Raw genomic sequence first — 117,719 nt, 5'->3', positions numbered from 1 at the left:
TGCAGGGAAGTCAAAATAAGCAATTATCTTAACATACCCCGTTTCCATAGCAACTACATAGCAACTGACATAGCAACATGCTATTTTGAAGGTGTTTCTTACTTTTTTCAGCAGGCAACGGCACTGGACGAAGAAATGTATATCAAGCGTCATTGCAGCTGGGTTAAAATAACTATACGTGGCCAAAAATTATAGAATTACGCATAAGTGCATTGTATAAAGTACGTGCACATTTTAAATATTACTCGAAGTGACGATGCACTGGTAGGTAAGTGCACATGAAATGGTGCCGACAACCACGAAATGCATTTCAGGAATGATAATGTACAGAACAAACAGGTGGCATTCAATATACAAAGCCCAGCAGCAGCGAATTCTCCAGACAACGGTTGGAAAAGACCATCAACAACAGCCAGGAGAATCTGGTTTAATCCGGTGCAATGCTCATTTCACCCTCTACATCTCTATAATATATACATGTACAGTATGGCAGAATAATGTTAAAGAAGTTGCTGGATACAGGATTTGTATATTTGCACTCATATAACTGATCAATGTAACGTTACTTCGTAAGTACTGCTGTATTGCTTCCTAACTTATAAGTGCAAAGGGTAGAGCAATGACCGTAACCAGTAGCGTTAGAGGACCGCAGGGGTATACCGGTAGATACAGATCTGTAGTTTATTTGAACTATAATAATAATTATTTTGAAGCATTAGTTCCATTACCCATTGTATGTACAGAACACAAGCGGAAAGATACAATTAATCATAGTCTGAAGCACTTCAGTATAAAAGATCGAAACAGTTATTAGCTCTCCGGAGATAAGGTACATTGTACGTTCTACATGTATTTCTGCTCCAACAGATTACAAAAACCTTTAGTTTAGCTTGACTGATCAGCAGCAAGCATGCTAGCACACTGATATGATTGACATGATGATGTTCGTACTGCCACTGCGCTGCACTAGCACTGCACACAATACTATAGAAACCACGAAAAAACATCGTCATGATGCGGCTGGGTTTGCACCACCGTACATTTTTGCGAGGTCAGTGGCGCAACAGAAGTCCGCTCCAGCTCTTGTGACCTTGGTTCTTGTCGATGGCGGCTATTGATTTGGCCAAAGTAGTTTCTCCCTTCTATTTGGGCATGTTCGTGCCTGATTTGGAAGTGACAACAAGCTGAATTCGTATCTAGTCGAGTAGATGAAACGAACTGGGGAAAAAAATTGCGGTACGCTCAAGGTCGGAACGAAAAAAAATTCTAACAGGATTTTTGGTGCCTGGCTCACAGTCTAGTATGATCAGGGGGGATCGGGGCATCGGGCAGATCTAGCTGCAGCCTGCGGGCGGGCACCTGTTGCAGGTGGTGCTCCCACTGTCCCCAGTGACCAGTCCCATGATCATGGCCTTTTCTCGCCTCACTCGGCTCCCTCTGCCTGTTCTCTCTGCCTTTGCCTCTGTTTCTGCTCCTGTCTCTGTCTCTGTCTATTCTCATACTGTATCTTTATCTAAGTTATTTCAGGATTACTACCGGTATACCCTGTAGTTCCAGTGTACATCTACATGTATGTTTCCCCCAAGTGTCAGCTAGAAGTGCTGCACAGTTTGTGTGGCGGTGGGCAGAGGTTATCGCCAGAGTGGCTTGACGACCCCCCCCCCCCCCCCAGTCCCCACCCCCACCCCGGCCTCTCTGTCTCTCCCACCTACTCCATACACGGTTCTTCTTGCTAATGACGAGCATGAGAGGAGATGAGCACTGTGACGAGAACATGCCTTGGCCAGATATTCACCCTCTCTCTTGCTTCTCTCTCTCTCTCTCTCTCTCTCTCTCTCTCTCTCTCTCTCTCTCTCTCTCTCTCTCTCTCTCTCTCTCTCTCTCTCTCTCTCTCTCTCATATAAATGTAACATACTCTGTCTCCTTCTTCTCTTCTTCTCCCCCCCCCCCCCCATCTCCCAATAATTATTAGCTCCCCGTTTTCTGTCGACGCGTTTGCTGTGCAGTGAAGCCGAGACCCTAGGTCGGTGGAGCACATCAGACCCCGTCACCACGTTCACGATTCATGCCTGCGATGCTGCACCGCTGCTTTGCATGTCATGATTGGAAGCTGTGGCCTTAGTAAAAAAGAAAAGAAAAATGTGCATGAGAATCAGAATATTAGTGATGATGGCAGCAGGGTTAAGGTAAGCAGCTGAACACTAACGAGAACAGGGAAAGCGTTGGCAAGCAGATTCAAAGTGCATCAGTAGCAGAGAGCCAGTCCTGAGCAAGAAGGTGACGGTACACCTTTTTCTTGAAGCTTTGCATGTGGGGCTGGGCGGGTGGGTGGTGGAACAGGTCTGGTGGCAGGGCATTCCACGTTGCAACGGTGCAAGCAGGGAATCCTTGGAGGCAGCTATTCCGGGTGTTGGCAGGCAGGCCAGTTGTCATCTGGTATGGATGGGAATCCTGCAGCTGGAGAGAGTGACGGGTAGGTCTTGTCTCGGAGGCACGGTGAGTGGCTGGTTTGGGCAGCATCTGCTTCAGAGGGCTGGATGCATCCATCTCTTGATCTTCCAGCTGCAACGTTGCGACTCAGGTGTTCAGTTGCGCATATTTTCGTACACTCCGGTGTGTCTGTTGGCCCGCTGGTATTCTTTGAAGAGCGGTTTCCGATGATGCTTGCTCTTTTTGCAGCCCTTCAATGAGTCACCACAAGTCAGGATGGTAGCGGTTCTTTGTGGTGTGGTGACAATCATATCTATCTGCCGAGACAAAAGCACCTACAGGACAAGAACGTTCCCGACAAACGATTTAACTGCCGAGACAAAAGCACCTGCCCAATGGACGGTGACTACCAAGTACGATGCATCGTGTACAAGGCAACAGTCCAGCACACCGGAAGAGAGCAGCGACATGAGTACCTCGGCCTAAAGGAACCACCCTTTAAACAGAGATACAACAATCACATGAGCACGACGAGGCATGAGAGGATGGAAAAAAGCATAGCACGGAACTGTCTAAGTGCATATGGAAGCTCAAGCGGAAGAACACTCCGCACTCTGTCAAATGGGCCGTCGTCACCAAGGCTCCGGCCTACTCGAACGCGACCAAACGGTGTCCCCTATGCCTGGCTGAAAAACTGGAGATACTGGAAGCAGACAAAACGGGCAACATCAACAAAAGGTCGGAGTTGGTATCGAAATGCAGACACGAGAACAAGACTTAGTATTACCTGTCCAAATGCTCACCATCAGTTACATCAGTTGTTTTCAACATGGCGCAAACTGCACCAGGTTTGGCACCGTGGTGCTCTCTCTCTCCCTCTTCACGCCTGCTATGGTCTTGCGCTACTGTCCCTATCGCCTTCGATGACTCGGTAACACTATCCTGTTATTGCCTCTATTCTCACCTATATCCATTAACTCTCACAAACAACTCAATATCACTGTCCCAATGCCACGTCTACACTTCACACATATGCAATAACTTCCACACTAGCATCAAATATCTAGGCCTGCTCGTAGAGGATTCGATAGTGAATGCTGCTACACAGCCTTTCGCCTCTGTTGTAACTTGTATGTGTATCTATCCTTTATGTACTGGTACGTGACAAAGGCAACCTCAGTTGTCTGATGATTTCCTTAGCCTTGCTATGCGGCGCATGAAACGCAGCGTTACAACAATGACCTAGCTGGCTGTCTCTGTTCTCTTCTGCCTTTGTGGTAGTGCTCCATCCTTGTGGTGTTGAGCACTCTAAGCAATCTGGGAATTCTTGATATTGTGATTATCCTTTATGTGCAATGCATGGGACTATGTCAAATATGGGGGAAAGCAAACATAATAATCATGGCTTGAAAGCGGAGTAATGACTCTACTAGTACTAATGAGCGTTATACATTTTTTCCAGAAACCATGTACAACAGACAGAAAAACCATGGACAACAGACAGAAAACGTGTCCGTTCTTGCAGGCTTGAGCTTCTGCAGTGGAGCCACTCCTTCCATCCCTTGTCATAATGTGTCATGCTCATGTGCGTCACTAGCTGAAGTGAAGACTCCGATCTGCTCGCCTGGGAGACGGACTTGGTGGGTAGATGACAATTGTATGACTGTACCGGTAGTGCTGCGCATCCATGGACCATGATCCAGTGGTGAAAACCATGAAAACACTATTAGTATTACCAGTCCATGGCCATTGACCATGGTGCGTCAGTAGTGGAGTACCTATGTGTTTGCGGAGACAAGCTGCTTCTGAATCTGAGGCAGTATGTCACGGCTGTGGTCGTGCTGATGGGCCGGCCGCAAAGCTACATACATGATGTATGCTGTCCTCAGCGGAACAATCATGATGATTACACACTTCGCTCTTTAGTAGATCTATCCAGTACAGATCACGTGGATGAGACGCAGTATTTACGTAGATGAAAATTCCATTCTGACCTTCCTTATACAGACTACCGCACTCCGCAGTATTAATTTTGACTTCGGCTCGTGATAGCGGTGTGTGGCCGTGCCTCCAAATCAGTCAAAGCCCAAAATTCCAAAATACTGAACCCACGTAAGCCAGTGAAAAAATTACAAGACGGTTTTGCCGCTCAAGAAATGTTGCTGAGGAAGATCGCCTGCTCCGGATTTTCCTAACCCTTCGCAGCCACCGTTCTAATCTGAATGAGAAAGTGCAACCGCGACCTGGAACCCGTTTCCTTTCTGATTTGACGCTGCGGAGTGAAGCTAGCGGTCCACGATGTGTGCCATTCATACTAGTACTAGTAGTAGAACGTGAAGGCTACAGAGGGGTCAGTCTGACTCAGTAAGCTTAGTTTATTGTTGGAAATATGCAGTAGGAGATTGTGATGGTTTCATTTCATCGAGTGCTACAAATCACGGATAGTTCCCTTAGCTTTGTAACCACTGAACAATGAATATGCAGTGTGTGCCTGTAAGCAAGACGAGGATGGGCGCTTTGCCGGGTCTAGCACACCGGGCGATGTTTCTTCTGAGCATCGCGGTATTGCTGCTTATGCCATCAGCTACGTGCGCCTGGAGGCTGGAAACACGCTACATTGCACCGGACTATGGTAGCACAGACGTGACAACGTGTGGCTTCACTCGACACATACCCTGCAATGGAATTGTAACAATCATTGATGGCGGATGCAAAGCAAGCCTTACGAACTCCACGCATTTTGAGCTACGACTACTGCCTGGTCGGTTCGTTATGCCAATCTTTGGTGGACCTAAACTGCTGGCAGCCTGCAACAACTTTAGTGTGCTTGCGGACAGTGGAGAACAGGACGTTACTGTTGTTGTCAATCCGTTTGAGATTCTCAGCCCTGTGAACGAGACGTATCAGCCAAACCTGAACAAAGTGGGCAATCATAATGGTGATGTATGCGGATTGAAGGATGCTGCAAACTTCTTCGGCTCGGCGGCATTCGCGTTTCTCAACTCCACTGAGGTCCTGCTACAGAATCTCATCTTTGAAATGGCCAGTAGCTACATTGACCTCTTCATCACTATAAACAACGTTGGTCGGTTCATCATTGACAAATGCAAGTTCCTGAAGCTGCCAACACTGAGACAAGCCATTGGAATCCTGAACCCTATCGGGCAGGTTACAATTCAGAATTGCACATTTGAGAAGCTCGATCATGCGTCCACACCGGATAATGAATATGAGTCATCTTTTAACAACTTACAGATTCAAGCGGCTGTGTATGTGTTTCAGACCATCCCTTCACCGTCAGCAGGTGGCGTTCTAATTGTGGAGAACAACTTTACAATAGTGCGCAGCAAGACACCACTGCCGTGGACTTATGACAGCTGGGAAACCTATATATCGCGCACACAGTTGAAATCCCTGTAAGTACAATATCTCAGCATTGCTGTGTTCGTATTGAGGCACCCAGAGTCTGTTGCTGCTGCTGCTGCTAATATGTTTGCGAAGATGATATGATGGTCTCAGTGTGCAATCCCCCCAGTATGTGAAGTACAGTCAACTTCGCTTATAACGACACTCGGCGGGGCATCAGAAAAGTGTCCTTATTCGCGAAGTGTCGTTATACCCAAAGTCGCATTCTATGTATTACAGTTGGATGAGACTTTGCTCTGGGCATGTAAATTCTGTCATTATTCGCGAATTGTCGTTATATCCGCAGTCGTTATTAGCGAAGTTGACTGTAGGGCCGAAGTCAGGCTGGGAGAAGAGGAGAGGGCAGGATAGTCAGTTCACATCGGCTTGCTATCCATGCATCTGTATCCGATTCAGCAATGGCTGGGTCTGTTGAACTAGTGTTGACAATTGCTGTGTTTTATCATTGCTTTTAGATGCCGGACAACTGGTCATGCCACGTTGCTGCGTATTCGCCTTGATGCGTATGCAGCAAACTTGCAGGTGTATGTGACTGACAACACATTTGCAGCTCTAGGACCGCGCTACACGGCTCAGAGCATCGGGTCGGCAATGGCCGTTGCCGTGAAGTGCAATGCAAAAGACAACACTGTGGCTATATTCGGCAATTCTTTCCTCAACCATGTTGGACAGCAGGGAAGTGGTCTGCAGGTAAGTGACCGTGACATGTTACGTCATGCACTGACTTGGGTTAGCGTCTTAGCGATGATCCGAACCCAAGTCAGTGCATGTGACCTATACTAGATAACCTTTAGATTTACAAGCTCACATAATCACTGTCTAATGATATAGACAAGACTCGGGTGGAGAGCCAAGGATTAATTTATAAGAAGAAAAGAGGTGTAGAACCTCTGTACCGTTTTTTCAGTGTCGTGCAATGTTATCGCATGAGCTGATTGTAAAGTAACTGGTGGTGTTAGTGGATATTATGGCGTGACTTGTAGCTCTTTGGTCCTCTTTTCTTCTTATATATAGACAAGAGTGGTGTGATCTGCAGGACAATATGTCATGCTGAGTGCTGACTGGCGGGGGGGGGGGGGCTTGATCTGAATAGCAAGTCAGTGTATTACAGTCATTGACCATGGCTGCCTGGTCACTTAGCAGTGCATGTCTGTGTGATCATCTGCAGATCAGCATCAGTGGGCTAGTTAGGGGCAACAGTGTCATCCTGTTCCAAGCAACATTCGAATCGAATGGACTGCAGAACTGGACCCAAGAAGGTGGTGCGCTACGGATCTTTGCGACGGATTACCAGCTTGAAGTAAGCAGGCACCTGCTGTGTACCACGCTTCACACGCGCAGCACGCACAATCTTAACTTCTACTACTTCCATGGTGCACCTTTTTCATGTATTCTGAAACGATTAGTTCATTAGTATTTCTGCCGCCCAACTACCGTGGTTATTCGCGTGATCTGAGTAAATAATAAATAACTTTGAGAAGAACGTGCTTGAATCGCTTCAAGAATACTGCGACCGGCCGTGCACCCCGAAAAACGTGGACCAGCCACGTCACTGAGCACTCACGGGAGGCACTCAGTCGGAAATAGGTAACAGCATGTCACGAGGAGGATTTACGTAACATGTCGTATTATCAGTGCTAGTACAGGCATGGCCACAATGTCTTCACATCTTCTGACTGATGCTTGTAAGTTACCAAATATTCTTCAAACCACATGTCACTTTGGCTGTGCAATTGTGTGTTGCTGCTCTTAGACGAATGAAGTAATCGTTGACACAATCACCCTGAAGAACAACTCGGCTCTATTTGGAAGTGCTATTCACATTGAACGGCGCTATGAGGACTATGAGGGCTGCCCAGTGTGTATCAATCCGGACACTGGCTATCAGTTCTGCTCTCACTTTCCCACCTCCACATACTATGTAAGTACTCTCCAAAAGAGTGATGCCATTACCAATACTCCTGTTGGCAGTGTTGAATTAATGTTCCATTTGTGTGGGTATGGTTCAGTGTTGTTTTCCTCCTCCTCCTCCTCCTCCTCCTCCTCCTCCTCCTCCTCCTCACCGTCTTCCTCCTCCTCCTCACCGTCCTCCTCCTCCTCCTCCTATTTTCTGTACTCTGATGAAGTACTCACTCTGGCACAACCATAGAGATCGCTGTGGATTCTCTTTTCCATTACATACTGCACAGTTCATAGAACCTACGTAATACGCCACGTATCTACTAGTGCTTTGCTGAATTGTTCAACACAGTACTAATGTTATTTCTCATCTACCGGTACATGCCTACATGTGCAGTCAACTTCGATAATAACAACTGCGGATATAACGACAACCCGCGAATACCATGCCCAGAGGGCCAGAGCAAAATCCCATCTAACTGTAACACATATAATGAGACTTCAGGTATAACGACACTTCGCGAATAAGGACACTTTTTTGATGCCCCGCCGAGTGTCGTTATACGCAAAGTTGACTGCATCTAATTATGTCAAGTTTTCTCCAGTGCCACTGATGTCATTTCAACGTTTGTGTTGTTATTTTTCCTTCTAACGTTATTCATGGTTTCAGCCGGATCCTGAAACGTTCCCAAGAAGGGCATATATAATGGCCAATCTTACAATTGATGGTTGTGAAGCGGATCGCGGTGCTTTGCATGCTAAACATGTTATGTTGTACCTTACTGGGACCAGGTTAGTGATTGCTCACTGTCCATTAGAGAGACAATGGTGTATCGGAGGTAGTTGCTAAATTCTTACTGGCAAACACTAGATATCTCCATCAGCAGTGTGCAGCAGCTGTAGGTTGCATCAGCCTACGCTATACCCCTTCTTCTTCTTTTTTATGGGAGCAAACGCTGGGTGACCATGTGTCTGCAATTTTCAGAAAGAGATCTCCTGTGCAGGGTCAGACTCACGGTGCCAGATGATGTTGTTCAATTGTACGTTAGAAATCATTGATTCTCTACCACTACTGCACTGGTGCAGTTCAAGTGTATCCATGTTAGCGTTATCCCATTCTTCAATTTCACTGAGTTTCCCTGGGCATTATTTTTCACAATCCAGGTACAAAATTTTGTATCAGGCAGATTTGTTTTGGAATAACGACCATTGGATTCTTTTGCATGCTGTCCCTTTTAATGGCTTGTCTTGTCTGCAGTCTGTTTTCAAACAACCTTGGTGGAGCAATGTATCTGAGTGACTCTGTAGTCAATTTTGCTGGCAACATCACATTCTTGCGCAATGTTGCGCAAGACGGAGGAGCCATTGCCTTGTACGATGGCAGTCAGGTAAAGTACAAAGTGTATCACAAACACCATGGCCGGTAGAGCAGCATGGCGTGTAGAAGTGCATGTGCATGGACAGGTGGGCATGCGCTTGACCACAGTGATGCAATGACACCTGCCTCCTGACACTAGTTGTTTCAGCCAAAAGGTATGCTTTTATGCACTTTTTAACCTGCACAGAAAGACCACCTGTCTGTAGGGACCACCTGTCTATAGTGGTCACTTGTATACAATGTATAAGGACTACCTGCATATAGGGGTAATGTGCGCTGGTCCGGAAGCGGGTCCGGAATGTCGCAAATACGTCGTTTGTCCCGGTGGTCATGACGGCGTCAGGTGGTTTTGGGCGTTCGGCAACCAGTCTGTATAAGAGGCGCATCGCTGCTGGCTGACAGACGTAATGAACCATATTCACATGTCATGGCATTTGTCAGGTGCCGCATTTCCTTTGCCCTCCTAAGGTCATGTATAATGTGCCTTAGAGGGTCTAGAACATTATTTGGAAAATATCAACAAAGAATGGATCAACAAGAGCCTCCCTCCACGCTGGCGGTTTCAGAGGCAGCTATTGCTGTTTAGTAATTTTTTATATTTTAGGGCTTTGTTACGTCATCGTATGTATTTGTGCAGGCGTTGTGGCCGGATTCCTGAAAAAAAGAAAGAAAGAAAAAAGTTTACAGGGGCTACCTGTCTATAGGACTTGATTGGCTATGATGGTCATTTTTCTATGGGGATTGCCTGTTTATAGGTGTCACATGTCTGTAGGGGCCACCTGTCTATGGGGCCACTTGTCTGTAGGGATCATTTGTGTATAGGGACCACCTGTTTAAAAGGACCACTTGTCTACATGAAGTTGAAGACACCACTGCAGCTGTACTTATGGTTGATAAATATGGTGGTAAAGACACACCTGGCAATATGGCGGTAAACACACGCCTGCCCACACACGCCCTCTAAGCTGCAAAGTTCTGGCACAGAGCTCTCCTTCTCACCACCACCATCAGTTCGCGCCTGGCGCCTCGTCGATGCATGGTTGGCGGTATCCGACATAGCAGGCTGGTACATCAAGTAGCGCATTGTCCTATCCTGTATCATGTTATCCTTTCACCCATTCACGGCATAGTCCTTCCCCTGCCTGTCGCCATGTATAGACGGTACGTGACCTCTCACTACCCCCGTGCTACGCACGATACCATGCTCTGCTGGGCATGGCCTCCCTGACTCTTCACTATATCTACACTCATCTGTCTGTAAAATAAACGACTTCCTTATGTCAGTACATGACACAACATGGTGTCAGAAGTTAGTCAACCAGGTCTACACTTCGAGTAGAAATGGCCAAGTTCGCGCCGCCTGCAGACTTTGATTTCTCCATTCCAGATGCCTGGCCGGCTTGGAAACGCCGGTTTGCGAGATATCGCCTCGCCTCAGAGCTCAACGCGAAAGACGAGAAAGTGCAAATCTCTACGTTGCTCTACTCGCTGGGCCCTGAGGCCGAAACTGTCTTCGATCAACTGGTATTCGACACCGTTGGAGACGAGGACAAGTATGACAAGGTCATGACGAAGCTGGACGCTTACTTTACGCCAGCATTGAATGTGTTTCACCAGAGGACCATCTTCGAACAGTGCGTCCATCTTCCAGGAGAGTCCGTGGAAGAATTTGTTCGGAAACTTCACGCAGCAGCGAAGTTCTGTGACTTTGGTGACCAGAAGGACAACAGAATTCGAGATCGCCTCGTGGCTCACATTCTGGATCGTCAAGTCGCCAAGGAGTTGCAGCTGATTGAGCCCGCAAAACTCACCCTCACGGACGCAGTTCTCAGGGCCAGGCAGGCCGAGAAAATTTCCGGAGACGTTGCAGCGCAAGCCGCCAGGCCGCAGGTCAATGCTGCATCCCGCTTTGGAGGAAAGCAGCAAGATGCAAGGAGTCGCCGCCAGCGCAGCGGTGTTCCGTCGAAGCCTGCACCAACGCCGTCCACGCAGAGGAAGAGCGGCACTGCAGCTTCAACATGTCCGTGGTGTGGCCACGCTGGTTCGCACAAGAGTAACCGTTCTGCGTGTCCTGCGTTTGGTCGCAAGTGTAATTCATGCGGCAAGCAGGGCCACTTCGCCGCCGTCTGTCTTTCCACTCCAGCCACCACGCGTGGTGCCAGAGCTGTCGAAAATGAATCGCTCGCGTCCCCGTCGCCATTCATGGGTGGTGTTGCAGAGCTGTCATCCAACGCCAGTCCTTCCCAGTCCACCGACGCCTGGTCAGTAAGTCTGCCTGTTTGCTCGACAAATTTGATATTCAAGATCGACACAGGTGCAGATGTATCATGTATCACGCACTCCACGTATCAGAATCTCGTACAACGCCCTGTACTCACACCATCCACTACCAAACTCCTTGGTCCATCTGGTGCACCTCTATCCATCAAGGGTCAGTTCACTGCAGACACCATGCACAAGAGTGAACTGTTCTCTATGGAGATCGTAGTTATCGATGGTCCTGGATCTACCAACCTGTTGAGTCGCAGAGACTGCCTCCGACTTCGCCTGATCCAGCGTTTAGATGCAGCAGAATCGTGTACCAGCAAGCCAGCACAGCCCATCGGTTGTATGGTTGGGCCCCCAGCTGATATCAAGCTCGTGGACGACGCCACGCCGTACCACTGTGGTGTTGCCCGCCGTGTGCCTCTGCCTCTACAGGACAAGGTCACAGAAGAGCTCGCACGTATGGAGGAAATGGGCATCATCGTCCGGGAAACGGGTCCCTCTGACTGGTGCTCTCCTATGGTGCCGGTTCGTAAACCTAATGGTCGCGTACGGATCTGCGTAGACCTAAAGAAGCTGAACGGCAACGTGAAGCGCGAGCACTTCCCTCTTCCGACAGTTGAGGACACACTGGCTAGGCTCGCCGGATCTACTGTCTTTTCCACGCTGGATGCCAACAGCGGCTTCTGGCAAGTGCCTCTCACGGAGTCTGCATCCAAGCTGACCACGTTCATCACGCCTGTGGGTCGGTTCCGATTCCTCCGGATGCCATTCGGTATAACCTCTGCACCGGAAATCTTCCAGCGACGCCTGCAGGACTTCCTCTCCCACGTCAAAGGTTCCGAGGTATTCATGGACGACGTTCTGGTCCACGCCGCTAATGAAGCTGAACACGACCACCGGCTGGACACAACGCGCCAGGTCCTTGCCGACGCAGGCATCACTCTGAACCCCGACAAATGCCACCTCAAGCAGTCGTCAGTCAAGTACCTGGGACACATCGTCAGCGGGTCCGGTGTGAAACCCGACCCCAGCAAAGTCTCCGCCATTGACGACCTCAAGGAGCCTTCGAATGTTCCTGAGCTTCGCCGTGCCTTAGGTCTCTTCACCTACGTCGCCAGATTCATCCCGGAATTGGCTACGATCTCAGCGCCCCTCCGTCAGCTCCTGCACACCGACACTGATTGGTTCTGGGACTCCCCGCAGCAGGACGCGTTCCGTCGGCTGAAAGAGCTCGTCGTTTCAGCCCCGTGCTTAGTGCACTATGACCCCAAGCGTCCCATCATGGTCAGTGCCGATGCCAGCAGCTATGGCATTGGTGGTGTTCTGCTCCAGAAGCACGATGGCGACTGGCGCCCAGTAGCCTACGCCTCCCGTTCCCTGACCAAGACGGAACAAGGCTACGCGCAGATCGAAAAGGAATGCCTCGCAGCGGTGTGGACGTGCGAGAGGTTAGACCAGTACCTCTTCGGCGCTCCCAGGTTCATCGTGCAGACGGACCACAAGCCGCTAGTGCCACTGATCAACACCAGAGACCTGGACAAGGTTCCCATCCGATGCCAACGAATGCTGCTCCGCTTCCTCCGGTACGAAGTCCATGCCATACACGTTCCCGGCAAGGATCTGGTGGTGGCTGACACGCTTTCACGAGCGCCAGCATCGGCATCAGTTGACAACGTTCTGCAAGACGACATCGGCATGGTTTTATCAACCACTGCCGAAGATCTCACAAGTCCATCCGTTCTCGCCGACCTAGCCAAGGCTACGTCTGAAGATCCCGTGTTATCCAGTGTGATGCGCTATGTCATCCATGGCTGGCCTGCTACCGTCCCTGACGACATCAAGCCGTTCCATCGTGAGCGAGGCCAGTTGTCTCACATGCAAGGTGTATTGTGCCACGGCTTTCGCCTGGTTGTTCCGTCCGTGCTACAGCCTGAGATCCTCCAGAAGCTGCACGATGGTCACCAAGGTGTCACGAAGAGTAAAGCCCGTGCCCGCTTCTCGTCGTGGTGGCCAGGTATCTCTGCCGACATCGAGGCGTACGTCGCCAAGTGCACTACCTGTATCAAGCAGCGTCATCAGTCTCCAGAGCCTCTTCAGACAACTCCGTTCCCCGAGCGTCCGTGGCAGCGTATCGCATCGGATCTCTGTGATGTCGACGGCCGCCAGTACCTGATTACCGTCGACTATTTCTCCCGTTACATTGATGTCGCTTGTCTCTCATCGACTACGTCACGGGCCGTCATTACTCATCTGAAGAGCATATTTGCTGCCCACGGCTATCCGGACATCTTCGTCAGCGATAACGGGCCACAGTTCGCTTCCGACGCCTTTGCACAGTTTATGTCGTCGTGTAACATCACGCATCGGACCAGCAGCCCGAAGCACCCTCAAAGCAACGGCGAAGCAGAACGCGCTGTGCAGACTGCCAAACGACTCATCCGTGCGCCAGGTGATCTACAGCAGTCCCTCCTAGCGTATCGCTCCACACCCCTGGCCAACGGCTATTCGCCCGCCGAACTATTGTACGGCCGCAGGCTCCGCACCAATCTTCCGTGCCCACCTGATCTCCTGCAACCCTCCTGGCCAGACATCACCGCTCTCCGGGCCAAGGAGCAGGAGGCTAAGCATCGGCAAGAAGATCACTTCGATCAACGCTTCGCAGCAAAGTCGCTCTCCCCTCTGCCACTGGGAGCGAAAGTGTGGGTCGACGACAAGCGCGAGGGTACAGTGGTTGAGCAACTCGCCGATCGCTCCTACAACATCGCCACCTCATCCGGTCTTCTGCGCCGAAACCGCCGTGCAGTGAAGTTGCTCCAGCCAGTGACTCCTCCCGGACCGGTGCCAGCAGTACCACCGGCCGCGCTAGTCCCGCAACAACAGCCTGTGCCTACGTCACAGCCAACTCTCCGTGCTCGCAACAACATCCAGCCACCGCAGAGATTGATCGCTACCATATAACTCTCTCTGGCTTCATGCTATTGCTATTGCTCTCCCGCACATTGCATAATTCTGTTCTATGTGCCCGGCTATGTACAACCCGTACATGTATCTGTCTTGCCTTTTCTCCATAACAGTTTTTTTCCCAGCTGTTGTGTTTTTGCTCTCTTTAATTTTTTTTCAAAAAGGGGGAGATGTCCTATCCTGTATCATGTTATCCTTTCACCCATTCACGGCATAGTCCTTCCCCTGCCTGTCGCCATGTATAGACGGTACGTGACCTCTCACTACCCCCGTGCTACGCACGATACCATGCTCTGCTGGGCATGGCCTCCCTGACTCTTCACTATATCTACACTCATCTGTCTGTAAAATAAACGACTTCCTTATGTCAGTACATGACACAACACGCATGGCACATAGAAGATGACACAGCAACGACATAGCTCGATTGCGACGTACGTTTCGTCCCCGCTGGACTCATCAGGCAATCTTCTTCTTGGATGTCTTCACACGGAGCTTGACTCGGGAGAATGAAGTTGAAGACACCACTGCAGCTGTACTTATGGTTGATAAATATGGTGGTAAAGACACACCTAACAATATGGCTCTGTGCCAGAACTTTGCAGCTTAGAGAGCGTGTGTGGGCAGGCGTGTGTTTACCGCCATATTTCCAGGTGTGTCTTTACCACCATATTTATCAACCATAAGTACAGCTGCAGTGGTGTCTTCAACTTCATTCTCCCGAGTCAAGCTCCGTATGAAGACATCCAAGAAGAAGATTGCCTGATGAGTCCAGCGGGGGACGAAACGTACGTCGCAATCGAGCTATGTCGTTGCTGTGTCATCTTCTATGTGCCATGCGCTACTTGATGTACCAGCCTGCTATGTCGGATACCGCCAACCATGCATCGACGAGGCGCCAGGCGCGAACTGATGGTGGTGGTGGTGAGAAGGAGAGCTCTGTGCCAGAACTTTGCAGCTTAGAGAGCGTGTGTGGGCGGCGTGTGTTTACCGCCATATTGCCAGGTGTGTCTTTACCACCATATTTATCAACCACTTGTCTACATGACATAATTATAACTGTCTACCTTCGTGATACCGTGACATGTACAGTCGAATGTCACTTATCCGACCACTTCGGGAATCAGGCCTGTTGGATAACTGGATATGTTGGATAACTGATATCATGTTTCATGTGCATATATGGCTGGATTTCACTGATTTATGTACACAATAGTGTTTAAACCGAACACGGATTCTCTATCGTACGCATGATGGCATTTTTCAACACTTTTTCAGCACTTGTTAGTAGTTTTTTTTAATTTTTTTGCTGATTATCGGATTTTGTTATGTGGAGGTGCAAAACCAGTTAACCTGTACCGCCCCCAGAGTGTGCAACGCCTGATCCAGCTCTGCATAGGGTCTTGACTCTTGGTCGAAAGTGGTCAAAGACCGAAAATCACATTCACTGCATCCATGTTTCCCTCGTATAGAAAGAACAGAAGTAATACTAGATACCGATAGGAGATTAAAACTTGGAGGAGAAGAGATTGAGAAGCCAAATGCTGCGAGCAGATCTACGCAGTGCAAATATCAGTAGGGTCAGCACTGAGCGTAGATCGTTTTTTTTTGTTTTTTTTTGTTTTTTTGTTTTTTTTTCGATTTCTGATAATTCCCTGCGACTATTCGATTATTCGTTCACCCCACGAATATTCTAAATTATTCGATTATTCGTTTCAACACTAGTACACAATACCCAAATATATTCATGCATTTTCCTCTGAGACAAAAATGCGATAATACTCATAAAAAGGACACACTTCAGGCTCATTACAAACATCTTGAAAGTTTTTGTCTTCACAAGTATACTTTCAAGCCTTCTCATCAGGTGAAATACAGGCAAGGGAAAAGGAACAGGAACAGTGGATTAAATACAGTAAGAAGGTGGTAAAACAGCGCAAAAAGAAAGAAAGAAAGAAAGAAGATAGCTAAAGTAAACAGCGAAAATTGCAATAATGACACAAAGGTGCAAATGCGAGAAAACTCAATAAGCGCGACATGTAGTGCGACAACAAGAGACAACCACTGGACATACATGTAACTAACGAGGTTTTGACGACCTACCTAACAGCCTAAGTGTGAATTTGATTTGTTTCTGCTTGCAAAGGTTGGGTTTCCTTGTGTAGATGTTTGTAATGAGCCTGAAGTGTGTCCTTTTTATGAGTATTATATTCATGCATATTCATGAATTGCTCCATGTACACATACATGTTAGCATACTTGACCACATCTACTTCAAGTAAATGCATATTACACCGTATAATAATACAAAACAAAAACAAAAAAGTGTTTTTTAAAGAATTTTACTGTTGAGAGTCATAAAATTACCACTCCCGGGCTTGTCGGATAACCGACGTGCTCGGATAACTGGCGACCGGATAAGTGACATTCGACTGTACATGTATGTACTCATCTGATGTGTGCACGGACAAACTGCATGCCTCAACATGGTACTGTAAAACATGTTATTTTCGGTGTAACTTTAATTTCGGTGATTTCGGTAGAGAAAATAAGCACCTAAATTAGGCTAAATTTAAATTACACCTAAAAGGCACTAGAGTATGCATGCATTGAATGTGATGGGAAAGCTGGTCACCTAATTCTACATTACACCTGAAACCGAAATTTTAATGCACCTAAAATTACATGTTTTACAGTATTTTAAACATGTGACTTTTGATTCCTGTGTAATTTTCAGATTGCGGTGAACACCTCTTCATACTTTTTCTTCAACCCGAAATACAATGTTCTTTTCCGACGCAACTATGCCTTCAACAAGGGTGGTGCAATTTACGTCGGACAGAAGAGCTCTACGATTAACTACAACTCTGTTGTGGAGAACGGCCTAAGTCAGTTGCGGTTCACGTCCAGTTGCTTTATTCAGACACCGGCACTGTACCTGGCTGAAGACTGCTCAAATAAATCAGTGAGTTGGGCTACCTACCATGTACATGTCCATCGGTTCACATTGGTACATTGGTACAGTGGTACAGTGGTACATTGGTGACCCTACTTCAGAGGGTTGATGCTATACTGCTTTGCTCTCGCCTGAACTTGAGGGAAGGATCCTGATGCCAAAATTAATGAAACGACCTTCACTGCATGATGCACACAGGATTTTGAGTACTGTTTTGAGTGCCCTGACCGGCTTGTGTGCAAATTATATGCAATGATATTCGCCTCTTTATGTCTGTGAATGCGTGAACCCCTTGATATGCAATAAACTGCGACGAAAACTGCAGTCAAGTGAGTGCTCAATACTCGGGGTGAGGGTAACATGGATTCAACTAACTAACGGCGAGGTTTCATTCCCTGCCCGACACTTGGTTGTGAGACTTCTAGAACACCTCACCCTGACCGCTAGCTGCTGTGTCTGCCACCGTGGTATAATCATGCATGGTCACAGTGGCTGTCTGGCAGAGAGTACAGTAGACTTCCTAAGCTGGCTGTGTTTCTAAACACAAATTTAATAGCAGCTAGTAACACAGATGTGCAAACCCTTTTTAATATCCACGTCGGTATCGGGTCATTCTAACCCTAATCGTTGCTCCGACTGGACTGCTACCACCTCCAAGTATAAACAGGAGATGTGCTGCCTATTGTACTGGCCTAATTCCACAGTGATGGGATTTTGGCACTTGTGCCAGAGGCTGTGAGACCCATCCACTAGCCTACAAACTGTTGTATAACTTAAGCCACATAGCCGATCTGATGCAGTACACAGTAATGAACTCTACAGGTGATGATTGATTGACCTCCGCTAATGTTGTGTGCTATCCCGCGTGTTCTCCACCGAAACACAGATGCCATTTTTCTACTTTGATCACAACGGTGCGTGCATCCAAGGACAGGACATCTTCACGTTCAGCCTTCTTCTCTGCCGCGACTATGCCATCTTGCCGGGAGATATGCTCGGATGTCCACTGGCGGCAACTGTTATGGGTGGAGCTGGCACCGGAACAACTCAGCGTCCATTAACTGGTTACTACAGGAACGAAAGCTTGACCATGGCTGGTGGAGTGTCAGGTATGTATTGAATGGGTCAAGACTGTATTGTGTATCGTCATCTTCCCGACGTTTTGGATCGTACACTTGGGATTATGCGATGATTGAACCTGAAGCGGATGGATGATTGAACCTGAAGCGGATGGATGATTGAACCTGAAGCGGATGGATGATTGAATTACATGACTGTACATCACTATCCACCGGCAATCATGGTGTCAGTGAATGCAGTCCACTGATAGAGATGATAACTGAAACCTACAGGATGCTGTATGTGTGTGTGTGTGTGTGTGTGCGTGTGTGTGTGTGTGTGTGTGTGTGTGTGTGTGTGTGTGTGTGTGCGCGTGCGTGCGTGCGTGCGTGCGTGCGTGTGTGTGTGTGTGTGTGTGTGTGTGCAAATAGCTGGCCCACCAGTAATCATGTTGGATCCACTAGAACAGATCTGATAATATCCGAGCAGCTGCCTGAAACTCAAAGAGGACATGCCAGGGCAAGTGTGTGGAAACAAATGTAGCTGGCCAGTACTGGGCCAACTGAAAATACACAATACCCAACACTGCATGTCCTGTACAGTATGCTCATTCATGTATGCAGTGTCCATCTCACGTACTTTCTAACACAGTTTTTTTTTAAACTATCAGGGCAAGCTGGCAAGCCAGGTTTCCCAATCGTTTTTGTAAGCTCAGGTAGTTTACTGATGGCGCCACTGTTGATGCTTCTGCTTTTGCTGTTCCCTGCCTAAAGGTACATACGCTCCTGCCATCTCCACTAGTTCCACGTATCTATGGTTCCGTGGTGCCAGCTGCTCATGCCAGAAAACAATCATTGACTCTCAGTACATCCTTCCAGACTGCCACGAGGATTCAATAAATAGCTTGTACGTACTTCGAAGTATTAAAGGGGAAGTTAAGGCAAAAATTAAAATTTCACCAGTTGTAGTCTTCGGGGTGCTGAGTCGAATGGTCTTGGTCCGAGAAAGCTGAGACGCTCCCTTCCTACTTGAATCCCAATCGAACTCGCGCACTTCCACCGAAACTGGGTGACTGCGCCCTACGAGATGGGGATTTGTATGCAAAATGTCACTAAAAGCGCCATTTCGTTCTTATAAAAGCACGGATGACCGCGATTGGCCCATGTGTTGTAGTCTTTTGGACGCTGAGTCGACTGGTTTTGGTCCGAAAAGGCTGCGATGCAGCGTTCGCCCCTAATTCCCAATCGAACATGGTTGAAGAAGCGGTCACGTGCTCCTGCGTACACCAGTCACCTGGTCACCGTGCCTGCAGGGTAGGCCTAGCCCAAATTTGCTCGGGGCGCTTCGATATTTTGCCGGCAAATTTTGCCCGATCACTTTCCATATTTTGCTTGGCATTGCCTTTCGTTTCCGATATTTTGCTCCATTTTGCTCCTGCTTTGTGGCAAAAATGGCTTCGAATGAACCGTCTACTTTGGTAAAAGTGGATGGTGACTCTGATGAGGAAAGCAAAACTTATAATGGTGTCAGTATTACGGATTTTGGAGCATGATTTCAAATTTATGTACCCCTGACAACCTGCACGAGCTATTTCAGCACGACGTTGGCCCAATGAAACCAACGAAATTTGAATAAAATTACCAAAACACACCCGGATCCTCTGTAAATTCGATATTTTGCTCGGAATTTGCCAGCAATTTCTTTTCGTTGGAAAATTCGATATTTTGCTGGAAGAATTGCCGGCAAATTTGGGCTAGGCCTACTGCAGGGTACAACTTACAGCCTGTTTTGACCTTTTTTGGGTGCAGTCCTGTCACTCGAGTTGAACCTTGGTGTGAAAGTTGTCGCCTGCTGGCGTGGTGACCAGGTGATTTTGGCACCCAGGAGCACGTGACCGCTTCTTCAACCATGTTCGATTGGGAATAAAGGAGGAACGCTGCATCGCAGCCTTTTCGGACCAAAACCAGTCGATTCAGCGTCCAAAAGACTACAACATATGGGCCAATCGTGGTCATCCGTGCTTTTATAAGAACGAAATGGCGCTTTTAGTGACATTTTGCATACAAATCCCCATCTCGTAGGGCGCAGTCACCCAGTTTCGGTGGAAGTGCGCGAGTTCGATTGGGATTCAAGTAGGAAGGGAGCGTCTCAGCTTCCTCGGACCAAGACCATTCGACTCAGCACCCCGAAGACTACAACTGGTGAAATTTTAGTTTTTGCCTTAACTTCCCCTTTAACTTACTACCCGACTCCGAGTAGAGATGTACATGTTACTCCACCATCCACACTCATTATCACAAACTGTGGTACACACAGAGCTCAAGCTTGGGGAATCCACAATATTACAATAACTACATTCATCGGGCAGCGTGTACGCAATGCGCTTGCCTGCTGCCCTGTACATGTAGCTAAAAGTATGAGTATGCTGATTAACGTACCACTAACTTGCAATCTGCTGCGTTTCTGTTTTCAGCCTGCGCCGATCTATCCATCTTAACAGCACAGCACAAGTCCTGCTCGATCAACTGCCCCAGTTTAGGCTGGCACGTCAAGTCGGGAGTACGTTGCCAGATATCTCACGACTTCTCTTACCCTGGTCAGGCACGTTTGTCAGAGACGCCGACGCAAATCTGTTCACGTCCATTGCACTGACGGACCCCGATGCCTTGGCACGCATTGGCCCTGCCGGTGAGCACCTCATACCAAACCCGTCCAACATCATCTTGATGCCGGCGCCTGGGGAGGAATTCCACCTGAACTTCTCCTGTGTAGATCAGCTGCAAGGAGATGCAAGAACGTCGGCGTATATATCGGTATGTGCCCTATAGGAGGTACACCAAGCCGCGGCATATGTATTTCCAAGTACAGTCAAACCTCGCTTATCCGATCATCTTTTATCCGGATCCCTCGCCATCCGGAAGAAAATAGCTGGTTACCGATTTACAGCATATGTCATGCATGCATACAGTATGTGTGTTCGGTTATCCGGGTCCCTCGCCTGTCCGGATATTTTTTGTTGAAAACAGATCATGTGTGCGGTTAAGCGAGGTCTGACTGTACATGTATTACGGTCTATTGCATCACACTTTACGCGTACTGCAACAGCCTCTTCTGTTGTTGTTGTTGCTGCTGCTGTTCTACTGTCGTTGTAGTTAGTATTGCTTCTGTCGATGCTGACTCGAGTTGGAACTATTGTCGCTGACACGGTGTCTGTCTTGTAATGTATGCCGCAGACTTCAAATTGTGTCAGTTGTCTACTTGAGTTTACTTCGACGTACACATGATACTGGGATGGTCGGTGGATCATCAGCCATATTGAACTACGTACATGTACCTGTATGTGTAGCTGTTGTGTTTGGGTCATACAGACAATACAGCACAGGGCATGTGAAATAATCTCAGGACATAATGAATAATCATATTAGACCCCATGCAAGCCCAGTTCGAGCAAGTGGACTGATGATTTAGACAAAGAGTCCCTGTGGCGAGGAGTATTCGGGAAGAGTACTGATGAAACATGTATGTTCAATTGCATGTGCTTGCAGGTGGAAAGAACAAAAGACACACATTTTCAGGCAGCAGTTCTTCTACGGCAAAACGGTGACTTCCAGCTTTCCAGCGACGACAAGATTCCTTTTGTACCCGGGCAGCCTCTGGTCGGCATCTCTCTAGTCGGAATGCCAGGTAATGACCTTGTGTTGGTATGGTTACCTTGGCTACCAAGGTTACAAGTCAATGAACCCACCAGTGTAGTAGTGATGTTGGCTGTTGAGCCATACGCAAGCTTGATGTTGTTGAGATGAGGAGTACTCCCCTGGAGACCTAGACGGTAAATCAGCAACTACATAATTATTCTAGTTGTACAGCCTGACCAGTAACCACGCACTGTTGTGGCTTCATCAGAGGAACGAAACGAAACGACCGAGGATGCAAATAAATGGATGATTCTCCAGTCTCCTCTCTTCTGAAACGAACGCAGATCGCTAACATTTTACCTCACAAATTCATACCGGCTAAATCACTAAGGTTTCACGACCCAAATTTGTCCGTTTTACAGTAACTGTTTTTCCGATTTGTCACTACATCACACTACATCACACTACATCACAGGCACACGTGGTGAGCTGAGGATCTATGCTCCGTCTCTGCTGATTGACAAGAACATTGAGCTGCGGATACCATTCCAACTAGCTCCGTGTCCGCATGGCTATCTCAACCCAACACTCTATGACCCTAGCCTGCCCGAGAACCGTTCCGTAAGTCTGTGTGGCAACGTCCTATCGATGAGAATACTTCAACTGGCGACATCTTTGTCAAGCTGTGGCTATTGTTGAAGGACCTCTTTCCAAACCAATCACTTCAGATGCAGGGTAGAGACGTTTCTATCGGAGAATTTGTATTCAATTGCTTTGCTCGTCCCTGAATTTCATCTTGTACAACACACCTACTGGACAGTATGCATGTGTAGCATACCAGACATGCTCTTGAAAAGGCTCCGTGATAATTCACACAGAACTCCGTTTTTACTTCCACCATATCCACTGGCATTCAAGTTTTTGCAACTGTTCCCTAGTTCACTGAAGTACTCCGATGCATCCATAAAGTCCCATCGGATAACAAGAAGCTAAACAGAGAAATGCACAATACACAACCAAGGACAATCATAATGACATGTGCTATGCTTGCTTGACACATCGCCAGCCTGGTAGCCAATACTTTCAGACATGTGAGTGACTGGAAGATCATAATGTTTTAAAATGCCATCACACACTCCCCACAGATGAACTACTGCATCTGTTCAAAGCGTTTGGGTTACTGTAAAAGCCATTATTCTAACGAGGCGCATATATAACGATTTCCCAAAATTGACTAGTTTACGTGTACCAAAGGTAACGATTTTCACTCATTCTCAACGCTCAATAGGAAAGTATATGTATCGATTTCTGTATAACGATTTCTATTTTAACGACAGATTTCTCCTCGTTAACTTGTTAGAGTTAGCACTTCGTTATAATTATATTATGGCTTTTACAGTATGCGATTTCCATGAAAGGAGATGAGAGGTCTCAGTCTTGTATTTATCCGAGGTAGGAGGAGAGAGGTTTTGGTCTGGGATTTATCCGAGGTAGGAGGAGAGAGGTTTCAGTCTTGTATTTATCCGAGGTAGGAGGAGAGAGGTTTCAGTCTGGTATTTATCCGAGGTAGGAGGAGAGAGGTTTCAGTCTTGTATTTATCCGAGGTAGGAGGAGAGAGGTTTCAGTCTTGTATTTATCCGAGGTAGGAGGAGAGAGGTTTCAGTCTTGTATTTATCCGAGGTAGGAGGAGAGAGGTTTCAGTCTTATATTTATCCGAGGTAGGAGGAGAGAGGTTTCAGTATGGTATTTATCCGAGGTAGGAAGAGAGAGGTTTTAGTCTTGTATTTATCCGAGGTAGGAGGAGAGAGGTTTCAGTCTGGTATTTATCCGAGGTAGGAGGAGAGAGGTTTCAGTCTTGTATTTATCCGAGGTAGGAGGAGAGAGGTTTCAGTCTTGTATTTATCCGAGGTAGGAGGAGAGAGGTTTTGGTCTGGGATTTATCCGAGGTAGGAGAAGAGAGGTTTCAGTCTTGTATTTATCCGAGGTAGGAGGAGAGAGGTTTTGGTCTGGGACTTACCCAAGGTGCAAGTAGAAGGGTTCAAACGTGCATTGGATTTACACAATGCTTCGTACCATGTGTGTGCGTGTGTGTGCGTGTGCGTGTGTGAGTGTGTGTGTGTGCGTGTGTGTTGTGTGTGTGTGCAGTACGAAACAGCTGTAGGACTAGCCTCCAGTTCCAGCTCTGGTCTGGTGAATCGCGAGTGGCTGAATGGAGCTGACCCTCTGGTGTGTAATTGTGATCAAAACAGTGATGTCATAGCAAGCTGCAGCAGAGGCAAAGAGGTGAGTACACTGTACACTGTACAGCTATATCAGTGGCTCAGGGCTAAGACTGACCAGTAGTACCGTATTTTACGGAGTATAAGCCGCACCCCCCCCCCCCCCCCCCCCCCGTCCCCTTTTCTGCCACAAAGTACAGATATCTATCCTATGTATCACCGTTAATTTGATCATTGGAGTATAAGCCATGCCCTTATTTTGGGTGAATTTTGATTCTTGAGTGTTCAAAGTGCGGCTTATACTCCGGAAAATACCATACATTCTTTGCTCTATTGATAACAGTCAGCTGATACTATCCTCTATTGAGTAGAATTCTGCCTTGCTCATTATGAGCTTTCAAGACATGCTCGCCTGGCTGCTTTCCGTTATGTTCAACAAATCTTTGAATGCTGCAGATCTATGTGAAGTCAAGCCAATGGGGAGGAATAGTTCCTTCAAACGAAATGCCAAGTGAGGTCAAAGCAAAGTACAAGTGTAACAATACAGAACTTGATCTGAACCAGACGTCACTGCAAGATCTTAACATCATCTGCATTCCCGTACCGAAAAGTACCTATCAACTCCTGAGCGAAGTCAAGGAGGAGAGTTCTTTACTCTATGGCGATTGCCTGCGTGATACCTGCCAAGATGCAGACTCGGCACATAAACTAAAAACGACAGGTTAGTGCTGGGCATGGTGCAGTCACATCAACACACGGCGGCACAGTAAGTGCCAGTAATCACTTAACCATGATGTAAGACTTGTCCATCTGTATTCTGTCCATCCATCCATTCATCTGTCAGTCTGTCTGTCTCTCCCACACACACACACACACACACACACACACACGCACACGCACACAAACTAAGCCACCTACTTTTGAAGTATCTCCTTTTCTGCTTCAATCTTGTGTGCTGATTGTTACAGGGATAGCCCACATCCTGTATCACAGTCTAGAAGTATCTACGCCTTGTTCTGGTGACACAGAAGGTTTAGTGTGTGGAAGGTGTCGCAACGGCACTGCATTGACACCATACTATGTGGTAAGTTAGTCACTACCTGCTGCCGTTAGGACCAATAACCCTAGCCCTTGACCATGCTCTGACATTCGCCTTGAGACTAGTGTGTGAGTGCGAGTGGTGTATGTGTGTGTGTGTGTGTGTGTTTTGATTCTTTTTTAATCTCTCTCCCCTCTCCTGGGGAGACCCACAAGTATTGGCAGTGAACAAGTCCAAGTAATGTACAGGTAGTGTGTATGGGGGGGGGGGGGGGGGGGGAGGGTGCCGCTAGATTACATCATGTAGTCGCGGCCGCGATGAGTTCCTTGACGGAGGGCAGAGACGAAAGTGCTTGTTTCACTTTGCAGGATACGATTCAGCAGGCTTAGGATACTTCAAAGTAGTAGTTCAGCTTGTATGAGTATAGCATGCAATGTCTGAGCCAAGCACTCCAGAGCAGCAGGATTCACACATTGAAAATGTAACACCGCTGGCTACAAGTACAGGTCCACTGGCTACAAGTACAGGTCCACTGGCTACAAGTACAGGTCCACTGGCTACAAGTACAGGTCCGGTAGAAGTAGTTTTTGATTGGTCTGGTCATATTGCAGTATAGCCTTGTCGTGATCTCCTCGGCAGTAAACACGCTTTTGGTGGCCAAAAGGTTGATCTGCGCATAGCATGTCCATGGCCTGACCAACCAGACCAGTTCCGCCAGGCCTGGGTCACTAGCATGCTGCATAGTGATTAGTACTGATTACTTGTACCATAAAGTACCGTTGATCCGCCCCCCACGCCAAGTCGCTTCCCAGCTTGTTTTTCATGGGGGGGGGGGGGGGGGGGGGGATTCGATCAAGGCTGTTTGGTGCAGTGTCGTTGTACGACAATGCGGTGTTGTATCTTTCAGACACAAACAGGTGAGAAAGGTCCAACTCGATGTACACATTCACACAGACTCTCACCCGAATGTTTGCTTGCGCACTAGAAAGTAGTACGAGGTTGGCTGTATGCATATGGACATGAGTACAGAAAGACGCATAATTTCTCTACCGTATAGTACCGTTGATCCCCCCCCCCCCCCCCCCCACGCCAAGTCGCTTCAGAGACAGAAAATCGAGGGGGGGGGGGGATTAGAGTGGGGGCGGATCAACGGTACTTTACGGTACTGGTTAGGTGCTATATGTACAGATGGCTCGTGTTATCTGAGTTGCTATCTCCGGAGAGTCTCTGTTTTGTTTCGTTGTTAACTATGTTGGCGGTGTTCTTGCTGCTTTCTACAGTATTGTCAAGATTGCCGCGGAGCCAAGCCGTATAACGTGCTCATCACAACGTGTGTGCTAGGCATAGCACTGTTCTCCGCCGGTATCTACTTCACGTGGGGCATGACACCGACACTCGTCTCTCTGCTATTCTTCTGCCAGGTCAGCTGAAACACCATTACGCACAATATGATACCTTGATTGTTGTCCTGTCAACCTGATGGTTATAAATAATTATAATCAATGCGTTATTTGGGGGTTGTTAGGAACATGAAGCTCTGCTTCGCCATCCTTGGATGGGCTAATCTCTCACCCCAGAGAATTCAAAATTCATCAGATCACGTGGGTAGTATCAGATCACCAACAAGTCCGAGCATTTTTTCTAAATACAGTAAAACCTGTGACAAACGACCAACCCTTGGGGCCAGACAAAGCGGTCTTTAGTGGCAGGTGGTCCTTAGCTAGAGGTTTGCACCGCACACCCATATCTGAATGTGAGACCGTCCGTGCCTGGCGAAGTGGTCTGTAGTACCAGGCTGGTCGCTAGTCACGGTGGTCTTTAGTTACAGGTTTTACTGTATGTGTTCACTGTTTGATGTCTTTCTCTTTTTCTCTTACGTATTGTCTCTTTTTCTCTTACGTATTGTCTCTATCTCTCTTACGTATTGTCTCTTTCTCTCTTACGTATTGTCTCTATCTCTCTTACGTATTGTCTCTTTCTCTCTTACGTATTGTCTCTTTCTCTCTTACGTATTGTCTCTTTCTCTCTTACGTATTGTCTCTTTCTCTCTTACGTATTGTCTCTTTCTCTCTTACGTATTGTCTCTATCTCTCTTACGTATTGTCTCTTTCTCTCTTACGTATTGTCTCTATCTCTCTTACGTATTGTCTCTATTATCTCTCTTACGTATTGTCTCTTTCTCTCTGACGTATTGTCTCTTTCTGTCTTACGTATTGTCTCTATCTCTCTTACGTATTGTCTCTATCTCTCTTACGTATTGTCTCTTTCTCTCTTACGTATTGTCTCTTTCTCTCTTACGTATTGTCTCTTTCTCTCTTACGTATTGTCTCTTTCTCTCTTACGTATTGTCTCTATCTCTCTTACGTATTGTCTCTTTCTCTCTGACGTATTGTCTCTTTCTCTCTTACGTATTGTCTCTATCTCTCTTACGTATTGTCTCTTTCTCTCTTACGTATTGTCTCTATCTCTCTTACGTATTGTCTCTATCTCTCTTACGTATTGTCTCTTTCTCTCTGACGTATTGTCTCTTTCTCTCTGACGTATTGTCTCTATCTATCTAACGTATTGTCTCTTTCTCTCTTACGTATTGTCTCTCTATCTCTCTACAGTCTATAGCACTGGTTGTGCATCGCAGCCCATATCTACCTCGTGGACAGGAGTACATCACACAAACACTCACCCTGGATCTCAGCTTTGGAATGTGTTTCGACGAGACGTTCACCGCTCTGGATCGCCTATTGTGGGCGTACTTCTCTCCGGCATACTTCTTGTTTCTGCTACTAGTGTCCTATTTGCTCAGCAACATCAAGGTCAGTATGACTGTAGTTCTTACTTATCAGCTGCACTTCCTTACAGGACGCCAGGATAAAACCAAACAGCAGGAGCTTTGGCAGCTGTGTCAACGGGGCAGACCGAGTTAGTTCGGGCATCAAACCTATGCAATCATACTGCAAGGTGAAGTCTAAAGTTAGACCCAGGGTCATAGCCTGTGTACTTGTACTGTACCAGGAGTACATGGACCGGGCCCTAAAACTGTCAACCTTGGTTCAAGTATGACCGTGCACCCCATCCCCTAACAAGGGAACCAGGTACGCCCGTGTAGACCTTGCAAGATCGTTCCTCAGTACATACAAGTGTAAACCCAAACTGTCATAGTACTTGCATGGTTGCTGAGAGGCATGAGGGTGAAGTTGTTTTTAACCTTTTTGTCTCATTCTGCAGTATCTGGTTAAAGTCTTTGCACGGCGCAACTGCATCCGGATGTTCTGGCTGGTGATTCTAATGTCATACGGAAGCCTGGCTTCCACCGCTGTCAGGAGCCTGCGTTGCTCAAGAATCAGTCCACGCAGCACGGCCGATCAGCTTATCAATTCTTCACTTCGCCTCACTGATGATGAAGACGTGATCTGCTGGCAGTCACGGCATCTGGTTGCGGCCATCATTGCAAACTTTCTCGTTGTGCTCATCCTTCTGCCAACGCCGTTCATTCTCCCATTCTTACACAAGTAAGTACAAAACCTGAGCGGTAGATTGGTGGAGAGACCAGTAGGGACTAGCAGGGAAAAGCAAACATTCTGCATCTTGCAGTTATGCATACGCCCATAGCATACCATTACATTGCCTGGAGGGTTTGACCCATCTGGCAGCTGTGGATTGGCCGCAGTTGTTGTCTGGGATTGAACGATTGCCAAGAGAAGACGCTGTGGCAGTCCTGACGTGGCTGATTGGAATTCGTAGCTTGTCTGCAAAATACCCGTGTACATTTGCAGGACTGACTGGGCGCAAGGTTACACGTCTGTGCTCTGAAGCCTCCAACACTGAGTTCCATACACTGACCTCTGTGTTCAAGATCGGAACCTTTGTTGAATGCCTGGGGAACATCCAGTTGGAGATAGCAAAGCCACAATGACCTACACTGGCCTATAGAGGTTATGCGAATGATTTCATAGAATTGTATCACCAGGATAGGAAATTCCAAGTTGGAGCAGTTAGTGAGAACGACATACCGGTATGTATGCAGTGTACTTCTGTGCTTGGTATAATTTGTTCAATGTGACGATTTCACAGTATGCATTGCTCTCACTTACTGTGTGCCAACAATGTTATTTTCTTGCCATTCAACTACGTTTAGGTGGCCACGATTCAAGCCATTCTCGGACGTATACAACAGCGTATATCGCACAGACCGGCGCATGTGGAGTGGAGTCGACCTGATACGTCGCTACGTATTGGCCATTGCGGTCAACATACCGCTAGACCCGGAAACGCAGCACGCCGCCGGAATGGTCAGCTGCATCGTGTTCCTGTGCATGCAGGCGCTGTTCACGCCTTTCGAGAGAGCTGACAACAACACACTGGAGACGATCCTTCTGTCGGTGCTATGCATCATTGCCAACCTAGCAGCACCCGGGGCAGGCGCTACCAACTACTACTTGATTCAAGCATTGTTCTTCGTTACATTAGGGTCGGTGGGTGTGTACAAAACACATGCCTACTTACGGGCAAATAAACTAGTTGTGCAAAGAAGGCTTTACGAGAAATTTGGCATTTCCATTGGTAATTTCCAAGAAAACCATGTGGAGAAAGTACAGAAACATGTGAGACTAGTGTCGGTACTGCGGGATCCACTTCTTCAAGATCACCTTGATGCACCTGATTGCGAACAATCCTACTCCCATGTAATATAACCGTAGACCTACAGACATGCTGTACTTGATGTGAAAACCACTTACGCCTGTATTATATACTAGTATTTAGAATATCATGCCCTGGAGAATGTAGTCCTTCATTGATGATTGAGTGTAAACTATTGAATGTACCCTTATTAACAGTGACTAATGGGCAGGCATTTGATGGAAGCGGTTGAGAAACACAATGTTGCCATTGCCATTGCACTGCTGCACAAGCACACTGTTCTATCAGCAGCAGCAGCAGCAGCAGCAGCAGCACAGGAGCTGCTGCATCATGCTGCTGCTACACTGTGCAGAGTGGTGTGCTTGCGGCAATCAGACTGTGCAAATGCATACACTCATGCTCTACTCAATTTGGATTTCCAATTACTTTACCTCCTACTGTATACCGTGAATATTACGTACACATTTTGTGAGAACTATTATTCAAATCTTTAGCAAGAAGAATTCACTATCAACTATCACTATCAACTCCAATCATCAGGTGTCACATGATGATGTACATGTGTGTGCAATTGTGAATGCGCTTCACACACGAGTTCCGTTGGCATGGCTTGTGAATGTGCATGTATGCTATACGCTGTCTCAGTCTGAACCTCTTGTGCGGGGGGCAATCACAAAGCATGATAGTTATGATCACTGGCGCGTGTATTCTGTACGCTCTGCTCCTCCCCTACCCCAGTCAGTACTCTTCGGGATTACATTTTGTTATGTAGCCCTATTGCAGATCACCCATCCAGTCTATGAACATTGATACCACCTTCCACACAGTAGTACGTTGATGTACTGTTGTTTTGCACATGACCACATCACAGTTATGAGTACATGTACAACAGCGAGCTCCCCAGGGAAGTCGAAATGGTGTAGACAATTATAAGGTGATCCGGACTCACTGAATAGTTAAAAAAAAAATTAATTTGCCATGATTGACTGGGCACGGGAATGCCAGCCCAGAACAGTTAGTGACAGTTAGCTGAAGAGTGCAGGGTGATGTGGACAAATTAATTCACTTACACAATCATGCTGTTAGTTGATCCCAGACGCCTCAGATCATAGCACAAACGAATCTGCTCGAACATGAAACATGGTACTTGCAGCAGGGGCTGAGGACAATACCAAGCTACGTTCCATAGGGCCATACAGTTGTCATGGACGGGTGCCCCTATCACTGCAATCAAATCATCGGAAAATGACTAGAAGCTGTACCAAGAGTACAGGATTCATGGATAGGACCAAGAGTACATAACCATGATAACTCCCCTCTCTTGCTCTTGATCGGACACTGCTCGTGTGGAGGGCAGAGTTAGACCTAGAGAGTAGAGTGAAGACGTAATTATCGACGAAACTGCAATTATAGTACATGTATGTCGATCAGTACGTATTTTAAATAATTTTTTCAATCGCGCCACGTGGCTCGTGCACGTGACATGACTGGCGCAACACGTGCACGTTTTATTGCTCAAATTTTTGAAATGGACAAAAATTAGTACAGTCGAGTCACCAGGTCACTGTTTCATGTTTGCTGATTTGATTGTTTCAATTACGTTTGTGCTCTGTGAATGTTATCAAGAGTTCATCACGCCATGTAGATTACCCTACTCTTGATGTTATGTATCGCGCCTGGTCTCGCTGTATCCAGTGCATCCCTCACCGCCTTGGACGAAGTTTTTCTGGGAATTCCGCAATGGACGCCGACCTCCTTGCTTTGTCCAAGGAAGACCTTGTTGCTCGCATCAGAGAGCTTGAGAAAAAGCAAGGTCCACAAGCCACCACTGAGCATCCATCCACCGGCAGGAAGCAGAAGCAAGGAAGAAAGTTGGATTTTGATAAGCATCCGCACCGTCAGATTGCTTTGAAAGTGGCGTACTTCGGTCAAGGTTACAAAGGGCTTGCAAGCTCTAGTGATGATTGTGACGACCCTTCAGTGGAGACTCAAGTCCTGAACGCAATGAAAAGAACCAGGCTGATAGAGGAGAGGGATAAGAGCTATTTCACAAGATGTGGCAGAACTGATACCGGTGTGAGTGCATTTGGTCAGGTGCTGTCCGTGAGAGTTCGTTGCAAACAGACGTCGGGAACAGGTGTTATACCTGCAGTATGCACTGGCAAGGAGCAGCAACCAATCGAGAACCGCCCAGACGTGGTGGATGAACAGCCCGAGGAAATGGACTTCGTGCATATGTTGAACGCCGTTCTACCCGATGATATCCGTGTGCTAGGCTGGTCACCAGTAGCGTGTGACTTTAGCGCTCGTTTTCACTGCTTGTCACGGACGTATCGCTATTTCTTCCCAGATGCGCAGCTGGATGTCCGGCTAATGCAAGCGGCGGCCAACAAGTTGGTTGGAGAACATGATTTTCGCAACTTCTGCTACTTCAACCCAGACGTCAAGCACTATACACGCTGTATAGAAAGCATCACTGTCCAATCAGCCACCCACTTCACATCTGCTGCATCTGACATGTCGAGAGATGATTGCCAGATGATGTGCTTGGAGGTGAAAGGCAATGGTTTTCTCTACCATCAGGTAACCATGGCAACATGTGGCAAGTCCTTGAAAATGTGACTTGCTGATCTAAGTACTGTAAGACCAGTAATGTTAACGAACATTTAATTCTAACGAGTTAACGAATTTGAAAGAATCGTTAACATTTGAAGTCGTTATGTGCAAAGTGATATGTACAATTATTTTCCGGTTTTGAGACAGAATTCTTTAGAATTTCACCTCGCTAACCCACGAAAATCTGGAGATCGTTATCTTTAATTGACGTTAAAATATCTTGTCTTACAGTATAGAAGACTTGCGAAGAATTGCCTATATAAAGTTACGAAATAGTGGTAGCGACCTCCACGAGTCAGTCAGGTTTCATGTCAGGTCGGCGGGAAAAACACTAGCTTCAGGGTGGGAGCAAACAACTTCCTTATTATGTAATGTTTCAATTCCAAATTTTGGACTCCACGGAGAATTTCAAAGTATTAGGGAATCATGCCACCGGCCTCGTGCTACTCTTTTTTCTCATCGTGGATAAGAGTCATACTGTAGCTCAGTGTGTTAGAGCCTTGCTCGCGAACCGCACGGTCCCTGGTTCGAGTCCCAGTGGTGATGTAGTGTCGAGTTTCGGAGAGAAAAAGAGCAGTGTCGGGCAGGTGACCTAATCTCCTAATACTTGTAATCTAATGTTTAAAACTTTCCAAGGCCTAGGAAACGAAGTTCTAACCAGAGAGCCGTAAACTACTTAACGACTCTCTGGATCTAACAATCTGCAAACTCCAACCCGGAAATAATACGTTTTGTTGAGCACTAGTGAAGCAAAACAATCGAGAGTTGCATTGTAGTACACTAGGAAGTTAGGAGCACTTTCTAACACTGCAATAAGCCTGTTTTTACTTAACGACTAGGAAGTAGTATGATCATTATTCCACAAAAATGTGAAATTGGTACATGTAGACGCACTACTTCTAAGTACTGCGTGTGTGTGTGTGCATTTGTCTGTAACTGTGTTTCCTCCTTAGATCCGATGCATAGTTGGCATTCTCTTCCTGGTGGGAAACGAGCTAGAAAGCCCGGATGTTATTGACGCGTTACTTGATGTGGAGCGCTTCCCTGGAAGACCATCGTACGAAATGGCCATCGGAGAACCTCTGGTGTTTTACGATGCATGCTTTCCAGGTCTAGATTGGCTATGTTCTGCCAGTGCTAAGCAACGACTGACTACGCACTTGCAGAGACTGTGGCGCAAGCACGCAACACAGTTGACAATGCTGGATAATCTCTACTCAGTGGTCTGCAGCACTCCAGTCCGCAGTGATGTTAGTGAAAAGAACCCGGTGTTGTGGCGTGACCATTCACTGAAGCCTACCTGTATGAGCTGGAATGTAGACATTGTACCAAGCTTGAAGCCTGGTCATCGCAAAATGCACAATTCGCTGTTAGAAAGTAAGCTGGGAGAGCCGTATGAGAAACGCCGAGAGAAGCGTGCGCTGATCAAAGAATCAAGCAAGCAGCAGCAGCAGCAAGAAGAGGCCATGGCCACTGTTGCCACAGCCACAGCAGCAGAGTAAATACTTTCTCATAGCTGCTGCAGCAGCTTTGGACTTTGTACTTGTGATTGCCATGCCTTTGATAGGTGTCTTGGCCCCTCTTCCCTCTTGGGTGACGAACATGGCTCACACAGCTCTCTATGCTCCCGGAGGCTATGCATTGTCAGGGCTCGACCTGTAGGTGCATTATTTGAGTTTTAGTTCTTCCGTTTTATTACACGCCTTGCGCCAGAGCTTCTGCTTGTCTGCTGCATTCTCAGGTGTACAAGTACGTGTACTTTTTTTCATAAATTCAAAAGTTACGCACCTACTATGGTGTGAAACCAGGGCGTCACTGGCTGCACCCCTTCATCTATCCCAGTACATAGCCTGGTACAGTAGTTCATCAGCACATGATGCACTGTCTGTAGGTAGCCCTTGCTCTGCTCTGCATTCAATTAGGTGCATCTGTACATATACTGATGTAGGTCTCTAAATGATTATCTTTTCCAATGCTTTTACAGCTTTAGCTGTGAAAGATGTACCAGTAACTCTGGCCTATATCTTCTGAGTTCTTCTCATTTATCAATTAAAAAAAGATTGAATACATGAACTGAGCAAGGCTGGACAACACATTGTCGAGGAACACTGCAATTCATGCTGCTCGCATACACTCAATCTTCATATCTTCAAAATCATTATACTCTCAACTTCATATTTCAATTCCATACCCGTTTTCAGATGATACAAGTGCAGAGTCCTCATAATGGACTGTACTGTTACCATGGTTACTCTCTGTAGAGCAGGTCCTCATGACTCCCCGAGACATGAGCAAACCAGTTATGCAATGATTTGTGTGGTGTTTGAGCACATGTGAGTACATGTAATGGTTGTCATTCGTGATCCCACGTACAGGTATGTAAGGCGAGTTCTGTATACTAGTAGTGCATTTCAATAACATGGATGTGTACAAGTAGTTTTTCTACAAGGTCTTCTAATCGACCTTTGGGAATTTGCTCAACTCCTTAGGTTCGTCGTTGCCTCATCTGCTCGTTTACTTTCTATTTGCCAGAAAGGAATTGTTCAGGTTCTTGTGACTACGGTTTCGACATGCACAGCAGTGTAGACTTTCCTGGCCCAGAAGATAGACTGTACATGTACTCAAGCTGTAACTTGTGTAAACATGCTCGTGTAGGCACTGACTAAACACATGTACCATTGAACACAGTTGAGGACAACACCCCCCTTTACAGCACACGGGACTGCGCCCAGTGCCACACAGCTAGAAAAGCACGTGCGCATAATATGATTGTAATGTAGCAAACCTAGATCAGAATAGAAGCTTAAAAAGTGATAGCTGAAACTGCCTGCAGTTACGAAATGACACCGCTTGACAATATCAAGATGAGTTTTACTAAGGGAAAGCTTCCCGGATGTTTGCCGAACTAGTGGTAGTGCATGTACTTGTACACTGCACACTGTGCGTCTCGATTATACAGTTGAATAGAGCACGCTTCTAAGTCAGCAATAATATCCGACGAAGACAATACTGCTTGCTTCAAAATATCTGTTCAAGATGTCTCTAAGATTATTTCAAATTTGTTCATTCCTGGGCCCCGCTTCAGAGTTTTTCTTGAGAACGTCTCCTTCCTGTCTGGAGCTGCAAGTTCAAACATGTGGAAAGAGAGTTTCTTGCTCTGGTGGCAGAGCAGTGACTTATACCCAAGACTGGACATAATCATATCCAGCCGCTCAGTTGTGAACAAACGAGAATTTATCAAGCACTTCAGTGGCAGCACGACAAACAGGTGGCCGCCGTCCACTTGCAACCGTCTACAGTTACGCAATATTGCTCCACGTTCCACTGCATCTCCGGTGAAGTTCAGTACCAGACTGAGAACAATGACATTGAATGGTGAACTCTGGACAAGGAAAAAAAGAAGCATACGGTAGAAAGAGAGGTTCAACGGTGCTCAAAGAAGTCCAAGTTCCGGTTGCGTTTACATGATGATACCGCTCTGTCATCCATTTTCGATTCTGTGAATTCTTCAAGGGCACTGTTCTGTTGGCTTTTTTGGCGTCTATTGAACCGGGGTGTGAATGCCCAGCGACAGCGAGTCAATCATCCTACCACTACTTCATAACTCAATCGCTTCCCTGACTCTGGTATCGACGGCGCGGCCAAATGCATGTCTCGCGCTCGTATATACACCGGCCAACACTATGAATATGGCATGCTCCTAACTACTGTGTTGAAAGCATGCACAAATTTTCAGTTTTCATTGTGAAAGGGAATTACAATGTACATGATTGTACTAGGTGCAGGTGCAGGTAACCATGGTAACCTCGGCTTACCTTGTATTGCGTTGCGTCGGCTTTAATTATAGCACGGTGCTGTGGGTTCAGGTCAATAGCTTCGCACTCGATCCACGAGGAGAATGGTTCGTACTGCAACGTCACAGCTCCAACATCAAGTAGACGCAGTCGCCCATCTTTCGGCTTGAGTCCACAGGATTTCAGCTGCTTGGTAACCCAGACTGCAGACGTAAAGTTGCCATACTTGGCTTTTCGCTCTCCGCGTTGAGATGCAACCTGGTAAGCATTTATACCACCCGCCTTCTCAATTTCCAGACGAGCAGATTTAGGCACATCTTCTCCAGCTGCAATCTTCTGGTTCAACTGGTGCACCTTGTCAATGATTTCTCGATCCGAGTGGTTCTTGTGTCCCTGGCTGGTAACAGGTGCACGCAGCTTCACATGTTTACGCTTTCCACGACCCATGGGGTGATAGGGAGACAAAGACCACAATTGAATCACATCATCCGAGTCGAACACACTTTGTTTTGGTCGTCTTCTACCGTTTTCGTTATTATTTTTATGTCTTTGGAAAGCCTTTCATTTTCTTCTGGTTTTTGAAACATTTTTTGAAAGAAACCATGCATGATCTGTGATGTCATCATGTTGCATGCTGATCACTGATCAGTGACAGTGATCACGTGCGGCAAGTGAGTTTGTCATCGTGAAAACCAGGGAGTCGTAAAATACCGGGTATTTTACGACTCCCTGGTGAAAACAAGACGAGTGATTATTATGAGTTGAGAGATAGTGATGATCGATGACCGTACGAAAAAGAGCAAGCCCATCGCGATTGTTGTCTGAAATCGTTCTCAGTCCGAGGACGAAGCTGATGTCAGTGGTGACCTGAACGAGCTGAAGCTGTCCGAACCGGAACGATTCAGCAGCTGTTTTCGGACTCAAAGTAACTCACTCTACTACTAAGTACTAGCGACTAGCGTGCTGGTCAGCTGATTCTATAAGTGCAATAGTGCTACATACACACATGATTATAAAATTAGCTATTTGTGGTACAGTGCAGCGGTACAAATACCGGTAGGGTGGAGAGTCTGATCTGCTGAGTGTATGAGGCAGGGTGCAAGTAGGCTGGCCTTTCAGCGGTGATCATACACTCCAGGACCTCAGCAGTCAGGTTGGGGGACGAAATGGACGGCAGCAGCAGTAGCAAAACGAGTCCTGGCACTGTGGATATAAGTGCCACTGGTCTACCTCGCGGAGCTTGGCCTACAATGATCACACCCTTCCATGAAGATGGCTCAATCGATTATCAGTCTTTACAGTGTAAGAGGCAGGCACAGTTTTCACCCATGTCACATGATGTGCAACCGTTGGTTGACGCAGCAAGTCTCATCCTGTAGGGGTCACGGGTGGGGCATAGATCATTGAATCACACATTACACCAATAATCAGGTCCGTAGCACCGGTGTACGGGCCCGTCTCGGGTGCTTTGGCTAAGTGGGATACTGGACTAGAAACGCACGTTACTGACGAAAACCCGTTTTGCACGAATTAGAAGGGTCAATCGTTTTCGGTGCTACAGCCCTGATGTTTCTGATCGTGCTGCGCCTTTGTCACCACTGTGAAATGAAGACAAGCTGGCCATTGTACCTCACCGTCAGTTAGGCCGGCAGCGTCCCTTCAAACCATGACTGCGGCTCCGTTGCCTCCAGCGCTCCTCAGATGTTGCGGAGAGGAGAGCCCATCGTTAGCAGCAGCATGGGCTAAGAGTAAGAGAGTGTGCTGGGTATCAGCAAGAGTACAGTCATAACCCCTGGGGGTTATGTACTCTTGGTATCAGGCACTTCACATATGGCCATGGTGCCTCCGGGGGATCAAACCGCGACTTGTAACATGACTCACGACAGGAGCTTCAAATATAATCATATTGTTGGGAGCAGATTTCAAGTGCTGTGACCATAGCGTATTGCCTCATTCAATGGTTCACTCCACCACACACGAGATGAGATGCTAGTGGTCTCGGCCCGGATTCCATGACCGTCACTGAGCGGCCATTTTGACACTTACATGCGATCAATGCTGTTGCTGCTGTGGCTGCTGCTGCTGCTGCTTTTGTTGTTGTTGTTGTTGTTGTTGTTGTTGTTGTTGCTGTGGTGGTGGTCCGGCACGGGTGGTGGTCATCGCCGTCGCCATTGTTTTCTTTGCTGCAGCTCTTGTTGACTGGTTCATTGACAATGGAGTCGCTGGTCTGTTCACGGTCTGCTTATCCAGTGAAATGTATGACGTAAGTGCAGCCACACCGCACTCAGCAGTCTCGGTGAAATGTATGATGTAAGTGCAGGCACCGTGACACCAGCTCGGGAGCAGTCTCAGCAGCGCATCAAACGGGCACGGTATGGAACAGCACATGCACTGGACTAGCCGTGTGCTCCGGCGGCACTGTCTTTTTCAACACCAACACATGCCGATATTGATCATGAATATTCTGTAATGGCGGGAAGGCCGCAGCCAGCGGTACATTGCATCTTGACTTTAGTTATAGTACTCGTACATGTACCGCTTCAAAGTAGGATTGCTGGGTTAAAATGCATGTATCTTCTTCTTGTTCTATAGCTGTCAAATTCTGAACGACTAGAGCTTGCGAGGGCTGTGAAGAAATACTCAACCGGACGTGTGCCAGTGGTGGCCTCTGGTAAGGGCTTGTCCCGTTATGTTGTGCGTATGCAGCGTGTGCCACTGTCATGTATTCCAGGCATGTGACAAACTTTCCACGTCATAAGACACATTAAATTCAGCACTGCTTCAGTACTTGAAGTAGTTCAACACTGGCGACACCGAGACAGCACTTGTGTATATGAAGCAATGAATATACATCATGTGATTAAATCACAAACATGGCCGCGTGAACTATTAGTACAGTATAGTGTTCCAGACCTAGTACATGTACATGTAGGTTTGTATTTGAACTTTGAAGCCAGTATCCTGCATGCACACCAGTGCTTGCTTTCATGGGCCGCAGCGGAGTTCTATTCATTGCGTGGCATGGATGGTCTGTCAGTTTGTCACATTGCCATTCCCACCCAAGCACATGATAATTGTCTTAAACGAAGCCCAGACTTACCGGTACATGTCATTTTGGTTGGCTTGGATTTGGTTTTTGGCAAGTTTCTTATGTTCAGTTCATTGCCGCCTCAATAGTGCAAAGTACTGATATTGAGAGGTGTAAAAGTAAAGTAAAGTAAATTATCGTGTCCGTTCCCGAAGGGAACTCACGACGGCCGCTAACACCCAATAAACCCTAGAGAGGTGTGAATGAGAAGAAAAAACTTAGTAAAACAGAGAAAACAGAGCATGCATTATTGGGCCGGGAAGTGTACGTTCGAGGGACTGCTAGTTGCATTGGTGCAATTGTTCTTTCCTTCTCTCCTCCTTGTTGTTCCTGGATGCCAATAGGGACATTTGGTAGGTCTGTGGAAGACATGGCTGACTTTGTACGCTCGATGGCCAAAGAGGTTGACGCAGTTGTGGTTCTGGTCAATCAACTTGCTTCACAAGATGAGGTAAATGTTCACTGATGCGTCTACTGATAGTTTGGTATGTTGGCAGCCGGGTTGGTCATGGTCTTCCCGCACTTGTTCCGAAGTTCAAATACGTCAATTTGTGACATACGATACAGTGCGGCTGGAGAATGCCTTCAATGAATGTTGCGGATTGCCACGTTTGGAGGAAGTGTACCAAGTAGGCATATGCCGGGCCGCGCGTAGCCACCGTGAAACACTGTGGCCAATCACGGTTCTTTCCACAGCCTGTCACTTCAACTCTTTATTCTCGTGATGGCCCGCAGCTATTGTTGTTGTTGGAAGCTAGCTAGCCGCTTGCTTAAAAACAGTTCATGCAACACAGAAGCATAGCAGTACATGAGTGTGTATGCTTTTAGCTAGCGTGGATCGCTATTGGGGCAAAGGGCAAGCAGAATTATTATTTCTGGAGGTCAGGGTCAATGCAAGACAATTCAGTTTCGTAACAATGACAATGGCATGTACACGAAACTGCAGTTGCCTGCCCAGATGTATCAAGAGTACGGGGTTATGTACTCTTACAGTGTATGCATGGTGCTGTTCTCATGCTTAGCTCGCGATACCAGTCATGTACAGTGTGTTTCTTGTCCTAAAATGACTTGTCGTGTGCCCCGTACAAGGGTTGTGATGTTCATTGTGGTGTGACAACACTTTATCTTCTCCAGGATGATGATGCGTGGCGATGCAATGTGCAAAAGCTGTTGGACCTCACTCCAGGTGTTTGCCTCGGCTTGTATGAGTGTCCTGTGCCATATAAACGGTAAATAATTGGTGGGGTCTAAACTCTGAAGTGCTGTGTATGCGATCCATGCAGCGGCGAGAGGAAATAACCTGCGGCTCTGATTCAATCAAGGCTTCAGGGTCGTCACACGGTGCGAAAAAGTAATTGACCGAAGGGAGGCGAGTAGAAAGAAGGGGTCCTGGGAACACCTGCCCCGAAAAAAATTCAAATTTTAGGCTCACGAAGGCTATTTTGGGGCATCACAATCACTTAAGGACAGTTTCCAGAACGGAGTTGTGAAGTTTTGTACAAAGTCCGAAAATCCTTGACTATTTTTATTGCTTTTTTGAATGAATTGGGCGGACCATTCTGGACGAAAAGCGGTATACCCGTGGTCGTACTGGTCGTGGCGTGCGTGACGCCCCTGGCCCAGTGGGTTTACTGCTCTTGGGTACATGTAGGGGGGGGGGGGATAGAGACTTGCATCATCAAATTGTGTGGGGCAGGGCTTAAAAACGTTTGAATGAAGTAAATGCGGCAATGTTGCAAGATAAAGTGTTCACAGCATGAAATCTATTGGATAGTGAGTCAGGTGGTACATGTATCTGGCTGTGCTGGCAAGTTGCTGCCAGCTGTACTAATAGATATGCGATAGCGTCAAATTAAATTCTCATCAGTGTGTTGTGGCTTCTTGAATTAGTTGTGTGTTTGTTCTTTTTTTGGCATGTCAGATTCATTTCTCTGGACAATCTTCGATGGGCATTGTCAACAAATCGTTTCTTTTTCCACAAAGATACAGAATGCAAGAAAGTGCCAATCAAAGCCAAGATTGATGTTGTTAAAGAGTTTCCAGACACTCCATTCAGGTCAGGAACAACCTTTGTTGGATGTTGCAACTGGGTCTAGCAGACTTATTCGCACAGTACCCCGAGGGCCATTTTGAGCACCATGTCACGTTACTCAAACTAAGCACATTCTGAGTTTCACTGTAGTCAGTTTTCTCCGGTATTCCACTGCATGTGTGTACAAGTACTGTACATGTACAGCATTACTGCGACTCACATGACTGGACAGTACTACACATGTACCGCTACTTCTTGCAAAAAAAGGGGTTTCTCTCTGTTGGTCTTTTCAATTTTCATCCGTAATAATCTATTCGTAATCATCTCTTGATGGGTAGATATACATGTGGCTATTTGGCTTGAAATCCCAATCACGGTTTGAAACTGACAAGGAACACAACGTTGCACAACGTTTCTTTGGACGTAGAATGTTATTATCTGTCAGTCCACGAAAACGAATCATGACGAAGATGACATCATAATGACATTAGTTTAGTGAAAAGTGGCAATGAAACTGTGGCTATAGCTGACTTGAACAATAGCAAACCTCTTTTAAATATTGTCTGTTGTGTTTAGGTTTCTGAACGCAAACATTGAAACACTGCAGTACTCACAATCCAACGGAGGCGAGTAAGTGTTGAACAAAATGGCATTATTTGACTGATGACTGGTTTTCTTGTGCAAAGGTTTAGACTGACCGCGGTTTCGATATGGAGTGCATACAGCAGCCAATATACATGTAATACACATGGCAGAAGCGAGTGGCGTACAAGTTGCTGAGCACAGTACCAGGTGATTGTTAGCTAGATGTACCAGGTGATTGTTAGCTAGATATCAGGCTTAGGACAGTTACCCAGAGTGGATGCTGACTTTCAACCATGTGACAAGGGTACTCGCAGATGGGTGTACGAACATGCATTATGATGATAGCCTGGGTGGTACATTTCTCTATGTGTGTTCTACAGTGGTTTCTCAGGAATATCAGCCAACTTCTGCCCAGCAGTGATTGCATGGTTGTGCGAGCATCACAGCACAAGAGAACAGGCGGAACAAGTTCAGGAGTTCCTTGGCTTGTCCCAAAATCTCATAATGTGGAAGGTACATATGGCATGCTTGTCAGCTGGTACTAGTGCATGGATAAAGCCTGGGTGCAACTAGAAGGCAATGGTAGATAACACACACACACACACACACACACACACACACCAGTTGACTAATTTTGTAGTATGCACCTGTACATTCAGTGTACGTACATGACAACACTAGATGTACTAGTCTTGTACCAGCAGCTTTCCTACTCCCCGAAAAGCAGGCCAATATCAAAGTCTGTACATTGCAGTTTTTAAATTATTATTTCCATGATGGCCAATACGTTTGTTACGGATTTCATAAATGGAAGCGTTCCTCTGCCGGTTGCGCAAACGGAATGCGTTTCCCAAAAGGAAAGGCACACCTGCCAAGATTCACGAGAATGATTACGGTACGATTGTGTTTGTACTGCGTGTGCCATCTCATCCCCTTGTGTATTCTTTGTGCATCTCTCTTATCTAGTATCCATGCTGTGCAAAGAAATACCATCAGATGTTCGGCGTTACAACCATGAAGACAACATGCAAAGCATCAACACCGGACTTTAATGACATTGAGGTACAGTGCACTGACTGTGTGCGTGCACTAGAGACGCTGCAACAATGTCGGTAGAGTGTGCTCAGCGTGGAGTGTCACGTTATCCATCCCGCGGTTACAGCGAACGCCCATGGTGACATGGCTGAATGAACTGAAGAAGTAAAGTAGTTTGTTGTAGAGGAGCATGGAATTGAAACCACCAGAGTCAGTGCACTGCAAACTAGGGGTGAAACGAAGGTGTCAAAGGTTCGAAGAACCTTCGTTTTCATTTGAAACAAACTTTCGTTTTCACTTCAAAAGAAGGTTAACACACGATTTCTGAACACACATGCACTGATCTTCCTTGTATACAGGAGGTACTGTACTGTAGTTTGTACAGTCGACTAGTTTTGTGTCCACTTGGCTCCCGGTAGGTGCCACTGCAAGTCCATAGTAGGCCACGGACTGGGCTTGAGCATGGCCATTCACGGCCAAGGTGTGCAGAAGTAGTCTTGGGCAGTTTAGGGTGCAAACTGCGCAGTGCAAAAGCTATGGGCGTGCCAATTGTGGTGCCTGCAGAGCAAACATGTGCAAAGTCATGTACTTTGTAGGGCACATGCACAGAGTGTGCTTCAAGAGGAACTGTGAACTGGTAAAAGAATCCTTCGACACCTTCGTTCGTTTTCATGAAGAAGGTTTGTTTGGCAAATTGAGACCTTCGTTTCACCCCTACTGCAAACACATCAATGTAGGGCTTGCTTCCAGCCAGCTCATGGTTGCTCGATCAGTATTACTATGTCATGGCAATGGTCTGGACTGTTTAACTCACACAATCGATTTGAATTTTGAACATTCGTCATATGTTCGCACCCTCCACCATGGCAAATTGAATTGGGCTTTGATCATGAACGCATCTGTTTATCCTCAATGCCTTATCTTGTTTGGTGTTGTTTTACAAACATCAACAGACTATGGCACTGGCGGATCTCAGATCCAGCATACAAGACACACGGCAATTGGCTGGCATCCCGGACTTGGCATCGTAGCATCCAACCCACCCGGACCCACCCATCCTTCAGTTGAGGTCTGGTCAGCGATACCCAAACAGCACACCCCTACCTCCGTCCTGCTGATGGCCGTGGCTGCCTGCTAGCCTACAAGGTACTGGACGCAGATCTTCATAGCAGTGGAAATAATCATCAAACTCCCAGCAAGTCTACAGATGCTGCACTGACAGTAGAGGTGGCTTTCTGACACATCCTCCCTGTCCATAAAGTCCCACTGACAATAGCGTACTCAAGTACATGTAATACAGCCAGGGATCACGGCTTGGAAATAGTATTTTTCAATAGTCAGATAAAATCAACACACACATGCCACGCTATACGCTGGAGTGTAAACTCCTTGGACAAATTTGCTCTTGATTTTCTCAACAAACCATTTCTTTAAGAAATAGTGGTTGCGACTTCGGCAATGATTTATTCGAAAAGGGTTTGCTCCCTACACTGGAGCTCGCGCTATTTCGCCGACTTGACTTGACACTCGACTGACTCACGTCTGCCATCCAGAGCACACGAGAAGTCCATCGAACCTTCGACTCGGCAAACCTGCATGAAAGCACCACTCCCTGCTCAATACACAGTGTTTCGGGGAATTCACCCCTCATCAGTTGAGCTTGAGTACGCTTAGGAAGATCTCTGGATGGCAGTCGTGAGTCAGTCGAGTGTCAAGTCAAGTCGGTGGAATAGCGCAAGCTCCAGTGTGGGGAGCAAACCCATTTCAAGCAATTTCTTTTTTTCGAGAATAAATCTACTCACCCCTGAATGAACATTAATGTTTTCACAGATCTCTGGCCGTGTGAACAGGGCCCGCTGGTTCGGACTACTGCAGTGCAAGCCAGAAAGCGATTAATCATTTCATTCCAAGTTTTTAGCAAGGTTTCTATTCAGCAAGAAGAATATCATGGTGTAGAGTATTTTGAATTTGTTCCCCAATTAATATAAATCCAATTGACATAGTGTCTTCTCACAAACACCTTGGCATTGTGATTGACTCTGCACTCTCTTGGGTACCTCACATCGAATATATCTGTAAAAAAATCAAGTAAATCCTTAGGAATTCTCTCCCCCCACTGCTCCCACCTCCCACTTTCTTGCAAGCTTCTTTTTTATTTAGCCTACCTTCGCCCAATATTTCATTATGCAGATACGTCTTGGGTTGGGTTATCCTCTTCCGCTGCTGCAAAGCTTGAAATACATCACAAGAAAATCCTTAAAATTCTCCTCCGTCAACCCCGCATGCTCTCATCATCCGCCCTTTATAAAATCGCTCACACAACCCCGTTATCACATGGACGCAGTGCACACCTGGCTTCTCTTGTCCATTCTATTAAGCTTGAGTTGTGCCCACCTCATCTCATGTGTTTTAATTGGTTCTCTTCTCTAAGAACTAGAAACTCGCTCTTACTCCCTAAGTGTAACTCATCCACTCTTTTGCGCTCCCCTCTCTTTATTGCTTATTCTGTTTGGCTCACTCTACCCAGAGAAGTTAAGGACCTGACCTCACTCCGCCTGTTTAAGATCCGTGCCGCCCCTTATTTACTACGACATGCATAGCTCATTATCCACATGTCCTTTGCATCTCTGTGTTTTTCACTGTTTTTATTAGACATTATCTTTCTTTACGGAGTTGTTGTTGCTGTTCGTTTTGCTACTCTTTCTTTTTCCCTCCCCTTATTTCTATTTATCGCCGTGGTTGGCAATCACCCACTCTCGTAATATTGGCCGGTGTTTCCGCCGAGTCTTGAGATGTTGCAATAAATAATAATAATAATAATAATAATAATAATAATAATAATAATAGAAGAATTATATTGCTGCCTTCAAGAAGAATTATATTGCTGCCTTCAGTGCTATAGAAGAATTATATTGCTGCCTTCAGTGCTATAGAAGAATTATATTGCTGCCTTCAGTGCTATTGTGTCGCTGAAGGGCTCGATTTCAGATTTGATGACGGTTACTTTTCAACGGATTTTGTTTTCTGATTTAGCTCTCTTGCTATTACTGTACCTGCTTGTGTTAAGTCTCATTCTCGCAGATTAGTTGTATAATAGATTGTACATGCATCACTGTAGATTTGCTGTTCACAGTATTTCTCTCTTTTTTCTTTCTTTTTTCTCAGTCTTCCTTATTACATTTTCTTCACATACAACAGCAGTACTCCCCATGGTCTTAAATGACCCGGGATGCTGCATAATACAAACACAAAACCAATAAAGCCACCCCCATAATAATAATAATAATAATAATAATACAATCACGTACGTCCGAAGTATTTTAACTGAAGTATAAAATATAATAAATATTATATCGTAGTTTTCTCTTTTCAAATCACAGTGGGCGCGCCGGGCATGAGATTCCCCATGACATGATGAATTTATGACCCTTGCTTGGCGTGCACTACAAGCGTACTGGTGTTTGTGAATAATTTGTATCTGTTGCTGTTTCTTCTGTACCTGTGGAGGCACCATTGCAGCCATTTACATGTCTCCCTCTCCTCTCTGGTTTCTCATTGCCTGTTCAGCACGGTTTAAATAGTGTAGCTACCAACGAGGCAAGTCAGAGGGTGTCACTGTCAAGACGGTTTGTCCCACTCTGGACTGTATGGAGTGAACCAAATCATGGCAAATGCACAATACAAGTCGTACACACATAACAGTCACAGGGTTTGATCCTCTTTTTACTCACTGCTCAGACAAAGGCTCTACACAGTCTACTCGGAGTAGGTCTACTCCATATCCAGTCTACTCCACAGAGTATGTAAACAGCCCGAGTACAAAAGGCACACCTTGTAGTGTAGTACTTGACTCGGCCTGAGGCTGATGTTTTGAAGTCTGAATGGACAGCAGCCAGCAGCCAGCATATGCTCGCAGATCTAGATTACTAGTAGATAAACACAGCTAGTACAGCCGACACTTGAGCCGAATTTGTCCAGTTTCTTGTCACATCTCGCCGTACAAGTCCTTTAGCATTGTCCTGGAATAGCGAAATGGTCCCACCTGTCCAATCACACGGTTTGAATTACATTACATTCCGCGTTTTACTCGGCTTGCAACACTCCATGATCTGCACGCTACAGCGCGAATGCATGCAGCGCTATGGTAGAGTGCAGTCTGCCGAACACTCCGACTCCTTGGTATCGGTAGCGCACCCATGCAAGAAACCCACACGTAGCAAACACAAAACAACATTCAATACAATGAGTTTTGAACTGCTGAACACCCACCAAAAGTTGCTTGATTTTTACTGAGAAGAAGGAAAGGGGAGAATGTAGGAAGAGCTTCCTTCCATCTTTCTTGTGACTGTGTGATTTGAATTAGTTCACCAGCTCGCTTGGACAAGCATGCAGCGCAGTTATAATACTGGATAAGCCATGAAATACATCTGACGAAGACCAGATTCGTGATATTTATGGAGTGTGCGTGGTGGACTTCGTGTCGCGTTAGAACTTCCAGGAATCGAGAGTTGTAGTTCTCTGTATGTGGACATGCCCGACACTGTCCGTGTTACTTGGTCGCTTGCCTTTGAGTTTGTTGCTGTTCATAATGTTGACCTATTTCGTCGCGGGTGAGTGCAATCAAATTGAATTATTCGTTTGGTTATTTTGTTCCAATTCAATCGCATTTTGTCCTCGGTGTATTTTCACTGAGTACAACATTTCTTATGCTTATAATAAATACTGTAATGGGATTGTTGCTTGCTGTTCAGGCACTATCGAGTCCACTTATCCTTCACGTCACCGGAAGGTGGTGGGGTTGAGCTATCCGTCGCATCCGATACTGTAACTAACATCGAAGGTACTTATGTCTGACATATTTGCCACTTCACTGAGTTCAATGAGGATAATGTTTGATCAATAGCTGATCACTGTGATTGAGAATGGGGCTCAGTTCATTTTGCACCACCGCACGTGCAATGACTACCTGTTACAGTCTAAATTAAATAAATTTGAATGATGTTTTGTGTCAAACTCTAAATCCTCAGTACAGTACCTGGTGCACATGGTGCAGGGCATGCAGAAAAGTGAAATAATTAGTCTCATTTAATACTACAGCGAATTTTGCAGACCAGCGCTTTGGTGCAGATCAGTGCTTTGGCCGAGTGGTTGTAGGCTTGCCTGCGAATCACATGGTCCCGAGTTAGAGACCCGCGCTTAGAGCAGGGAGCGTGTACTGTGCTAACGAATGCGGTGATGCATTCGTGAACCACTATACACAAGAGTACATAACCCCCCAGAGTGTGCAACGCGTGATCCAGCTCTGCATAGGGTCTTGGTCGAGCGTAATCCGATCTTTGCGTCATAATACCGTACACATCTGAGGGGAACCCGGGGAGTCGCGGGTACTCTCGGATCAAAAACAACGGTGCCCTGCCTCGAGACCGGCCTTGCGCTGGTGTGGAGTGTACGCATGACACCAGAAGATCCGATTACGCTCGACCAAGATGCAAGACCCTATGCAGAGCTGGATCAGGTGTTGCACACTCTGGGGGGTTATGTACTCTTGCTATACATGTACATGCAAGGAACTGCACCGACACCCACGGTCAACTGGGTACTTACTACTCGGAGTGAGGGTAACATGGATGCAGCTAACGAGGTTCGCCCCGGCCCCTTATCGGGCATTGGTTGTGAGACTTACCACCTTACCCTCGCCGTTAGGTGCTGCATCTGCCACCCTGGTATTACAGACATGGTGGTGGCCTGGCACAAGCGAAACTTCCTAAGCTGGTTGTGTTTCTCAATGCGTATAGCCGGTTGTAACGCGGACGTGCGAACTTTACAGCGAATCTTGGATATAAATTACAATGACACACGCGCCGCAACCACAATATGAGCAGTTTCCTCGTCTGTTATAATTATGTCGTTATAGCCGATCTTGACATACTGCACCAGGGAATTGTAGGCCCGAGAGAGGACACGGTACACATAAGCTCGGGCGATGTGTGCCTCACGACACTTGGCGAATCCCCTGGGTTGAAATCGCGGGAACCTCAGAATGTGCAGATATTTGAGTTCAAGTTTTCCGGATATGCTTTCACCGAAAATGGACAAGAGTACGAAAGATATGGCTCTTGCTACAGTCGATATCCGGCGAAGAATACCCGAAAATCAATAAAGAAGGATAACGAAAGTTGCATCCAGGGCAGCGCAGCAACAAAAACAAAAAGAGCTGAATTGCTCTTGAGTGTTGGGTAGTTGCTTATAGTTTTGATGTTCTCTGTCGCTGTCGTTTGTGTCATTGTTGTTGTTGTTGCTGCTGTATGTGTCAGGCCGCCATACAGCAACAGTCACAGACGATGGAAAGTGTGCAGTGTCCTCATCGGTTCTGATCCTCTATCGTCAGCAGCGAAACATTCTGGCTGACAACTTTGAGGGGCTGTTGCACTTCAGTTTGCCCTGCAAAAAGGTACCTTTTACTTTAGTTTTTTAATTTAAAATAGGGCCGAAACGATTATACCGATTACTCGTATATCACTCGTTATGGATGAAATCGATAATCGTCATGATCGATAACGATTATGACTGTACAGTGCGAGAGCGGTCATGACGTCAGTACATGCAGACGATGCATGGCATCATGCACGCGCGTCATGCGCACAAGTACATGAACGTCGAAGTACACGTGCATGAAGCTGTAGGTCCGTACAATCATTGCGCGCTAGCTCTTGATCCTTTTGGGTACTGTACTTGTAGTCGTACACGCCGCGCATTCACTGCACTAGTCAGCGTAGCCGGAAAGTATCAACCGGAAAGCTTCATAATTTTAGGTTGTAGCGAAACTGTGAGTATGGCTGCTAGCCTTCTATTTTGTTCAGTTCTTGTCAAAAACTTACAGTTACTTTTGATTTTTTAGCGAGGAGAGCAGTGCCAATGCTGCCGCCTGTAAAAGCGAAAGTTAGTTGGACCAAGAGATCGCCAGCTTGGGCATATTTCGAGGAAGCTGATAGCGTAGTGAGATGCAATTTGTGCAGCCGCGAGTTCGTCCGTCAAAGCGGCACAACCAACTTGTTCTAGCACCTGATTTCTGCTCATGAAGACCTGTACGCCGCTGCGGTAGGGAAAGGACCAGCAACCCAGTCGACAGGAACGACGACTACCAGCAATGTTGAGCGCAGTGACAATGCGACAACCAGTGCTGGAACGAAGCCCGTCACGTCGTTCTTCAGCACAGGTAACTTGCGAATGTGCGACAGCAGGCGCTCAGGCATGTTGACGGAGTCGATCATCGACTGGATTGTCGATTCCAGTCGACCCTTCTCCATTGTAGAAGACAGAGGACTGATCGTTCATGCCTAATGGCAGAGGAACACTGCTCATATCACGTTGCAAGTTTCATTTTGGTCTTTTTTGGGCCTGTGTGGATCTTTCATCCGTACGTACCTGTACGTAGTTGAACAAATTTTGTTTTTGCCGTCTACTGATGTCCAACATGACACGTATAAAACTTGTTCGGAAAATCGGTAAAACCAATAAATCGATCGTTAGTGTTATTGGTTAATCGTTAAGGCAAAATGGGCAATCGTTTCGGCCCTAATTTAAAAAGAAGAAGATTTCTCATGTTTGTCTATGCAGGTGATTTGTGATTTGCATTTGAGCAGAATGATGCATACATGTGATTGTTCTCCTAAGTAATGTTTGCCACTCCAGGCTGAAAGTGATGCTAAACCCTCCATCTTATTTCCAGAAAGTGATGCTAAACCCCTCCATATTGTACATTTTTGCTCAAGGCAGATAGTGAAAGGTAATGCTGAGGTCAATAGCAACATGCCTGAGCCTGCTCTGTCTTGACTACTGTTTTGAAACTAACTTGGCTGTGGCACTGATGCCAGTTTGTGTTGTGTTCTGTGCACCCATACTTGTGTGTGTGTGTGTGTGTGTGTGTGTGTGTGTGTGTGTGTGTGTGTGTGTGTGCATGTGTGTGTGCATGCACGTGTGCGTGTGTGTGTGTGTGTGCACGTGTGTTTTGTTTGTATGATGATCCTGTACAGCTTGGTGAGATTTCAGAGTGGCCTGTTGTACGCTGTACACTAGAATTACACCATGCACCTAACAGTCCACAGTAAGTCCACTATACATAATACTACTACAAGTACTACTACAGTGTACATTGTACCCTCTACTGTTTCATGTTGTCTGCAGTTGGCTGTGATCACTGATGACAGTGTACATATGGAGTATTTGCAAACTTAATGTGTGTGACCAGTGTTGCCTCTGCTATGGTGAATGCTCTGCCTGCCATGTAGCAACTGTGTCGTTGGACACCTTTTCTCTTTTGGCACCTGGTGTCTCTTCCTTTCTCATCTTCTCCACTTTGTTGAATGATGAACTATTCAGTCAATTTTGTTTCGGACTTTGCCGTTCTCGACTCCCTCAAACGTGTGGATGCAGTGTTGCTTAGCATTTCTGTCTTGTTGATCTGTGTGTTGTTTGACAGGAATACTGATGCGCCGCCAGCTACAGCATTCACTAAAGTTAGCCGCCATCGCTTGTACCTACGCATGTGCCCGAAGAAGCACCAGTTACACGCACATCGTCCGTTCCTGTTTGACTTCTGTCACTTAGCAGGAGTGCAGCTCCGCATTCATGCAGTATTGGCTAACGTTGCATTGGATGTCAGTGAACCAGCTCCCACCGAGAAGGCAAAGACTGGCTTCCGAACTGCTGTGAAGAACCTATTGCCATCATCGGAGTCTTCGTCCAAACCGTTTCGAAAAAGTTCTCGTCCCAGCCGCTCTCATTCGTTCAAGGGACTAGACCATGCGAGGAAAAGTCGCCGTTTAACCGATGCATCAGATCAAGCACGATCTATACTGGTACGTACCTCATGCACCCACTGTACTGATGTACTGTGTGGGCTGCTGCTGCTGCTGCCCGGGTGATCACTGTGATAAGCCGATCTCCACCATACTACAGCCAGGGCCAGTCACATGGCTTGGATAAGAGGATGGCTTTCTGTGCTTGGGGACTACTGCGTGGGTGTCCATGGAGCAATGGTCGACTGAGACAGGTCTCACTGCATATAGGTGATTGGTAGAGTAGCAAAGTACATACTGTATAGCAGGAAATTTTCGGACGGAAATATTTTCGGACAAAGCCGAATTTCGACCTTTCGTTCGGATTTTATTTTCGTACAGTGCTGCATGCTAAATGCACGTGTTCGCAAGCAGTACCCATACAGTGCACATAAAGTCACATGAACAAATTTTAGTGCGGAATTAATTTTAGTACAAAAAGGCGGTGTACGAAATCGTACGAAAATATATTCCGTCCGAAAATTTCCTGCTATACAGTACTTATCGTGTTGTTAGGGGTCGTCGCAAAAGTTTTCTGTCGTCCCTGAAACGGACATTCATTTCGTACTCGGACCCCCTCCCCTCCCTCTGAAACCAACACAGCTTGCTATGCTGGACGACGAAAATCGCATGCATGTACAATTGTACGTGTCATATGTGCAGTTCCGGTCGAGTTGCGATTTTGGCTCGCTCCCCCCCCCCCCCCCCCCCCCCCAAACGAATCATGTTCATTTCAGGGACGACGAAAAACTTTTGCGACAGTCTCTTAGGTGCTGATTGCTATTAATGTGTGTTTCATTTATCCTTGACTGCCGTCTTGTGTTTGACTTGTATAGTCACCTGCAGCACTGCGCTATCGTGTGGACACCATCTCACTTGTGGAGGCAAGGTCAGAATCTCAACACACACACGTATACGCAGACACAGACAGACACATACACAAAGACACACACATGCGCGCACACACACACACACTCTCTCTCTCTCTCTCTCTCTCTCTCTCTCTCTCTCTCTCTCTCTTCCCCCCCCCAACACTCCAGCATGAATTTAGCTCCAGTCATACAAGTATTAAGTACTGTTATTGTAAAAGCTAAGTTACCCTTGTCTAAATGCTGTTATTTATTTGGTTTTTGTTGTTGCCACAGGCATATCTGTCGCTTGCTGCTGGAAAGCAAAGCGGCTCTTGCAGAAATGCACCAAATGCTGATTGGTGGCACCTTACCAACCCCACCAGGTCAGATCTCATGTGCATGTACATGACTGTCTCTATCCTGTGCTAGTTCAGAGGTGTTTGTGTGTGTTTTAGTCACTGCACTCTGCCCATCTATGTTACTAGTATCTCATGTACGTTAAAAAAAGAGTAAGTTATCGCGTCCGTTCCCGAAGGGAGCTCACGACGGCCACTAACACCCGATAAACTCGTGAACGTTAGTGATCAGAATAGTGTCTGTTGTATGCAGTCCATTGTACTTCTGTTTAGACAGTACTGGAAAATACCTACAACTGAGACAACAGTGCTAGCCGGATGTGATATGCTTTTCTTCTTCGTTGTTGGGTGTGTATTGTGAGCAGAGTTGTTAGAACACTGTTTTGGTTCATTGTTTTGTTGATGCCTGCAGATGTGGATGAATTGCTCAACAAGATGTACAGGAAAGGCCGGGTATGTTGTTGCTGGTGTTCTGTGCTGCTACCCTGATAAGAAGAATGTCTGACCTTGCTCGTTCTGTGTGCTGCAACGATCAGCTGCCCCTGGCCATGGGATATTGATCATATAGAGTATGCACCCAGGTCATGCCTATGCTTAGACATGTGCACGAGTGAGCGTGTGCACGCATGTGTATATGTGGGCCCTGGGGGGGGGGGGGGGGGGGCACGCTACAATTTCAATTGGTTTGCTAGGGTGTGGATGAAGTATATCAATTGTTAGTATCTGTACTACATGTACATGTAGTACATTTACTCCCGGTCCTTGTCTTTCAGTGCATGTCCTTCCTGCTGCAGCATATCAACATAGAGCTAGTTAGAGCTAGTTATGTAGTGGATGTTGTTGTTGTTGTTCTTTTACACAGCGCGAGTCAATACCCTGGAGTGATGCACAGGATTACGTGCTAGCTATTCGAGGCGAGGTAAGGAGATCCATGCTGCTCTCTTCGCCCTGTCGTTCGCTTGCCACTTATAAGCACGCTCGCATGGTGTGTGTGTGTGTGTGCGTACGCGCGTGTGCGTGCGTGTGTGAAAAGGACAAACCAACAACTCACTCTTTCGGCTAACCGACAACTACTGTAATTTCACAAATTTTCCGTGTACTTTTATTTTCGGTACTTTCGGTGCATCTGCTTCATACCTAAAATTTCAATACACCGAACAAACACTAACACACATAATCCAATAGGGAACTGCTTCTCTGTACCAAAATTTCTGTTCACCTAACCTGGCCTTTTGCCCTCATACCGAAAATATTGAGCACCGAAAATTTCTGTAATTATGAGGATGTGCAGGTTATAGGTATAATGATTAGGCCAAAACAAATAATGACCTTGTTTCCGGTCGCCCGACCGGGCCACTTTTTCCCAAATTCTGAAACTTTTTTTTGGTCCCAAATGTATACAAACGGTGGCAATGCCATGTGTGCAAGTGCACTCAACGAGTCATAACTCAGTCAAATCTCAACCGAATTCCACAATCGAAACACCTACAAGGTAGCAGAGATTCTCAGCTGTCGGCTCGAAAAATTCCGGGGTCAATACGAGCTAGAATAACGGAGCTGGAAGCACTCGAACTGTTTGCTTGATTTCTCAGGATGTACGAAAACAGGAATACACCACATGCTGTACAAGAACAGTGAGTCAGTCAACTTTGACATTTACCCTTGCCATGATATATGTACAATGTACATGTGTAGGTACTCTTGTCCATCAATACCACAACGATTGAGGAACCAAAAAAAGTATCCAAAAAAAGTTTCAGTCCGGCCGACCGAGTCTCCTTTTTGAGGGGTTGCCGACCGGAAACAAGCCTATTTTTTGTTTTGGCCTTATGTGTAGGGATATTAATGGTGCTAAAGGACACAGAGTTACGATATCTTCACACCATTCCCCTTCTCCGGTCACAGATACCATCTGTGACACTGACTAACATTTAATGAAAATAGAAAATAGATGACGAAACTAGGTGCAACACAGCAGAAGAAGAAAGTCACATCTGGCGGGAGAATGCATCGGCTTTGCCATTGAGTGCGCCTGACCGGTGCACGGCGGTGAAAGCAAACGGCTGCAGAGCAATGTCCCATCGGGCCACCCGAGCATTGCCACTATGATGCTGAGCAATCCATTGAAGAGGGCGGTGGTCGGTGATCAGGGTGAAGCGTCTGCCGAGGAGATAGGGTGCAAATTTGAGGACGGCCCACTTGAGTGCGAGACACTCCTTGTCAATAGTGGTTCAACGGCGTTCACGGTCGAGGAGCTTCCAACTGGCGTATGGCACAGTATGTTCGGTGGCCATGGCATCACGCTGAGTCAGCACAGCGCCCAAACCCACATCAGACACGTCCGTGCAGATAGAAGCCCGTAGCAAAGTTACGCGCAGCGATGACCGGGTCTCACACAAGGAGGCTTTTCAAGTGAACGAAGGCCCGTTCAGCTGAGGCTGTCCAGTGGAGGTAGTTAGGGTGTCCTTTAGACGTCATGGCGACCAAGGGCTACGCGATGGTTGAGAAGTGGGGAATGAGGCGACGATAGTAGCCCCATACACCCAGGAAGGAACGCAAGGCCTTCTTGGTTGTGGGTTGTTGCCAATCATCAATGGCTTGCAATTTGGCAGGATTAGCACGTACTCGGCCACGACAAATCACATGGCCAAGGACGGGGGGGGGGGGGGGGGGGGTTCAACCATAGCCGATCAGCACTCCTTTGGCTTCACAGTGAGACCAACCTGATGAAGTCGACTGAGAACCTGGCGGAGCTGGTCAAGGTGTTCCTCAAATCTCGAGCTGAAAATGACGACATCATCCTAATATTTATATGATACGCATCACTCAAACTAGTGCTATAGCGCAAACATTGCCAAAGGCGGGCCAAACACCCCTTCACAAAAACAATTGGCACGAAAAACTACGAGTTCAAAGGAACACTGCTAATATGCTAGGACAAATGGCAGACCAGCCAAGATGGTGTCCATGCAACGTTGGAAGGTTGCAGGTGCTCCATAGAGCCCGAATGGCATCGTGGTGAACTCATAGAGGCCAAACGGTGTTGTGAAGGCCGTCTTGGCACAAGCATCCTCCGCCAGAGGGATCTGCCAATATCCCCTGGACAGGCCAAGCGTGGAGATGTGGAACACCCGATATCTCTTGTGCGGTGTGGTCCCATGCGATCTCGTAGTTGACCCGGTGAACCTTGTGTCGAACAGGGTAAGGGCCTTGCCATACGGCTTCCATCTTGCGAGCTGATCCCGGAAGCAAGAGCAGTACCTCTTCAACCAGAGTAAAGATGCGCTCCTGACTCTTGCGGTCATAGTATGCTTTCTGCCGTTGCTGCGCGGTGGCAAGGTGAGAGCCAGTCTCAGCTGATATTCTCTCAAGCCAGTCGCCCATGGTGATGACGAACTGGGCAGTGGTAGTACGGAGCTCTTCTGTTGGCTGAGCACACGCACCTTGCACGGGATCCAGTGGGCCGCGGACATGCCGGCCATACAGGAGCTCGAATAGTGAGAAGCCAGTGCTGGCTTGGGGTACCTGTGTGTGTGTGGGGGGGGGTGTCCAATTGCTGGTGAGAAACATCCACCCCTCCAATAATGGCATTGAGGACCAGGCCAAAGCTGCAGAGATCAATGCTGCCACATGTATTTCATCAGTACAGGGCGGTACACTTGGCATAGATTTCACCACCACCACTCGATTCACTTCAGACTTGCTATTGTCTATAACTATTACTTCAGTATGTGTTCTCTTGTGTTTGTGTTTGATGCGATCTTGTTATCCATACAGATATCTGCCTTGTGGGCGGTGTTTCTCGGTGATATATCAGAGATACCATCAGCTAGTCAGCGGTTGCTGTTTCAGTGTCAGCACCAGAGAGTAAGATGGCCATGAGTCATGGTCTATTGCACACACTGTTCTGCTGCTCACCATGTCACTATGTACCCTGCACTGTCACAAAGTTACATCCTTTGCACCATGTCACTATGTCCCCTAGGGTTTCTTTTCAAATAGCACATTTGAAATGTCTTCATTGGGGCCATTCATTATCGTTTTCGTTTTAACTTAGGTGCCATGAAAATGCCACAAAATGGAAGCGTCAAACCGATTAGTAACCTGGCCACTTCCTGGGTCCTTTTATTCAAGCCGTGTGCTATGTACTGTGTCACGGCTGTTACGACAGGCCCATTTGGCAAGATGGCGGCGCATTTCGAAAAAATACGCCATAAATCCGGATACGGTAGATCACCATGGATTCGCGTACGCGTGCCCAGCATCCCGTACGCGTCTACATGCGATCTGTGCAAGTCGAACAAGAAGTTGGCTAGAAAATCAAATTTTCTGTTGTTTCTCTGGCGAGCACTAGCCAATATTTTAGAGTTTTATCTCTCAGTGCTGGACAGTAGCGACTTTCACGGGTCAAGGAAGACTAGTCGTTGGCCAAGTACGAAAAATGTCCAGGTTGGAAGGCCCACCAAACACCCGCTCAAGAAGATAGAGCTCGGCACAGCAAGAAATGCGCTGTGCCCCAAGACCCAACATGGACAAGAAGAGTTCGCTGTGGAAGACATTAGTCTTCAGTAGTAGCTGCCTTCCGTTTACGTGGCACAGTTTTCGGCCTGAGAGCTGCGTTTTGGGGCAGTGTTGCAAGGAAGTGTTGCTCTACGCACGTGCGAAGACGATCCGAAGGAGATGGTATCGCAAGGAATTTTCTCTCCAAAGTGTTGATCTCTGCATGGACGGACTCCATGCCCTGCTCACCAAGAAGGGACAAGCCCATGCCGAAGTGATCCATACAGGTCACTACATGCTCCTCGAGAAGGTGCAGTTTAGGCGTTATATTGCCCAGCTTCCTGGCGACGATTTCCTGACAACAAGTGGCGAGGAAAGTTCTAATGTGGTCGACCAATGTGCCCTTTGTGCTGCTGGAAAGGGGGGTTCTTGTGGAGAAGATCGCTCTGCATGCTGCGTACTCAGAAAGCAGACGATGGTACCTCTCCTGCAGGGTTTTAGCTGTTTGTGCAATATTGGCAAGCTCAGCTTCAGCTGCTGGTGTTGACGGTTAAAGACTGCGGCTGTTTACAACCTGCACTGGAGCAGACATCAACTCTTTGAGGACCTTTGCCTCAAGAGCACGGGGGATGTGGTTGCCCACAAAGGCACCAGAATGGTAGGCTTGCCTTTTGATGTTGTATTTTTGCAACACCTGCTCCAGAGAAGAAAAGCAGGGACCAGCAGCCTTGCCATTCTTTTCAACTAGCTTTTCAAACTCTGTTGAAAATGTTTGCAGGTCTTTTTCTGACTCTTCTAGAGCCGTTTGCTTTTCTTTCCACTGCACATGCAATGCACCCGCCAATAGCTGTACTGACTGTACAGGCTGACCATGTTGCTGAGCATACAGTATAACATACTGCAGCTGCTGTGCAATGGAGAACAGTATCCTTATGCTGAATGGGTACCACCACATGTGCGAAAGAAAGGCCAAAATACCTGCTTTCGGAAACGGAGCATTTGATGACCCTCAGTGGTACACTAATTCTCGTGCTATTATCGTGTCACAAAACTGGAACATCGAGCACCAGTATGGAAAGGCTTCAGACATGTTGTTCATAGCTAGCCAGAAGGAAATACATGGTGTGCAATATAAATGGCTGCAACATGGTGACTCCACTGCTTGGTTGGCAATGGGGAGACAAATTGCACACTTCACATTGGCATACGGTTGTGCAAAGCGTTCCGGTGCAAGCTCAGCATCTGCCGTATATAGGTGTAGCTATTGCAGAAACAGTGTGCAATGTTTCGTGAAGTGTTGGTGTTGTTTGTGCACAAGGCTCAGACAATGCATCTGCTTTGGCAGTAGAGCAGCTGGTACTGCAAGGTTCAGAAGCGAAGGCGTTTGGCAATTGCAAACTACCAATTTTTCTTCTTCTTTTTTCTTCCCCCTTGACATTGTTGGCTGAGCCTTGTACATAGCTCACAACCAGTGCGTGAATGTGGAGACCATTCTTGTAGAGGTCCACAACCCCCTGAGCCAGATAAAGGCTTATTTTCTTCATAAGATCTAGTAATAGTTCTATGACAATTACTGCACATTTGTAGTGGGTGAGTATTGCTTTTGTCAAGCAGTATGTCCAATTTTAATACAGCTTTGACTGCTTCTGGGTAGTTGGAGACCCTGTAAGTCGTGCCATGACTAGTTGAGGACAGTCACTGGCCACCAAAGCGACAGATAAGCTGAAGGTTCTCCAGATGTTTATCCATAACATACAAACATCAGTAAAAAGAGTACGTACAGAAGGCCATTGCGGGCGGAAGAACGTAGCTGCGGGAGCTTGGCATCCACCGAAAGGGGAAGATGGTGGGTAATGCCGCAAGGAAAAACTGACGCCAGCGCCAGGAAAACTACGCCAACAGCACAAATCGTGGGCAAAGGGCACCTACTCAGCAACAGCAGAAGGGCTACGGCGTAGGAAACGAAAGATTCGAAGACAGCAACAAAGGAGCACTTCTGCTTCGTCCTCGAAAGAAAATTTGGTTCTCCAAGGAGCGCTCGTGATGGCGAAATATTTTTCCAGTCCAGCGCGGTGGAGAAATCGGCTTTCCAAGGGACTTTTGAGTATCGAAATCGATGCAGAAAGCTGCAAACTGAGAACCACAGTTTGAACTTGAGAACGGGAAATCCCTGAAAATCACTCAACGGCCGAGTTCTCGCTCCCGGATTGAAGTGGCAGGATTCTGCATGCATGTAACAGCCGTGTGTGTGTGTGTGTGTGTGTGTGTGTGTGTGTGTGTGTGTGTGTGTGTGTGTGTGTGTGTGTGTGTGTGTGTGTGTGTGTGTGTTGAATGGTGCAATCCCAGCACAAGTTGCTATGGCTTCTGCCGTAGCATTGCTATCATCGCCTCCGGCGATGGGCGTCAAAGGTCAAAGGTGTGTGTGTGCGTGTCCGAGCGTGCGTGCCTGAGTGTGTAGGTGTGTATTGTATGTTGACAGTGTGTTCACGTGTCTTTTGGGACAGTATTGAAATTTGACTTGGCTTCCCTCTCTTCTTTGTATCTGTGTGTGATTTTAGATATTGCGTTGGCGTGAAGGTGTGCTCACGCAGTCACAGCCTATATCAAACTGCCTGGCACTAGACGTGGATCAGTTACCGTGAGTGGTCTAGTGCTGGTGTGGGCTAGCATGTACTGTCCGGTTGTCTTCAGCGTTCTGCTGCTGTGTTGTTATTATACAAACAAACCTTTGGCAGATGTGCTTGTCTCTCTGAGTGTGCAGGCGCTGGTTTTGCAGCTTGTCTAGTGCCTGATCACGTCTCCTGTCTTTATGTTTGTTTCATTGCACTGGTATAAATCTAGGAGAGATTTGATGAAATGTTCTGCTATCAAACATTGCTCAGCTGTCATTGTGTTGTTCTCCGCTTGCTGTGCAGACGTCTTGACTGCACACAACTGCAGGCTTTCGCCGAGAAGATTACCACTGACTTGTACGGCCGGCTGGCATTTAAGCCTCTGCCGCTAGCATGCAAAGTAGTAGATGGTACACATCGTAACATGCCCTTCATCCTGGAGCAGGTCTTTGCAGGTTGGTGTGAGTCGAGTGTTTGTTGTCGTAGATACTAGATAGGCTTGCTGGCTACATGCAGTAATCCAGTGCTGCACAGTCATAATCTCATCTCTTACTTTTGGAGTGTTTAGTTCTTACAGCTCTGCATATGTTCCCATCTCTTAATCTTGGAGTGTTTAGTTCTTACAGCTCTGCACATGTTCCCATCTCTTAATCTTGGAGTGTTTAGTTCTTACAGCTCTGCACATGTTCCCATCTCTTAATCTTGGAGTGTTTAGTTCCTGCTGATGTCGTAGCAGCCTGTGTCCACACTTTGTAATTCTGTATCTTATTGCTGCCATTCAGCAGGCTGCATGTACGTATCCTTCACAAAAGGCACTGTGTCAAAGTTGCTACCAGAACGTTATTGTGTGCTGTTGACTTCCGGTGGTGCTTTGCCGTCTTGCGTTGTGTTGTCTGTTTGCTATGTGTTGACTTCTGATGATGCTTTGCCGTCTTGAGTTGTGTTGTCTGTTTGCTATGTGTTGACTTCCGATGGTGCTTTGCCGTCTTGAGTCGTGTTGTCTGTTTGCTATGTGTTGACTTCCGATGATGCTTTGCCGTCTTGAGTTGTGTTGTCTGTTTGCTATGTGTTGACTTCCGATGATGCTTTGCCGTCTTGAGTTGTGTTGTCTGTTTGCTATGTGTTGACTTCCGATGATGCTTTGCCGTCTTGAGTTGTGTTGTCTGTTTGCTATGTGTTGACTTCCGATGATGCTTTGCCGTCTTGAGTTGTGTTGTCTGTTTGCTATGTGTTGACTTCCGATGGTGCTTTGCCGTCTTGAGTTGTGTTGTCTGTTTGCTATGTGTTGACTTCCGATGATGCTTTGCCGTCTTGAGTTGTGTTGTCTGTTTGCTATGTGTTGACTTCCGATGATGCTTTGCCGTCTTGAGTTGTGTAGTCTGTTTGCTATGTGTTGACTTCTGATGGGGCTTTGCCGTCTTGAGTTGTGTTGTCTGTTTGCTATGTGTTGACTTCCGATGATGCTTTGCCATCTTGAGTTGTGTTGTCTGTTTGCTATGTGTTGACTTCTGATGGTGCTTTGCTGTCTTGAGTTGTGTTGTCTGTTTGCTATGTGTTCCCTGATCAGGTGATGACACATCACACTTGCGCAAGAATGGTTTTGTCAAGTCATCAGATACTCTTGTGCCCTTTGACGATAGTGCCGAGGAAAGCGGTGCCTCTAATCTGGACAGCAGCCAGCCGCTGCTTACGCTGGGCGAGTTCCTTTCTTCTCACGCCATTGCTCGCAAGCAGTCCGAGGAAAGCGTGGAATCCACTCAGAGTCGCAGTGAGCTGATGACCCTACGTGAATTTCTCAACAGTGGTCTTGCCAAGCACCGTAGTTCCGGGAGCAGTATTGCATCATCAACGTCGTCAGCAGAAGGAGATGACATGATGACGATGGATGAATTCCTGTCGATTGTTCGCTCGGCTACGCACGAGGACAGCGAGGACAGCAACAACGATCCTGCCATGACAATGGATGAATTCCTCAGTCAAGTTTCGCCGGCATGTTCACAAGCTATTCAACGAAGTCGCTCGCTAACAGCTGAGTCCGGTCCGAACAGTACCAGCCAAGCTATGGCAGGTGACGACCGCTTCACCGTCGATGAACTTCTGGCGGTGTTTGCGACAGAACGTGTAGCATCGCGCTCATGTGACAGTACCAGTGATCTGACACTTTCAGATTTCCTCGGCGGGGATACCGATTGCCAGCAGATTCTTGCTTTCCATGACAACACTGCACCAGACTGTAGTCCCTTGGCCGAGGATTCTATCTCCCCGACGGCAACTGACTTTGAGTTACAGCAGCGAGTTCCTGCGGAGCCTGTCGATATGAGTGTGCCTTCGTGCAGACCTTCCATGACTGGACATCAAGGACTGTAAGAGGCTTGCCGTGCGCTGTTTTGACTGTACATGAGGACACACACGTGTGTGCGCGCGTGTGTGTGTGTGTGTGTGTGTGTGTGTGTGTGTGCATGTTTGTGTGTGTGTTTGCATGCAGATGTGTGTGCAAGAATACTTGTACTTCACAGTACGAATGTGTATGACTGACCATTAAGAACTGTCTATGGATGTAGCCTGAACATCAGTATTTCATGTGTTTGTTGTTATCCCAAGACAACATGGTAAGTACATGTAACTTCATACTACTCTGTGTTTTTCAATCTGTGTGTGTGTGGGCGTGGGCGTGTGCTTGTGCTGGCATTGCCGGTATATCCTGTGAAGGGTGAATGAAGCAAAGGAATTAATACGGCCTGGTCTGCCATCCTCGTGGGGATTCTTGAGGTAAGCGCGTTGGTATACACCACCTTTAAGTATTCTACACTGCCTAATGCACTGCCTAATGTTTGTTGATTGATATGGTGGTAAAGGCACACCTGGCAATATTGCGGTACCCGATGTACCAGCCTGCTATGTTGGATACCGCCAACCATGCATGGACTCGGTGCCAGGCGCGAACTGATGATGGTGATGGTGAGAAGGAGAGCTCTGTGCCAGAGTAACGTTGCAGCCTAGAGAGCGTGTATGGGCAGGTGTGTATTTACCGTCATATTGTCAGGTGTGTCTTTACCACCATATTAATCAACCATAAGTACAGCTGCAGTGGTGTCTTCAACTTCATTCTCGCCTAATGTTTGTGACGTATTAATGTTTGCTAATTTTGCGAGAAGGGCATAACGCAAATGTTAACCATCGTGAAATCAAACTTAAACAGTCGGTGTATATGTGTGGCCTCAGTGCTCCGCGAACATTTGCCATCGTAAACTCGCTGGTTCTGAGAGATGGCAACAATTTAGTGACGCAAGCATTGGGCAGTTTCCAGTATTGTACTCTGCACATAGTTCTTGCTTCCAGCATAACATGGTGAAAACGCATGCTTGCACACTGTTCTACTGCCGCACCTAGTCTCTTCTTTCAATTTCTAATTCCTTTCCCACCTGATCTTTGTAGGTTGTTTTCCAGTTCTGTGTGCAAGCATGGCATAGTTGATATGCCCTGTAGTCTTGTTTGTGTGAGCGCTAGTGTTAAGCTGTGTTCCCAAATGGCGCGTGGACGCGGTACGCTTGCAGTTCATGCGTGCCCAAACGCGCGCGCTCATGCTTTCACAAAAAGAGCAATCCGAGTCGTATTTAGCGCGTGCGACACCTTCGAGTACTAATGTTTTGACCCCGCCAGTCAAAGTGACTGGCATGTACGCTGATACGCGCTGAAAATTCCAACGTGTTGGAATTTCCATTTCGGTGCGTTTCCGTACGAATGACGCCCCAAAAGCCAGCAAAAATACGCATAAACGCGTGGTTTCACGCGTACACGCGCCAGTTGTGAACACAGCTTTATTGGTGGTGTTAATGTGAGTGTGTGTGCTAGTGTGAGTGCTAATGTGAGTGCTATTTCTGTGTATGCTATTGCTGTGTATGCTGTTGTTGGTGTCACTATCATGTGTATCATGTGTGTCATGTGTGTGTTCTACTGTAACAGTGATGGGGCAGCAGAGTTTCTACCGGCGCCGTACTTCAGCTCGGTGGAGAGTTTCCAATCTAGATCTAAACCAGTGCATCTGGTTGTGTGCGTGCATGGTCTTGAAGGTGAGAGTTTGACCATACGAATACGAATACGCTGTACAATGTATTTGTATGTGTTAGTTGAGACCATCTTTCAGCGTCCAGCCTCTTGTACAATACATGTTTTAATAATTTGTCTCCCCGGTATACCCAGTGACTATAGACCCGGTATACCCAGTGACTATAGACCCGGTGTACCCAGTGACTATAGACCCGGTATACCCAGTGACTATAGACCCGGTATACCCAGTGACTATAGACCCGGTATACCCAGTGACTATAGACCCGGTATACCCAGTGACTATAGACCCGGTATACCCAGTGACTATAGACCCGGTATACCCAGTGACTATAGACCCGGTATACCCAGTGACTATAGACCCGGTATACCCAGTGACTATAGACCCGGTATACCCAGTGACTATAGACCCGGTATACCCAGTGACTATAGACCCGGTATACCCAGTGACTATAGACCCGGTATACCCAGTGACTATAGACCCGGTATACCCAGTGACTATAGACCCGGTATACCCAGTGACTATAGACCCGGTATACCCAGTGACTATAGACCCGGTATACCCAGTGACTATAGACCCGGTATACCCAGTGACTATAGACCCGGTATACCCAGTGACTATAGACCCGGTATACCCAGTGACTATAGACCCGGTATACCCAGTGACTATAGACCCGGTATACCCAGTGACTATAGACCCGGTATACCCAGTGACTATAGACCCGGTATACCCAGTGACTATAGACCCGGTATACCCAGTGACTATAGACCCGGTATACCCAGTGACTATAGACCCGGTATACCCAGTGACTATAGACCCGGTATACCCAGTGACTATAGACCCGGTATACCCAGTGACTATAGACCCGGTATACCCAGTGACTATAGACCCGGTATACCCAGTGACTATAGACCCGGTATACCCAGTGACTATAGACCCGGTATACCCAGTGACTATAGACCCGGTATACCCAGTGACTATAGACCCGGTATACCCAGTGACTATAGACCCGGTATACCCAGTGACTATAGACCCGGTATACCCAGTGACTATAGACCCGGTATACCCAGTGACTATAGACCCGGTATACCCAGTGACTATAGACCCGGTATACCCAGTGACTATAGACCCGGTATACCCAGTGACTATAGACCCGGTATACCCAGTGACTATAGACCCGGTATACCCAGTGACTATAGACCCGGTATACCCAGTGACTATAGACCCGGTATACCCAGTGACTATAGACCCGGTATACCCAGTGACTATAGACCCGGTATACCCAGTGACTATAGACCCGGTATACCCAGTGACTATAGACCCGGTATACCCAGTGACTATAGACCCGGTATACCCAGTGACTATAGACCCGGTATACCCAGTGACTATAGACCCGGTATACCCAGTGACTATAGACCCGGTATACCCAGTGACTATAGACCCGGTATACCCAGTGACTATAGACCCGGTATACCCAGTGACTATAGACCCGGTATACCCAGTGACTATAGACCCGGTATACCCAGTGACTATAGACCCGGTATACCCAGTGACTATAGACCCGGTATACCCAGTGACTATAGACCCGGTATACCCAGTGACTATAGACCCGGTATACCCAGTGACTATAGACCCGGTATACCCAGTGACTATAGACCCGGTATACCCAGTGACTATAGACCCGGTATACCCAGTGACTATAGACCCGGTATACCCAGTGACTATAGACCCGGTATACCCAGTGACTATAGACCCGGTATACCCAGTGACTATAGACCCGGTATACCCAGTGACTATAGACCCGGTATACCCAGTGACTATAGACCCGGTATACCCAGTGACTATAGACCCGGTATACCCAGTGACTATAGACCCGGTATACCCAGTGACTATAGACCCGGTATACCCAGTGACTATAGACCCGGTATACCCAGTGACTATAGACCCGGTATACCCAGTGACTATAGACCCGGTATACCCAGTGACTATAGACCCGGTATACCCAGTGACTATAGACCCGGTATACCCAGTGACTATAGACCCGGTATACCCAGTGACTATAGACCCGGTATACCCAGTGACTATAGACCCGGTATACCCAGTGACTATAGACCCGGTATACCCAGTGACTATAGACCCGGTATACCCAGTGACTATAGACCCGGTATACCCAGTGACTATAGACCCGGTATACCCAGTGACTATAGACCCGGTATACCCAGTGACTATAGACCCGGTATACCCAGTGACTATAGACCCGGTATACCCAGTGACTATAGACCCGGTATACCCAGTGACTATAGACCCGGTATACCCAGTGACTATAGACCCGGTATACCCAGTGACTATAGACCCGGTATACCCAGTGACTATAGACCCGGTATACCCAGTGACTATAGACCCGGTATACCCAGTGACTATAGACCCGGTATACCCAGTGACTATAGACCCGGTATACCCAGTGACTATAGACCCGGTATACCCAGTGACTATAGACCCGGTATACCCAGTGACTATAGACCCGGTATACCCAGTGACTATAGACCCGGTATACCCAGTGACTATAGACCCGGTATACCCAGTGACTATAGACCCGGTATACCCAGTGACTATAGACCCGGTATACCCAGTGACTATAGACCCGGTATACCCAGTGACTATAGACCCGGTATACCCAGTGACTATAGACCCGGTATACCCAGTGACTATAGACCCGGTATACCCAGTGACTATAGACCCGGTATACCCAGTGACTATAGACCCGGTATACCCAGTGACTATAGACCCGGTATACCCAGTGACTATAGACCCGGTATACCCAGTGACTATAGACCCGGTATACCCAGTGACTATAGACCCGGTATACCCAGTGACTATAGACCCGGTATACCCAGTGACTATAGACCCGGTATACCCAGTGACTATAGACCCGGTATACCCAGTGACTATAGACCCGGTATACCCAGTGACTATAGACCCGGTATACCCAGTGACTATAGACCCGGTATACCCAGTGACTATAGACCCGGTATACCCAGTGACTATAGACCCGGTATACCCAGTGACTATAGACCCGGTATACCCAGTGACTATAGACCCGGTATACCCAGTGACTATAGACCCGGTATACCCAGTGACTATAGACCCGGTATACCCAGTGACTATAGACCCGGTATACCCAGTGACTATAGACCCGGTATACCCAGTGACTATAGACCCGGTGTACCCAGTGACTATAGACCCGGTATACCCAGTGACTATAGACCCGGTATACCCAGTGACTATAGACCCGGTATACCCAGTGACTATAGGCCCGGTATACCCAGTGACTATAGGCCCGGTATACCCAGTGACTATAGGCCCGGTATACCCAGTGACTATAGGCCCGGTATACCCAGTGACTATAGGCCCGGTATACCCAGTGACTATAGGCCCGGTATACCCAGTGACTATAGGCCCGGTATACCCAGTGACTATAGGCCCGGTATACCCAGTGACTATAGGCCCGGTATACCCAGTGACTATAGGCCCGGTATACCCAGTGACTATAGGCCCGGTATACCCAGTGACTATAGACCCGGTATACCCAGTGACTATAGACCCGGTATACCCAGTGACTATAGACCCGGTATACCCAGTGACTATAGACCCGGTATACCCAGTGACTATAGACCCGGTATACCCAGTGACTATAGACCCGGTATACCCAGTGACTATAGACCCGGTATACCCAGTGACTATAGACCCGGTATACCCAGTGACTATAGACCCGGTATACCCAGTGACTATAGACCCGGTATACCCAGTGACTATAGACCCGGTATACCCAGTGACTATAGACCCGGTATACCCAGTGACTATAGACCCGGTATACCCAGTGACTATAGACCCGGTATACCCAGTGACTATAGACCCGGTATACCCAGTGACTATAGACCCGGTATACCCAGTGACTATAGACCCGGTATACCCAGTGACTATAGACCCGGTATACCCAGTGACTATAGACCCGGTATACCCAGTGACTATAGACCCGGTATACCCAGTGACTATAGACCCGGTATACCCAGTGACTATAGACCCGGTATACCCAGTGACTATAGACCCGGTATACCCAGTGACTATAGACCCGGTATACCCAGTGACTATAGACCCGGTATACCCAGTGACTATAGAGCATGAATTGCCAATGGGTGATGTTGTCCACATGACGTGTACACCCACGTGTATCATGCTCTACACGAAAGTATGCTCCCAAAGAAAGTATGCTCCCAAAGAAAGTATGCTCCTAAAGAAAGTATGCTCCTAAAGAAAGTATGCTCTACACGAAAGTATACTCCCAAAGAAAGTATGCTCCTAAAGAAAGTATGCTCCCAAAGAAAGTATGCTCCTAAAGAAAGTATGCTCCCAAAGAAAGTATGCTCCTAAAGAAAGTATGCTCCTAAAGAAAGTATGCTCCCAAAGAAAGTATGCTCCCAAAGAAAGTATGCTCCTAAAGAAAGTATGCTCCCAAAGAAAGTATGCTCTACACGAAAGTATGCTCCCAAAGAAAGTATGCTCCTAAAGAAAGTATGCTCCCAAAGAAAGTATGCTCTACACGAAAGTATACTCCCAAAGAAAGTATGCTCCTAAAGAAAGTATGCTCCCAAAGAAAGTATGCTCCTAAAGAAAGTATGCTCCTAAAGAAAGTATGCTCCCAAAGAAAGTATGCTCCCAAAGAAAGTATGCTCGATCAAGGTCACTGTGCTCGTAGTATGGGTACACTGCACTGATGTGTGCAAGATTTGAACAGTCTCATTTCAATCCTCTGGGCTGTTTGTCCACTCCTGCACAAACGCTTAATCTTGCATTTAGTACCATTTACGCATTTACACTGATCGTGTGAATGGCCTACTGTAATCATAGACACTCACAGTGTGTGGACTGCAGGTATGCTCACAGTGTGTGGACTGCAGGTATGCTCACAGTGTGTGGACTGCAGGTATGCTCACAGTGTGTGGACTGCAGGTATGCTCACAGTGTGTGGACTGCAGGTATGCTCACAGTGTGTGGACTGCAGGTATGCTCACAGTGTGTGGACTGCAGGTATGCTCACAGTGTGTGGACTGCAGGTATGCTCACAGTGTGTGGACTGCAGGTATGCTCACAGTGTGTGGACTGCAGGTATGCTCACAGTGTGTGGACTGCAGGTATGCTCACAGTGTGTGGACTGCAGGTATGCTGTGTTCCTTCGAAAATGAGTAGTGACGGTGGTGGTGCAGGTGGTGGTGGTGGCAGTGTGAGAAAGGGGGTTCTGTAGGGGGGGGGGGGGGGGGGGATAACGCACTTGGACCACTTGGACTGCTGCAGAACTTCATGTTGGTGCTGTTCCCATTGCAGGTCTTCATCTGGATCTACGAATGTTCTCCATCTACTTGAAGCTAGCATTGCCTGACGCTGGTTTGATGTTCCTCAAGTCGAAAAGCAATGAGGTATGTTGGTTTCTGTCGCATGTCTCTCAATCTACCTGTTGACTATACACATACCGGTACATGTATTGTAGATTACACAGTACATGACTGTACAACAGTGGACTGTATCCTTCTGTGTGAGTCTGTATGTGTTGTAGATTACTAAAATGACTGTATATTCACTATATTGTGAGTATGGAGTTTGGTGTGTGAGTACACATGCTAAAATGTAGCTTTGCTGGTGATCATATGTGTTTCAGCAAAACACCAACAATGACTTTGTGATCATGATCGAGGCACTGGTGAAAGAGATCACAGCATTCATTGAGGACAAGGAGCTAAACGTTTCTCATCTGAGGTAGGTTGATGTGCATGTGGGCGTGCACACGTGTGTATCTGAGTGTGTGTATGTGTGTGTGTGTGTGTGTGTGTGTGTGTGTGTGTGTGTGTGTGTGTGTGTGTGTGTGTGTATCTGAGTGTGTGTGTGTGTGTGTGTGTGTGTGTGTGTGTGCACGTGTTTGTGTTTGTGTTTGTGTGTACATGGGGGGGGGGGGGGGGGGGGGGAGGGGACAGAACACTCTTCTACTGTGAAATATCCCTCTTTTTTGTATTTTCCTTGCTTAGAACGTTGCTACATGTATTGAGTACTGCTGTACTAGTAAGTAGTCACCACTACTGTATTAATTTTAAATGTAGCCCCTGTATGTATTGTGTTCTTGTGCGCGCTTGTGTGTGTGTGTGTGTGTGTGTGTGTGCTTGCGTGTGTATGTGTGTATGTGTATGTATATGTCCGTTTGTCTCTTTCCCTCAAGCCAGTTAATATTATGTGTATGCATGTGTGTGTGTATTTTGCTTCCCAGCTTTGTTGGCCACTCACTAGGTAATATCATCATTCGTGGTGCACTGGCACATCCAGCTCTCAGCTGTTACCTGCCCCTGCTGCAGGTGTATGTATCGTTTGCTGCGCCTCATCTAGGCACTGCTCATGCTAACTCTGTTGTCAGTACCGGTATGTACCACATCCCAGTATTGTGTGTGCGAGCGTGAGTGTAGGTGGGGGTGGGTGGTGTGAGTGTAGGGGGGGGGGGGGGGGGGGGTATATGGGTGGGTGGATGCATTGCCTGCATTCATCTGAAACTGGTACTAGTACCCTAACTTGTGCTATCTCGAGCATGCAGTGGTAGATACAGTCAAAACATACCCTGCCCTGTATTGCATGGTGTAGCATTGTATTGCATGGTGTTGCATTGTATTGCACATGCACATCTTTCTGGTCACATCGGAGGATGGAAAAGTCAAGGGAGAAGGAGGTATAAATTCAGCCAGGTTTCACAATATTAGGACTGGTATGTCATGGCAAAGTGTATGGAGAAGTAGTCGAGACAGCATATCACGTTTTTGTCCTGCTCTGCACACTGTTGGGTAGTGCCGTGGATGCTTGGACATAGCTAGTGTGGAGAGGGTTTCCTGAGCCTGATGCTCCCTATAGATGTGCTGTGACAATGATTTCTGGTTTCTACGTTTCTATAAGTCCTATTCATTGTTGAAACGGGTTTTTTTTCAACTGGCAATGTGCAGGAATGTGGCTGATGCGTAAATGGAAGAAGTCAACCTCGTTATGTCAGCTGGCTATGAAGGATACCTCGGATAAGAGAAGATCTTTTCTCTATCAGCTCAGTTTAAAACCTGGTATGTACTTGTAGCTATGGCCTGTCACTGGAGAGATGAAACTGCCTATCATACTGTGCGTGTGCGTGTGTTGCTCATTGGCAGCTGCAGGGTACTGAGCAATGCACGACACATGCGCTGTGTGCAATACTAGTGTTGTGTTGCCCTCAGTATGCAGATGCTCCAATTCACGTTCACATTGACTGCAGCCTTACACAACGTGTGCAACCTGTATAACTTGTCGACCCGAATATGCAACAACAACTGCATGCATTCACGTTTACTTTGAACTAATCTTCAACTCTTCATCTCTGTACTGAGGTCTGCTGTGTGGACATGTAGCTATGCCCCAGCCTTCTTTTCATCTGGGTGTGTGCGTGCGTGTCTGTGTTTGGCTTGCTCTAGGCCTGGCATTATTCAAGTCGGTGCTGTTAGTTGCATCTCATCAGGACCAGTATGTCCCATTTCACTCTGCTCACATTGGTCTTCACACGGGTGGAGATGATGAAGAGCTTAGTAAGTGAAACAAAATGCTCTCTGTCTATGTTCCTACTTGAAGTCTCATTTAGCCACAGCAGCATGCCTCACTATATTCACGTTTTGTGCGTGTTTTTTTTTTTTAATTGAGAAGCCATGTGCTTCCTCTGTGAAGGTTCCTGTTTCCTGTAATGCCAGTCCTTTGTGATAGGTAACAATAAGGTTGCTCATAATACTCACTGTGGAGCCAGTCCTTTGTCGTAGGTTTCTTCTAGCCTAATGCACTGACATCTACAGGCTACCACCCCTCGTATCTATCTCCATTGTAGTGTCTTAGCGGCATGTCCAGCCAGTAATGTAGTACTGTTCACGTACAGCTTTTTGCTATGCTAGCATTGTGATTGATTTATTTATTGAACACCTCAAGACGCAGTGGGAATACCAGCCAATGTGAAGAGAGTTGGTGTTGGCCAACCACCCAACGGCAGATTCCGGCAGGGGTTGTGAGGGAAATAATAATAAGAAAAGTAGCAATAGGGATTGTGAATATTTTTAAAGAATAGGGATTTGCTGCTAATGCTGCTTGACTGTAGCTGGCTTTTGTTTGTGTTTTATTTATTTTTCAATTGCCATCATCAGGTCGTATCCATATGGAGATGGTGCAGAACCTGCTGCGGCCCTTGCAGTATAGTGCAACGCAGCTAAGTCGCTACACCGTAGTGCACCACTTCCAGTCCAATGTGGACGTCAACGTCCTTGTAGGCCGCGCCGGCCATGTAGCTGTACTGGACAACGACCTCTTCCTGGAGAAGTTTGTCGCACTCTTCTGCGCGCCAAAGTTTGTTGTGACAGAATCATCAGTCTAAGAAAGCGATTATATTTTATTTGCATCCCTATAGGACAGAGGCATCTCGACAAAGATATCTGCTTTATTTCCCTTTCAATAGTCTTTATTAACCGCTACAACCGCTACAACCGCATCAACAGATCCTGGTTATTCCCAGCTAACACTTTTCAATACGCATATTCCTGTTTATTGTTTGTTTTTTAGAAGAAGCTTGAGAGTTGAGCTCTGTCCATCATGAAATCTACTGCTGTATCCAGTGCATGGGTGACATGTGTCCTCTATTTGCTGACTTATCTGTTGTATGGCTGCTGCCGTGACAACTATAGCCGATTTCTTTTTCCTATTTTTCTGCTGCCCCGTTTACTGTGAAGAAACATTATTTATCACACCCACATGTGCACATTATCGCTGACTGAGCCATGCGGCTTGGTTTACACACCGCAGATATCTGGCAGCTCTTTTCTCCGTTCCTGCTTCGCTCCTCCTTGCACTTCCTCCTCTGCCTCGTCAGCCACTGACGCCAATACAGGTGTACACTCTGCGCAGTGTACCTGGCTCCCCGCAATACATTATATATTGTTTGCTCTCTCTCTCTCTCTCTCTCTCTCTCTCTCTCTCTCTCTCTCTCTCTCTCTCTCTCTCTCTCTCTCTCTCTCTCTCTCTCTCTCTCTTTTTACGGAACTCCTGTTCCTTGTTCTCTCTCTTTTTAACATTGCCTGCTTGCCCCGGTATGCGTCTGCTGGTAGTATTTGTTCCTTTTATATGGCCTTGTCTCGACTTCTGTGTACATTAACTTCTTCTTTCTAGAAGTGACCGATGTAGTAAAGTTTCTGTTCCCTTCTCAGACATGCTACATTTTCTCTCTTTTCATTTCTCCCTCTTTTAGCTCTTGTACATACATGTATGCTGTTCTCGTTGCCAGTGTTTGGGTTTCTTTGCTTGTGAGATGTGCGGTGACACATTGAGTACAGACCTGACACATATGCTAGCCATTATTGTCTGCGGTTGTATCGCATTTGTTACGTTGTTCTCTGTTCTCTGTTTTCCGTAGTACATGTAGTAGTTGTAGTAGTGGTCCACTGCTGGTTTACATTACCACCGTACAATGATCTTGCTCATGTTTGTGTTTTCAGCATGCTTGATTTTCGCTCTTCCTTTCGGGATTATTGATTGAATCTGTCCGTGCATTCAGTGGTGGTGGTGATGGTGGCGGTACTGGTGGTGCTGGTACATGGTGCGTGCTAACACCACGGAGTAGTCGTATATGCGGATTTATGCTATAGGAAGTACCCACTGCTCTTGCATGCAATGCTTATTGCCTTCATGGTAGGCAGAGCTTGTTTTCTACATCCAAGTTGTGGTTGGTCTGCAAGGTCTACGAGTACACTGTGGAATGCTATCTCACCTGATGGATGGGACTGGAGAAGGGCCATCTGAGCCTGCCGAGAGTGTTTTCAAGAACGAACTATTACTTAGCTCCGTGTAATAATTCTCAGACAACAGTACCATGGGTGTTTTGTGTGGCCATGTGTTGACAGGCGCTTCAAAGGTTTTTTTTAAGGATGAAGCCATTTCCTTCGCAGTCCATCATGCACGGCTGTGATAAGAACACTGCATGAGACCAGAGCCTGGAGAACTCAGTCATGCTGACACAACATTCAGGAGACATAACTCCTACGGCCATAGCTGGCTGGCTTGCCCTGTAGAATGCTCTTTTATTTACTCCGCAGTCACGCTGCAGTTCACTCTGCAGATGCTTCACTGACACACAAAGTAAAGAAAATGAGCCCAGGTCGTCATGTTCGTGCACCACCGTCCATGGCTATGTTGCCAACACGGCAACGGGATGTTTGGACAATCAGAAATGAGAGATACGTGAATACAGCTGCACAAGATGAAGTTGGCTTGCATGAAGTATACACATTTGAATGGGGAATTTTGATCAGTGTGTATTTAGGTAGAAGTGAGGTCCTAAATGTACCCGGTGACTACAGTCAACAACGTACCCGGGCTACAGTCAGAGCATTATTGTGGGCCAGAGCCATCATGGGTATGAACTGGAGTTCAGTGATTTTCGGTTCAACGCATTTTATGACATGATAGTGTATCCTAATTATAGGTTGGTGCGTGGTGGGGGGGGGGGGGGCATTTGGCTTGTCAGCCCCCGGCAGGTTAGTCCAAGGGCCGTAGGCCAGCCTTAACTATCTTCTCGGGCATGCAAGTCACACCAGTCACACATGTGCTTAGCTTTGTGTTCGTTGGCAGAAAAAAAAAGAAACACAAAATACCTAAAACTGGCTGTCTTCCAACATCTCAGTGAGCTCGATGACAACATCTTTACGATCCAGCTTTGCCAAAACATCCAATAGCTGACCAACATTGATGCCCTTGCCTTGCAAGGCATCCAGAAGAGCAAGCGTTGGTGACTCTTTCCGCTCCAGACCCCGGATGTAGGTGTAACTATATCCAAACGAATCAGCTAGCAATCGCCAGTCGTGTCCGTTGATCTGCTCGATATTGAGCAGCTCAGCCAGTTTCAGGCGTGCACTGAACGACAGCTTATGTACCGGCATGCTGTTGATATCAACATACTCTGGAGACGCCGCACTGTAGCGATCACCACTGTCAAAGCTTGTGCGGCGCCGTGCTGTGCTATGCTTGGTATCACCGGCATACCTTTGCTGACATTGACACCAGTCACAGTTTGTAACGCCTCCAGGAGACTACATACAAGGGAGAGAAGAAAGGACAAAAGAGGCAGTTGAGTCAGCAGAACAGAGTTCATCAGTACACCCTTTGAACAGCTGGCATTTCTGTGTGGATGATGTATTCAGCATTTTAACAAGTGAAACATTACTTCAAGATTTGCCACATTTTAACATTACACTCATGTAGAATTGACTTGTAAACATGCATAGAGCTACCCTACATTAACATACATAGATGATGTCCAGGATCACAGCCAGTGATCTAGTACTGGTGTACAGGCATATACACAACAAGAAGAGGTGGGGAGTTATTGATAGGTAGTACCATCATGACCTCTGACATCATCAGGATAAGCCGGTCTGTCTAGCCAGCCTGTGACCATGGTGACGAGACCAGGCTGCGGCAGTGCTTACCGTCTTTACTGGTGAAGAGGGAGTAGAGAATATGTCACGGGAGTGCAGGCCGAGACTGTCAACACTCTCCTCAACACTTACACAGGTAGGCAGTGACTTGCAGCACTGAGTGCAGCGTCGCTTCACTACATCACGTCAAGAACAGACGAAAGACAAGACACAAGAACAGACGAGAAAAGGCAAGAAAGGATGGGTGGATGACTGCATGTACCGGTACTCGTCATTGTTAGTCTGCTACGTGGTGTATGTTCCACTCTAGCTATCATTGTTTTCTGCCGAGTGTATCAGTTAGTGTGAAACTCTGAGTTACAACTGTACAGTACGGATCGGCTATAGCGTTGGTGTTTGATTTTCGTGAAAATATTACTATAGGCGATATATTACTACAGGCGATCTGCATACTTAGGTATGCCTGACACATGCGTGTATGGTGTCATTCGAACCAGTGCAGCGTGCTGTGCATGTGACTGTGCAGTACGCGCAGTGCAGAGCTACTTCCTGCGGAAACAAAAACTTCGTGACTTTTTGACATGAGTTTCAAGGAGTTGTTGTGCTCAACAAATGTGTTCTTTAAACTTCTTTTGGAAGAGAAACACTTCAACACATTCCGTTCCAAGTGGCAGGTCGATCGACGCGTGATGTCGTATGTCACGGAGAAGCTTCTCCGCGTCCCTGGTCGTCTTCGCTGTTACCTGAATGCCTTCTCCAACATCTCGGCAGAGACCACGGTAGCGCTTCAGCGCTGGTACTCATTACTGCCTCCGCTCTTGCTCGAGGATGCCGCGGAACAACAAGCACAGCCAACGCCAAACATTTCGAATTTCCTCCGAGGAATATCATAGTCGTACCAGCGCTTCCTGACTGCCGCGATCAGATCTCGCCATGTACGATGTATAATTTTTTACGATCATCACTATAGCCGATGAAAAATGTATGCAATAAAATCATTTTGACAAAGAAATCGTTTCATTATAGCCGATATATTACTATAGCCGATTATTACTATAGCCGATCCGATAATTATGTATAGAAAGGGGTGGTTTACGAAAATGAAATTGAGAATACGATCACTATAAGAGGTATATTACTATAGCCGACAACCCTATAGCCGATCCGCACTGTACCCTGTGTCCCTGCTACCAGCCACTGGGAACTCTATACACAGGGGATGCCCCCTATTGCACAGGGGATGCCCCCCCCCCCCTATTGCACAGGGGATGCCCCCCCCCCCCTATTGCACAGGGGATGCCCCTCTATTGCACACTCTGAGTGTGCATGGGACTGACCACGATCATACTGCGTAGCACTCAATAGAGGTTATGACATAATATGATTACATGACTTATATCATCAGTTGAAATGCTTTGGCAAAGTTGCGGCACAGCGATGCACTAGCGACTCGCTCCGTATACAAAATGCCCATAAGCGGTTCCGCTGTATACTTAAAGCACCCATGTGCGGTTCCAGAATTCTGCTGCCTCCTCATTAGAACTTCTTCTTTCGCATAACCGCTATGAGTGAGACTGTAGTTACAATCATGCCTGAGTCAGTGTAGAGACCGGCATGTCATAGGCACTATGCACTATGCACTATGCACCCACTATGCATCAAAGAAGATAGTCGCGTGCCAGGCCGCATCACCTGACGTGTTCAGGAACACATCAAGCAAATACATTCGCATCGGCGGGCCACCACTTCGCCCATATATCCTCAGTGTCGAATGCAGACCTCACAAGTGGGGTGTGATGTGCACACTTTAATTATGGTACCACGCGGCCGACGTCGGAAAATTGCTTGCGGTTTGACCAGAAGAGTTTGTGCTCAAACGTCATTAAAATATCAACAAACGCAATCCTTCACCAGTGGCAGAATATGGCATCTATGCTTGAATAATCTGAAGCGAAGGAGCCCTGGTCTACAGAAAGAAGGAACTGTGTCTCCAGGTGCTTCTCCTACTTTCCCCTCGTTGCACATGCATCATAGGTTATCATAGTGCAGGAATGTGAGATTTGCCAGGTGCCTACATGTACCTCGCACACATTTGTCTCTTACATCACCCGGCGTGTAGCTTGCATAGGATACAGGGGGCATGTGCACCCCCCCCCCCCCCCATCAATTTCGACTTATAGGTTCAGCATGCACGTAATGATCATGAATGACATGCACCCGCCATCCTACACATACATGCATGCGGCCATGCACCATCCCCCCCCCCCCCCCGGCCCTAAAAGGGGAATCAGCTATGCCCCTGCTTCACCTCTTGTAAAGTTGTATCACATAACCCCTACAGCAGGTGACAGAGAACTGCCACTGAATGTGAAACACGGCCGGCAAGGATGAACATGTATATCTACCTGGAGAATCTGCTTTCGAATCCGCAATCTTGCTTCCATTGTCAGATTGGCCACCAATAAAGATCTTACACTGGCGGCCGCAGACACAGATGTTGCACTTCCTTGTGTTGAAGTTCATGTCGTGTTTCACACTGTCCACGTACTCATCCGAGGCTATTGGTATTTTGTCCAGCAAGTCAAGATCTGCACAGTACACAGAGATGATTATCAATCAAGGAGTTTCGCACAACCCACTGGTATCAGCTTATGTACCCTGTTGCCCCATGGGGACTTTGCATCGCTAGCAGTGCGGCATACGTCAGCATCACCGAGGTGGTGGCACCAGTGTCTGGTGTACAACGTGGCCCCTGCAAGAGTGAAGGGAAATGAAGGTCGACGACGTGTTAAATGCTGCCCCTTCCTATAACACACGCTAGCGCTAGGCTTGACTCATGCGAGATAATTTCACAGGTATATGAACACCCCGGCAACCAGACAATCGGTGGCCATAACTCGTTCCCCACCGTAGAACTAACCTTGCTCATTTCCACCATGGACTACCATCATACCCGAGCCATGCACGACGATTCCACTGCAACTAGTCTCGTACGTCACCTCTCCCCGAGATGCACGCGACTTGCTGTCAACAAAGGGAACTCCTGACATGCCTAAATGAGCATGATGAAGCACAAGATCAGGTTGTAAAAAAAAAAAAAAAAAAAGTAAATTATCGTGTCCGTTCCCGAAGGGAACTCACGACGGCCGCTAACACCCGATAAACCCTAGCGGCAGATGCAGCGCCTAACGGTGGGGGTGAGTGGATAAGTCTCACAACCACTGGCACAAGTGCCGAAAACGACCCCATTAGCTGCATCCATGTACCCCTTGTGCCTGGCCACAAGTTCCCAGTTGACTGTGGGTAGCAGCACGGCTGGAAAAACCGCTCCCAGGCAGGACTTGAACCAGGTGCCTCTCGTATCTCAATCATGGTCTTTGACCAACCCACTGTGCCTGCCTGGTCAGGTTGTCATGGTTACTACTTGTAAGTGCATGTACTCCTAACAATAGAGAGGTTCCGGGGTACGATTTTCCGTGCCAAAATCCGTATGGGCGCTACGGATTTTTTCCAGGCGTGCTCCATACGATTTTTCGGCACGAGAATCCGTGTGGACTGGCTTTCATACGAACCATGCTCCGTATGGAGATTTTGCGTCATCGGGTGCAGAATGATTTTTCGCGTACAAATTTGGTACGAGAAACATCGATTTTTCGCGGGAAGTTTTGATTTCGGTACAAATTTTCAAAATAAAAAGGCATAGCGCGGGAATGTGACGTGTTTGCGATCGTAACCCTAGGCAATGACGCGTCGACGGCAAACACATAAGTTCCGTACCCCGGAACTTTTCACTGCTCGAAAACGACGTATAAAAAATCCGTAGAGCCTCCACGGATTTTGGCACGAAAAATCGTACTCCGGAACCTCCCTAATAGAGAGATTTGTGGCACTGTAACGAAATTTTTGAGCGAAAAAAGCTAACGAATATTCGTAAACTGTGAAGTTTCGCACAACGCGTGAACTTTTTCGTAGTGGGTCAACGCGGCGGCCGCGCGGGTGCGAAGAGTCAAGACAGGGAGTTGTACTTCGAAGTAAAATATTATCAGTATTTTAGTACTCCACAGTACGAAAAATATTTTCGTAGATCTGCTCTGTTTCCGCCGCATTTGGACAGATCTTCGTAGCAACTTTCGTTACTGGAACCCGGACGGTGAAAATCTTACGGATTTTCGTTGTGCGCAACCTCTCCATTACCACTCAACAAGGCCTGTAGGTTAACATTGGAGACAGATGCTAGCATAAACTACCATTGGTACGCCTCCTTTCTATTTTCTGCTTGTGCAGCTAATGGATACATACACATTTAGATACGGTGTTGAACTGATCGGCATACACCACTGTACACAACACACGCCATTCAACTGCACTTGACAGCCTCGAGCTAGCCATTTCTGTAAACCAGATGAGAAGCGTCAGAGCATGGGAGGGGGGGGGGTGTCAATGGTACTGTACAGAGGTTATGCGAATGATGTCATGGTGGTGAGTGAGCGGAACCGCTTATAGGTGCAATGTATACGTCGTGAGCTGTTAGTGAGCCGCTAGTGCATCGCTGTGCCGCGAATTTGCCAAAAGTATCTCAACTGCCAAGAATACATAACCCCAAGAGTGTGCAACTCTGCATATGGGGTCTGGCACAGCACGCTGCCCACATTACGTATCCATAAACTTTGAGCTATTGCGTCGTTTCGGAGACTTCGGATGGGTTTTCATGCGATGCGTGGCGTTCAGGCACTTCCTTTGCAGTATTCACTTCCTTTGCAGTATTCACTTACTTTGCAGTATTCACTTACTTTGCAGTATTGGACCTGTATCTAAAGTATTCTAAACCGTAAGAAAAGTTAAATCCAGGCAAGCGGCTTGATTATCGTTTCAATAGGTAATGAAGGCCATGCAGCATGCAAGGTACTCATAGCTCGTACATGTACTATCTTGGGGTTATGGACTCTTGCTGATTCTGTAATCGCACAACCTCTATAAAGATCAGGCCACACGCATGCTGGAATGTGACTTGATGTTAGTGGGAATTTGAAGTAAATACAATAACCTGCCATAGTATCTTCAAGAAGGGAAGGGGGAGGGGATCGCTATCCCTCACCCTTCGCTATCATGTTACCGTATTTCCTCGATTAATAGACCCGGTCTTTTGTTTTTTGAAGAGGGTTGGACCCCGGTCTCTTATTTGGGCATGGTCCATTATTTGAGCACGGTCCACTATATTTTCATCGGCACATCGCTGGAAACGGTGGATTTTTAACACGTCGTAATAGAACTTCTATATTATGACGTGTTAAAATCCACCATTTCCAGCGATGTGCCGATGAAAATATAGTGGACGGTGCTCAAATAATGAAAGAAAGCAATAGCCACTACAAAAATTGTAGTTGCGCAACCAAAAATCGCGTCCTTTTTTGATCCACCACGTGCTTTCTTAGTGCGCATGCGCAAAGCGATGAACTCAAATAAGAGACCGGGTCTCTTATTCGGGCATGGTCTACTATTTTTCCGTGAGGCCTGTAGGAGGGTCTACTATTTGAGCATGGTCTATTATTCGAGCATGGTCCATTAATCGAGGAAATACGGTATTCGGCAAAGATCCCGTTTGACTTTGCGAAGTAAATAGAGACTACAATCCAATCCAATACAATGTCATTCATGGTCATGGTCATGACGTGCATGCTGGACCTAGGCAAAATTATTTTAGGGGGTGCACGTGCCCCCGAGCCCTATGCGATCTACGCGCCTGCAATATACTACTAAACTCTGTGTCACTCAACTTCATAGCCTAGCCACTAGCACAAATTCGGACCGAGCGAGTACAAACTTGACTTGTCACCGGCTCACCCATATCGTTATCTGGAGCAATCCTCAGTTTTGGATCTTCATCTGAGCCGGAGCTTTCTTGGCGATGTATTGATGAATCGCAGGGATCACGCGGCATATGAGTCTCCTGGTAGTCCGTGGCATCCTTACCATGCTTTGTACCCATGCGGCTTTCAGTCTCTGTAGAATAGGACACCACTTGTTAGCATGTCACAATGCAGTATTTCAGAATGTGAATCCTAAAAGGATTCACACTTACAGATCACAATATCCTTCTGAACCGGAAGTTTGCAGCTAGCACCCCTACCTCTTACTAAGACATACTTTACTGTACTCATCTGAAACCTGGAGCCAACATGCAACTGCAATATTTCCCACAAAAGAATGCTAGTTATCCAACATCTGCATGTGAGTCACATGACCCTGGGACAGCTGTCACGACTAATAGAAAGCATGTTCTTTGCCTGTGAGCTGTGGACATTGTAAAATTAAAAAAACGAGAGAGCTTGGAAGCTCAGGGCCCTACACTATGCTTTTTTGCCTAGCTCATCATGCATGTTATTAGAACTGCCCCTCATGATCGGATTTTCTGGCCTTTTTGTAGCAATACATTGACCTGCTGAGCCAATGAGGTAAAATTATATTCCATACAATACGATACCATACAATAATACAATAATGCCCTTGCCTTGATAGTGGGCTTGTGCTTAACTGTTGCTGACGGCCGAATGCATGGTTGCCTGTGGAGCACATTACATAACTTTACAGTCCCCTATAATACGCATCCTGTCTGACGGCGAAAGAGGCTGCGGATTTAGTTTTTCTGCACGTTATCAGCTATGACTACTGATCTTCAGCAACTTGGGTCTCCTATAATACGCATCCTGTCGCTTTTGTAATGCTAACATAATGCTCGGGATAGCACTCGCAACTAATCTTCATAAACTTGGCCTGACTCTCACTCACAATAAGAATGTTGTAATGTTCATCGTTCCCAAGCGGTCGCTGGTTTCTCCCACAATTTCATCGTACTGTTGTACGACATGCTATATGACATCCTTATACCGTACAACACCGTATTGATGTCTTTGATGGTACAGTACGGGACAGGTACAGGATAGCGCCAGGCATGCCGATGGCACAAACAAACAAACAAACAAACAAACACGGAATTAAGGCTGTGTGGACCCTGCCTAGCGCCAGACATTACTGAAGTAACGTCTTTTGCATAGCTACGGGAATAAAAAATTGTCCTACCTTGGTACTCGGGTAGATTGTTGGTGAGGTGTGGTTGCCACACGAAAATACCATGGCCACTGATGACAGCTGCACCTCCGTCACTCTTCAACGTCATACTGGGCCGCTCTTTCTGGCTATAGCTGCCTAGATTGCAACATCAGAGAGCCATGCAGGACGGCATGCAGGAAGAGGTGTAAAACATAGCACAGGGACTGGGATAGGAGTTTTTGAAGTTGAGTTCCAACCGTCCTATCATCAAACTTAGCCACCAATTCCTATCTCCAAGAATTGTCTCAGTATTGATTCGAATTTGGCACGCAACTATCATAATGGTACTGTGCATGCAATGGACTGACCACCATACCGCACTGTGTAGTGACTCTAGTGAGTTGAAAAAAAGATTGCCATGGCAATGATGGACATGTGAAGGCTGCACTTACCTATGATAGATTGATGGTGGTCACTTGTTGGCCGAGTTCCCAGCACCACGAAAGCTCTCTCTCCTTGCACGTCCAGGCCATTCTGTTGAGCCCGACATGTTATCCGTGCCGGTGTTGGCCCCTCTCCACCGCCATCACCACCACCACCACCATCACTGCCATGCACACCTTCCATTATACAAAGCAGCTGTGACAATACCAGCGAGACGGCAACGTTAGCTTGGTTATAGATCCTGGGTCAGCACAGCTTCGTTGGGTGTACACTAGTGAATCCACTGTTCGTGTTAGCGCACAGTGACTTGCAACTATTCCAAGTACATGTACTGCCCACCACTAACAGAAATGACCATGGCAAGAAGCGGTACAGCTTTGCCCTGCAGCACAAATACGACCAGATTGACCAGTTCGGCTCTGACTGGATTTGTGATGGCTGTCCACAGCCTCTCAATGAGCTCCACCAACCGTACTTCACTAGCAATTATTGTGACGGTTGATCTGGGACGTTGTTGAACGAGGTGGTTCCAATGCCATTGGGACCATCTACTGTCCTTCGATACTTCAACCACTGTCAGGTTCGAAAGCCAGCTCTCATCGATATCCACTAACGGAAAGACCACAAGATTCTGCTAGTCCTAGCTACCATCCATGAGCAGACTTTTCCTGACCTCCGCCTTGGCTCTGCAGATCAGCAGGACTGTGTGTACAGACAGTGTCATGTCCATAGTTGCAGAGTGCAGCCACCTGCAGCTCTACCATACTCCCATAGTCTTTAGTGGGACGGTCATGTAGCTAACATACTACTTGCGTGCTTACCATCCATCCACTGATCCAGGGGAAGATCTCGACCGGAACATCAAATACACTGGGTCAGTGGGTGTTCTCCAGCAGTCGGTCGCCTTTTCACGATCCTTGGGCTTGGTAGTGGCGCAAGCACGCACTAGACGTCTACTCCTGAGTCCTGTTCTCCAGACCTCACCTGTTCACAGCACACTGCAAAGTCACCATGAATGACCACGGCCAACACTGCCTCTAGCTCTGGCAACAGACACTGTGACTTCACCACGGGCCTAGCGCCTGCCGGCATCATGATCTGCAAAAAATTGTAAGTCGCTCACTTCAACCGCGCTGCTCATCGACATCTTGCCCGGCATTGGCCCATCTCATCATCAGCTACGTAGTCTAGTCCGCATGCCGGCGCTGGTCCAGTTGTCTCTCGACTCAAGTTAGTTTTGTAGTTCTGCCAGCATGAGCCTGAAATGCTAATACTACTAGTACTAGTAATAGCGCTGCTATAGCTAGCTGTAGATCTACCACGAGTAGATCTACACACATGCAGATCTACTATCGGCGAAACCGGAAGGTGTGGACACGCCAAGGAGCCTACAACTTACAAGTACAAGGCAGTTTTAGGCCAAGTAAAATAAAATCCCAGTTTATCGTCCTTTTTTTCACAAAAATCGGGGAGGGAGGGCGGATTTTATTTTTATTTTTTATTTTTTGATGTGCTACAGACTAGTATAGTTCTTGGTAAACAATGACACCTCATGTGCAACAATCTGCAACAGAATAGTGGTAGTGTATGGAATACACAATGCTATAACAGTTATATGTACATAAACAATTACATGCAAAATCTTTGGATCGACAGATTGTCACTCCACTCATAAGACACAAACCCCAATACTGTTTGGTTCACACAGACCACCAGATAGACCACCAGAAAGACGAAGCTGTGTTTTCAAGCCTTAGCCGACGTAAAAAATCAAGCTTTTTGGCAAAATTCTAGATTTAAAAAATAAAAATAAATTCCGGGCGGCCTCGAAAAATGGGGCGGGCGGGGACGATAAACTAGGATTTTTTTTTACTTGGCCTTATGGCTCAAGCAGTAAGCCTCTAGGCTCTACTCGTAGATCTACTCAACTCTCAAGACTAGAGTCTAGTCTTGCTCTATGCCTATGACCATGATGACAGTATGAGGCTATGTAATGGTTTTCTCAAGTCAAGCTCCGGCACTGCCCGCGGCGCGTGCTGACTGTTGACTGTTGTCATCAGGATGTGTTTGGAGGAAATCCCTTCCAGTACAGTCCAGTCCAGTCACCACGTCACCGTGACGTCATCATGCTATTTGCAGCAATCTATTCCCTGCTTCAGTCACCGCTAGGCCTGTCCGAAAAATGTGTTTTAATTTGCGGAAAATGGAAATGCAAAATGCATGGTTTTCCAGTCAACATTCAAACAAGAAATCAAAGGGAAATGTAAAAAAATCAAAAAATCAAAGCCAAACAACCCAAAACGCAGAGAAAATGCATCCGTTGCCATGGCAACCAGAATCTAAAATGGCCGCCATGCCATGGTGATCACAAAAAATTTTCCATGTCACACTGTACATGTACAGTCATGTAGACATGTAGTATCCCTGCCTTGCTAGGACATGTACCTCTAATCATGTCATGTGTACACGCACTGCATGGTCATAATCTTGTCACCCCTTTTGCTGACATTGCCTGACAAGCCTGCAAAGCTAATCATTTTCTCACCATTGCAAGTCACATGTGTTGCCTTACGCTTGCTGGATCGATTGCATACTACCTATACCATGTATACTACACATGTACTACTACTAGAACAATAAATCTTTGTTGTTTTTATAACACCTGCATGTACATGTAGAACTAAACACCCACGTGTTCCCATTTGTGTGATTAGGAGGCCAGTGCAACTATTAGTCTTGTGTCTCAGCCAAGAGGGACAGAAGACACCGAAATAGCAAGCCGAACTTGACTTGGTCGAGCTGAAACCTTGGCTGAAACCTTGGAATTCGACCAAAAATGGGCAAAATTCAGAAAAAATGCAAAAATGCAAAATGTACCCCAAAATGCAAAAAAAATTCAGAACATTTTTCGGACAGGCCTAGTCACCGCTCCGACTTCCGAGTGCTTTGGGCTGTTTGGCCTTACAGTTACTGCTAGATCTACATAGATCTACATGTACTCACTGACTCTTGCACGGGCCGACACCATTTACCATGTTTACACAGGGCATCTAGACTTTTCTGGCCTATGCCTAGGCTATGCATTATGGCTATGCTCATGTTATGGCTTAGCACTTCGTCTTTCGGTAGTCTTGACTCTTGCGTGCATACCATGTTGTCTGATTGCCGGAGTTCAGTGTGAACCAGGCAGAGGGTGGGAGCTATCACATCGCTGGTACGACTCCGGATCCGAGGGACTACGTCCAGGGAGTCGTGAAACGACGACTCCCTGATGGTACTATTGCAATATTGGTAGCCAACCAACCAGGCCTTTTACCATGTTTACTCCTCCTGCTGACGTGACTGGAACCCGGTGGATCATGGAGGGGCAAGCGACTGGAAGCCAGATCAGGAGGATGTTCGTGGTCCAGTTGAACCGCAATCTAAATGGGTCTTCACTGCTTCAGAAAGCTTGTGACCCAAGCCTTCAGAAACTAAGTACGAAGTAACATAGTTAGTCATGACTGTAATACACTGTATAGCTAGTTTAGCCCCAGGCTGGCCTGGAGGCAGGGTAGTCTCTTCTTCAAGCGGCGAAAAAGAGAATCTGATGTCCGCTCGCTCGCTCCTTTGAGCTGTTTGCTGGAATCCGATGCACTGCTCGGACTGGTGGAGTGCAGACGTTCCAAACAAATCGAGATCGAGCTGCAGCAACGAACTACCCTTCTTTCATTTCTGAGACTACATACGGCATTCATAGCTCGACGGGGTGTAGATCTACTGTTTCGAGAACGCTGTTATGTTTGTGAAGAAAATTCCTGTCGGCGCCGCGCTGAAACGAGCTAGCGGAAACGTTGCTTCGCGTATAATAATAGAATCGACAAAAAATCCCGATGACGATGACGGTGTTCCCTTTCGTCTTCGTCTTTGACAGATCTGCCACCAGCCCATCCCAGGGAATCCCCGTGTGCGTTGAAAGGCCAGACTCCTCTAGGCTCTAGTCTAGGCGCAGATCTACAATCAAAGTCATGTCAACACATAATTGTGACAAAGGCTATACGCAACAGTTACTACAGACACTTGCAGTTACATGACGCGTGCATGGACTGGTAGATCTACATGGACCACTGCGCTGCATGTACTGCAAAAAAAAAAAGAAGCTGCCGAAATCAGGCTCGCATCGATAAGCACTTTCGAAACGACGTTATGTACAGTCAGTATCGCCTATAGCGTTGGTGTTTGATTTTGAGCATTTTATCACTATAAGCGATATATTACTATGACCGATACTGCATGCAATGTATGCGAGTGGGGTGTCAAACGACTCAGCGCGCCGTGCACATACGCACTACATACATGTACAATGTCATGTAGCTGGCTGTAGCTCCTGACACACAAAATCAGGATTTCCTCATGATGGAGGCATATTTTGGCAACTTGTATAAGCAAAACTCACCAAACAACACTCACTGGACAAGTTCTTCACGAAGAAGTAACACTCTGTTCTCCTCTGACATCGCTTGATTTTACATCAATCACTATAACCGATGCAAAAATAGTGTAATAAACGTTTTTTGAAATATGAATTTGATCACTATAGGCGATATATTACTATAGACGATTATTACTATACGCGATAACTGTGTATACTTAGTTATGGCAAATGAAAATGAATTTGAGAAATTGATCACTATATCCGGTATATTACTATAGCCGCCAACCCTATAGGCGATACGGACTGTACCACTGCACTCGAGTACTCACAACCATGATATGAGCCGTCATAATTAATGATTGTACCACTGCTACACATGACAAGACTGAGCATGAGGCAGCAGAGAGCGGTGTCACTGTCAGGCTGTTATTAATATTATGTCGAGTGTCGCATGTGTCCACTGTCCAGTGCAGCTTCAAACTGCTGCTGGCCCGTGGACGTGCACGCGTGGACATGGGGTGGCAGGAGCCTAGATTCTTTGCAAAGACGGAATCCAGTTCACAACCGAAATTATTTCGAATCACTAAGCTTGGAAGACCAGGTTGATTGAGGCTTCGATGCCCATTTCAACGGTAGTGAACGAAGACTTCGCTGGAAAATAGTAGATCTACTGGTGGCGGGGATTGCATGGCCGACTCGACAAGGTTAGCGATGATGTGCCAAGCATGAGTTCGATTCTTGCTGTACCCCTGATGATGATATCACGGTTTTTGGCGCTGCTAAGTGCTAGGGTAGCGTGTAGTGAATGAAAATATGAATGCGTAATCATGGTAATGGGTGAAGTTGGGGCAGAGGCCGGGTACTGTCTGTAGCCTAGTGTAGGGACATGAATCCGGGCAATTAGCGATATGGCCGCGATAGGTAGGCCTCCGCGGAATATGCCGGCATAATTTCGGGAATTATCGGTGTGATTTTTAAAACGGGAATTATTGGCAATTTTTGGGGAATAATCGGTAAAATTTGAGCAATGCCCCCCTTTTTTCAATTTTTTTCCATTGTAACACCCTGATTTGTACCAAAAAGCTTGTGATCCTGAATGAGTTGATCGCCCGGTATTTCAAAAGAGAAAGAAAAAAAAGCTTCCAGCCGAGTTTCACGCGAACCGTGATTTTTTTGCCCGTACAAGTGGCAAAAAAACCCGTAAGCGATACGGTATCTGCAAAAAAGGGAAGAAAAAAAGCATTATTGTGAGAATTATTGGTGGAATTACGGGAATTATCGGACGTAATTTTGAGCAATGCTCAAAGGAATTATCGGTAAAAATACGAGCATATTCCGCGGAGGCCTAGCGATAGGTCCCTCTTTCTCTCCCGGCCAAATCCTAACTGAGCTTTTGGTAATCACTGCGCGTAGGACGATCTTTTAAAACAGCGGAAAGAATGAGTTTTACACACGTAACGTTGTTCCGTCCCGTACCGTGGAGCGTGGATGCTGCTCGTGGAATTTCTTGTCAATTAATTATTTTAAGGGGAGAACTGGAGTAGGGTGCATCTGCCGAAATAGTTTGTATGCCTTGGCAGTCGACCTACCCAAGTGGCAATGACACCTGCAGTGGACATCAGCTGCTAGCAGTGTTGTAAGAGCAGTCACTGTTTTCGGCGAACTTCATTATCCCAGGGCCAAGGTCAAATGACTAGAGTCCCCCCCCCCCCCCCCCTCCAGACAGCGCCTTCAGGTTCTACAACACTCCGCAGTCCTGTATGTCTGACCTATAGCAAAGCCATAGTATAACAGACTGTATAATGACATAATGTGCAATGTGGCGTATGGAGCTAGTGCTCAACCAGTGCTGTGCTGGCAAATAAGTCTTACCTTCAAATCAGACACCTTTATCCAGACAGTGTGAAGAAGAGGTTGGTGCGACTTTGGCGATACTTGGGGAATTGTGTGTCGCTCCCTGCGTGGAAGCTTGCGCTTTTCCTGGCGACTTGAATTCTCAGTTGACTGACTCACGACTGCGCTACAGAGTACACGAGAAGTTTATCCAGACACCCAATAAAAATGCCCCCCCTCCCCCCGCCCGTCTCCCCTCCCCATGTGGCAAGGTTGGCGTGCATGCGTGTGTATTATGTTCGTCACGTATAAATTCTCTTACCGCAACACACGTTAGGGGTTTCTGAACAAATTGACTGGAGGTGGCCATCATCTCCTCTTCAGAAGTTAGATCAGTGCCTTTTGAATCGGTTTTGAATCGGTTATTCTGACAGTGTCTGATGAGCTGGACAATATGACAGCACTGTCAGTGAAATCCAGAGTGATGCAAAAGTTCAGATGTGCGAACCGATCCTGATGGTATCGTGTAGATATTAGTGTGCTGAAGATAGCGTTTAGAGCGCCAGCGCCCCTAAGTGGGCTTCGGCATTGCGAGTGTGCAATCCCCCAGGCAGAGCACACGAGAAGTCGATCGACTTCAAAGGGGTCCACTGCAAATCTTCAAGAAAGCCCTGTTCCCTTCTCAATACGCTGTGTTTTAGGGAGCAGTAAGCAATGCTTATTGGCTTTTGCTCACTGCAACACAGCACCCCTGTGTATGAGATTTTGTCAGAATCCACACGATTTAGCTTGGAGCACCTTGTTGTACATAATGAACACAATTGAAATTCCAAACCTACTAGCTTGGAAAGGGAAACATGGATACGACATTCGACGACCTGACACCTAGCTGCAACACATCTCCAAAGCGCTAACCAGCACCTTCCAACCCAGGAGGTTCTAGGTTAAGGAGAGACCAAAGAGGGGAAGATGAGCTACAAGCTTGGGTATATGTTTCTCGTGGAAACTAGGCCTCAGCTTAGTGCCACATGCCATTCCCATGTCTAGACGAGGTGTACAGAGGGTGATTGCGTATGGTCCATATCCATGTAAATGATGGCCTGTCACGTGTCACGTTTTCCGGGCCATGTCCACAGTGTGCAGTGCATATATATGTACTTCTCCTTGGTAGCTCTCTACTTATATTTCCATTTGTTGTTGCTATTATGCAGAATGCACTTCACTATAGGTCCTCAAGCAAAAGTTGGTGCTTTGTTTCTTGGAACTAACCATGAAGTGTCGACTGGTGCAGCAAACTCTGGACAAGGTCCAAGGCCATCATTGCATCATCAAGTGAGACAAGAATCGGTTACCAGCAGCATTGGTTAGTTGTTTAAAAGTCGCCATGGCATTGCTTTTTCCACCGCACAGTCACTGGCCGATGTAATAGAGAATCGGTTCTGAGTGCAGCTGTGAGTGCACTGGGACCTTGCAACAGCTTGCCGTCGTTGTATGTAGCATTGCAGTGCGTTGGCAACTAACACTTGCTGAGCACCATCCCTGGGGGCACAGACCGGGCCATATCCATGGGTTCGGATGAGTATGTTCCAATAAGGGAGCAAGTGTTCACCCATCTATAGCGTGCACATTCCCTCGTGTTTTCGTAATTCCTTGTTTGTTATCAGGACCTATGGCCAGGAGCGTGCCAACTGATCGGCTACGCTAGGTCTGTGTATACACTAGTTAGAATACTATTTCTACTGTCACTGGCAGACTGTAGGTTATACGAATACATCATGCTACTTCCTTCTCACTTCTGCTTATCGGCATATGCTATGCGTGACAATGTTTTTCAGGTGAAGAAGTTAGACCATCAGCAACGAGTTTTGAGTTCCATGGAACCGCTGTAGTGTGTCTAGTCGGGCAGGATACCTGTAAGTACTGGATACTGGTACCATTTCCCGGTCTTGTTGAGTGCCAATGCTGTTATTACAGTACAGTGCCGATGCTGTTACTATAGTACAGTGCCAATGCTGATATTACAGTACAGTGCTGCAATGCTGTTATTACAGTACGAGTACAGTGCCAATGCTGATACAATAGTCACATGATCACTGGTGGTGTGTTGATACTGATGATGATTGTTTGTGATAAAAGCTCTGTTTCGAAAAGCAGTCCGTGTGCGGTACTGAGTGGCATTTTGCCGCATGCCTGCCTGACCTGCGCGCTGTCCCCGGGGAAAATTGCGGAAAAAATCGCAAAAAACGCGGGGGGGGGGGGGAAACGCGGCATAATATGGCATAATTTGCGGTGAATTTGCGGTAAATGTGCGGTAAATATGCGGTGAATAATATTGATGCGCGGCAATTTTCAGTGAGTATGTAGTGAAATCAATCAGTTACAAGTCTCTGGTGTAAGCACTCGTCATATTTTGAGTAAAAAGCCGCCACGATGAGACGTTGCTGACCGAACAGTGCACTGTGTGTACGTGTAGTGCAACAAAAAAGTTCAAAAATCGCGGAAAACGCGGTCTTTTAAAAAATCGCAAAAAACGCGGAAAAAAACGCGGGCGCGGAATCGCAATTTTCCCCGGGGACAGCCTGCGCGCAGGTATACAGGTAATGCTACAGCTGAGGTATGCTTGAGGAGGAGAGAAGTGGCAATCAAGGTATACTGACCCCCTGGTTTACTAGTATTGTGCCGTGCTTTATCTCCTCGTTCCTGGTGTTTGCAGCTGCCAGTGACACACTCCTGGAGAGTGCAGTCCATGAAGTCTTGAAGTCGCCACAAGTCACAAACACATTACCAGGTGAGAGAACATACACAGAGAGTGAGTAGTGAGTACACAGTGAAACAGAGAGAGAAAGTCGGGATGGGGATGGGGATGGGGATGGGGAGGGGTAGAGGGGAGTAGACAGCAGTCACTAGGGAGGTTTAGTCCCACGTAATCAACGTGTACTTTACGTGTGTGTACCACGTGATACTCAGTGACCCACGTACAGACGTTTTCTGATTCACGACATACCGTGTATGGAGGCTCACCCACGTTCCACCAGAACGTGGGTGAAAATCAGAATGGAGCGCATTGTGCAAGCTGTGAGGGTGCTCAGCTGAAGAAGTTTCCAAAGCACGAAATCAAAATATTCGATGAGCTTCGAAGCTTCGTCTTTGACCAAGTTTGGGCCTTTCGCTTCATGCTTTTGTTTGTTCCGTGTGACTAAACACAACATTGTGAACGTGGGTCCATTGCATGAACTTTACGTGTATCACCCACGTTCCCGTATCCGTTACGTGGGACTAAACCTCCCTACTATACACACATGTAGATACTCAATCATTCTTGACTAAACAAAACTTGTGCAAAACTATTGCAAATTGGTGGCAGTAGGTCGGTGTTTTGTGTTTCTATGGCAGGCTGATCCTGTATTGCTGGTACTGTATTGCTGATCCTGTATTGCTGATCCTGTATTGCTGGTACTGTATTGCTGGTATAAAGTATCCAAATATAATCAAAAACACGGAACTCTACAACCGCTGTCGCACCCAACCCATCTCCAAGGAGATCGCGGCGAGGCGATGGAGCTTCCTGGGGCATGTGCTCCGGATGCCATCAGGGGCACCGCCACAGGTCGCTCTCGATTTTGCTGCTTCTGGTGCCTTGCGGGGTAGGATAGGCAGACCAAGAACAACACTGCTAACCACTCTCTCACTGGATTGTCGGGAGAAGCTGGGGCTTGTGCTTCTGTCGCGACCTGGCCTAGCCCAGCTTCGGAAGGTGGCGCATGATAAATGCCGATGGAATTCATTGCGAAATGGCACTGTTAATTAGCCTGGCCATAATAATACGATTACATCTGACATGCTTGCCTGCCTACTTGTGCGCACGCATGCATTCTTGCCGGAGATGTCTACCTGTGGCGACAATAATTTTTTCATGGACTTTACTTCTTTTTTAGTGTTTGCACACTCTTGGCTGCTGCTGCTGTGGCACTTTTGTATTTTCATGCTGCTGCGCTCTGTACGGCTGCACTAGCCGTGTCAACTGTCGTACCCAGATGCACACATTCAATCCCTGGCTATGCTTTGGAATTGTTTTCGTTGCCTATGTCCTCATCTCTCTTCGTTTTGTTTTCGCTGCCTGGGCTCTCATTTATCTTTGCGTGCTTGCTTGCTTGTATTGCTGAGGGAACATATGCTGGTTTGTATTCGTGGGTCCCCATGGTGCATGGGCCACGCGTACTCATCCGGCGGATATGTGTGAATAATAATATAAATATTGCTGGTACTATATTGCTGGTACTGTATTGCTGGTACTATATTGCTGGTACTGTATTGCTGGTACTGTATTGCTGGTACTGTATTGCTGGTACTGTATTGCTGGTACTGTATTGCTGGTACTGTATTGCTGGTACTGTATTGCTGAATTTGCTGGTACTGTATTGCTGGTACTGTGACAGTACCATACGTCTACACTGTGCCATTCTGTCTGAAGAAGATAACGGTTGGTCGAAGCGCACAATTCGTTTGTAGTGAACTCTGTCTTGTGCGGAATGGTCCCGCCACCCTCTTCTTGTCTGGCTCTCTCCCCATCTCAAACTCTCGAGGTGAACCCAGATGCTGTGTTTCTCTCTTTCATTTCCTCAGGTACAAATACCACCCGTGGAGTATGTAGTATTGATGCCTGTGCTGAATCCATCACTCTGCCTGAGCCACAGCTGAACAGTGAACACCATGCCAGCAGGCCCGTTATTGCCCTCAGCCCCACGTCACCAAATATCACAACGCCGCACACTTCGCAGCCCGTTGAGCCTAGCGCACCTGCCTCTCTAAGCTATGCAGTAGCAGACAATCTTGCTGGAGCACATGTACAGACCCGCGTAGCCGCAGTAGTGGCAGAGGCACCCGTTACATCTTGCATACCCATTGCAGATACAGCTGACCCGCCCGATTCAGTGGACATTGTCTATCGCGATCAAGTGCGAAGAACTCAACTCAAGTCCTAGCAACTACTTCAGTAGGCGCGCTGATAGTTTTCGTTCATATCCTCCATGTTCTGTATTCCACACATCCTTGTTGAATCATGTTTACAGTCTTGCAAATTTCTACTCGTCTGACAGTGGATATGCTCATTGATATTTTATGATAGTTTCAAGTTATGTGGTCTTCATGGTATCGATTCCTATGCACGAGGAATTCACCACCTGTCAGTGGAAGAGTAGTGAACGCTGATGTTCACTGTCCTTACACTTGATGTTGGCTTGACACCACGTGCGATGCTTTATTTGAGCCACAGCAAATGTGACAACACACTATTAGTGTCTTGATTTAAGTTTTGGTAAAAAATCAGATGCAATGTTTCATGAGTACTTCCCTATGGATTGATCTGTACACTGACTCGGTGTACGCACAGATTTATACTGCTGCCATATTTTATCCTTGAGCAGAGAGAGAGAGAGAAAGAGAGAGAGAGAGAGAGAGAGAGAGAGAGAGAGAGAGAGAGAGAGAGAGAGAGAGAGAGAGAGAGAGAGAGAGAGAGAGAGAGAGAGAGAGAGAGAGAGGGAGAGAGATTTGATTTTACACAGCAGGGTCAGATGTCTATCATATTCCCTGTGTATCCATTGTCAGTTCTTGAACTTGCCACGCTCACACGGCATTGCGTGACCATAGCAGTCAAACACAACGTGTTATCATGTACCTGTAATTCAGTCAAGCTAAAATCGGTATGAAAATCATTTAGTGATATTAGTAACATGTACTTCAAGTAGCAGATTTCAAGTTCCATGTTGCTGCCATGTTTCTACACAATGTCAATAATCATTGGTCTGTGGCAGTTGTGTACTTTGAAATTTAGTACATGTACAGTGTATGAACGCATGTATTATGTGTCCGTGTGTGCGTATGTGTGTGTGTGTGTGTGCGCGCATGCGTGTGGGTGTGAGCGCATGCGCCCGTGTGTGTGTGTGTGTGTGTGCTTGTCCAACCTGCCGGAAGGCTACCCTCTTCCCAAAGCATTTTGGAAGTTGGACTAATTTCGGCTCCACAATCCAGTGTGTCGTTACTATAATTAAAGGGGAAGTGCATCGATTTTTCGAGTAGGGTCCAGAAGAAAGACAATTTGATATCGGTTCGAATGGCATATCTCTCGCTTCCATACGATACGCCAAACTTGCCAAATCGCCAATTGTATACTCACGTTGCCATAGCGACCAGCGCAGTGATGACGTACGAAAGGCTTAGCTCCACCACAGAGATGGTCGATCACTGCAGAAATTGGTCATTTTCAATTGGTTTATTGTGTTCACGAAGTGAAAGAAGCGCTGTGTTCAATGCTGTTAGTGTAGTGAACTGTTTATTAGTAGTCCTCTCGGTTGTGTACTGGGACGTGACACCGACAGGAGAAAGCTGGAGTGCGAAAACATCAGCAGACAAGCGAAAATAGTGACGAACAAAATGCTGAAATCTTGGTTGGGACAAATCAGACGTTCAGCATTTCCCCCAACCAAGGACCATGCCGTTTGCTCTTTCCACTTCCTGAAGATGGATGTGATGCTTCCTGGCGACTCTCCTATCACTCGTACCATCTTCTGAAGCAAGGTGAGACGACGGGTGGTGGAGATTGATGAATGAAATAATGTCGTAGGTTTGAAAGTTTGCTGAAAATGTCTCAGGAGAGATGGCGAATACCAAGCATCTTCTCCGAGAGGGACCATTTCCCAGGCACAGTCAGCCTAGGCAAATGTAGGAGAAGGCCGATAAACAGTTCATGGCACTAACAGCATTGAACACAGCGCTTCTTTCACATCGTGAATACAATGAATAAGACAATTGAAAATGACCAATTTCTGCAGTAATCGACCAACTCTGTGGTGGAGCTAAGCCTTTCGTACGTCATCACTGCGCTGGTCGCTATGGCAACGTGAGTATACAATTGGCGATTTGGCAAGTTTGGCTTTAATATCGTATGGAAGCGAGAGATATGCCATTCGAACCGATATCAAAAATTAATTGAATTGTCTTTCTTCTGGACCCTAGTCGAAAAATCGATGCACTTCCCCTTTAAAGCTTTCATGGCTGAGGTTGTTGGTACTTCTGTTGGCCCTGGGTTCCCAGTACCCAGTTGCCGAGGCTGGTTGGTAAAATAACTCCAATTTCACTTCAAGGTACCAGTGCATCTAGTGTCTGCTTTTATCAAAGCAGCGTGCTGTCTATACTGGTTACCCCAGCAAGTGTAGGGTGTGCATAGGTAACTGTCTTGGCCGTCCTATTCCGATGTACTCCGTGTGGTGTAGACCAGGTGTGCATTGGGGGGTCGATTCACATCGCCAGTTGTGTTGATTAGACAGTTATCTGGCGCTTGTCTTGATCTGTTTCAATCAGAATCAGATCCGCTATCGTTGCTATAAAGAGAAAATCTGTGGGTGCACATCCAGTGCATTCGTAGATTTGCGTGCTTCTCTTGCGACAGGCGTATACATGGTACATGGTGTGTGCTTGTGCATGGGATTGTGCTCAGTCTCTGCGAAATGAAGACAGTAGACTAAAAGACAGCAGCAGCACCACCACCACTGAACAACAACGACAACGACAACGACGACGACGACGACGACGACAGCGACAGCAACAGCAACAGCAGCAACAACAACAACAACAACACCAACAACAACACCAACGCCAACACCAACAACAATAAAGATTTGAAACAACACTGAACCACGACGACGACGACGACGTCCGTACCAGTTCCTCCCTGTTTGGTGTGTTCGCAGTCAGGTTTCAACGTGGATTTCGTGTTAGTCGATCGTCTGGATCATGAAACGTGAGGGAACGGCTCCTTGATCTGAATTGTCGATTGTCACCTTCTTCTTTTCTTTCTTTTTTCCATAGTACGGTATGTGCATGCGTGTTCCTATCCTACTTCTAGACGCTTCTTTCTCCCATGATTGCTGTGAAGTCCCTCCCGTCGATCGAAGAAGCTTGCCGTCCTTTCATCATCTTCTGGCGCTGTCTTATTTCCTAATGCACACCAAACACAGAGGAACTGGTACTATGAAACCAGACCTTGCGTGTCGCCGACGAGACTCGAACCCACGACCTGCACGTAGCTCCCGAGCTCGGCAATCCCAAAAGTGCTATCTGGGATCACTATGTCTATATGGCACATTAGGCTATATGAACCCTTGACCTTTGACCTGACCCTGATCTAAACCAAGCCTTCTTGGGATATGTAGATCTACATGTACATATATGTAGAGAAGCTTCTCCATCGAGTAGATCCACGAGTGCTGTTACTGCTGTGCACTGTGATAATGTCCCATCGAAGAAGCTTGCTTGTGCCCTCCTTTCATCATCTACTGGCGCTCTTGACAGTCTTGTAGTTTTCCTTCCTAATGTCGAGATTCCCGATGTTTCCATTTTCGATTATTAATGCATTGTTGTTGTCTTCCACCATGTTTGATGGTTGCCTGCGGAGAACGTGAAGGAAAGGTCACCTGTTCCCTCGTACATGTGTGTGTGTGTGTGTGTGTGTGTGTGTGTGTGTGTGTGTGTGTGTGTGTGTGTGTGTGTGTGTGGTGTGTGGTGCGTGTGCTCGTGTGTGTGTGTGTGTGTGTGTGTGTGTGTGTGTGTGTGTGTGTGTGTGTGTGTGTTGCTATAAAGAGAAAATCTGTGGGTGCACATCCAGTGCATTTGCAGATTTGCGTGCTTCTCTTGCGACGGGCGTATACATGGTACATGGTGTGTGTGTGTGTGTGTGTGTGTGTGTGTGTGTGTGTGTTTGGCTGAGCGCCAACTTCCCGTCCACCAACAGCGTGGTTCAGCACAGTGCGTCAGTTGCTGCCGATGGTTCCGTAGTAAGGGTGGGCTTGCAGTTCATCGCTGCCAGCCTGCACTCCCTGAACATGCAGATACGGCATTGACGGCGTCTCTCGCTAGTTGCTGCTTCCAGCATTGTCAACGCTGCAATCGCTGCTTCAAGTCCCGGGCTGGTTTTAACCGCCATAACTGCAACCGTGGAAAACGTCTTGCTGCAGCCGATAGGGAATCACTGCCGCTGATCTGCATGCATTGCCCGAAACGTTTCCGACGACAGCAAGATTTGACGAGGCACCAGAAGTCCTGCCAATGACGGTGCACTCCAAACTCTGGCCCCCTCCGGGGGTGACATTGCCCAATGGGCAGTCATGCTATAGTAGTAGTAGTAGTGTGTGTGTGTGTGTGTGTGTGTGTGTGTGTGTGTGTGTGTGTGTGTGTGTGTGTGTGTGTGTGTGTGTGTGTGTGTGTGCATGGTGTGTGCATGGTGTGTGTGTGGGGGGGGGGGGGGGGGGAGGGAGGGAGCCCGATGCGTGTACTGTATATACATTGCCTATGCCCAGGGCCAGGGCCCAGGGGCCTAGGACTGAACACGACATGAGGACATCTTGAACATGACGTCTTCTTGCCTCTTTGTCACCAGGTAACTGGTTACTAGCACATGACATGCTTTGCAAACGGTAGAGCAGTGCTGCTCCCTGTGTGTATCCTGTGTGTATCCTGTACATGTCAATACCAAAGGGGAGTGATTGTGTGTACTCCAGGCCATTGGAATGTGCAACACTATCATGTTCATGATGTTTGCACTACCATGCATATGATCTAATGCCAACAAGACTGATGTCACATGGTATTGGTAATTTGGTAGTCACGTCATGAATTGTTCTAGTTCGCATGATCAAGCAGCACAGTATAAAGCTTGTGTTTTTGGACAACAGCAATGCTTCCAAAAACCTGACGCCGTGAAGATACCACTGCCACTGGCCTATGGCATCCGAGCTGGCCCCATCGTCACAGGTCAAGCCCGTGTCAACGTGCACCATGTCCAAGTGCACGACCCGGCAAGCAAGGCACATCAATTCATAGCATGCATATTTTAGCATGCAGCTAACGACACTCACAGTAACTAATTACTTTAAAAAAAGTCTTTGTAGTTTAGTCGTTGCCCTGTCAACTACATTACCAGCATTGCAACGACGCTTCTTCATCTTCATCTTCATCTCATCTTCTTCATCTCAGTCTGATTCTGGCTGAGAGGCAACATAATCATTACCACAGCAGGTCACCAAGGTCACAGCAACTCGCTAAATCACGCTAGGTAGATCTACATGTTGATTGGTTGACAGCATGTTACAAGGCGGAGGACGCACAGTCAGTGGCACAGTGGCAGCCAATCAACATGATTGTTATTCAACCAAACAAGGAACAAGACTGTCAGTAGATCTACCTATCGTAGATCTACGGACGTCTAGACGTCATGGTGACCGGGTGATAGAACCGTCCTTGACTCCACACAGCATACATGTACCAGCACAGACTTCATTCTAGTTACATGATTGTATGATCTGCGTGTTGGACAGTCTTCCATTCGGGATCTAGTCATTGAACTCTGGTCTGGATCTGCAACTCGGTACCATGGCATGAGCAAATCGCTCTGAGGCTGACGCCGATCTTGGGATGATACGCAGCGGAATCCGCACTTGACAGAAACTCAGAGCTGCAGGCAAACCTCAGTAGTATGTCAACTGTCATCTGGCATGTGCGCCGCATTCATTTTTGGGCCATCCCCAAAGGCCCAATATTCTACGTATCAGGGACCACGCACCACCCGATAACGCGCGAGCTCAGACTCAGAGCCATTTGCAGTGGGCATGTACTAGATGGCGAAGAGGTACATAAGTCGATGTAACTGCCACCACCATGATGATAGGAATTATAGTATATTGACAGGTATATTTACGGTATGAGGCAGCGAGTCCTCCCAGCTACATAACAGTATGAGATAGCAAGACAGTAGCATCGATTGATCATTACTATGGAACCGAGTGTCATTCTCGAAAATTATTTAGAGTAGTCGATGACTGCATACTTCTATAAGGATATTCAATGGGCACAAGTACAGCACGATAGCCCGGCGCTTCGTGTTGGTATGAGGAGAGACGGTCTGAACGACCAGTAGCCCTGTCCTGGGACTGACTTCACGACGCGTTGCTTGAAGGACGGGGCCTGTGTAAGTCCCCCCTCCCTGCAAGCAAAACTCAGTTGATCCCACCTCCTCCGAGTCTGGTTGGAGCTGTTGAATTGATTTCTTTGCAGAACTCGGTGGAAGGCGCGCTAAAGACGGAGCTGAGGCCGCAAACATGCTAACAGCTCCCGTCTTTTCTCCCATCAAAAAGCGCCCTCGGACGCTGGTGAAATCTCAATCATCTCCGACCGGCTTCGGTCCGAAGGAGACGAAATCTCCCGAGCGCAGCCCTCTTGAACAATCCAGCAACTGGAGTTCACGGCAGATCAAGAGGTCATCGAGTTCAAACAATTTCGGATCATTATCGGAGGATGATGACCAGCAACTGGGTCTAGTCACACCAGTTGGAACAGCGCTTGGTTTGGATTGGAAGTCAGACCTTGACCAATGGATGGTGAAGCCAGAGGGCAGTAACCCACCTCCAGAACTGGGTCATGGCGGTATGCCACACAAAGAGCGAAAACAAGCAATCGACAAAGCCTTGGACTGGCTGCGGGACGAAATGGTAAGTACATGACATTGTACGGCTGTACCATCCAGGACACCCTCACATAACACGTCGTCACATAACACAGTTGACTACAATCATCATATTACTTTATAGAACATCCTCACGTAACACCACCCATTCCACGGCCCATGTGAAACTCAGTGGGCAGACAGGAGGACCAGCACCATCTTGCCCTTCAAGGATCCTCACAATCACAGTCATACCTAACGCAGTAGTCATGGTAATACCTAGAAATAAGTACAGAGCATGCCGCAAATCCGTCATTGGGATAACATACAGGTATGACCAGAAAATAAAATTATGGCCATGTGGAATTATAGCCATGTGGAATTCTGGGCATGTGTGAGAATTGGTTACCCATTGTATCACATCCACTGTTGTATTCATTATTCTGCATGGACAGTCTGCATGGACTGTCATGGACAGTCTGCATGGACAGTCATGGACAGTCTGCATGGACAGTCTGCATGGACAGTCTGCATGGACAGTCTGCATGGACAGTCTGCATGGACAGTCATGGACAGTCATGGACAGTCATGGACAGTCATGTATCATTATTAAACCAGTCTCTACAACCCTGCTGCTACTTTCAAGTAGCAAATAACTACTTTGTATGTGTGTTCAGCCGACAGATGTCGCCTTTCTCACAGTACATTCATAACATCATCCTCAGCAGCTGGCATGAACTCACTCTCGCACACAATGAATTCCCTACCTATCACCATGAGTGACCTCACTCTGGGGTGTCACAGTCATACTGCACGGCTAGTCCTCACCAGTTGTCCTACCCTTATCCTGCTTGCCTTTGTGTCTGTGTGCGTGTTTGTGATTGCATGTGGTGTTTGTTATGTGATTGCATGTGATTGCATGTGGTGCATGTGGTGCATGTAGCAACGTATGCGAGAAGAGGATGACCAACTGCGACAAGACTTCACCAATCTCTACTCTGAGGTACATATGATGAAGATGGAGACGCTGAAAGCACAGACAATGCTGCGATACCGCAGCGGCACTAGCTTGAGCAGCTTGTCGGAGATGGGTTCGGACGATTCGGACGCCGAGAGTTTGTTTGACTTCCCGGACGGCAGCATGGTGGGTAACGTTAGTGCCCAGAGTCTGATGGGACGGCAGCAGCATCGCAAGTCTGCTACCCTCACACCTCCTAGCCTGAGAAAGCAGCTTCTCACACCCGGTGTGAGCACCATCAGACGCAAGTCTGCAAGCAGCAGGGAAGCCGTATTTGATGACTCGCCAATGCAGTCCACACCTAGGAAGGCAGCAGCTTCTACTGCGGACACGGTTAATGGTTCATCATCAGTAGCAGGCCAGCAAACTAGGCCAAAACTGCAGCGGAGAAAACTCAACTTGGATAGTAATGCTGGCCCATCGCACCTATCCAAGACTGTGGTGCAACAGGCCAAAGCTACAACGGGGGAAGAGCAGATCATCACTGAAACTGGTAACAAGGATACGGGTAGTGTCAGGCAAGAGGCTGCCGTGGAGCATAAACAAGTCAAGAATGACACCAAGCAGCTAACTAACATACCAATAGTCAACACTGCACAGAAAGTAGCCGAGAGAAAGGAGAGTGCAACGCAGCCGATACTCGCTTCATTTGAGGCCCCAGCTCAACCACCTGTTCCATCAACTCCGCCAAGGTCGAGAAAAGAATCCAGCACTTCCCGGCATGACAGCATTACTCTGATAGCTAAGAATTCCCCGCATATAGCAAGGCGGGTACGCTCACCGAGAAAGAGCCCGAATGAGGCTGGACATCAAACTAACCGTGGTATTCCCCCACCATCATTGATACCAAGCGTTGGAGTCACAGCGAATGTTACAACTAACTCCAGTCGTGTCCCAGCACCCGGAGCAGGGAATTCAGTCTTTCACTCAACTCCCCAGCAACACTCACACACCCTGACTCATACTGCTACTGATGCCTGCACCGGTAGTCAAGCCGAACCGAATGGGTATGTTAGTCCGCCTAACATCAGCCAATCATCGCTGGTGTCTGGTAAAGCAGCAGGACCACCGCCAGCAACGCAGGCCATGCACTCCGAGGCATCTCACTTCACCCTTATGCAGCATGACCAGCAACGGCAAGTGCAAGCTGCTGCGGCTTGCCTCACTGCGGGATCCGGTGGCACACTGCCCAGAGTGCGACGCTCACACCGTCGGACGAGCTCATCATCAGATGTCCTGCATTTCGTGCAAGACCCACCACCACAAATCACGCTCACTCCGGAACGCTCCGCTGTAGGTGATGTTGGCACTGGCATGGCTCACACCACTGGCACAGCTCACACCACTGGTGCAGCTCACATCACTGGTGCAGCTCACATCACTGGCATGGCTCACACCACTGGCACAGCTCACACCACTGGCACAGCTCATATCACTGGTGCAGCTCATATCACTGGTGCAGCTCACACCACTGGTGTAGCACATCAAGCAGTACTACACTCTAGATCAATGAGTGATAGTCTAATGATGAACGTGGAACATCAGTCACACAGTATGCCCTCTATCAGAGATGCCCAGGAAGAAGATCCGTTCTATACACCGCTAAGAAGCAGTGCAAACTTCAACAAATATGACGACGAAGCAAATGATCAGATCACGTCGCCACCATCATTGGCTCTAACGCACACACAGCAGCAGCAGAAGCAGAGTGTGATTGTACGATCATCTTCCGGACGCCATGGTACTGATAGAGGACAGGTAAGTCACCTAAGTATTGTACTGGTAGTTGTACTGGTAGTTGTACTGGTAGTTGTACTGGTAGTTGAGAAACACAATCCTTGTATCCACAGTCCCCATGCAGACACCCAGCTCAACTGCACCGGCAACGTCCTCTGCACACTGTTCCTCTGTACATGTACATGTACATGTACATGTACACTGTTCCTCTGCACACCCCCCCCCCCCCCCTCACACATTCCCCATGCAGACACCCAGTCTCCATGCAGACACCCAGCTTCACTGCACAAAGTCCTCTGCACATTGTTCCTCTGCACACTCCCCCCCCCCCTCCCACACACACACACACAGTCCCCATGCAGACATGCAGTTCCGCTGCACAAAGTCTCCCTGCATGCAGTCCCATGCAATTATGCAGCCTCATGCAAACATTCTCTTCAGTGCAGTGGTGAATTTCCACCACGCCATCCTCTCAAAATACACGACAGCATGAAAATGACCGTGAAATAGGATACAAACAATAATTCAGTTTCACAAAGTGGACACATTCTCTATGCCAAGTGCACTATACAGCACATTGTACAGTGACTAGTTATGTAGAGAAAGACTAGAGAAAATGAATCTAAAAAGGGACTCTCTTTAGCAAGCTTACATCATCCTAAGCATGCACAATTACAGTGTTCCCTCATGATATGTGTTTAACCAGTAGCCGGTGTTTGTGTACGATCGCTTGCTGTGTGCAGCCCCTCCACAAACGACCGACATCAACACCTGCACCATTCTTTCAGCCGCAAGGTCACCAATTCCACCATGGCCTGGAGAGCATGAACATGCCCAGCCCGGTGCTGGAAGATTCCTCTCAGTTCTATCACAGCCATCGTATGCAACAACAGCATTCACCCATGCTGGCATCTCATTCGGCAGTACAGCGTAACCAGCATGTTCGACATCATTCCGCTGACTACACAGGACTAATGTCACCTCCTGGAGTACAACCTCTGGACCTGTCGCCTCTAGTGGCGAGGACAGCTGCAGGTAGGGAGCTGGTAAAGTGTGTTGACTGTGATGCAGGGGTGTCGGAAGGTATTCGATAGGGGTGAAAGGGGTGATCCGGGTAACCCGGGTACCCGTCTGTTTAGCTGCTGATCCGTTAGCAAAAAAGTACCCGCTAGTCGTGTAGGATTGTAGGGTACAGTATTATAAGCTTGCTTGTACAGTTGTACAGTTCAGTGCACAGTTTTGTGTGTGCTTTCCTCGTTCAATCCTGCTACATATCACGGTATCCATTGAAGCTACAACAATTTTGACTGTTAGCATGTAGTGCAGTGATCAGGTGATTGTGCACACTGTGCTCGTCGCGATGTAGTGTACTTGCATGACTTCGCGTATCCTCCTGGCGTGAAATCTGGAAGGCTACTGTAGCAAATTGTCGCCCGAAAATCTCTCTCCTATCAGAATACCTGTAAAAGACATGTTGCGCTTATGATCCCAAGCAAATGCAACGTTTTTGGAAATAGTATGGCGGATAAAGGGTACCCGATAACCCGCCCGTTAAGCCAGATACCCATTTGTTACCTTAAAGGGTAACCGTTTCACCCCTAGTATTTGACATTGGTGCAGCCATGAATGGGTGGAGGGTCTGGGGGTCCTCCTTGGGAACATGTTTGGGAAATTGGGCCCAAATTATTATTATTATTATTCACACATATCCGCCGGATGAGTACGCGTGGCCCATGCACCATGGGGACCCACGAATACAAACCAGCATATGTTCCCTCAGCAATACAAGCAAGCAAGAACGCAAAGATAAATGAGAGCCCAGGCAGCGAAAACAAAACGAAGAGAGATGAGGACATAGGCAACGAAAACAATTCCAAAGCATAGCCAGGGATTGAATGTGTGCATCTGGGTGTGACAGTTAATACGGCTAGTGCAGCCGTACCGTAAAGAGCGCAGCAGCACGAAAATACAAAAGTGCCACAGCAGCAGCCAAGAGTGTGCAAACACTAAAAAAGAAGATCAGTCCATGAAAAAATTATTGTCGCCACAGGTAGACATCTCCGGCAAGAATGCATGCGTGCGCACGAGTAGGCAGGCAAGCATGTCAGATGTAATCGTATTATATGGCCAGGCTAATTAACAGGGCCCAAATAGCCTGTATTTTATTGCTTCAAAAATCACAAGATGAAATCATTGGTGCGTCTTTGGCCGCACCTGCCGCACCGGTTCCGATACCCCTGTGATGTCTTGATGTGGTGGCGGGTACTGGTGTGTGTGTGTGTGTGTGTGTGTGTGTGTGTATGTGTGTGTGTGTGTGTGTGTGTGTGTGTGTGTGTGTGTGTGTGTGTGTGTGTGTGTGTGTGTGTGCATTTGTCCTGATTTCATGCAGGTAACAGCAATGTTTCAATGCGAAAAGCATCAGTTGATTCACTGCTGGCAGCACCATTGAGACAAACATCAGCTCCAGTCAGTGCGCAGCAACAGGTTGGGTATGCTGGGATGACACCAAGCAATGCAGCATCTCATCTTGCCAGAAAACATTCTCTATCTCTACCACCATCACCCGGACCAGTAGCTGAGTAAGTTGCATCATAACTTAGCACATGACATCATACATGATCATAGTGCACGACATCATAGTGTATGGCATTAGAGTGTATGTAATCATAGCACACTGCATGATAGGCTTTATTGATAGCAGCACATGACATCATGGTGCATGACATCATAGCACACTGCATGATATAGGCAGCACATGACATCATAGCACGATATAAAACCAACACACCTGCATTTAAAATTGTAGGAGTTGGACTAAGGCCATGCATGAGTCTGTTGCACCAGGATAACCAGGATAGAACTCATGATTTCGGCCTGACCTGGTATTGTGTACATTATTATTATTATACGCATTCCCGCGTTGAAGTGTAGCAGCAGTATGCTGCGTCCACAGCTCCGCTTATGCAGAATGGCTTGGGTGAGAGGAGAGGGGAGTGTACATGCTACATCATAATTACACATTCACTAAATACAAGGCGTGATGTGTACAACTGACAACAACTAAACTACAGGGTATGCCAGGACTACAGGGTATGCCAGGACTACAGGGTATGCCAGGACTACAGGGTATGCCAGGACTACAGGGTATGCCAGGACTACAGGGTATGCCAGGACTACAGGGTATGCCAGGACTACAGGGTATGCCAGGACTACAGGGTATGCCAGGACTACAGGGTATGCCAGGACTACAGGGTATGCCAGGACTACAGGGTATGCCAGGACTACAGGGTATGCCAGGACTACAGGGTATGCCAGGACTACAGGGTATGCCAGGACTACAGGGTATGCCAGGATTACAGGGTATGCCAGGACTACAGGGTATGCCAGGACTACAGGGTATGCCAGGACTACAGGGTATGCCAGGACTACAGGGCATGCCAGGACTACAGGGCATGCCAGGACTACAGGGCATGCCAGGACTACAGGGTATGCCAGGACTACAGGGTATGCCAGGACTACAGGGTATGCCAGGACTACAGGGTATGCCAGGACTACAGGGTATGCCAGGACTACAGGGCATGCCAGGACTACAGGGCATGCCAGGACTACAGGGTATGCCAGGACTACAGGGTATGCCAGGACTACAGGGTATGCCAGGACTACAGGGTATGCCAGGACTACAGGGTATGCCAGGACTACAGGGTATGCCAGGACTACAGGGTATGCCAGGACTACAGGGTATGCCAGGACTACAGGGTATGCCAGGACTACAGGGTATGCCAGGATTACAGGGTATGCCAGGACTACAGGGTATGCCAGGACTACAGGGTATGCCAGGACTACAGGGCATGCCAGGACTACAGGGCATGCCAGGACTACAGGGTATGCCAGGACTACAGGGTATGCCAGGACTACAGGGTATGCCAGGACTACAGGGTATGCCAGGACTACAGGGTATGCCAGGATTACAGGGTATGCCAGGACTACAGGGTATGCCAGGACTACAGGGTATGCCAGGACTACAGGGTATGCCAGGACTACAGGGTATGCTAGGACTACAGGGTATGCCAGGACTACAGGGTATGCCAGGACTACAGGGTATGCCAGGATTACAGGGTATGCCAGGACTACAGGGTATGCCAGGACTACAGGGTATGCCAGGACTACAGGGTATGCCAGGACTAGCACTTTCTGCACAAGTGGTGTGCATCTACACTAGACTTTGTGTTGCAGTGGCAAACTCCAAACGGACTCGTCCGGAAATGGATCACGAAGCAATGTGTTTCCCTTTCAGCCGGAAAGCAGAAAAACGTCCAGGAGTCCCCAAGGCTCCGTGAGTAATGCTGTTGCTGTCATGGTAACGGTATTGTTGTCATGGTGACAGTATTGTTGTCAACTTGTCATGATTGTTTTCCCTGCAGGAGTGTGTCAGCGCCGAATTCTCCCAAAGTGTCAAGATCCCAGTCAGACGTGCAGCGTCGTAACCTAGCCAAGACAGTGGCATTGCGATGTGCTCAGGCTGCGGCTGCTGCTCCAGCATCACCATCGCCGTCACGATCACAGACCATGTTTTCATTCTCGTCACCGGAAGTGGAGCAACACGGACATACTGGTAGTAGCATCACCAGCAGCAACGCCAGTGGCGGTGCTGGTGCTGGTGCTTTCGCTGCATCTACTGCAGCTGATCAGCGGAGTACGGGCAATGCTGGTAGCCTAGCTAACACCAGATACAACGGTAGTATGGAGTCACTGGTCTAACACACTCTCTTGTGCCTGCCCTGCCATATATGTGTACGTACATATGGAGCGTCGCATCCATGCACCTGCATGCATGTACTTATTGCACAATCACTGCACAATCATGTACGTGTACATAACAGTAGATAACAGATAATGCAGGTCGTCACTTTGCTAGCAGTACATGCATCATCCAGGACCACAGTTGTAACATTCTGCTGAACAATGAACAAGCAGCCAACACTCACTAATAGTCACTATACAGTATACATGTACTGGTGTGTTAAGCTATTTCTGAAAATATTATACTATTGTCAAGGTTTGCATTTCTCAGACTGGAATCTTGTTTGTACTGAGATGTTGCGACTACGGCGGTAGTTGTAGAAGAAGGTGACAGCTCCAAACGTTGGAGATTGTGCTTACTGCCGTTAAGTGTCGGTCAGTCGGCAAGGAACGCAAGCTGCAACGTTGGAGCAGCCACCTTCTCCGGGTATCTTGTTTGCTAGTATTTGGGCCCTTGAGCATGTTGGTTGAATGCATGATGAACTGCAGCATTCACTCCAGTGCATTCCTAGACTGAATTTCTCAAGCATTCATCATCATCATCATGACATCATCATGACCACTGCCACCAGTCAGATATGTATGTACAGCTGTGCAATGTGAAATCCAACTCAAACATGACAAGTGCAAAGGTTGGTGTCCTTGACCAGCTTCCAATAATCACTGTAGATCTACATGTGTAAGGCCAGCAGAATCCATACTGTGACTGCCCATCAAGGCCTGGGTAAGTCCAGGAAGCCAGGTATGCACTTTGAATTGGTAGTCAACTAGCACAGTACTAAACTACTATTCTGACAGAAATTGATCACACACAGAATAGAAGGGAAGAAAACTTGATTTTTTCAAACTGAGGAAATACAGAATTTTGTGATGTGAGTGGGTTGACTGACAGAAGGTTGCTGCAGAAGTTCGGCTGCTTGCATCGATGGATGCTAGTGGCATTGGCTCAGAGTGGTATGCAGGACAATACAACGATAGATAGGCATGAATGTGGACATTTGCATTAAATACACCTGCACATTGCTGGCTGGGGCAAAGACAGAAAGTGCTCTCACAGCTCGCCACCACAACAAACACTTGAGTGTCTGATTGAATGCGCGACGCTTACATGTGCATGTGTAGTGCTAGTTTAAAAAAGTTGAACAGAGAGAACTGCTCATTGCCAATGCATAGCAATGTATTGTGGAGGAATGCATAGCAATGTATTGTGGAGGAATGCATAGCAATGTATTGCCAATGCATAGCAATGTATTGTGGAGGAATGCATTGAGCAAGGTAAACAGGTGCAGTGTGGCATTCAAATGTGAACAAGAAATAATGAAGAACAAAAGTCTGTGTACTGAGGCCTGGCCGTGCTACTACTGCGTGTAATGATGGTGTGTGTGCACAGCATACATGTACATCTAATCACATAGCTAAGGTGTGTGTAATGACGGTGTGTGTACACAGCATACTCCGCAGTACATAGCTAAGGTGTGTGTACAGAGCATACTCCGCAGTAGATAGGTACTGAATGTGTAAGATCTCTTCTACTGGTATAGAGCAGATCAAGCGCCCACATAGCTGCGACCAGCTTCACCTGCTTTGGGCTTTTCAAGCCACTTACTGGCAGCAGCACGTCGATTCACAGCATGGTCTAGAAGAGTGTGCGATGATGCTGCAATAGCAGAACGCTTGATGGTAGCAGACGGTGGCGTCCATTCGCAATAGTCTTTGCAAGTTGGACAAGCTGCATCACACAATACAACATGTCTGCAGTTAGTTATCCCTGTTACAAAGAATTGGTGTGTGTGTGTGTGTGTGGGGGGGGGGGGGGGGGACTGTCATTGGCTATACTAGATGTGCTACATGGATGACAACCAACACCAACCAAAGTAAACCTTGAATCATCTGCAGAAAATTCACCTACACTCAAGTACGCACTGCATTTCACACAACGTCCAGTGTTATGTCAACGTTTCCGTCTTCCTGACCATTGTCACGATGGTTGAAGGTCACAAAGACCGAAACATTGACATAACCCTGGATTTTTGTATAAAATGTAGTGCATAGTTGAGTGTGGGAGTTGCCTGTAAATGATTCAAGTGCAATGAACCTGAGTTCGGCGCCCTTTAGAATTTCGAAACCAAAAATACTGATAACAAGAGCCCTTTCAGACACCCAGCAGTCTCTCTGCTGTGAACACTATTTTTCATCCTATTCTCCAGGCATGGGTCTCATGGGATGTGACAAGGGTGATACAATTGAACACCCACCAACTCAGACACAAGGTCAAGCAAGCATAACAGCAGTAGGAGCACAGTGAACAAAATGGCTAGTAACAGAGAACAGGATGATCATAGTGTCAAACAAAGTGCCACTCACAACAGTCACACACTCACAACAGTCAGCCTCACAACAGCCACACTCACAACAGTCCTACTCACAACAGTCACCCTCACAACAGTCACACACTCACACCAGTCCTACTCACAACAGTCCTACTCACAACAGTCACCCTCACAACAGTCCTACTCACAACAGTCACACACTCACAACAGTCAACCTCACAACAGTCACACACTCACAACAGTCACACTCACAACAGTCCTACTCACAACAGTCACACTCACACCAGTCCTACTCACAACAGTCACACACTCACAACAGTCACACACTCACAACAGTTGCACTTACGACAGGTATAGCAGCATTGTTCTTTACCCCATAGACGTTTTTCCTGTGAAACAAAACCCACACGTCACAGATTGTAAGTATCAGGCGAAGTGCATGAACAACCCCGAACCTACACAAACACACACGTGCGCACACCCATGCATACCCACATGTGCGTGTGTGAGTGGGGGGGGGGGGGGGCATGTGTATGTGTGTGTGTGTGTGTGTGTGTGTGTGTGTGTGTGTGTGTGTGTATGTGTGTGTGTGTGCGTACATGTGTGCGTGCAATTGTGCATATGACAGAAGAGACAAAGAGAGAGAGAGAGAGAGAGAGAGAGAGGGGGGGGGGAGAGCAGGGAAAGGAAGACGGCAAAAATAATGACATATTATTGTTGTTCTACAGCCGAGTAATCATTACCGGTTCACAGGTATTCGTGGAGTCACACGGCATGTCTTCATGTGATGACTTTGGCACTGCAAGTGGCGACGAAAGCAACAAATAGGCAGAGAAAGAAGGCAAAATTTACACACGTATCTAAATGACATCTCAAAATAAATTTGAGGGAAGACAAAGTCAACTTGTCGCAACATGGCTGGAAGCATTCTTCCGCTACCAAGCAGGACTTGAACCCAGTAACCTATGTTTCAGTCATGATCTTACAACATCACACTATGCCTGCCTATGCCTGCCTACGCCCGCCTGTCATTTTACATGACTAGTAGTTGAGCGCAAGACCGGTTAAGATTGCAGTCAGGATCACTGTTCACAACACCGTGTATCCTCCCCCTTGTAACATGCTGTCATCGTCAAACATAACCAGCACATGTACATGTAGTTGTAGTGGACTAGGGACAAGAGCATGCATGCCGTATGGACTAGGGACAAGAGCATGCATGCCGTATGGACTAGGGACAAGAGCATGCATGCCGTATGGACTAGGGACAAGAGCATGCATGCCGTATGGACTAGGGACAAGAGCATGCATGCCGTATGGACTAGGGACAAGAGCATGCATGCCGTATGGACTAGGGACAAGAGCATGCATGCCGTATGGACTAGGGCATCTAGTCTAGGGGTCCCGTCTGTTAGGAAAGTTCACACGTACACCTAACTGTGTGTGTGTGTGTGTATAGGGCATGGTAGACCACACTTACTGCACTTTGTGACGTAGCAACAGTCCTCAAGCACAAGATGAGGCTCATAATTGCACTGTGAAAAAGAGCAAGGTGAACAGCATAAATTCACAAAACATCGTACAAGACACCCAGCAAGAGAACTTTAACATGACGAATTCAGCTTTTTCCGCTTCCAATACACTCTAGATCTATCATATTACGACTAGCAACAACAACACAGTAACACAAAGAGGACGGAGGGCAGCAGACAGTGGACAGCCGACCATCGGCAGTTGACGAAATACTACACTGTCATGAAGAGCTATAGTTCCTAATATAGCTATAGCTGCAGTGGTGTCCGCACTGTGAACCAGCCAGGTTTGGACAGAAACACAAGCCCAGCATGTTTACAGGCAATTAGAGACTGAAGGCTGAAGGCTTTGGTGGTTCTAAACACAATGCTGAAATCTTACAGAACACTGCGCTTCTTTTGGTGGTGCGCAGGATGGTTGAGCTGGGCACACTGCAATACACAAACACACACACAGAGTTGAAAATAAATAAAATGGCACAAGAAATGGCGGCCAGACTGTGAATTGCGCACTACCCACCACATGCCCTTCTTGGAGGTTAATCGATTTATTAATTTGTCTCCTTGTGGAGCTTCCAGAACTGTGTAATTCCCAGTGCTCAAAATTAAGACAATGGAGGTTTGGAGCACAATATTATCAAAGGAAATGATAAGGGATAGACAGAGAGAGATAGACAGACAACAGATTGCATGAGCATGTTATAGACACTGAGTAAGAAGGTGAGTGACTCAGTGACAAACAAACTGAACATACGCAAAGCAGGTATGGTTGCCATAACAACCCTGTGCACCTAACAACTGTACCATAGACGTTTATCTAGGGCTTAGATTAGTGTTGAAACGATCTCACCGGGTACTCGTTAGCTCGCTCGCCAGAAACTCGGCTCGTTTGTGCGGCCAGCTCGTTTGCACTAACGAACACCGTACACCGTACTCTGCACACATGGCAGTACATGTCGACCGGGCCCGCGGGGAGTCGAAAAAATATTTTACGACTCCCTGGTCGATCGAGAGTCCAGTCCCACGCAAAGTGAAAATCACTCGCAGATGCCTGCACGACACTTGAGTTGTTTCAGTTGTCGTTGCAGCTTTGGTGGACTCTACTGATGTCTTGTTCCGCATCTGCTGACTTGTCGCAGGATATGCTTCGGTCACTTCTCCATTCGAGTGAAAGTTACGCTCAGTCATTCGGAAGTTTTCTCTCGCGATGCAGCGAAGAACAGGGCTACTTGCAATCTTTGCAAAACAGTCTATTCTTACAAACTTTACAAAGGCTACTCAACGACGGCGCTGAAATACATCTCGACACCAAACAGCAGTCCGAAGTGAAGCAGCAGCAACCCCAAATGCCGGCGGTGATAATTTGAACCAGCTGAAAAAAATCGAACTTAGAAAAAATATATTCAAAAATCATATTTGCCACATCAATGAAACTTGTTAGCTTGCTCGATAGCTTGCTCGTTAGTGGAACTGATCGCTCGTTTGTTATAGATACGCTCGTTTCAACACTAGGCCTTAGATCACTGGGTGGATTTCACTGGACGCATAAAGTTACACTGTACGTATACTGGTGAAAATACCCCAGGCTATTGCAAGCTACAGAGTGTGTGCAGAAGAATTTTGCTGCGTTACTTTGTTTGCTTGGCAGCAGAAGACGTCGCCAACAAGAAATCCAGACTGGCATACTCTCTCTCATGATAACAATGCACAAACAATCGGAGACTGTACGTACCACATTCATACTCATCACAGCAGTCACATGAAGGAGAGTAGGTATGGTTGGCAATACGCTTCACAACACGCTCCAACGGGGACGGCTATAGGTGCACAACATTACCCAGGGACACAGCAACAACAGCAGCAGAAACAACAGCAGCAGCAGCAGCAGCAGCAGCAATAGCAGCAGCAGCGAGAACATCAGTAGTTAGCAAAAGTACGAACAAGCAACACAAACTAGTAATTTCCAGAAGCCAATGGTAAATGGAAGCCCACCTCCTGCACTCTGACCGTGCCTACACACACAGTATACCAAGAATGCATGCGAGCACCTCCACTACCACCACTACCACCACTACCACCACTACCACCACTACCACCACTACCTCCACTACCTCCACTACCTCCACTACCACCACTACCACCACTACCACCACTAGAACTGATGAGGTTGCAGGACATGGAGACAGTAGCACATCTTTATCAGAGCTTCAAATTGCAGGAGCAGTTCACCTTCTACCAGATATTTCAAAACAGACTGGGTGCGCAATGGATGAAGTGTGTACAAACGTGTAGGAGGGGAAATGGGTGTAGCACTGTTTTACGAATCTGCAAAGCACTAACAGTCTCTTGAAAGTACCCGTTTCATCCAGAAAATGTGTACGGGATGACATTACAATACAGTACAGTCAGACCTCGCTTAAGCGCACACTCCGTTTTCGAAAAAATATCCGGATAGGCGAGGGAACCGGATAACCGAACACTGGTTATGTTGGATGCACCACGTATGCTGTAAATCTGTAACCAGCTATTTTCTTCCGGATGGCGAGGGATCCGGATAAAAGAAGACCGGATAAGCCAGGTCTGACTGTAGTTGTAGTTCACGTTTCTATATATATGTCCTGGACCTTGTGCTTGTGTTAAAAACATGTTGATCACTTACACAGCTTGCTGGTGGAGGACATTGACATCCTAGCACAAACAAAAGATTAAAAAAAGAAAGCGATTAGTCATGTGTTGTAACTAATTCCTGGATACAGGTTTCCCCCGGTGGCAGGTCATGCTTTAACTATCTTAAACAGGTCTCAGAACTAGGGCGTTGCAGAATGTAACACAGGGTACACCGAGTACACCGGGTACACCGGGTGCACAGGGTACGTACTAGGGGTGTGATAAAGATAGTGAAGGTTGTATAACTTGTATTGCATCACCAGGAATTGACTGTACTCCACAAAGTGTATTGAAGTGAGACACATGGTAAGATGAGGCTCAGTCATCAGTCCTATGCTGCACTTCTTTGAAGCAGATATTCGCATTGTCGTGATGTAGCAAAAGTAGTGATGTAGCAAAGTAGTGATGTAGCAAAGTAGTGATGTAGCAAAGTAGTGATGTAGCAATGACTACTACAGAAGTACATCTTTGTGATCCATATCCATGATACGTTCATCACAACACTATGTCTGCTGTTTGCAGACCGTCGTAACATCAATCATGACTGCCATAGTTATGCACAGATACAGACACAGTGCTTCCAGCTATCTTACGGCCATGGGAGAGTGCACTAACATGTATGCAAAAGGATAGGTCAACAACAGCTATATTAGTTAGGATGGCAGGTTGGCTACAGCTAACCGGTACATGTATACTGATTTCAAGGACATGCTATTGGTAGTGTAGGACATAGTGCAAGACAATACATGGAACAGGAAGAGACAGTGTACTCTCATACTTGGTAGAGTGCATGCCTCATCCTGAAGAGAGCAGACAGGTGGCATCTGAAGAACGTCTGTTTGATCCTGCACAAGGAAACAAAAAGGCAGTCAATACAAACAGTGACATTCCATCGCCCTCATGTTGTTCCTAAAGATGGGCCTTGCTCGAAAATTCGAATAATACAATAATCTAAATCAATTGTTTTAGCCCGGAGGCCGGTGCGAGTGTTATGAGGATGTACGGATATACATGTACTGGATGGCTACAATGGAGTGTTCACAGCTTGAGTAATGCTGGACTATGTACAAACAACGTTGTACTGCACTTTGCCATTTACAACACATGAAACGATAAACAACGTCAAGTAATAGATGTTGTCCAGATCACTGCAATAATATAGGAGAACAGCAATTTTCACTAAATTATGTGGAGTATACATACGGAGCACGCTTTGGCATCTTGAAGCATTCTGGTATGATCTGGACCACACGAACCTGCGAGCAGCACAAAAACGAGCGCAAATGTCTCACCAGCGGCTTCTAAGAATGGAATGAATCACGAGTACGAGGGAAAGACCAGTGTGAACACACGCCCAATGAGAACAAAATTTAATGTTTTGATTGCAATTATGCCTGACATGCACCCAGCACACAAAACGAATAGCATTCTTAGCTCTTCTGTGCTCCTCATCGGTCATATTAGGAAACCTATGGAGGTAGCCAATCACGCCATATGTTGACTGCAAACGACTGGGATTCATTGTTCTTAGGAGGTTTCCTCGCTCTGCCCAAAAGCAGTCGAAGACAGGCGAGTGCTTATTCCGTAAAGAAAAAGCGGGTAGATAGCACGAATAATCTGCCCGCCCAGCGCTTTTCAGGGCAAAGGACATGGCAAACGTGCCCTGCCATTGCATAATGATTGGCTACTACCATAGTGATATATCATGTGGACATGTCATAAAGCTGCTTCTGGAATTACTTTCAGTGCAACAATACGCTGCACAATCTTACTCAATTAGCGGAGGGGAGTACTGTTTCTTCATTTGTGGACTAAATCAACCCAGCACAGGGAAAATTGTGCTAGCAATGGAAAATTTACTTTCTCACAAGAGATTGAAGAAAAGAGAGCCGAGAGCCCTGAATTTCAGCCCATAAGCAAATCTACTTCAGTAGCAGATCTGACAAAAGTCACCACGGTGTGAAACAAAGATAAGAACATTCAAAGAAACCCCCAAATATATTGGACAGGCACTCAGTCAACAAAGTCAAAAGGATTGAGAGCCTACTACATGTATTTCAAAATGGACTACAGCACCATGGACCCGTGGATTATGGACTATAGACTATGAACTATGAACTATGAACCATGGACTATGGACCATAGACTATGGATCATGGACTTAGGACTATGAACCATGGACTATGAACCATCAGTACCCAAACATACAGCAGGAATTCACACAGGATTCACACAGGAATAGCCCTTGGCGGATTATGCTGGCATAGTTTCTGGCATTCTCTTCGGATGTTGTCTAAAAATTATGCCTTGACATAAAAGGACTTCTGAGACCAGACGGTCGGCATCACCTTACGATGCTCCAGGCATATTTCACTGTAGGCATGTTACAGGAAATAACCTGGTGAATGTTACCCATTATAAGCCGTGCTATCATGGTGTCAGAGTCTTTGTAACGTTGCAAAGTGCAACAAGAGTGCAAGGGTACAGTATAGCACCATCAGTGGCATAATTCCAGCATAGTGTAGCATAATCACTGGCATAATTTGGGCATAAATAGAAAGCATAATTCAGCAATTTACCGAGCACAGTCCGCAGGAATGCACACAGGAATGCACA

The 117,719-nt window shown here is 47.1% G+C and overlaps 10 protein-coding genes across 13 annotated transcripts in view; 7 read left to right on the top strand and 3 right to left on the bottom strand.

The window, feature by feature from the left end:
- The first annotated feature begins 4,506 nt into the window (after positions 1–4,506).
- On the top strand, positions 4,507–30,438 carry LOC135806601 (uncharacterized). Its single transcript, XM_065320805.1, has 19 exons — positions 4,507–5,846; positions 6,312–6,546; positions 7,025–7,156; positions 7,610–7,777; positions 8,426–8,547; positions 9,014–9,143; positions 17,100–17,327; positions 18,205–18,427; positions 19,151–19,283; positions 20,851–21,190; positions 21,923–22,061; positions 22,488–22,633; positions 24,158–24,295; positions 24,688–24,952; positions 25,200–25,315; positions 26,551–26,691; positions 27,880–28,080; positions 28,493–28,776; positions 29,403–30,438. Exons 1-19 carry the CDS (start codon positions 4,903–4,905, stop codon positions 29,956–29,958), a joined length of 4,641 nt encoding a protein of 1,546 aa, XP_065176877.1. The 5' UTR covers positions 4,507–4,902; the 3' UTR covers positions 29,959–30,438.
- Positions 30,439–31,458: 1,020 nt separating this feature from the next.
- LOC135806600 (tRNA pseudouridine(38/39) synthase-like) lies at positions 31,459–34,820 on the top strand. Its single transcript, XM_065320804.1, has 2 exons — positions 31,459–32,488; positions 33,475–34,820. The coding sequence occupies exons 1-2, from the start codon at positions 31,571–31,573 to the stop codon at positions 34,021–34,023; spliced, it is 1,467 nt and encodes a 488-aa protein (XP_065176876.1). The 5' UTR covers positions 31,459–31,570; the 3' UTR covers positions 34,024–34,820.
- A 456-nt stretch (positions 34,821–35,276) lies between these two features.
- On the bottom strand, positions 35,277–36,854 carry LOC135807180 (uncharacterized). The gene is made up of 2 exons (XM_065321199.1): positions 36,337–36,854; positions 35,277–35,903 (listed from the first exon to the last, which is right to left on the bottom strand). The coding sequence occupies exons 1-2, from the start codon at positions 36,760–36,762 to the stop codon at positions 35,553–35,555; spliced, it is 777 nt and encodes a 258-aa protein (XP_065177271.1). The 5' UTR covers positions 36,763–36,854; the 3' UTR covers positions 35,277–35,552.
- Positions 36,855–37,093: 239 nt separating this feature from the next.
- Positions 37,094–44,532, top strand: LOC135806599 (4-hydroxy-tetrahydrodipicolinate synthase-like). Its single transcript, XM_065320803.1, has 10 exons — positions 37,094–37,617; positions 38,505–38,578; positions 38,908–38,986; positions 39,748–39,854; positions 40,538–40,632; positions 41,325–41,459; positions 42,012–42,065; positions 42,401–42,533; positions 42,987–43,082; positions 44,009–44,532. The coding sequence occupies exons 1-10, from the start codon at positions 37,482–37,484 to the stop codon at positions 44,084–44,086; spliced, it is 987 nt and encodes a 328-aa protein (XP_065176875.1). The 5' UTR covers positions 37,094–37,481; the 3' UTR covers positions 44,087–44,532.
- Positions 44,533–47,250: 2,718 nt separating this feature from the next.
- LOC135806598 (protein FAM135B-like) lies at positions 47,251–73,906 on the top strand. The gene is made up of 21 exons (XM_065320802.1): positions 47,251–47,665; positions 47,807–47,895; positions 49,370–49,506; positions 51,089–51,159; positions 51,535–51,913; positions 52,729–52,781; positions 53,038–53,126; positions 53,512–53,552; positions 53,962–54,018; positions 56,877–56,966; positions 60,158–60,237; positions 60,515–60,666; positions 61,779–62,574; positions 62,921–62,980; positions 64,175–64,281; positions 69,657–69,748; positions 69,988–70,085; positions 70,588–70,736; positions 71,306–71,416; positions 71,801–71,911; positions 72,512–73,906. The coding sequence occupies exons 1-21, from the start codon at positions 47,586–47,588 to the stop codon at positions 72,736–72,738; spliced, it is 3,069 nt and encodes a 1,022-aa protein (XP_065176874.1). The 5' UTR covers positions 47,251–47,585; the 3' UTR covers positions 72,739–73,906.
- Positions 73,907–74,414: 508 nt separating this feature from the next.
- On the bottom strand, positions 74,415–84,574 carry LOC135806597 (uncharacterized). 3 transcript variants are annotated; one of them, XM_065320801.1, is made up of 8 exons: positions 84,103–84,574; positions 83,290–83,476; positions 82,868–82,993; positions 81,632–81,790; positions 78,711–78,842; positions 78,196–78,378; positions 75,923–75,966; positions 74,415–75,442 (listed from the first exon to the last, which is right to left on the bottom strand). In XM_065320801.1, the coding sequence occupies exons 1-8, from the start codon at positions 84,103–84,105 to the stop codon at positions 75,008–75,010; spliced, it is 1,269 nt and encodes a 422-aa protein (XP_065176873.1). In that variant the 5' UTR covers positions 84,106–84,574; the 3' UTR covers positions 74,415–75,007. The 3 variants fall into 3 exon arrangements, with proteins under 3 accessions (XP_065176873.1, XP_065176869.1, XP_065176870.1); XM_065320797.1 differs by having other exon boundaries at positions 75,842–75,966; positions 84,103–84,571; XM_065320798.1 differs by having other exon boundaries at positions 75,842–75,966; positions 83,290–84,571.
- A 3,561-nt stretch (positions 84,575–88,135) lies between these two features.
- On the top strand, positions 88,136–95,371 carry LOC135806596 (uncharacterized). Its single transcript, XM_065320796.1, has 5 exons — positions 88,136–88,399; positions 90,740–90,891; positions 91,364–91,441; positions 92,242–92,316; positions 94,152–95,371. Exons 1-5 carry the CDS (start codon positions 88,383–88,385, stop codon positions 94,508–94,510), a joined length of 681 nt encoding a protein of 226 aa, XP_065176868.1. The 5' UTR covers positions 88,136–88,382; the 3' UTR covers positions 94,511–95,371.
- A 4,963-nt stretch (positions 95,372–100,334) lies between these two features.
- Positions 100,335–108,869, top strand: LOC135806593 (serine-rich adhesin for platelets-like). The gene is made up of 5 exons (XM_065320795.1): positions 100,335–101,065; positions 101,963–103,795; positions 104,518–104,809; positions 106,164–106,353; positions 108,196–108,869. Exons 1-5 carry the CDS (start codon positions 100,676–100,678, stop codon positions 108,530–108,532), a joined length of 3,042 nt encoding a protein of 1,013 aa, XP_065176867.1. The 5' UTR covers positions 100,335–100,675; the 3' UTR covers positions 108,533–108,869.
- Positions 106,849–108,111, top strand: LOC135806759 (collagen alpha-2(IV) chain-like). Its single transcript, XM_065320983.1, has one exon. The coding sequence runs from the start codon at positions 106,849–106,851 to the stop codon at positions 108,109–108,111; it is 1,263 nt and encodes a 420-aa protein (XP_065177055.1).
- A 522-nt stretch (positions 108,870–109,391) lies between the features above and the next one.
- The window catches only part of LOC135806591 (zonadhesin-like), a 131,243-nt gene continuing 122,915 nt past the window's right edge, over positions 109,392–117,719 (bottom strand). For both annotated transcript variants that reach the window (XM_065320792.1, XM_065320793.1), the window contains exons 141-149: positions 116,307–116,359; positions 115,882–115,948; positions 115,096–115,124; positions 114,169–114,253; positions 112,819–112,868; positions 112,385–112,439; positions 111,648–111,703; positions 111,251–111,293; positions 109,392–110,303 (exon numbers count right to left, since the gene is read on the bottom strand). In XM_065320792.1, coding sequence (XP_065176864.1) covers positions 110,122–110,303; positions 111,251–111,293; positions 111,648–111,703; positions 112,385–112,439; positions 112,819–112,868; positions 114,169–114,253; positions 115,096–115,124; positions 115,882–115,948; positions 116,307–116,359 — 620 coding nt within the window. In that variant the 3' untranslated portion in view covers positions 109,392–110,121. The remainder of the gene's footprint in view (positions 110,304–111,250; positions 111,294–111,647; positions 111,704–112,384; positions 112,440–112,818; positions 112,869–114,168; positions 114,254–115,095; positions 115,125–115,881; positions 115,949–116,306; positions 116,360–117,719) is intronic.

The sequence above is a fragment of the Sycon ciliatum genome, chromosome 1 (genome assembly GCF_964019385.1).
Source record: "Sycon ciliatum chromosome 1, ocSycCili1.1, whole genome shotgun sequence".
Taxonomy (NCBI): Eukaryota; Metazoa; Porifera; class Calcarea; order Leucosolenida; family Sycettidae; genus Sycon; species Sycon ciliatum.
Note: the sequence above shows the minus strand (reverse complement) of the source record. Positions and strands in the feature narration are given on the sequence as shown.

Bases quoted from the DNA above. Each gene is read 5' to 3' on its own strand.
- LOC135806601 (XM_065320805.1), top strand. From the start codon at position 4,903: ATGAATATGCAGTGTGTGCCTGTAAGCAAGACGAGGATGGGCGCTTTG. The intron at 7,778-8,425 runs GTAAGTACTCTC...TCATGGTTTCAG, and splicing joins TTCCCACCTCCACATACTAT to CCGGATCCTGAAACGTTCCC. The intron at 21,191-21,922 runs GTATGTGCCCTA...ATGTGCTTGCAG, and splicing joins GAACGTCGGCGTATATATCG to GTGGAAAGAACAAAAGACAC.
- LOC135806600 (XM_065320804.1), top strand. From the start codon at position 31,571: ATGTATCGCGCCTGGTCTCGCTGTATCCAGTGCATCCCTCACCGCCTT. The intron at 32,489-33,474 runs GTAACCATGGCA...TTTCCTCCTTAG, and splicing joins ATGGTTTTCTCTACCATCAG to ATCCGATGCATAGTTGGCAT.
- LOC135807180 (XM_065321199.1), bottom strand. From the start codon at position 36,762: ATGGGTCGTGGAAAGCGTAAACATGTGAAGCTGCGTGCACCTGTTACC. The intron at 35,904-36,336 runs GTAAGCCGAGGT...TTCCTTGTCCAG, and splicing joins CCGACGCAACGCAATACAAG to AGTTCACCATTCAATGTCAT.
- LOC135806599 (XM_065320803.1), top strand. From the start codon at position 37,482: ATGGACGGCAGCAGCAGTAGCAAAACGAGTCCTGGCACTGTGGATATA. The intron at 41,460-42,011 runs GTCAGGAACAAC...TGTTGTGTTTAG, and splicing joins TTTCCAGACACTCCATTCAG to GTTTCTGAACGCAAACATTG. The intron at 42,534-42,986 runs GTACATATGGCA...TCTCTTATCTAG, and splicing joins AAAATCTCATAATGTGGAAG to TATCCATGCTGTGCAAAGAA.
- LOC135806598 (XM_065320802.1), top strand. From the start codon at position 47,586: ATGCCCGACACTGTCCGTGTTACTTGGTCGCTTGCCTTTGAGTTTGTT. The intron at 53,127-53,511 runs GTCAGATCTCAT...TGATGCCTGCAG, and splicing joins CACCTTACCAACCCCACCAG to ATGTGGATGAATTGCTCAAC. The intron at 64,282-69,656 runs GTGAGAGTTTGA...TTCCCATTGCAG, and splicing joins GTGCGTGCATGGTCTTGAAG to GTCTTCATCTGGATCTACGA.
- LOC135806597 (XM_065320797.1), bottom strand. The intron at 81,791-82,867 runs GTAGGACAATTT...CCTATTCTACAG, and splicing joins CAATCTACCCGAGTACCAAG to AGACTGAAAGCCGCATGGGT. The intron at 75,967-78,195 runs GTAGATATACAT...GACGTGATGTAG, and splicing joins TTCGAAAGCAGATTCTCCAG to TGAAGCGACGCTGCACTCAG.
- LOC135806596 (XM_065320796.1), top strand. The intron at 90,892-91,363 runs GTTAGTTGTTTA...AATGTTTTTCAG, and splicing joins ATCGGTTACCAGCAGCATTG to GTGAAGAAGTTAGACCATCA. The intron at 91,442-92,241 runs GTAAGTACTGGA...TGGTGTTTGCAG, and splicing joins TCTAGTCGGGCAGGATACCT to CTGCCAGTGACACACTCCTG.
- LOC135806593 (XM_065320795.1), top strand. From the start codon at position 100,676: ATGCTAACAGCTCCCGTCTTTTCTCCCATCAAAAAGCGCCCTCGGACG. The intron at 103,796-104,517 runs GTAAGTCACCTA...TGCTGTGTGCAG, and splicing joins ATGGTACTGATAGAGGACAG to CCCCTCCACAAACGACCGAC. The intron at 104,810-106,163 runs GTAGGGAGCTGG...GATTTCATGCAG, and splicing joins AGTGGCGAGGACAGCTGCAG to GTAACAGCAATGTTTCAATG.
- LOC135806759 (XM_065320983.1), top strand. From the start codon at position 106,849: ATGCCAGGACTACAGGGTATGCCAGGACTACAGGGTATGCCAGGACTA.